Below are 144,179 nucleotides of genomic sequence, written 5' to 3' on the forward strand. Positions count from 1 at the left end.
ACCTGTACACCTGCTGCCTTCACCTTCAAAAGCAGTTGCTGTGATTAATGTTCGTACTGGGACTAACACAGTTGGAAGCCTTATCCTTTTCTTTGTTGTACAGAGTGGATCTGTTTGCTGCAGGGAATATACGAGTACTATCTGAAATTCTGTGTGTTTAGAGGTTTCTTCTTCGTGCTTGACATTCTTTGCGTAACACTTCGCCGGCCGCGGTGATCTAGTGGTTCTAGGCGCTCAGTCCGGAGCCGCGCGACTGCTACGGTCGCAGGTTCGAATCCTGCCTCGGGCATGGATGTGTGTGATGTCCTTAGGTTAGTTAGGTTTAAGTAGTTCTAAGTTCTAGTTCAGTTGATACGTGTCATGGTTAGGAAGTCTGTCTCGTAATGTGTTTGCAACATCATTGAAGAGAGGGCATTCGTAAACAACATGTTCGGGTGTACCCTCCGGATCGCCACAGTCGCACGCTGGTGTTGGGAAAAGGGCAACACCAGCGTGCGACTGTGGCGATCCGGAGGGTACACCCGAACATGTTGTTTACGAATGCCCTCTCTTTAATGATGTTGCAAACACATTACGAGACAGACTTCCTAACCATGACACGTATCAACTGCTTAGACGTGAGGAAACCTTTCAGGCTCTAAATACCTTGGCAAACGAGGTATCTCGAAAAGTTTTAACTGAATATTTAAGAGAGATACAGTAAGAACAAGGAAATAATTATTACCGATTGTGACCAAGAGCCCTAGTCCCATACCGCCTGTGCGTGGACTGGCCAACTTCACCCGAGTTGGAATCCGCCATGTACAGGACTAGGGGGAGTAGGGACCAACCACAGATTATGACACACCGAATATGACGTAGGATAAGTTAGTTTGTAGGACTTAGTTATAGGAAATTAGAATAGGTACTGCAGCGATTTATAACGTCGAGGCCTGCCCAGTGCCAGGGGCATGTTCTTCGGGGTTAGCTCGAAGAACAAGGCATATTAAGTAGGTTTATTTTCTTACTGGCACACATGTGACGCTGCAGAAAATACGTAAATTCAATTAGTTATAGGAATTAGATATAAACAGTAGATATAGATATTAAATGCCCATTGTTGTTAGTATAACTGTAGCTCACTATTAAATTAAAAGCTAGCTGCACAATTCAGTATAAATGTATAACTGTTAGGACCCACTAAAGAGCTTAAGGTAGTGGGTCAACTTGTATAATTATAATGGTTATCAATAAAGAATCTTTTTTTTAAAAAAAAAAAAAGTTCTGGGGGACTGATGACCATAGATGTTAAGTCCCATAGTGCTCAGAGCCATTTTAGTAACACTCCAATACAGAATTAACTTTAACTATGAAAACTTAGCCGTGAAGATCTTGCGATCGTCTTGGTGCTTTAAGTTCGATGAACACGACCAAATAATAGCCACGAGAGCTCATCGCGTCAGACACACACGGCAACATATTGGTTCAAATGGCTCTGAGCACTATGGGACTTAACAGCTATGGTCATCAATCCCCTAGAACTTAGAACTACTTAAACCTAACTAACCTAAGGACAGCACACAACACCCAGCCATCACGAGGCAGAGAAAATCCCTGACCCCGCCGGGAATCGAACCCGGGAACCCGGGCGTGGGAAGCGAGAACGCTACCGCACGACCACGAGATGCGGGCACACGGCAACATAAAGCGATAATCACGCAGCAGTACTGAACTGGTTGCCAACGAGTATGGACATAGCCGGCCGGGGTGGCCGGGCGGTTCTAGGCGCTACAGTCTGGAACCGCGCTGCTGCTACGGTCGCAGGTTCGAATCCTGCCTTGGGCATGGATGTGTGTGATGTCCTAGGTTAGTTAGGTTTAAGTAGTTCTAAGTTCTAGGGGACTGATGACCTCAGAATTTAAGTTCCATAGCGCTCAGAGCCATTTGAACAATTTTGATTTGAGTATGGACATAGACAGAAGAAAGCAGGTAGTGTGGGTGCTAAACAATAAAGTAGTGAATACACTGAACCGTCTAAAACAACCGAATATATTTTCAGCTGTTACTATTGACTGAAGTTTGGTACATTCAGACGAGAGGGCTTACACTAGAGAGCAAAGAATTTGCTAAGTGTATCTATTTCAAATATTGAATGGCCGCATTTTAGCAATAGTACCACCACTAGAACAAAAACACAAAACAGTTCAGTAACGAATACTTGTGTCTATCATTTCACTCCTGATCAACTTTCCCAGCCACTTAAAACCATGCAGATGTCCCCTTAATCCTATCGTGGTACTTCTTGCGAGATGTGTCCCATGTTTCGGAGTATTTCTTCACCCCTTTAGTAAACAGTTCTACGTCCAAGTCGATTGCATCCACAACAGGCTGAATGCAGCTGGTACGAGGATTACGAGCATATTTGTACTACGTAGTTCTCCCACAACAACTGCTGTTTCGTGGTCATCAGCTGGATCGTTGCGAAGCAGCAATGGTTGGCAACAACAGTTATCCCGCAGCTCTTGCTTGTCGTAGCGTGCGCGGCCCTTTTATTTCACAGGCGTTGCTAAAACGTGCAGAGAAGTGTCGTTGTGAGCTCGTGTGCATGGATCTTCAGGTCACAGTCGCCTCGTTACTGAGACGTGTCTATTCGAAGTGGGCCTCATCACCCTGGTCTCTCTCTCGGCTAAGCGTCACGTGCTGAGGGGACAGGTGCAGTCTAGTGGCGCTGCGTGCTGCCTAGAGCCGCGCTCACCAGACAGCGTCGCTTAAATGCTCAATATTGCATTGAGTCCGTCACACAAAGGGCGGATTTGACGCCGCGGCCACCGCCAGGCTGTCTCAAAATACGGGTTCACCAACACGGCCAGCGGTTTTGTTCACCTGCAGGCATGTGTAACTGATGTGTGTCACACTGACGGGCGGCGCGGTTAAAGGCGGCCCCTCCCGACGGAGGTTCGAGTCCTCCCTCGGGCATATATATGCGCGCTGTTCTTGGTATAAGTTAGTTTAAGTAGTGTGTAAGTCTAGGGACCGATGACCTAAGCAGGTTGGTCCCTTAGAAATTCACACACTTTTGAACACACTGACGGCTGAGGCAACAGTGCCGCGAAGTAGATTTCCCGTATCGGTAAATGCGTAGTCATGCAGTGCAATTTATGCAAACATAAAAACTTACCGAGGAGATTTGGAAGTATAATTTTTCCTACTTCGTCGTCTTTTACTTACAAGGGAACCTCCCCATCGCACCCCCCTCAGATTTAGTTATAAGTTGGCACAGTGGATAGGCCTTGAAAAACTGAACACAGATCAATCAAGAAAACAGGAAGAAGGTGTGTGGAACTATGAAAAAAAAAGCAAAATATACAAACTGAGTAGTCCATGTGCAAGATATGCAACATCCGGGATTGTGTGAGCTCAGGAGCACCGTGGTCCCGTGATTAGCGTGAGCAGCTGCGGCCGGCCGGTGTGGCCGTGCGGTTCTAGGCGCTTCAGTGTGGAACCGCGTGACCGCTACAGTCGCAGGTTCGAATGCTGCCTCGGGCATGGATGTGTGTGATGTCCTTAGGTTAGTTAGGTTTAAGTAGTTCTAAATTCTAGGGGACTGATGACCACAGATGTTAAGACTCATAGTGCTCAGAGCCATTTGAACAATTTTTTTGAGCAGCTGTGGAACGAGAGGTCCTTGATTGAAGTCTTCTCTCGAGTGGAAAGTTTAATTTTTTATTTTGAGACAGTTATCGAAGTTCAGGCACTCACACATAATCAACTTCGCTCTCCAAAATTCCAGGACATGTTCAGATTTGCTTGGACATATGCAGGATTTGACGGTCTACACACGGAAAAATTTGAAAACGTTAAAAACATATGTATTGACAGAGCACAGGGAAAACTGTGCGACTGTGAAATTGGTGCATTCATTTGTTGCAGTTTATGTGACAAACTCTTATGTTTTCATCACTTTTTTGGGAGTGATTATCACAGCCACAAGAAAACCTAAATCGGGCAAGGCAGAAGAATCTTTTTACCTATTCGCCAAGTGTACAAGTTAGGTGGGTCGACAACATATTCCTGTCATGTCACGCACATGCCGTTACTAGTGTCGTATAGAATATATCATACGTGTTTTCCTGTGGAGCAATCGGTTGACCTATGACCTTGCGATCAAATGTTTTCGGTTCCCATTGGAGAGGCACGTCCTTTCGTCTACTAAACGCACGGTTTTGCGGTGCGGTCGCAAAACACAGACACTAAACTTATTACAGTGAACATATACGACAATGAACGAACAGATAGATCATAACTTCGCGAAAATAAAGAAGGTAAACTTTTCACTCGAGGGAAGACTTGAACCAAGGACCTCTCGTTCCGCAGCTGCTCACGCAAACAACGGGACCACGGCGCTCCGCACTCACATTATCCTGGATGTTGCCTATCTTGCGCACGGACTACTCAGTTTGCATATTTTGCTTATTTTTTCATAGTTCCACACAACTTCTTCCTGTTTTCTCGATTGATCTGTGTTCAGTTTTTCAAGGCCTATCCACTGTGCCAACTTATAACTAAATCTGAGGGGGGTGCGATGGGGAGGTTCCCTTGTTAGAGTTAATCCAGTCTCGTACGAGGTCTGTGCTCAAGATCTGTCAAATTTATTATATGTAAACTAAAGGTGGAGTTGGAGAAAGGAAGAAAAAGAAAAGAGACCATTGATGTCAGCTGCATCTGGACTTGAGGCGTCATCAGTGGCGACGTGTGAAAATGTGTGCCAGACCGGGAATCTAACCTGTGATCTCCTACTTACCAGGCAGCTGCGTTTACCACTGCGCCACCTGGGCACAGTGTCTATCGCAACTGCGCGAACTATCTCGGCACGGCCCTCGGCCGACTCACACTTCCACCGAGAGCCACCTGTCCGCAGTCTCTGCCAAAATTACGGTGCGAAACCACCTAAAAGCCGCCCCTCAGGCTGCCGAGTGCCCCAGCCATGGTTGGTAATGTGCGCGGATTCAGTCATGATCTGCCTCACTATCCTGTCTGGCAATATAGCGCTATGTGACATGATACGAGCAAATCAAGAACATTTTGAAGAAAGCAGAAGCATGGACGCCAGAAAAATGTAGCTGTGAACTGGATCGTTTCTGCAAATATTTCACTTTTAATTTTCACATATGCAATGCTATACCGCGGATGTTGCAGTATTCCACAACGGAATCGACGAATCGCATCCTTCATATGATTGGCAGTGTAGGGCCGGGAGTTTCCGTTCAGCAAGATGCTTCCTCTTCCCGCCGAGTTCCTCGAGCGTTGAACCACAATCAGTGCGCAGCGCTATGAAGACACTTCGCAGGTACTGCGACGTGATATAAACTCCAAACGCCTAGGAATACTGTCGGAAGGAATCATCCTGTCGCACGATAACATCCGCCCCCAGATTACTTCAGCGATTTGCTTGGGAAACACTTCAACATCCTCCATACAGCCCGGATCCTTCAGCATGTGATTTTCACATCTTTGATGACTTGCAGAAACACATGGATGGACATCGGTTTCAATCGGACGAAGAAGTGCAAGACTGGGTTCGATTGTGTTTTGTCAGCGGCTGACCGCGTTCCACGAAACAGGAATTGATCGTCTCGTCTCCCAGTGGAATAAATAGCTTAACTCGCGTGGTGATTACTTTTGAATGGAAACATTCCATGGTCCCATTGCGGAAGGTGTTCGATTTTCATTTAACTTCCCCTCCTACTTTGGCTGTGAAATATTCCAAATTGCCTGTAATACTTCCGTAACAGTTTCTAAGACTGTTGAATGTCTGAATGCAAAAGCTTATACTGTTCATCAGCACTCTTTTATACGTATCAGCATACAGCAGAAACAAGCATTGGTATCCAAAAATGAATTAAGCAGTTTTTACATAATGTTTGTAATTATTGTACAGACAGTTATCATTAAACTTCCACTGTTTGAGAGAACCCCAAGGAAAACAATGGATCGTAGGACGATGAAACTGTGTGGAAACATTTGTAAGAATATGAGGAAGAGAAATAACGAATAAACCATTTATGAAACACATTTTAATTTCCACATGAGAGGTAAAATTTAACTCTGTAAATTGCGTATCATATTTGCGTTCCATGTTACAAACGTTGGTCGTTATGGGGACCATCTGCTTCTTTGGCAGCCTGAAAACACACCACAGATACCTTTCCGCAATTGTTCGCAGCACCTTTCGAATGGTGGACGGTGGAATGTTCAGCTGTCGAACCACAGCTCGTGCACTGCTTGAAGATAGCATACCTACATTAAACTCTTCAGCAGTTTCGGGTGCAATTGGCCGTCGACATCTCCGAGGAGCAGTTCCCGCATTGCCAGCTAATTCGAACTTCAGAATCATGTTCTTCAAACCCATTGCGGAAACAGGATCTTTCAGTATTCATTTAACCCTTTGAGTACCAGTTGTTTCCGCCTGAAACCACTGTTTTATTAATTTTTTTAAAATATCAGAGCCTCTCACATGAAACCACCAGTACTATTTCAAGACAGAGCCTTCTAGTGGTATACTGAGGTACCTCTACGAATGTAGAGCATTGTAGCAGTCACTTAGAGTGTTCAAAGCAACAATCCGTGTGGAGATTGTGATGCGCGGTTGTAGGGGACAGGAACTGTCGATGACATGCGTCATCAAGCCGCCCAAGGGCTACTACTGCAGCGGATGACCGCTAACTACGGATTATGGCTCGGAGGAATCCTGACAGCAACGCCACCAAGTTGCATAATGCGTTTTGTACAGCCACAGGACTCCATGTTACGACTCAAACTATGCGCAATATGCTGCATGACCCGCAACTTCACTTCCGAGCCGGCCGAAGTGGCCGTGCGGTTAAAGGCGCTGCAGTCTGGAACCGCAAGACCGCTACGGTCGCAGGTTCGAATCCTGCCTCGGGCATGGATGTTTGTGATGTCCTTAGGTTAGTTAGGTTTAACTAGTTCTAAGTTCTAGGGGACTAATGACCTCAGCAGTTGAGTCCCATAGTGCTCAGAGCCATTTCACTTCCGACATCCATGGCGAAGTCGACCTTTGCAGCCACGACACCGTGCAGCGCGGTACGGATGGGCCCAACAACATGCCGAATGGACCGATCAGGATTGGCATCACGTTCTCTTCACCGATGCCGGCCGCGTTGGCCGAACGGTTCTAGGCGCTTCAGTCCAGAACGGTGCGACTGCTACGGTCGCAGGTTCGGATCCTGCCTCGGGCATGGATGTGTGTGATGAACGTAGGTTAGTTAGGTTTAAGCAGTTCTAAGATTCAGGGGACTGATGACCTCAAATGTTAAGTCCCATAGTGCTCAGAGCCATTTGATCCATTTGAGTGTAGCATATGCCTTCAACTAAACAATCGTCGGAGACATGTTTGGAGGCAACCCTACCAGGCTGAACGCCTTAAACACACTACTCTGCGAGTGCAGCAGGGTGGCGGTTCCCTGCTGTTTTGGGGTGACATTATGTGGGGCCGACGTACGCCGCTGTGGTCATAGAAGGCGCCGTAAAGGCTGTACGATACGTGAATTCCAACCTCCGACCGATAGTGCAACCATATCGGCAGCATAGTGGAGAGGCATTCGTCTTCATGGACGACAATTTGCGCCCCCATCGTGCACATCTTGTGAATGATTTCCTTCAGGATAACATCATCGCTCGATTAGAGTGGCCAGAATGTCCTCTACACATGAACCCTATCAAACATACCTGGGATAGATTGAAAAGGGCTGCTTATGGACGACGTAACCCACCAACCACTCTGAGGGACATACACCGAATCGCCGTTGAGAAGTGGGTCAATCTGGTCCAACAGTGCCTTGATGAACTTGTGGATAGTGTGGCACGAGGAATACAGGCATGCATCAGTGCAAAAGGACGTGCTACTGGGTATTAAAGGTACCGGTGTGCACAGCAATCTGGACCGCCACATTTGAAGCTCTCGCTGTATAGTAGTACAACATGCAAAGTGTGGTTTTCATGAGCAATAACAAGGACGGATATGATGTTTATGTTGATCTCTATTCCAATTTTCTGTACAGGTTCCGGAACTCTCGGAAATTAGGTGATGCAAAACTTTTTTCGATGGTTGTAACGAAAACTTGAGTTTCTACTACTGCTTTTATGAGTACTATGGAAATGAAACCACTGGGGCAGTATGTAGTTTCGATACAAAATTTATTTAATTTTAGTTCCTTTTTCGCGTTTTATTCGGGTCTGTAATTGGGTTTAGGTGTTTCGAGTTCATGGGAGTTTAGAGATGTGGGATTTTGTGTGGGAAAAATACGAACTTGCTTTTAAATACATTGCATGAAACGAAGGTTGGTTGAAAATTGTATGTCCCAGTGCTTTCACAGTGCAACCACCTCCTCCAATTTCGTCTTGTATTCTTTGCTTACTACGTTAATAATGGTTAATAACGTTAAAAATTTTAAAAATATATTTTTTTCATATTGCTGGATCTCAAAGTGTTAATGCGTCGGTACTCGCGAAGAGTAGCAACACTATAGCTGTTGTTTTGATAAAACATCTTTGTGAGTAAAGCGCTGCTCAGTTGGTCCAGACCAGTGTTGATTGTCTGCAACTTTAATGCGCTCTGGTGCTTGTGATTGAACCCTACCTCGCTGTACCAGTTCCGGCGTCTTGTGGCAAGCCATGGCACGCTACTAAAATCGCAAATCTTGCAGCTCACAGTGTGACCATGATTTGTATAAAATTTGGTACAAGTACCCATATGGCAAATAGTATTACGTCCACACTGGCTCAAGTAGCGAAAGTTTAACAAATTGTAACCACCCGGTAGTACCAGTGGGACTGTAAATGCTGCATTTTGACACTTCTATATCTACACTCCACAACTCACCTTGCGGAGTATGGCGGGGGGTAATTTGTGCACCTCTACCATTTCCTCCATTTTCTATTCATGTCGCGAAATGTGCGCGGAAAGAACGATTGTTAGTAAGAACTCGAATAGATCTCATTTTACCTTCACGTTCCTTTCGCAACATATACAGGGTGTTCTAAAACTCCAGTTGCAAACTTCAAGGGCAGTGAATAGGGTCCGCAGCTCGTGGTCGTGCGGTAGCGTCCTCGCTTCCCGCGCCCGGGTTCCCGGGTTCGATTCTCGGCAGGGTCAGGGATTTTCTCTGCCTCGTGATGACTGGGTGTTGTGTGCTGTCATTAGGTTAGTTAGGTTTAAGTAGTTCTAAGTTCTAGGGGACTGATGACCATAGATGTTAAGTCCCATAGTCCTCAGTGCCATTTTTGAGTGAATAGGAACCCTTGTCCGAAACCGTACCGATTCCGTTCTACGACGGTTTCAATTCAGATGCTTAACTCATCAACATCAGCTTGAGAAATTGAATTAGGTGTGACGTTGTACATTTACTATATAACAATGCGAAAGCAAATAGAATGAAATATATTTGTATCACTTAAGCACAATTGTTTGTATTAACAGTTAAACATTTCGTGTTTACAGTATTCCAAAACAAAAAAGAATCTTGCATACTGTAGCTGCAGAACGGTACTGAGGCATTGCAACAGCGCTCGATGTGGCGATCACTAGCGTTGTTACAGATATTGTACCTAAGAAGTGTATTCTGGTACACACTCTCTATCCCACCTGGTGTCTCTTCCATTTGTAGTACTGCAGCCAGAACACGTGCCAGCATACCTTCCACTGCCTCTACGGGACTCCCGTAAATTAAACTATGCATACGACCCCACCAGAAATAGTCCCTAGGAGTCTAGCTTACTGCATACTAGGACAAGTAACAAGCAACTATGAGACTTTTTTCTTTCCCTCAGCAGACGTGGATGCGTTACACAGCTGAACTGGAACCCCCGTAGAACGGTAACGATACGTTTCTTGACATGGGCTCGTATTCAAAATACCATGTATTGTGTTGTATTGTATGTTAACCAGGGACCTAGAAACGACGGAGAGGCTCCGTCCCCACCGCAGCCGCAGTGTTCCACAACCCCACGACGACTACCGCAGTCCACTTCACCCTTCCACCGCCCCACACCGAACGACTATTTCAGGATTATTCTGCGGTTCGACCACCGGTGGACCCCCCAGGGAACGTCTCACACCAGACGAGTGTAACTGCAATGTTTGCATGGTAGAGTAAAGGTGATGTACGCGTACGTGGAGAACTTATTTGCGCAGGAATCGCCTACATAGTGTAGCTGAGGCGGAATAAGGGGAACCAGCCCGCATTCGCCGAGGCAGATTGAAAACCGCCTAAAAACCATCCACAGATTGTCCGGCTCACCGGATCTTGACACAATCCCGCCGGGCGGATTCGTGCCGGGGACCAGGCGCTCTTTCCCAACCCGGAAAGCCGTGCATTAGACCGCACTGCTATCCGGGCGGGCCAAATACCATGTACTTGGTTCAAATGGCTCTGAGCACTATGGGACTCAACTGCTGAGGTCATTAGTCCCCTAGAACTTAGAACTAGTTAAACCTAAGTAACCTAAGGACATCACAAACATCCATGCCCGAGGCAGGATTCGAACCTGCGACCGGAGCGGTCTTGCGGTTCCAGACTGCAGCGCCTTTAACCGCACGGCCACTTCGGCCGGCCTACCATGTACTCACTCCCATCTACAAGTGATAGAAATTTATAAATGGAGTTTCCGAACACCCTGCACATAGGATGAAGAAAAATGTTGCTTGTTTATTTTAGGTAAGTACATTCGCGAAATTTCAAAATTAAACCTTACAGAGGCGCACGACGCCTATTTTATAGCGTCTGTCACCCGACTTCGAGGAACATCTGTGGAACACTTTCACGCGTACTAAAGGAAACTGTGACGAAACGCACTGGTCTCCCTTGGATATTCTCTACTTCCTGTATCAGTAGTCTATGGTAAAGATCTCAGAGTGACGCACATTATTCAAGTATCAGTCGTATGAGGGTTTTGTTGGCTGCCTCGTTCGTGATAGATTACGGTTCCTGAGGATTCATCCCATGAAGCTGTCATCTTTCTTTCGGCGATTTCTTTTATGTTGCCGTCCCACTCCGAATCAGTCCGTACACGTACTCCCAGGTATTCTATGGATTTCACTTCTTCAAGTGCTTGTTCGGCAGTTGTATGCACTGCTGTGACAAGTCATAGTACAAAGATATGCAAATATACAGACGGCGGTAGTATCGCGTACACAAGGTAGAAAAGGGCAGTGCAATGGCGGAGCGGTGATTTGCACTCAGCGGATTAATGTGAAAAGATTTCCGACGTGATTATGGCCGCAAGACGGGAATTAACAGACTTTAACGCGAAATGGTAGTTGGAGCTAGACGCATAGGACATACCATTTCTGAAATCATTAGGATATTCAGTATTCCGAGATCCGCAGTGTGAAGAGTGCGCCGAGAGTACCAGATTTCAGGCATTAGCTCTCACTACGAATAAAACAGTGGCTGACAGCTTTCACTTAACGACCGAGAGCAGCGTTGTTTTTGTACAGTTGTCTGTGCTAACAGACAAGGAACACTGTTTGAAATAACCGCAGAAATCAATGTAGAAGTCGCAGGTTCGAATCCTGCCTCGGGCATGGATGTGTGTGATGTCCTTAGGTTAGTTAGGTTTAATTAGATCTAAGTTCTAGGCGACTGATGACCTCAGAAGTTAAGTCGCATAGTGCTCAGAGCCATTTGAACCATTCAATGTAGAACGTACGACTAACGTATCCGAGAGGTCAGTGCGGCAAAATCTGGCGTTAATGGGCTACGGCAGCAGACGAGTCCCGATTCCAGTTGGTTAGAGCGGATGGTAGGGTTCGAATGTGGCGTAGACCCCATGATGCCATGGACGCAAGCTGTCAACAAGGCACTTTGCTAGGTGTTGGTGACTCCATAATGATGTGGGCTGTGTTTATATGGTATGGACAGAGTCTTCTGGTTCAAATGAACGGATCATTGACTGGAAATGGTTATGTTCGGCTACTTGGAGACCATTTGCAGCCATTCATGTTCAAAAATGAAGGTGCACGCCACTGGGGCACAACTGTTCGCAATTGGTTTGAAGAATATTTTGGACAGTTTGAGCAAATGATTTGATCACCCAGATCTCCCGACGTGAATCCCATCGAACAGTTATGAGACTTAAAGAGAGGTCAGATTGTGCACAAAATCCTGCACCGGTAACATTATCGCAATTAGGGACAGCTATAGAGACAGCATGGCTGAAAGTTTCAGAAGGGGACTTCCAACGATTTGCTGAGTCCACGCAACATCGAGTTGCTGTACTACGCCGGTCAAAGTTGCCACACCACGTTAGGAAGTATTCCATGACTTGTATCACCTCATTTTAGGGTCTTTTGACGTAGTCACGCGCAAAATGTTACCTATAGACGCATACGTGACATATATAGAAGGGCTAAATAAAGAGAAAAACTCGAACGCAGTATCATAAAAAGAGAGCAGATCTTGTTTTTGAGAACTTTGTATGTCGAATGTCAAATCTACGCTCAATGTGACTTGCCCTCCACCCAACACAATGATGTCATCGCATAAGAACGTAGGTATCGAATGGAGAGACGCAGCCACTAATCTATTATTGGAATAAGAACGATGTATACCCAAATGGTTTAGTTACAGGTAAAAAGAAGACATAACTTTGTTACACAGTTAGCTTTCTTGGAATTTGTACTGAAGCAAATTTAAGCATATTTTTTCAGTCAGAAACAGAGCAATGCACGAGCTGTCTTTTGCTACGATTGCTGCCACCGCTGCGTCAGTGGCGGGCGCGCCGCTAGCAGGCTGCGATGGTGGGCGGCGGGGCCGCCTGAATAGCAAACGCGGCCGTGGTCCTCGCGACGCGCTAATCGCTGCGTTTATCGGCTTCTCAGCACGCGCGCCGCCGTCGCCTGGCGTTTCGCGTTGCAGCTGTATCTGGGCCGGGCCGCCCCCGCACAATCGATGAGCCGTATCCCGCTGCAGCCGAAAACATCCGCTGGCCTGGACGTCACACGCCGCAAAAGTGCCGGCTTCCCGCTCTTAATTGCCCTTCCGATCCTATGAGACGTTTCCGTTAAGTTCACGAAAAATCATCACGTGAAAGCTTTCTTCTCGCATCCCAAGTGGCCCACTATAGTCGCTGAGAGATCCGCTCAGGATGGGAGTACTGCTCCCGAAAAGACGGATGTGGTTCGTGAACTGTCAGAAATGATTGGTTAAATCGCACGTCATGCGCGTCAGCGTCATTTGCAACTGCAGTGTTCTCCAATGGCAGTTGTATGCTAGATCTGGCGTGCAAATTGCACAGAGTTTGTAATGACAGGCCATGTCTACTTAATTTGACCAATACTAACCTGGCTGGCTGGAGTGGCCGTGCGATTTTAGGCGCTATAGTCTGGAACCGCGTGACCGCTACGGTCGCAGGTTCGAATCCTGCCTCGGGCATGGATGTGTGTGATGTCCTTAGGTTAGTTGGGTTTAAGTAGTTCTAAGTTCTGGGGGACTGATGACCTCAGCAGTTATGTCCCATAGTGCTCAGAGCCATTTGAACTAATACTAACCTGTCATAGCAGAAATAATTATCTATCGTGGGACCCGTGCGATACTTTCCCACTTATACAGTTTAAATAACTACACTATTTAGAGTAAGTGTAGTCATTGGGATAAGGATAGTTGCGGTAATAAAGAGAAAACATCTTTAAAAACAAACCGAACGATGTGCAATAGTAATCACGAATTTATGATAAATTCTTTTAAATACATTTCCATGTATCACAAAAACGTGTTTTTCATTAGAAATGTTTATCCCGACTAGTAAGAAGGTCGGAAATCAGAGACTGTCAGTAGGGCCACATAACTTGCACCTTTAACTCGACACAGATTTTCAGTAACCGTAAGCACGTTAGGCTGTAGTAGCAACAGATAAACCACAAGTCAAGGCGATTATGGCAAATGTTTTTATCATATCTGAAAGAATATTCGTTTAAAAAAGTCAGCTTGTACGACGGGCAGAGATTATGGACTACCGCAGTGGTCACGCTTATTATGTATGACAATGATGTATACCAGGGCTTCCCAACCTTTCCAGCTGGCGGACCCCTTCTTCAGTCGAAAATCCATGGCGGACCCCTAGTCAGTCAAGAGCACAGTAACTTTAAATTTACCGAGCGAGGTGGCGCAGTGGTTAGACACTGGACTCGCATTCGGGAGGACGACGGTTCAATCCCGCGTCCGGCCATCCTGATTTAGGTTTTCCGTGATTTCCCTAAATCACTCCAGGCAAATTCCGGGATGGTTCCTCTGAAAGGGCACGGCCGACTTCCTTCCCTAATCCGATGAGACCGATGACCACGCTGTCTGGTCTCCTTCCCCAAACCAACCAACCAATCAACTTTAAATTTCAGAGCGAAACCCATGGGAACTGAAAGCTTCTTAATGCAAGTGCCATGTTCCCAATAACCCCCCCCCCCCCCCTTACCCTGCCCCGAAGTATCAATAGTCTTTGGTTTAGAGATGAATGAAAACAACTTGAAATTAACGATCCAATTATGAGATTTTCTGCAATGGAATGAGCTTTGCCTGTTTTTGCCACTCGATAACTAACCAAGAAAGAAGCTTTTAATGAATTTTCATTAATTGTTTTTGCAAGAGTTTTCATGCAATGCTGAGAAGCTGCTAGTTCAGCACTCTTCCTTTTAAATAAATCGATGTCTTTAGCCTGGAAGCTCGGGTGAGTACCTTCAAATTGACGGCGCAATTTAACTGGAACCATTCAACTGTTCGGAAGGACAGGCGAACAAATTACACACTGAGCTTTACTCTCCTTTGTCTCCATAAAGCCCGTTTATAAATAGATTTTGTTGTACTTACGCTTCTTGGTTATCCCGCTTCCACAGGATATTGCAACCAATGGAGTACTTACAGCGTTTTCACATAATAAATCCGGCTGTGAAGCTTCTTGTGATTGTTCTTCCTTTGGTCGTCCTCCCTCCTCATTCATTTCAACTGGAAACTTCCCTTGTAGTGAAGGCGATGGAAAAACTGCACCCTTCTTCAATGATCCTGACTTCAGCCACCGATCCATGTTGTAAGTAATAAACTGCCCAAAAGTCGACTTACGAAATAGGTAGTGCACTGCCAAAGCAAGTTTAACATTTAATAATGCCTGGCGCCGCATATGTGCCAGCGAGCGCTGTGATTGGTCGACAAAGCTCGCTCCGCGCATGAGTAAAAGGTTTCAGTGCATCTAGCGCCATGAGCCGGGCCCGCATCTCGTGGTCGTGCGGTAGCGTTCTCGCTTCCCACGCCCGTGTTCCCGGGTTCGATTCCCGGCGGGGTCAGGGATTTTCTCTGCCTCGTGATGGATGGGTGTTGTGTGCTGTCCTTAGGTTAGTTAGGTTTAAGTAGTTCTCAGTTCTAGGGGACTGATGACCATAGCTGTTAAGTCCCAGAGTGCTCAGAGCCCTCGAGCCATGAGCCGGCGCACAAACGACTCCCATATACTTGCGGAACAGTCGATCAGAGAAGCCGCATTCTTCGGCACTAAACTGTGTATGCGTTCTCACTTAGGAACCGCAAGGGCTGCTTGGGAATACGACCAAAAAAAATAGTGATGAATTTGATTTTCACATTTTTATTCAATAATTTTACTCATTATTCTACACCAATTTGTGAAAGGTGGCCGCGGACCGCCTAGAAAGAAACGGCGGACCCCTAAGGGGCCTGCGGACCACACGTTGGGAAGCCCTGATGTATACAAATTATTCACTTAATAAGTACTTTACAACACATGAAATGGTATGTGTAATAAGGTAATGTGAAAAGGGTGGTCACTTGTCCGTGATTAATAAATCAGCTTCGTAAAAGAAGTATTATGAAGGTGGACATCCATGATGTACTTTTTCCTATGATAATTAAGTCTCTTTTATGTTAAAATTATCCACAAATAGTAAGTTTTTAGCGCAAAATCGGTATTAGTATTTGTTGAGGAACAGTGATGTGGACTTGAGAAAAAAAATATATGATGATTAATTACGAAAAACTATTCACACTGTTGCTTATAAGAGCATTAGTTTATGTTAATTTTAAAATATGACGCATTTAGAGTTTGTTTCGTACATTTGGTAAGTGAAAATCTCTCGATAGGCGTCGCTTTTTAATGTTATCATAAACTAAGGCTGTTGTTAGTATTAGTACCTGGCAGACAATTCATATTTATGATAAGTGGCTCGCTCAAACAGCTGCATTAGCATTACTAGCAATCGTCGAAGACGTGTAGAGGTAATTCCGAAGATGATTATTAAGACAGCCGTAGATTCAGCGAAGGATAGTAGTTGTAAGAAAGTTAGAAACTATTGCTGCTAGACATTGAGAAATGGATGTTAACAACAGGAGTAATCTACGTCTTACATAATAAGTGGTTACTCATAATTCATTGATTGGTGTCTGTCGACATTTGTATTTTCATCCATCCATGTTACAACAAACTCCATCAGAAGCGACACTCGTATCCTGAAAACCAAAAACCACCAGATACGGCGCTTTGGCTTCAGGACCATGGAATGCAGTTTGTCTACTGTAGGATCGTGCGCATATGTTGATGAATAATAGCGGTAACATTCCCTTAGAGGTTCGATGATACGCTATGATTGATGATGTTACTCTGAAACATGTATACTTCACCTTTGAGGGCACAAAATTGTCACATTACGTGTCCGTATTCTCGTTCACGGCGCATGAGAATACGGCAGGAAAAGAGGTCGTTCAGGCGAAATGTAGCACTTGTTAATGTACAAAGTCGTACTATGGTGAAGTACTGTTTCACTGACTTACAGTAAATTGCTTTAACGTTTGGCAGGCTGACTCCATCCCGCAGGCTACAACTATATACCCACACTGGGAGTTGTGTGTTGAATACTACGTATGAATATTAATTTAAATACTAAAAAGTGAGCCAGACTTTCCAACCAATATAATTCTTCATTTAGAATTTCGTGATCAGGTACTGCGAAAATTACTATTCAAACCGAAATTGATTATCTTTTACTGTAGTAGCAGGTATTATTTTAATTAAAAACCCCATCGAGGATTTATAAATATTGAACGATATATCACATTATTTTTCAAAAAATGAGTTTGAATCGCGCAGACCGCTCACATGTCAGACCGGGAAGCGCACCAGACTCGCATCGAATCCGTACACTTGGTCAACGTCCACAGGTCTTATGCAACGTCCAGTATGTGTTTGCTTTTTGGATGGTTTCCCTCACAGGTGCATACAAATGCTGGACTCTATTTTCGCGCAGCAGTTGTCCGCCCCCGTTAGCTGAGTGGTTAGTGAATGGGGGACTCCCGGCTCACAGTGCCGTACACTCATTTCCATTTTTGCGCGACAGTACAACACGAAAGCACTGAAAAATTCAAAACACAATGCTCAGAATTTAAATTATGAGATACAGGTGGTATACGTTAAACCCTTCCCCTTAGATTATAGAGCACGTCTGGTTCCAGGGAAGGTATCCTGACGCAGTTATATACTTCATATCACCCATGAGCGAAGAATCATGTAGTGTCCACGTTGGAAAGCAAGGTAACACCAGGAATAGGGAAACTGTTTGTTTTTATGTTATCGCAATGTTAACTACTTCATTCAAGTTTCAGAATAAGTGTGTGAATTCTGGCACTGCTGTATGATCTTTCCTTTAACGCTAATGGCCTAGAAGCTTAGTTTCCTCATTGACTGTGTATGGTCGATTCTGCTACTCACTGTATATAGGATACAAGTTGTATTTTCTAATGAAATGAAAAACAGTGTTTCGAGTTGTGTTTTTTGTGCGATGGATAGAGCTGTCCACTATTTTTCGGGCGTGCATCTGGGACAAAGTTATTTCTTTTCCCGACATTTTTGGTGATGACTTCACCTTGAAGACGTGTGTACGGATATCAGCCAAAATACCGAAGGAAAAAATAGTACTATCCCCCAAGAATGCACGAAAGATGATGTAACAATCTTAAGAGTTGTATTCATATTGTAATGTCGTGTAAAAACACAGTCGTAATGTCTGATACCTGATGAAACGTTTTTCGTTTTAACATGACCCGAATGTGAGTCCAGTGTCGTACCACTGTGTGACCTCACATAGGTGCCTTAACTGCAATTTCACCATATTCAGTACGAATATTAAATTCTTTTCCGATATCTTGCTTAACGTTACGGAATATAATGCTGAGAATTTTTTGTGCGATCTCATTCTACCAGTCTTTGTTCACTGCCGATCAGTGATACGATAACTTCAGAAACTCAGGTGTATAAGATAAAGTTGGAAATATTGTCTTATTCTTATTTTCCCTTCACTTGGAAGCAGCGGTTCTCTTGTGTAAGCGGGCTACAGAAGCCTTGTAAAGGAGGAGTGGTTGTATTGCTATCGTAAAGAAATAGGCTCCTACTCATTTCCTACATAAATATTTTAATTTTTACTATCTGTTGTTTCTGTGCACTATTAATAAAATACAAGTATCACTTCTCTTACAAGGTAATTAAATTTCCTTACTAAATCCATGAGGAACGTCATCACTATTCAGAATCTTATGCCTTTCCATTCTACGGGAAAGATAGTGTCGAGAAATTATTTACGGCAAGCTCATATTAGCAGTGATGTAAAACAGGTACGAGTCCATGTTATTAATCACTAATGCTATGATATTACTTTGGAAGGGGAGGTAAAAGGCGAACTGACAACACAAATCGTTCTGATCACCCTTTTATTGGATACGTACATTATTTGTCAATTTAGACAATGGTCTCAAACTATTAACCCATACGATATGACAAGTTGAAAGAAAGTCAAGTAAAAAGCTTTCACGTAACTATCAGTTACTGGGGGTAATACTTACAGTAAATATAATGCCACCCTGTTTCTGCATAAGATGTGAATGTAATATTGTCAAAAACTTTTTGTCTGCATTCAGTTCTCAGAATTCAAATGGTTCAAATGGCTCTAGGCACTCTGGGACTTAACATCTGAGGTCATCAGTCTCCTAGACTTAGAACTACTTAAACCTAACTAACCTAAAGACAGCATACACATCCATGCCCCAGGCAGGATTCGAACTTGCGACAGTAGCAGCAGAGCGGTTCCGGACTGAAGCCCCTAGAACTACTCGGCCACAGCCACCGGCAGTTCTCAGAATTTGAAATATTTCACTTTAGTAGTTATTTGATAATCATGTGACATTACAATGTCACACATTTTTCAAATATTTGTAGGAAACTGTATGCTAATTTTTAAATCGCACTGAACCGTCGGACTGTTCCCAGTAACACATGAAGCAGTATTATACACTACGCTGTCCGCTAAGTGATTTATATTGTCCGAAAGAACAGATACCATCGGTGACCATGCAGCTCTCTTAGAATAAACTGATAATTAAATCGAGACCCTAAGCTGTGGACAGGCATTGATATACATCAACGGGTACAGCTGAAAATGTGTGCCCCGACGGGGACTCGATCCGGCGATCTCTTGCTTACATGGCAGTCGCTCTATCCATCTTTTCTTCTTTTTTTCCGATGTTGTTCGTTGCATTTGTTCGGTGCGGATGTTCCAGGACATCCGTTCAAGTTCGGTGTTGAGCCGTTGACTCAGTTTTTTTTTATTACAGATGGCAGCCAACCCTTTGATCCATCTAAGCCACCGTGGGCACAGAGGATGGTGCGACTGCAGGGATTTATCACTTGCACGCTCCCAGTGAGACTCACATTCCCAACTTAATGTCCACACACTACATTTTTAGAGCCCCTGCCCATTACACTCATTACTCGCGGCAGACAATCTTACCGAGTCCCGTAAGAGTTCGGGCAATGCGTGTGCATCCAGCACAGAAAAACAAAGTCAATGGACGGTTAGCCTTAACCATATGAAGGTGGTATCTGTTCTTTCGGATATGTGGGTCTCACGGGGAGCGTGCAAGTGATAAATCCCTGCAGTCGCACTATCCTCTTTGCCCTCAGTGGCTCAGATGGGTAGAGTGTCTGCCATGTAAGCAGGATATCCCGGGTTCGAGTACCCGTCAGGGCACACATTTTCAACTGTCTCCGTTGATGTATATCAACACCTGTTGACAGTTTAGGGTCTTGATTTAATTATCATTTCATTCATTTGAAAGCGTTCGTCAATAAACAAAACTGGTGCATTTAGGGACTGAGAATCCGCATTTCGCGATCGATAAGTCTCTTCACCCTCAACGGATGACTGTGTGGTAAGCAATGTCCAGTCACGGAATAAGCGGTGCGGTACTCCTTTATAACGCGGTGACTACCGAACATTATGTGAAGGTTTTGGAAGATGAGTTCTCCGGATTCTCCGGATCTGAACTCATGCGACTCCTTCTTGTGGGGCTATATTAAAGACAATGTGTACAGCAATAACCCCAAAACCATTGCTGAGCTGAAAACAGCCATTCAGTAGCTCATCGACAGCACCGATGTTCCGACACTTCAGCGGTTTATGCAGAATTTCGCTATCCGTCTGCGCCAATGATGGCAGGCATATCGAACATGTCATAACCTAAATCCGAATATCTGTAGTGACGTTTACATGATGTGTAAAGTATGTACACTCCGTACTTTGTAACTAATTTATGTTTTTCTTCATATAGTTCAGGAATGGTCCCAGAACAGGAACGTAAGGCACCTCAACGTCGTGTCTACCGTCTTCCTCAAGCTTACCTAAACCATTATCTGTGATAATATGAGCATCGTCGGGACGATAAAATTCAGCTCTTCCCTTCCTCCTCCTCCTCCTCCTCCTCCTAGTCTTTCCCTGTTCTCCTTCTCCATTTGTTATCATATTTCTGTCTAAACATAGAACAGTTCAGTGTCTGAGTGCTTACAGTAAAGAAGTGACAACCTCACTTGGGATTTGGAGTCACAAAACGTATTTACGTCAATAGTATTTCGATTCACTGACTACAATGCTTCGTTTCCAATTATTTGAGAGTCCTTCCTCAGGTCGCTACGTTCAGAGAGCACTGCGCACTTTAAGCTGACATGTGCTGGCTTCTACTAGGTGACACCGAAGTCTGCACGTCCGCTGCTTTATCGACTAGCAGAATTTAATTTTGCCTCGAAACAACCGATTATTGGATGAATACACGTGCAGCGGCTGAGGATATGCAGCATAGCTCGTTAGTAAAACGTAAATGACCTGTTTGCTATCCACATAGTGACCAAACACACGTTTCTCCTGTCACAGGAATGGCAAGGCTTGCCCTACTATGCGTTTGTACTGGGCTTTAACGTTTCTGTCTTTCAGAACGTAGGTCCAATGAATACAGTTAAGTAGCTTAACGTCCCGTCGCCATCGACGTCTTAACTGTCAGCAATAGGGCAATCATGAAGTCTCATCACTCAGAAAGGACGATATTAACACTCGCAAGAACTGATTTGGAATTCTTATACCAACATCTCAGTACATTTTCTCACGCACGTTTTTGATGATAACGTGAATATATTTGGAAGATACAGCAATTTTCATTAGGAGTGCAATAGAGAGGAGCTATTGAACCGTGGATTTACTTTCAAAATATTTTCTTAAAGAATTTACTTTATTTACCAGCGTTTCATCAAGAACATTAACACATTTAATCACACTATGTGAGCGTGGAAGTAGTTGCCAGTGGGCAACTGATGAAAACAAATTTCTTTCAACAAATGGAAATTTTATTCCAAAAAACCTTTTCTTCTTTTTTAAAAAAAAAGCAGATTTAAAAATTATAATCAGAAAGCACCCTCTAAATATCAAGTTAATATTTATTCAGAGGCAGAAATAACAATTTTTTTTTACAGTATGAGCTTTCGGGCTGAGAAGCTTGCCGCTCCCTTTTAACACGGCCTAGTCACGACCGCTCACAACAACCTCTCAAAGACTACACTAGTGCAAATCTGCGACACACCAGATTACTTTAAACTAAGCATTTTAAGAACTCACACAAACACATAAACTATGCACCCCGTAGGGGGGATGGAAATGGTACAAAACACTCACATTAAAAAATTTACTTGCCACCGAAAGTGCAACTTGTTTTTAAAAGAAAACTCTTACTGTGGAAGGGTGGCAACTTTATATACTAAAATGACCATTTAAATAAAAACCCATGAAATGCAGTCTTACATAAAATGTACAAACATGCTCTACATTACACATATACCGCCTCTCAAGATAACAGGCAAGATAAAAACATATTTCAGGAATTCGGCCATTACACTTCACGCAATAAATTCGTTAACACTGAATCCAACAAACATAACAGAGGCAGCTATTAACGTATGGCATACCAAAAGATAGACAGACACTAACTGCCTAACAAATGCGGACGGGACTCATACGAACAAGCTGGGGATGAGAGACTGACCAAGAAAACAAGTAGAATTTAACAAGTAAATGAAACAACATATCACGAATCACTTAACTTCTAATGTCTGGCGAAGACCTGGCGCAGCACCTCCAAAACTCTGTCCCGAATCGTCCGCTGCGAGCCGCTTCAACAGACGCAGGAAGACGCGCCGATCTCCCGTCTCACGGCGTCGCAACTCGCAGCGGCCAGACCGATGTCGTGGATTGACTCCTGTTGCTCTCGTGTCGACCGCGAAGCCACTACCCCTCGCTGTACGGCGCGGCCCACTGCACTGACGTGGCGACCTCACATGCGCCGACGCTCAAGACGGACAAGTCATCTTGTGTCCCAGTGCGGGACCGACCAACCGATCGATCCAACCGCCAATGACCATTGCCTGAACAAACTCGAGCAGACTGGCGGCCTAACACACACTAGCACTCCGGACGACAGACAGACACTGACTGGCTCATACGGACCTAGCTGACCAACTGAGCAGACTCCTCGACTAGCGAGCTCATAGTTTCCCTTAAAATCCACGTGAACAGGCTACCTTTCCGCTTTCCCACCAGAAGGAGGAGACACCAAAACTGCGCTTGCCACAGCGGCGCCACCACGAGTAACGGAGGACGACTGCTTCACACTAAGCGCTGCGGCGCGCTCTTCAAAACAGCAAATTTTATCACGGCTCAGCTGTCTTCTGTTTGCAAACACATCCTTAGTCATTTCAAAAGATCCTTCAAAAGGGAAGGCAGTTAATTATAAAACATTGGGTTTTAAAATAAAGGTTAAAGGCAATTCTGGGTGGAAAAAGTCGTATGTCTCAGAATGTATTGTAAGTTTCGATAGATCTTCATTTATGGAGGAGAAATCTTGCTTACATGATCCACGCTTCCGAAATGGTCGTTTTACGTAACTTTCCCAAGTCATTAAAGACTAGTGAAAGATGATTCCTGCAAATAGGTCATAACTAGCACATTCCTTAATACACCTTCTCTTTCTGATTCTCATTATTAGTATTATTATTATTATTGTTTCAATTTTATTTTCATTCCTTTGTTTCTGTGACGAATACAGGCCTTCCCGACTGGATCTGACGACGCGTCGAGCACATTCTGAGGCCTGGAAATCTGTGGTTCCCATGGCATATCAATTACAGCTGCTGCAAGTTCGTTGTCATGTTGGTAGCAGGGGGACCAGTAGCGTAAACTGAACGAATCGAAATTGTGGGCCATAGTCTGAAATCAAGAAGTGAGAAGTGCTCTCTTTGGCGAATACCTTTTGTCGGGGAAGGCTAGTTGTGGCTGTGCAATTTGACCGAGGTACATAGGGATATTTGGAGGGTACGTCGACGACCATTAGCCACATGTCATCTAGGAAGAAGGCACTGTAGTCCGGATGGATAAACTCCCGTGGTTGCTGTGGCAATGGACAAGGCGAAAATTTCTGTAGCCGTGCTGTTTGGGTGGCAGCACAGGTAACACAGCCCTGAGCAGCGTGTTCTACTCGTATGTCCCGTTACAAGACTGGCTAGTAAAGAGCTGTCTGGTAAGTTCCTTGGTGTCTATCATTCCCCGGTGGTCCACATTCTACATCTACATCTACATCCATACTCCGCAAGCCACCTGACGGAGTGTGGCGGAGGGTACCCTGAGTACCTCTATCGGTTCTCCCTTCTATTCCAGTCTCGTATTGTTCGTGGAAAGAAGGATTGTCGTTATGCTTCTGTGTGGGCTCTAATCTCTCTGATTTTATCCTCATGGTCTCTTCGCGAGATATACGTAGGAGGGAGCAATATACTGCTTGACTCTTCGGTGAAAGTATGTTCTCGAAACTTTGACAAAAGCCCGTACCGAGCTACTGAGCGTCTCTCCTGCAGAGTCTTCCACTGGAGTTTATCTATCATCTCCGTAGCGCTTTCGCGATTACTAAATGATCCTGTAACGAAGCGCGCTGCTCTCCGTTGGATCCTCTCTATCTCTTCTATCAACCCTATCTGGTACGGATCCTACACTGCTGAGCAGTATTCAAGCAGTGGGCGAACAAGCGTACTGTAACCTACTTCCTTTGTTTTCTGATTGCATTTCCTTAGGATTCTTCCAATGAATCTCAGTCTGGCATCTGCTTTACCGACGATCAACTTTATATGATCATTCCATTTTAAATCACTCCTAATGCGTACTCTCAGATAATTTATGGAATTGACTGCTTTCAGTTGCTGACCTGCTATTTTGTAGCTAAATGATAAGGGATCTATCTTTCTATGTATTCGCAGCACATTACACTTTTCTACATTGAGATTCAATTGCCATTCCCTGCATCATGCGTCTATTCGCTGCAGATCCTCCTGCATTTCAGTACAATTTTCCATTGTTACAACCTCTCGATACACCACAGCATCATCTGCAAAAAGCCTCAGTGAACTTCCGATGTCATCCACAAGGTCATTTATGTATATTGTGAATAGCAACGGTCCTACGACACTCCCCTGCGGCACACCTGAAATCACTCTTACTTCGGAAGACCTCTTTCCATTGAGAATGACATGCTGCGTTCTTTTATCTAGGAACTCTTCAATCCAATGACACAATTGGTCTGATAGTCCATATGCTCTTACTTTGTTCATCAAACGACTATGGGGAACTGTATCGAACGCCTTGCGGAAGTCAAGAAACACGGCATCTACCTGGGAACCCGTGTCTATGGCCCTCTGAGTCTCGTGAACGAATAGCGCGAGCTGGGTTTCACACGACCGTCTTTTTCGAAACCCATGCTGATTCCTACAGAGTAGATCTCTAGTCTCCAGAAAAGTCATTATACTCGAACATAATACGTATTCCAAAATTCTACAACTGATCGACGTTAGAGATATAGGTCTATAGTTCTCCACATCTATTCGATGTCCCTTCTTGAAAACTGGGATGACCTGTGCCCTTTTCCTATCCTTTGGAATGCTACGCTCTTCTAGAGACCTACGGTACACCGCTGCAAGAAGGGGGGCTAGTTCCTTCGCGTACTCTGTGTAAAATCGAACTGGTATCCCATCAGGTCCAGTGGCCTTTCCTCTTTTGAGCGATTTTAATTGTTTCTCTATCCCTCTGTCCTCTATTTCGATATCTACCATTTTGTCATCTGTGCAACAATCTAGAGAAGGAACTACAGTGCAGTCTTCCTCTGTGAAACAGCTTTGGAAAAAGACATTTAGTATTTCGGCCTTTAGTCTGTCATCCTCTGTTTCAGTACCATTTTGGTCACAGAGTGTCTGGACATTTTGTTTTGATCCACCTACCGCTTTGACATAAGACCAAAATTTCTTAGGATTTTCTGCCAAGTCAGTACATAGAACTTTACTTTCGAATTCATTGAACGCCTCTCGCATAGCCCTCCTCACACTACATTTCGCTTCGCGGAATTTTTGTTTGTCTGCAAGGCTTTGGCTATGTTTGTGTTTGCTGTGAAGTTCCCTTTGCTTCCGCAGCAGTTTTCTAACTCGGTTGTTGTACCACGGTGGCTTTTTTCCATCTCTCACGATCTTGCTTGGCACATACTCATCTAACGCATATTGTACGATGGTTTTGAACTTTGTCCACTGATCCTCAACACTATCTGTACTTGAGACAAAACTTTTGTGTTGAGCCGTCACGTACTCTGTAATCTGCTTTTTGTCACTATTGCTAAACAGAAAAATCTTCCTACCTTTTTTAATATTTCTATTTACGGCTGAAATCATCGATGCAGTAACCGCTTTGTGATCGCTGATTCCCTGTTCTGCGTTAACTGTTTCAAATAGTTCGGGGCTGTTTGTCACCAGAAGGTCTAATATGTTATCGCCACGAGTCGGTTCTCTGTTTAACTGCTCAAGGTAGTTTTCAGATAAAGCACTTTAAAAAATTTCACTGGATTCTTTGTCCCTGCCATCCGTTATGAACGTTTGAGTCTCCCAGTCTATATCCGGCAAATTAAAATCTCCATCCAGAACTATAACATGGCGGGGAAATCTACTCGAAATATTTTCCAAATTATCCTTCAGGTGTCCAGCCACAACACCTGCTGAGCCAGGAGGCCTATAGAGACATCCAATTACCATGTCTGAGCCTGCTTTAACAGTGACTTTCAACCAAATTATTTCACATTTCGGATCTCCGTCAATTTCCTTTGATACTATTGCACTTCTTATCGCTATAAGCACGCCTCCCCCTTCACTGTCCAGCCTGTCTCTGCGGTATACATTCCAATCTGAGTTTAGGATTTCATTACTGTTTACGTCTGGTTTCAACCAACTTTATGTCCCTAGTACTATATGGGCGTTGTGACCGTTTATCAATGAGAGCAGTTCTGGGACCTTTCTATAGACGCTCCTGCAGTTTACTATTAGCACATTAATATTGTTATTCCCTGTTGCATTTTGCCTACTCCTACCTTGCCGCGTCTCAGGAGGCGTCTTGTTGGGCCTAGGGAGGGAATTCTCTAACCTAAAAAACCCCCATGTGCACTCCACACGTACTCCGCTACCCTTGTAGCCGCTTCTGGCGTGTAGTGCACGCCTGACCTATTCAGGGGGACCCAACATTTCTCCACCCGATAGCTGAGGTCGAGAAATTTGCACCCCAGATCTCCGCAGAATTGTCTGAGCCTCTGGTTTAAGCCTTCCACTCGGCTCCAAACCAGAGGACCGCGATAGGTTCTGGGAACGATACTACAAATAGTTAGCTCTGATTCCACCCCGCGAGCGAGGCTTTCCGCCTTCACCAATTCCGCCAACCGCCTGTACAAACTGAGGATGACCTCTGAACCCAGACGGCAGGAGTCATTGGTGCCGACATGAGCAACAATTTGCAGACGGGTGCACCCAGTGCTCTCTATCGCCGCCGGCAGGGCCTCCTCCACATCTCGGATGAGACCCCCCGGCAAGCAGACAGAGTGAACACTGGCCTTCTTCCCCGACCTTTTCGCTATTTCCCCAAGGGGCTCCATCACCCGCCTAACGTTGGAGCTCCCAATCACTATTAAACCCCTCCCCCGTTTGCCTGCTCGGACCTTGCTGAAGGAGCGGCCACATGTCCACTCACAGACAGAGCGGGCGATGCCACACGGCCAGCCTCCACATATACCCTCCGCCGCGTGCGCCGCGAACGCCGCTGAACCCGCCACTCCCCTTGGGGAGAGGGTGGCCCAACCGCGCCCGGTACCCGCGAAGATGTCTCGACAGCAGGGACAGTGGGTGAAGCATGTAACACCTGGGGTGTACCATGCGACGCACCAGACTCCCCACTGCCGCTACACTCCGAGGCAGCAGCCTGAAGACGGCTGACCGCGGCCATCAACACGCTCAGCTGTTCGCGAACAGTGGCCAGCTCCTCTTGCGTCCGTACACAGCAGTCACACATCGTATCCATCCTAAGGAATCAATTTACTGCAGAGAGTTAATCAACTTTTAACTAGACTGCTAATTCACTAAAGGCGGCTGATTGTTGACTAAACTGTGGTTGCTAGCCACTTCTTGTAGAAAACAATGAAAATAGCACTACCTGTCTCTGGACTGTATTGAAAACAAACACTAGCACTACTGGCACTATGGTTGACTAAAGGGACTCTCTCTGACTGTATTCAAAACAAACACGAAATCTATGGAACACTATTACTAGCACTTGACAAAGCTTCCTAAAAGTAAAAACACACGGAAGAAGAAGTAACAAGTAAGAAAAATACAGTCAATACTTAAATTAAGGTAGCTCGCTGCACAGCAGACGTGAAGCGGACGGCAGTTACGGCGACACATTCAGTCACATCGGAATGATGATCCAACAGTCACACTCAGCTGTTGAAAAGAGAACTCCTCTGATGAATTGTAACTTACGTTGTAGCGAGCGCAGGGTTCAAAGTTCGTCAGCTGCATTGATGTGTAGTCATTTGGGCCAGCCATTGATGATTAAGCAGAGGACCAGCCTGAGGATTGGGTCTCCTCCTGTGACGGATACAAGTTTAGGAACTGGATCCACTTCTGTAATTGGTGAGGAGTTTTCTTTGTTCCGGAGCTGTGAGAGCCAAAGAATAGAAGGAAGGGAAATCGGAGTTTAATGTCTCGTCGACTGTACGGTTATTAGAGACAGAGAACGGGCTGTGCACTTTCCTGGAGTGATGTAGGGAAATCTTGGAAAAGCTATATCTGGATGGCGAAATGGGGATTTGAACCATCTTTCTCCCAAATGTGAGTCCAATGTTCTAAACACTAAGCCACTGCCGACCACGGTGGTCGTGCGGTTCTAGGCGCTCCAGTCCGGAGCCGCGCTGCTGCTACGGTCGCAGGTTCGAATCCTGCCTCGGGCATGGATGTGTGTGATGTCCTTAGGTTAGTTAGGTTTAAATAGTTCTAAGTTCTAGGGGACTGATGACCACAGCAGTTGAGTCCCATAGTGCTCAGAGCCATTTGAACCATTTGAACTAAGCCACTTTTCTACGTGAAGGCTGAAGAGGGCCTTCAAGAGGGCGAACAGAGATCTGTGATCAGTTATCAGGTCCAATTTCACTCCTTACAGCATATTATATAATTGTTGGACGGAAAAAGATGAGTGCCATAATTTCTTTTTCTATTTGTATTTTTCTATTAGTTGAGTAGATTGGAATTTAATTTTCTCGATGTGCGTTCAGTTAGTTGTTCTGTTCCAACAGGGTTTGTGTGTGATGAAACAGCACCAATGCGATGTTAGGAGGCATTGGTGGCGACAGACATTGGTTTATGGGGTCAAAAGTGCATAGGCACATCGCAGTTCAAGAGATCAACAACAGAAAATTTTCGCCTTTCTTTCCTCAGAAGTCTGAGATCTGATGGGTGGGGTATAGATTTGCCGTAGAATTTGACTTTTTCCAGGAAGTGTTGGAATTCTTCGAGAATAGTCAGTGGAAAGAGTTTGATTATTGCGTCGACGTTTTTATGTTGGGTATAAGCCAGCCATATTAAAAATGTGTTGCATGTTATCAGCCTCTGATTTAAGGAACGCATATTTGTTTAACTTGCAACTAAGGCCAATTACGCTGAAAAGTAGGGAAAAGAAGGTAAGGTTTACGTAGATGTGCATCCTAAGTACTGAATGACTGCGAAGGACGAACTGGTGAGAACGATTTGCTGTGAAGCGTTATCATATGGTAGCTACAGATAAAGCTCGTCTATATCAGTTCTGGAAAAATATTTTCATTTTACTAATTTTTATATAAGCTTTTTGAGGCATGGAGCAGGGAAATCACCACATCCGACTGAGCGTAGATAGTTGCTTTAAAATCTCCATAGCCACGAATTTTAGCCTCAGGCTTCCGCTGAAGCCCGTGGAATTGTAGTAATGCGTAGCAATAGATATAATGGTTTGAGACGGTCCTTTTCGGCTCTGGATGTGTTTTGAAGTGGAGCAGATATTGCTGGATGGAGTGACCGCTGGTTTAAATTCAGTGTGTGCCACGTAACTGGTGGCGTAATCAAGCCCATGACTAAAGAGAGATAAGAACACATCACATAGCCTGCCAAGACTGTCGAAATCCAACGCAAGGAAAATCATTTTTACAGAATTGTCAAGCTGGAAGCCATGTACGTGATAAGTGTTGAGACTACAAATATTTTGAGAATGGCCTGAAGCAATGATTTAAAATGTTAATTATCCATCTAAGCTCTTCTAGTGAGGTGCTAATAATTGGGGAGACTCAATCTGAGAGTAGGTGTCCTCATTTATGAGTATCATGGAAGCTCCTATATCCACTTGACATGCAATATACCGATAGAAAATGGCGTGTGTAGTCCACATTTCTGAGTGAGGCAAGATGAGGAAAATTTGTTGACGCCCGCACTGTGGCACAGGGGGATGTGCGCTCCTGTCGTAGATGGCTTTGGCGTGGCCGTGGTTGTGACCTCCCGTGCAATGTGCGTGTTTATGAGGATACTGAATCTGAAGATGGTTACTAAAACACTGTGGTCACAAAGAAAGGGGACAATTTTTGGACGCAGTCTGAATCCGAATGTTTTCAATTGACCACAGAACGATGCGCTTGCTTAGTGCAGTTTCTACTAAGGGATAAAGGATTAGAATATCGGTTCTGGCTCAAAAATGGCTCTGAGCACTATGGGACTTAACATCTGTGGTCATCAGTCCCCTAGAACTTAGAACTACTTAAATCTACCTAACCTAAGGACATCACACACATCCATGCCCGAGGCAGGATTCGAACCTGCGACCGTAGCGGTCACGCGGTTCCAGACTGAAGCGCCTTTAACCGCACGGCCACACCGGCCGGCTATCGGTTCTGCGATTTGGTGAGTAAATAAGATGAAGTATGAATGAAAGTCATTGTTATAGCTACTAGAGGGTGAGGAGTGAAAGTACCCGTTCCGTTGTTTTTTTTAGGACCGGGTTGGGCTATCCACAGAAGGCACATCTTGTTCCTCGAATCAGCGTTATGCCTCACATTAAATCTCGCGAGTTTTAGGAAGTTTGAGAACCACTTCTAGGGTTTGACTGTCCAAATGTGGTGCTTTTAAATACATACCCTAGTCTGGATATGCATATTATACGAGGGCGTGCTGAAAAGTAATGCGTCCGAATTTTTCACGTGTAAATTCTTAAATCTTTTTAAATAAAATAAACGTTTTTAACGTTCTTCATCTTTATTCTTCATGTGTACTTATTTGTAGCCCTCTCCCACTACAGGGCTCCAAGTTGTATCCTATAACATGACGGTGTGTAACGTAACTGTGTTGGTGCGTGACAAACAGCTTGCTGTAATCGAGTTTCGAATTCTAAGAGTTCGTCCGCACGTAGACTACCCTCTCCTTCAGCATAACGATGCTAGAACACACAAGAGAGCTTCGACATCTGCAACAATCCGCCGACTTGAGTTCACTGTCATAGATCGTCCTCCATACAGCCCCGACTTGACCCCATCTGAATTTCAGTTGATTACAGATCTTAAAGAACTCCTTCGTGGATTTCAGTTTGATAGTGGTGAAACGATGCAACAGAGGTGAGGTTGTGGCTCCGTCAAAAGAGTCAATCATTGTGTAGTGACGGTATCAACAAAAAAATGGCTCTGAGCACTATGGGACTCAACTGCTGAGGTCATTAGTCCCCTAGAACTTAGAACTAGTTAAACCTAACTAACATAAGGACATCACAAACATCCATGCCCGAGGCAGGATTCGAACCTGCTACCGTAGCGGTCTTGCGGTTCCAGACTGCAGCGCCTTTAACCGCACGGCCACTTCGGCCGGCGACGGTATCAACAGATTGGTCTCTGGAATAAATGTGTTCTTCGGCGAAGAATAAAGATGTAGAGTGTTAATTATGTTTGTTTTATTTGAAAAGCCTTTAGAGTTTTCAAACAAAAATTCGGAGGCATTACTTTTCAGCACGTTCTTAAACACTTAAACTCGAGTTAATACATGTAAAACGACATTTTTTGGGAAGATCTTTAAGTTAACTTGCTTATACTGCGTAAGACTGATCAGAGTGTTTACAGCTCTGATAGAATTCTAAGCCGACTGCTACTGCATAAGACGTTGGTTCCTGATACGAAGACAGTACCATACAAATTTCTGAAAATATCATCGTTTCTGAGTCTACTGAGGCCTAAGTTCGTGAAGGAAATTCTGTTTAGGATCAGTAGACAGGAAACAAGCGCGTTGCAACGCCGTATCAGAAATAATACATTACAGGAAGTACAGGGAGAGGTGTCACTTATATAGCTTTCCCATTCCTCAGTGTCCAGTCTTAACCGGACTTGCTGCGTCAAATCGGCTTGCGACTCCGCTCACAGTTTCAGGCGGGCCCGTTGCCGTTGACGCTGTTACTGGTATGTTGATCATGTTTCTGTGGCAGCGTAAATTTCTGCTGTCAAGAGTTAAGAAACTCTTGACCCATAACTGCCTTCACTGAATGCGTGCTGCGTTCGATTCCTGTGCCCCTGAATTGTAGCCGCAGTCCTTGCTGCCACTTCCTTACACATTTGTTTGGTTCATGTGTACTGATGTGCACAGCTTTTATTAATTTACAATTAAACAACCACAAAACTAAATTACAGTTCACAAAATCTAACGAGTTGGGTTGACGGGACTCAACAAAAGTGATGGTGAAAGAATAATACCAGACAGTATGCAAGTCCTCGCAAAGTCGTTATCAGCAAGAGTAGGGGAGAGGGGGACAGGTTCGTACACTTTTCTTACGTGGGTTCTTACAGGTTGTATTGTAAACGTTCCCACTGATCTTTTTATGTGGAAAATTGGTGCATTGTTTCAGCACCTTTACAACTAAGTATTCAAGGCTTGCCAATGTTCGTCTATTTACAAAAAGAAAAAAAAATAGTACAGTTATATCACCTCGGCCAATTTACCCCATCCACAGTGTAAGTTGGTTCAGCAGCTAGGACAAGCTGGCTGATTCGACTATATCATTTACCCGTAATTCAGTTACGATATTGATTGTATAATTGAAACGATATCGACTTTAATATTCACAATTTAATTTAATAAAAATTCCCACAGATTTATAACAGAAACTGAAACGTAAACTATGTTATCATTGTTGTAATAACATTTTAACAGAGATGTACGTCAAAAATGTTTGTCACTCTTCGTCTCAATGTCCAATAGTAATATTACAGTTCAGACATTCATAAAAGAAGTTATTTCACGTCATTTCTCCGACACATGTTCCCACCGCCTAAAACGTGCTTTGAATACGAGTACATTTATCACCTGGATTGGTATGAGGGCATCCTCGTCCCCATGTACCTCATCTTGAAGAACGTTCTTAGGAATATCTAATGGGGGGACGCTATTCCCAGCTACACCGACAGTTAAAGCTCTTTCAACAGTTGTCCCCCCCCCCCCCCCCCCCAATTTGACATAATCCCCTTCGTGGAACCATTCTGTCAGGTCTATGGACTGCAGTGATTCCTGCATCATCTACATTCCAAATGTCGCTAGGGCTCGGTTTCAGTTATGTAAAAGTTGTGTTCCAGTTGTCAGAAAACTATTCGTGTTATGCTTTTGAAGTTACTACATCGTACCAAACCGACTGTCTTAGGAGTACGGGTAGAGAATGTCGGATGTCGTTCCAGAACTCCTTAAAACCAGTCAGGTCCCGCCGTTCCAGAGCTGGTCCTAGATTGGAGTAATTTTCGTTGATAGGCGGGTTGCCTAAAGCTATGGAGTTATCAGACTTCAGTTGATGAAAGTTCAGAATGTATGTCACTATCTTTAGTGAGATACTCTTAAAGCATGTTTGCCTGTTCAGAGTCGAGCACGTAGGAAAATGAATTTGTCTTAGTTTTGTGTTTAAATAATCCTCTAATAAATAAAGTTTCATAAAATTATTATTTAATTTAGATTTATATATTGCTTCAGTTATATTTGGTGTTGTAACTAAAATAGCGAAAATCATAAATACAGCACCACAAAACAAATAAATATGTTACCTGAAATCTTTTTCAGATGCAAATTTTGTCCCAGAAATTGTTGTCGCTACAGAAGTTTCAAAATCTGTTTTTTTTTTCAGTACCTCACTGAAGTTTTTCTAGGAATGTTAAATTCCTTGCTCTAACTGATGTTTGTTGTTGTTTTACTTGTATCGCTGCTAATCCCATAGCTGATTAAAAAACATTACCTCTTTCAGCTTTATTTTTATAATTCTGAAGAATCTTTAGAATGGTGATGAGAAAAAACATTTTCACATTCGAAGATACATGTAGATTTGATATTTAAAAATTTGTGTCATGCAGTTTCTCCTAAGTAATAATTTAAAAGTTATATTACAATCGTTTCAATTGAATATTTGAACATAAGTTACGGACCTTGGAAGAAGGAAGGGAAACCTATCATTGCGTAGATGTTCCGGATTTAATATCAATACAGGATACAGTTTGTATGTGTAAAAATTGCGTTGGATATGATCTTTACCTTAACTACGTTAGGCCTATTGAAGGCAATAAGTTTACTTACTTGCAAAATCACAGCAGAGCGGGTTGGCCATATGGGCCGACGTGTCCCTATTTAAGTCGGCCATTGTGTCCCATCACCATACCGGAATTAATATATCTCACTTACGAAAATATTTTAAACGTTTATCGCCGTATACAGTATCAAAATAATCAATAATCAATGGATTTTAACAGTTGTACTTAGTCGTTTAGTAAGAGCGTTGCCTTGGAGTGAACAAAAGAATATCTTGTGCAAGCAAAATTTACTTTCGCTTAAACATAATTTAAAATGCGTCGCCTTCCTCGCTGGACAATCTGGCGCGTTTGTTGAAAAACTGCGTTATTGTTATGACCAGTCTCCTAGGTCTGTAGCGTATTATAGCGGCAGTTTAACGAAGTAACACAATAGACCATTGTTCCCCTATGTCCACTGAGCCTTGGTCTTCTCTAATAGTTCCTATAGCAACCTGTAGTCCATTGCCAGCCGCGCATCGTGGGGTCTTGTCAACTGTCTTCACTCGGTGAACGATGGAACTCTCGGCTGCTGCCTGTAAAGGCGTGGTGGCCTCTAGGTGACGCCACCAGTTCAGTCGCCGGGAGCTCGGCCTATCCTAAGTTGCCGTGTCCTGCAACCTCTCCGATTCGACGACGTCGATTATTTTCTGTGGCAGAATCGATGTCGTTATCTTGGCGAGATACAAGAGAGATGAATCGATTATATCAAAGAAAATAGATGTACACGCTTTATGCAGAGTCTGCAATAGGTATACAAAGTTATCTAGGAAAAAATGGATTCACTTGCAATTTCGGCATCTGTTGGATTTTTTATAGTAAGATATAAAATACGACTTTAAAATCTTTGAACTGAATACACTTAAGTATAAGTCGCTGTATTCAAAGAAGCCAGGATGTTACCAATTTTTGACTGACAAGATGAATAATGGTAAGACAGACTTGTTCCAGATCATAGTGGGAGATAAAAATGATTATTAATGGAACAAGCAGATAACTGAATTCAATAAAAATGAAACTATATTTTCTTCGAGAATTATATTCGCAGTTTCGAATATGGTTAAGCTCTAGCTGCATTAATTATTGGAGACAATGAAAATTTGTGCTGGATCGGGACTCGAAACCAGATTTCCCACTTTACTGGAGCGGTCGCCTGCTGTCAGACCAGTTTATGCCATCTGTGACGATTTTCGGTTGAAGCCATAGACAGTCAAACTGAAGAACTGGTACAACAATAACACAATTCCTTTATAGACACTGGGAGGAAAGTACACCGAAACATTTCAGAATTGTTGAGAAATGTTAGGTAATGTCACATTAATAGGGACCTGGTTGATCGTGGTCGTCGCTTGCTTTTTCTCCAAATGCTTCCATATATCATGAATGGATTATTCCTTATACACATACCACGGATCCTGGCATACCCGAAATTTTTTAGCGTTTTCAAAAGAATGTCTTATTGTTCAAGATGGCCCACGGGAAACTGCACATTTTCGTTTGGTAGTTATGAGATGTGTCGTATATTTAAATCAATATAAATTATAGATAACTATTGTTGGCACTTTTCCCATACTGAAACGCCAAACATATTTTATTTTTTAAATATATTATAAGACAAATGCCCTTCTCATCGGAGATGTACTCGTATTGCTGAGGACGATCCCGTAATTTCCTCATTACGTGCTCAGTCTTTTCTTGCGGAATGATCTCTGTTTCTTCCCAGACTGCCGCTTTCAGCTCAGTAGTAATGTGGTGTCGTCGTTAAAAACCTTTATTCTTGAGATGGCCCCACCGACATATCTCCGGGGAAGGAAGATCAGATAATCTCACCGGCCATCGGTTATCACCGAATCGTGAGAGTAATCGATGCGGAAAGCGGCGCCCCAGTATAGTACAGAATTATGGGTAGTATGCGCTGTAGCTCCGTCTTGCTGACACCATATCGCGTGTAGGAGGCAAAGTCCTTTTAGTTGCCGAATGAAGAAATTGTTAATCATGAACATATGCCACTCTGAACTAACACTCACTGGCCAGCCGTTGTTGTCCTCTAAAAAATATGGGCCAACGATTCTAATGGACTGTCAATTATTACACCAGACTATGATCTTTGGGCCGGCCGGAGTGGCCGTGCGGTTCTAGGCGCTACAGTCTGGAACCGGGCGACCGCTACGTTCGCAGGTTTGAATCCTGCCTCGGGCATGGATGTGTGTGATGTCCTTAGGTTAGTTAGGTTTAATTAGTTCTAAGTTCTAGGTGACTGATGACCTCAGAAGTTAAGTCGCTTAGTGCTCAGAGCCATTTGAACCATTTATATGATCTTTGGGCTACTGTGAACCTTTCCAAGAATGAGCTGTGGGTTTGTGTCCGACTAATATAGGAGTTTTGTTTATTGACAAATCTGTTCAAATGAAAGTTAGCCTCATCAGACATCACAAGCTTCGTCAGATGTGCGTCATCCTGATCAATTCTGTCTATTATGCAGAAATTGCTCCTACTCGCTTTATCTCCCGGCCGTAACCATTGAGCAGCTGCATCTTATAAGAATGAAACTTCGTCATTTTTAGCAGTCTTCTGCTCTGGAATGGTGACGAACAGATCGCTGTGGGTACCATTGCAGAGGTGCACAACCTCGTCTGATATTTTCCGGCGTTCGCACTGTCTTTTCAATTCCCTTACGCTTCACATTGGTTACACAGTCCATCTCACGTCATTGTTTAATCCACACTGTTATTGTCCTTCTGTCTGGAACACGGAAATGGCGGCTATTTCCAAACAGCATTGCATGTTGGGCAGCCGCAGTGTTCTGCATATGACAGAATTCCTTCACTGCCTCAGTACGCACTTGCACTGGCCAACGTTCCAACCTGGACTGAATGGAATACATTGTCGGTCCGATTAGATACGCTGGATGGTGCGAGCACATACACACCTTACCGGAGTAGCCAACTGAGAATGCGCTATTTCCGATTGTCCATCCTGTATTTGTCTATTTCCGAGCGGTGATATTATTTAGGAAATCTATTCTCCGTTTTTTGAAGACCGAAAAACTCCTCTGCGGGAACTTACCGGGACTACATTGGCAACAGTTGATTGAAACTGTTCGTTACAAATCATGGGCCAAGCCCAGATGGATATCTTATTTCTTGAATTCCATGAGCATTCAGTAAACTACCACACCTTTGACTGGTAAAAAATTTACATGTTTAATAAATGTTGTAACAGGTGTGAGACTGAAGACTTCCTAGGAAACATAACTCATAACATTTAATGATGTTCAGGAAGAAAAGTTGCCATTTATGAAGTATTGCAAGAAGAAGCACGCATATAAACAGCAAGTATCTCAGTACGTCGTTCTTAATTGGACAATATCGCCAGTAACAGATAGGAGAGTTCGGATACTTCAAGGAAATGTGGTAGGATTGTTATCGCATATGTAGGACTCCACCTTTCTTTACGCATTCGAACAGTGCAAGAAGGGCGGAAGTAATTCTTGTACACTGTACAATGGATTAGAGTATGAGTACCCATGCATATGTACCACAGTTTTTTATTCACTTGCGTGGTGTTAAACTACTTTTCTTACCTCTTTTTTGCGATACAACCGTTTAGCCGGCCCAATGATTTAGGGGCAGTAATTGTATTGTATGTTTCCAGGATTTGGATCTCTGTCCAGCTTCCCTGATTTTACATTTCCATGATTTCCATAAATCACTTCAACCAAATCCCATAATGGTTATTACAGCAAGTAAGTTATTTCACACACATACGTTATTACAACAAATTCATAATCGATATTTTCTCAGCTCCTTCTTCTTTACGACTAATGCCGTACGAGAGTTCTTATTCTTCAACATTCACTCTTCCTCTCGGCGCTCATTGTACAGATCCTTGATCTACAAAGTTCGCTTTCTGCTTACGTATTTTCTTGTAATGGATTATTTTGTCGTCATACTTTTCGTAATTTTTGCTGATTATTTCTTGTTTAATCCTGCTTATTTTTAAAAACAGAGCACTTCGTACGATATCGGAACACAGTTTTTGCACAACACAGGTCGTATTTCTTACGGAAAAATGGTCATTGTGAACAACTGAAACGACCAGAAATACGGGGAAGTAGTGCGCTCCCGGCTACGGTAGATTTCCTACCGGAACAAAAGGGACGTTCCATCACAGGATACGGCCTCTAAAGCAGAATGAAGGGATTCCGACGGGATGAAAAGGACGGACAAAAAAAAATTCCTGGAACCACTGGCGGGACCAATGTGACTAACAAAAACTGTTATTGATCACAGCGTCAGGAGTCGCGTACGTAATAAGAACTGTGATACGAACAAGGCTTTGTGCTACTCTGTAATTTTATTTTTAATTCAACAGCGTTCTCCTCACGGTATAGCTTATGGAAAATTCTAACTTTTGTTAGATTCGGGGCGATTATAATAGCGCGCAATAAACTCCTCAGCAATCACAACTATGCATGAAACAAGAAATATCTAATGTAGCATTTGAGTAATAATTGTTATAGTGCTTGTTTACCGATCGCAGACAGAAACGAAATCTGACAAGGGAGCCCAGTTAAAGGCAAGACGTACTTTAACATGTGAGATATTTATGATTCAAACAGTGTGCAGGCATCAGTAATAAGTTCATAAAGATCGTTCTGGCGACACCTATGTGTCTCAGTCATGGCGTAATAATCCATAAAAATAATAACTATATAAAACGCAACTTTAATTGTTTTTTGTGAAATTTTGATTTTACATATACTAATTACTGATTCAGTCCGCCTCCGTCGCCGAGTGGTCAGCGCGTCTGACGCTGTCGTGGAGGACGTGGGTCAGTTCCCGGGACTGCCAGGGAACTTCTTGCTTGGTGAGACGACTGGAACGGAGTGCACTCAGCCTCGTGATACCAACTGAGGAGCTACTTGAACGACAAGTAGCGGCTCCTAGGTCTGAAAAGCCAGCTACGGCCGGGAGAAGCGGCGTGCTTGACCCCGCGTCTCACATCCGCATGACACAAGATGCCAGAAGATGACACGGTGGCCGGTCGACATCGCGCGGTCTTCAGGGACTGATAGTAGAGTTTAGTTTTTTATGAATTATAGACTTGAAACAGTTCACGTTCTAGTTTCTCGCACCAGTATGATGTTACTTATTCATGTACGTCCCGGCTATTCTAATGTTGCTGTAGCCTAAAGGATGTACTTTCACTTGACAGTAGTATATTTGTGCATTAACCTTCTGGACGGTATGAAAGAAAATGACAGTATTATTTTCGCTTTTCGCAAGTGAGAGTTTTCTGTTCAAACGTGAGTGTATGTTGTCCAACCTTGAACGCATAGGCTGACGAGGCTTAGGCCATAATGAAATACATTAAACAGCTAAGCTCAACGTAATAGATAGTCCTACTTATAGAACAAATTCAATATCAACCAACAGTGTTGGAAATATCACGCTTGAGTCGTGGATAATACTGAGAAAAATGTCACCAAATTTTATATTTCATAGTAATACACAATAGCTGCGTGGTTGTAGTATAGGCCTCAAGTTGGGTGGTGGAGCGGAATAGTTGGAGATCTGCACCGATAGCCCACCATTCTGTGTAGGATAACAGTGGAGCAGTGAGTGAATGCCTGGTAGTGATCGAAAACATTCATTCATTGCTCCTCAACTACACAATTGTGACGATACTCGGAGAAGTCAACACCCTTAGAACTTAAGTTGTGGCCGGCCGCGGTGGTCTCGCGGTTCTAGGCGCTCAGACCGGAGCCGCGCGACTGCTACGGTCGCAGGTTCGAATCCTGCCTCTGGCATGGGTGAGTGTGATGTCCTTAGGTTAGTTAGGTTTAAGTAGTTCTAAGTTCTAGGGGACTGATGACCACAGATGTTAAGTCCCATAGTGCTCAGAGCCATTTGAACCATTTTTGAACTTAAGTTGTTGACAGCCTGCGAGGAGGCGTGGCTTGATGTAGACGACCTAACAGCTTGCCGTGTGGGGCAGCCGCTGGTGACGATGGCAGCGATTCTGCAAGGGTCCCGACAGCAGTAGCACGCCAGCGCTCGTAAAGCGGACTGGAGACTGCTTAGCAGAGGCACACAGAATCACGTCGTGGCCCCAAGGAAGATGAGATGACTCCCAGCGATTGCTGACTAGCTGTGGCTGCCCATTAGTGCAGAGGCACACGGCAATGAGTTTTCCTGCACAGGCAATGGCAGTTGTACAGCTGCATGGTTCTGACCTCTACCTGTAGCAGTGCACGTTAGGAAGCCCAAGTACGCTCCAGGAGCCTAGCCGGTTTGAGGGCCTTAAGCCCACAGCAGCGGCAGTGGCACCAGCTAAAGCCGCAGCTAGCATTGGGAGACTGCCGATAGTGTGACTGGTTGAGCCATATAGACACGTAGACTTGTAGAGTCGTGTACTGACAAAGGTGCCTCTCGGGGCTAGTGGCTAGGAGCTTGTTATATCTTTGACTAAAAATGACGAGTTTTCATACGGTCTTGGCCTGTCTTCTTTTCCTTCAGTATCGGTTTCGATCGTGTAAGCACAACAAGTCCGTGGCTCGCTTGTAAAGTAACCGCGCCACCAATTCTGCAATGGCTCTGCCTTCTAACTGCGTAGGTGATGTATCGTCTCTTGTCCTTCGGCTGCGCCTCGATGCCCACCGTTGTAACGGCAGTTCCTTTTGTATCAGCAGGCAGCTTCCAATCTCACGACCCGCTTGTGCGTCCTTTTGCATTAGCCTTTGCAGGTGTCTTCGTTTTAAAAGCTGCACCAGATCAATTATCTGCTGCGCAAAATGCCTCCTTCTTTAGGAAAATCCAGCCTCAGGATTTCTGCTCATGGTATTTCTGCAAAATCTCGACGTACGTGCCACAGAAAAAAGTATAGTGTTCCATTTGGAAAAAAAACTAATTCGGTGTCGTAATAGGCGCCTATAAAGGTTAATTATTAATTGTGTGCATCAGGATATTCGCAATATTGTCCGCTATAACACGTCCAAAACCGCATCTCGATATATTTATTCATTCTGGGTTTATTTTGGGTGGTCTGTCTTAGCCGTCTCACCCTGTGTACAAAGTGTCGTAGAAAAAATGGTCGATATTCAGCGATGTGATAGGAACGATTGTTCAAAGTAAGACCGTTTGGTAAAAATTGACTCTAAAATGCCTACGTTAGGAGTTAGGAGCGCATCGCCTTCGATAGTGTGAAACAAATCTCTTCTACCACAAGTTCTTTGCTGTACACATTTTTTGGGGAAAGTGGTATGGATCAAAACAAGACAAAAATTTTCTAGTTATATGGGCTCTAAAATAATAATAATAATAATAATAATAATAATAATAATAATGTCATTTGGCACACCGGATTGGTGCAAGTCTTTCAACTGGATGCCGTTTCCGCGATCTGCGTGTCCGTCAACCAACGGCACGTGGTTTTCTCTGGACGGCCACCCACCCAAGTGCTAACCGAGCCCAACTTTAACTTCGGTGATGGGGTGGGAACCGGTGTTACCACTGTGGCAAGGCCGTTGACTCGAAAATGTACACCTTAAGGATCTTAATACAACAAAAAGTCCTGTTAAGTTGCCAGTAATTTCTTATTCTTACATATTACATGACTGGTTTCGAAGCCTAAAGTTTCATCTTCAAGTGCCACCAAATAATTACGGAATTATAAATGTAGGGCAGTCGGGCTTATCAGGCATGGTCGGGGGAGGGGGGGGGGAAGGGGGGGGGGGGGTTACATCCATATTAACAAACGCATGGGAGCGTAGGAGCAGCAAACGCACCGCCCGCCTCGAAAGTGTTACAACAATGATATCGTCGCTGACTGTTATTAAATAGCCTACTTTCGCCAGAACCACACGATGAAGCCGAGAAACTTTATTTTCACATAGATTAGTCTTTACCGTCAGTTGGGTTGGGGTTGTTTTGCGGAAGGAGACCAGACAGCGAGGTCATCGGTCTCATCGGATTAGGGAAGGACGGGGAAGGAAGTCGGCCGTGCCCTTTCAAAGGAACCATCCCGGCATTTGCTTGGAGCGATTTAGGGAAATCACGGAAAACCTAAATCAGGATGGCCGGACGCGGGATTGAACCGTCGTCGTCCCGAATGCGAGTCCAGTGTCTAACCACTGCGCCACCTCGCTCGGTTTTACCGTCAGTCTGTTGTCACTTTAGATTGTAGTAAGTCACTCGTCAGAATATTTAAAATGACCGTCATCTAGACACTTTCATAACTTGACTGGAATCGCAATAGTCACAGAACTCGTCCCCGCCCCCCTTCTCCCATGTTTCCACCTTCTCCATCTGAGAAACAGGCCGAACAAACCTATTTACCGTCTCGCTACTAGAGGTGCATCCTTTTGGCAGGCGTTGCATGCTCAAATGGTATTCCTTAATTCTTGAGACTCGTTGTAGTTATTGATCTCCGTGTGTGAAGAGCTAAAAAAGAAGTATTAGAATATAAGGTCCCGCAGATGGTGTGGTAGGAAGGGCCCTCTGATATGTGTTTTATATGAGTTTTACTTTTGTCGTATTGAACTGAATTAAACTTTCCAACTGCATATCGCTAACCTGTTTTTACTTTATTTCTGTTGTCCCAAATATACCAGAGTTAACTCGCTTTATATGAATTATTTATCTTGTATTATTACAACTGGTGGAAACTCAAACCTGGTACAATTAAATTTACATAAAAGTTGTTGGTGTTCATTAAGTGAATCTAGTGCAGAAACGTATGAATATTGAACTTTACTTGTTGTTCCAGCAAACATGGCGTTAATAGGTTATCAGTTTCTGTACATTGCTAAAAAAATTAATATTCTCATAACTGATTAACAACTGATTCAATTAGTGCATTAACTACACACGCCGTACTTCGAATCACAACATTTCAGTGTGAACTAACCGTGGTTTAAGAAGACAGTTTCATAATCAAGGAAAGGATACTGCGAAGATCTGAGAGCACTGAAATAAAGGGCGATCGTGGAAGCAGTTCACTGTTATAAACACTTAATACCTACAAACTGGTTCATTCAGAAGCGTAACCAGATAACGTGCAATGCAACACACAAGCTATGGTACAGAAGCCAGCACACTTACCGTTAAATATTCCACTTTAAAATCGTATCATTTCAAAATACGGACCAAAAAAAGTGCAATTTAAAAAGTATAATGTAGTACAACACCAATACTCAGTCTTGTCTGAATTATCTATTACGATAATGTTGCACTGATCAAGCAAAAACATCACAGATGTATTCAGAACTGATTGCAAACGTTTATTACACAGGTTGAAATATTGTTACTCTTGAAATTATATTCCCAGTCATATAAAAGTATAAAGCGTGGCAGCAAGCCTTAGAATTTCTTTTTTGTTGATTCTTTTACTGTTGAACAATACAGCTTATAGCGTAGCAAAACTTTAATCCTGTGAAGCAGCATTTAATTCCTTTTACAGTGGCATTGCTGACATACAAATAATTTGTCTCGTTGAAATTAACAATGCGTCATGTGAAACAACGTGAAACTGGAATTACAATTGTCCTCAACACAAGTACGTGCACTTCACGATTTGAACGTTATATTTGAAGTTTCTGTTCACAAATTTGGAATGCCCATCACTCTGTTGTAATGTTTAATTACATAAATAAAATTTTCTTGCCCTAATGTGCAGTTAGAAGGAACATACAATTTTTGTTCGTCACTGTCCAACGTATGGCTCAACAGTGAACAGTAGAGACCTCGATCACACGTTCTTCTTGCATTCAGCACACAGTGCATGGGACAAGTCTTCTAACATATTGTTCTCGTCGTAGTGCGTCCATCCGAGACCACGGAAAGTTGGTTTGAGCAGAATTACGTAAAACTGTTACATAAAAAATCATTACAAGCAAAGCAGAAGCTAAGGTAGAACATGGATGTGGAGGGAATTTGGCCTTGCCCTATTCAACAGAACAGTCTTCGAATTCCCATGAAACAATTTAGGGAAATGTCGGATAACCTTAATCTGGATGGGTTCACGTTGATTTGGAGGCCGTTCCTCGCGAAAGCGAGTCCAGTGTCTTAACGACTGCTCCTCGACAGTCAGTGTAGCAGTAACCCCGCGGTTGGAACAAAACTTCGACAGGATTGAGTATCGGCTGATACCACCGAGATTTAGTAATACGAACTATTCTAAATTATTAAACGAATGCTTTGAGTTCAAATCTCGATAGGTCCATTTGCAAACACGCAGAAACTATTTTACATTTTAACTATTTCGTTATTTTCGCAGATTAAAATGTGTAAACGTAGTATCATATTGAAGAACCCGTAATTTAAATTATGTAACCTAGCAGTGAATACTGGTACTAGATTAAAGTAAACCTGACTTGAGTTGCTGACATGTACGACATCTCTATGGCGTCATTGGCGGCCTTCTGCACAGCTGGCGCCGTTACAGGGTCGTGTCGCTCTACTCGCGGTGTCCGGAGCTGTTTCTGGAAACGAATATCCCACACACACTCATCTGAAATTCAGCCGACTCTGTGCAGTAACATATGCGATATCCGACTAGCAATTAGTATCCGTCTCCTTGACGTATTGCTTCCCTGGTCTCAGTTTTCCGCCAAGCTATTTACCGAAGGTCTGGCTCATGTATTTATGGAATCAGCTGAAAATACCGTCCTATTACTGGTTAGTTCTTAAAATGTTCATTATCATAGGAAATTATAGACTCAGTGGTTTCGTCCGAGACATTACGGCGACGATTTTGTCTCTTTGAATGCCACAGACTTGACATTGATAGCTGTGAAATACTCTTTTTCTTATGGTTGTTCGTATTGCACATTGATGTTTGTTAAGGTCCACAGGATTTTTGGTACGTTTTCATTTCTTCGTGTCCTCTGTGAGTGGCGGTAAACGGGCGGACTTGAATAACCTCCGCTAATAAAATTATTTGGGTTTCTTCTCCTTTTATTGCTAACGGGAACTCATCCATCTTTGTCGAAGGAGTGTAAAAATACATATCCTTTATTTAAACTATTAAAAAATTGGTAATCAAATTCAAATGGGACCGTCCGTTCGTGAAGAACGTACCGAAACTGTTTCCGCATTTTGAAACACCGGAGAAGGAGAAAAATATATACATTAGCTGGCACCATAGGCATATCGGAAGAAAGAGCTCGGTTAAATTCAATCCTGGCATTAACAGTAACAAAGTTTTGCTGACGATGGGTGCCTCGTTTGTTGAATACTGACCAGATGTCGATAAGCATTTTTGAGCAATTCTGAAACATCTCGAAAACAAACCTTTTGATTTCGTCTGTCGATTTTCTACTTTGGATGAGACGTGGTTCCACCAGAAAAAGAAAAACAAAAGAAATTGACACAATAGTTAGAATCTAGTTTAAAAAAATGATTCAAATGGCTCTGAGCACTATGGGACTTAACGTCTATGGTAATCAGTCCCCTAGAACTTAGAACTACTTAAACCTAACTAACCTATGGACATCACACACAACACCCAGTCATCACGAGGCAGAGAAAATCCCTGACCCCGCCGGGAAGGAATCTAGTTAACTTCACCCAATCAAGATGAAGTTTTTTTCATTTGCGTAAAGGCTACACACATTTTTTCTGTGGTGGAAAAGGGATTCTTCTTAACAGTTACCTTACAGGGATAAAAAGAAAACATACATCTTCCTTAGAGAGAAAATTTTATTGTAACGGCACGAGAAAAAATATCAACGTATCGTGTTGAGAGGCACAAACTCAACAGTCAGCGTTTAATAAGGTACAAATGCCTCTATTAAAGAGAAAAATGTGCAGTGCGTTACTATGCCGTTAAAATACCTCATAATCCGTTGCCTGTATTCATGTTGTAAGATACGCTCTCCGTCGTATATTTCGCAATACTACGTACTGCATAGATTTAGGGAACATAAATGCAAGGGGAGAGAATTTCAATTCAACTTTAAGCTTTTCTCTATATGGTAGAAATCTGATATTTTCGAAAAACAACTAGAAAGTTTGATAATGAGGGATACCGACTACTAATATTAGGGTTTGTAACTGGAAACACAATCACCTGAAATTCGTTCTTTCTTCATGGCCATTAACTGAGCCTGAATCCCCGGCCATGCTGTCTGTGTTCGCGTGTAGCACGCCAGGAACATCCCGTTTTCATGGTCCACGCCGGTCGTCTACATCGCATGAAAGGTCGCAAAGGTTACTAGAGCGCAAAATGAAAGAAACTCTTAACGTCTACTGAACTGGTCGCTGCAACACGTTTTCGCACCACGCCTCAGATGAAATAGCACCTTCAGTTTGATCTTCACTAACTACTAGATGCTCTAAAATTCGGATGATTTCGTATTTAATTTTTTTCAGACTCCATTAAAAACCCATTACAGCACAGTATATTTCACTTATGAATATTCATTTCAATTTCAGATTGTTAATAACAGACGGAAATAAATCTGTTCTACAATTTCTGGATCAGTCTTATATTCACGACCATATTGCAGCTTGTGAAAGGAACGACGCCTTTCATCGACGCTGGGAGTCCTATGAAACACCTGATGAGTACTATTACTATTTTCACTTTGCAAGAACACAACTGTAAACATCTATCGAAATACCAGAGCAAATGCAATGTAATAAGAAAAACGGTATTAATGTACCAAAAACAGCTTTACACAGATGACAATTTTGTCCCTCTTTCTCTTCCAAGAGTTGTGGGGTGCACGTTTTGGCCAGATAAGAAGAAGCTAAGAAGGTAACAAAAGAAGGTAGGGGAATTCCTCACTGTCACCATATGTCACGTAATACTGACAAGAGCTTGTGAGTGTAGCGCATTCACATATTCAAAACTGATTATGACGTCTCTAATAAAATTCTAGATCAAGCTGGAAGGTTCACGACCTGGAAGTGAAGGAATGTAGTTTTAAAGTCATTTTTGACTTCTGTACCCACCTTACTCAATGTTTTCTCATAGTTAATTGGCTAAAATTGCTCTGAGCACTATGTGACTTAACATCTAAGGTCATCAGTCCCCTAGAACTTAGAAAAACTTAAACCTAACTAACCTAAGGACATCACACACATCCATGCCCGAGGGAGGATTCGAACCTGCGACCATAGCAGTCCCGCGGTTCCGGGCTGAAGCGCTTAGAACCGCACGGCCACCGCGGCCGGCCCATAGTTCATTCCTCTTGTAAAATTGGTCGTTCGATATTCCTGTTAGATTCTGTAGAATAAGCTATTATGTGTTGTTGTTGTAGTCTTCAGTCCGAAGACTGATTTCATGCAGCTTTCGGTGCTAATCTATCGTTTGCAAGCCCCTTGATCTCCGAATAACAAAAATCATCCATTTGCTCTCATCCCTTGATATCCCTCTACAAATTTTAGCCCCCCCCCCCCCCCCCCCCCCCACACACAAACTTCCCTCCACCACTAAACTGATAATCCCGTGATGTATCATAATGTGTCCTGTCAACCTATCCCTTCTTTTAGTCAAGTGGTGCCGATGAGTTCTTTTCTCCTCAGTTCTATTCAATACCTCTTCCTTTATTACGTGATCTACCCTTCTAGTCTTCATCATTCTTCAGAAGCACCATATTTCATAAGATTCTATTCCCTTTTTCTCTGAACTGTTTGTGGCCCACATCTCAGTTCCATACAAGGCTACACTCTAAATAAATACCTTCAGAAAAGATTTCACAGCACTTAAATCTGTAATCAATATTAACAAATTTCTTTTCCTCAAAAACGGTTCTCTTGCCATTGCCATCCTCTCTGCTACACCCATCATCGGTTGTCTTACCGTCGAAGTAATAAAACTCATCTACTACTAGTGTCTCACTTCCTAAGCTAATTCCCTCATCATAACCTGATATAATTCGACTACATTCCGTTATCTTTGTTGTGCTTTTGTTGAAGTTCATATTATATCCTCTTTCCAAGTGAATGTCCATGCCGTTCAGCTGCTCTTCCGTGTCCTTTGCTACCTCTGACAGAATTACAGTGTCTTCGGCTAACCTCAGAGCTTTAATTTTTTCTCCGTAAACTTCAATTCGTTCTCCAAATTTTTCGTTGGTGTCCTTTAATCGCCGATCGTAGACTAGCAAAGTATGCATTTTTCCTATTAAATCTTTGTTTAGAATTTTGGTACGTCCTTTACGGTGAACTTAAAAAAGTATTCTGTTCTGGACCAGAGACGCTTGTTTCTTCATTATTGAAATGGCAATGACCATACCTGGATGAATTTCATTGGCTGTAAGTAAACTGTCCTAAACACGCAATTTTCTGTTACGACTTATAAAATGTACCATTCCATAGTTCTAGTTGAAGTTCAATTTATGTCTCGCTTAACGTACACCAAGGCAAAAATTGACACCAGTGCCATGCCTAGATCTTCGCACCTTGCTGCTGCAGAAGACTCAATTTGTAGGCGATTTTTTGAGCGACATTGTCGCGTTCTGTAAGTCACTATAGAGTTCTCATTACATATCGTACTCATTCAGATCCTGCGACTTTAACTTTGCATTGACGAAATTTTGGACACGGTGCTGCCAACATACTGCAGCTGTACAAGACTTTACTCGAAAATAATCAACACCTGGACTCAAATATCAGTTTCATTAGTGATTCCAGCAATATCTCTAAATCTCTCTAGGAAAATGGTTAAAGTGGCCAAGTAAAGAAAAAGCAGTAGCACACTTCACTTCCTTTCCCCAGCCTTCATCGGTGATGTACTGAATTCTGACAGGAATGAGGGGTGTACACTATCTGATCAAAAGTATTCGGACACCTATTAGTGGACATTAATTTGTGACCTGTTCACCCTTCCCCTTATGACAGCTTAATCTCTGTTAGGTTCCCTTTCAGTGAGATGCTTGTATGTCTACGGAGGAATGGCAGCCCATCCTTCCTCATCAGCTGAAACCAGATTAGGTAGTAACGTTAGACGCTGGATTGTGGAGCGAAGTTGTTGTTCTGACTCATCCCAAAGGCGTTCCACTGAGTTCAGGTCTAGAGACTGGCCAGGTTAGAGCATTTCAGGAATGCTGTTATCCACAAACCATTGCCTCATCGTCTCCGAGCTGTTCCTCTACTGTAACAACACACAGTGATGTAAAATGTGTTCATTTCCTTCTCCATTTAGTGTTTCCATAAGCGTAATGGGGAATCGCACCCACACCACGAAAAGCATACCCTAACACCACCTCCTCCTTGCGTCACCGTTGGAACTATATATGATGGCAGGTAACGTTCTCCATGCATTTGTCAAACCTAAACACTTCCATCGGATATCGGATTGCCACGGGGTATAGCGTGATTTCTTACAACAAATCACTCGTTTCCAGTCATCACTGTCCACTGTCGTCGCCGTTAACAAGCGACGCGTTGAGTAGCAGAGTGTCTGGCTTACGAGGAGCTGCTTGACGATTTTTTTTTATATCATGATTGATTCTCTCCGATAACTTTAAGAGCTATTTTGCAGCCGACCTCATCAGTGATCGTCGGTCCCTGTTCGTCGTTTCGTGAGGTCTGTCTTGTGTTGGTTTAGTTGGTTCGCGTATCACCTTCGCAGTCAGATCACGAACAGTCGACCTGAGCGGTTTTGGAAGGGTTGAAATATCGCTGATAGGTTTGTTACTCAGGTGACATCTAATGACTAGTCCACCTTCGAAGTCACTGAACTCGCCTGACGGACCCATTCTGTTGTTACTGCTGCTCTGCTGACAGTACGGTACTCCCGGTACTCCCCCCTCCCTCCCCCCGCCCTTCCCCATGCGCTCACTCACCCGTACATGGTGGGGAACGCATAAGAGTATACTACAAACCGTGTACCCAAGGGTCATTCGATCTCGACTGGATTATGGGTGCGTGCTGTACCACAATGCGCCTGCGGTTTATCTAACCAAATTAGATACTGTTCAATGCAAGGACAGTCGTACCTGTCTTGGAAGTCGTACGTTCGTCGCCAGTAAATGCACTTTTCGTGGAGGCTGGGGAGATGTCCTCGAGCATCAGACGTCAAATGTGTTCAGACATAGTTAACACTCAAGGTACGGCTTTCATGAATAGTTCTGTCTATAAGGGTAGAGATTGCACTTACAGATTGAGGACTGCTTCCTACAGAAGAAATAAAATTCCGGGTGTCTGTGTAAGCTTTGACACTCTCGTATGAGACAATCTGCACGACGTTATTTTTATTTGACTTCATTTGAATAAGGCTTGACACACTGAGCAGGCAGATTCCAGTGTATTATTTTAACACAACCAACTCGGAAAATGTTGATGTAAACCGCAGCGTTAATCGTCTCGTTGCATCTCAGTGGGCTGCTTATATCTGTATTTATACCAATAGATCCAAAATTCCGTAAGAGGAGCATACTGAATAAGTCGTCCTATGTCCTCAGATACCAGTAAACAAAAGTCTTCAAACTGACTGAAAGAGCTTCTATTTTACGGCGAAGAAAGGGGAACTTCTGGAAGCAGTCTAGTCTTCAATTCTCTTCTTAAAGATAAAATGCTGCGACCAACAAGATCCCATTTGAGAGTGTTGCTGTTGCGTATACGCAACCCAGTGCAACTCCGATGCGGGGTATACAGGGTGGTCCATGATAGTGACCAGGCCAAATATCTCATGAAATAAGCATCAAACGAAAAAACTACAACGAACGAAACTCGTCTAGCTTGAAGGGGAAAACCAGATGGCGCTATGGTTGGCCCGTTGATGTCGCTGTCATAGGTCAAACGGATATCAACTGCGTTTTTTAAAATAGGAATCCCCATTTTTATTACATATTCGTGTAGTACGTAAAGAAATATGAATGTTTTAGTTGGACCACGTTTTTCGCTTTGTGACAGATTGCGCTGTAATAGTCACAAACGTACAAGTACGTGGTATCACGTAACATTCCGCCAGTGTGGACGGTATTTGCTTCGTGATACATTACCCGTGTTAAAATGGACCGTTTACTAATTGCGGAAAAGGTCGATATCCTGTTGATGTATGGCTGTTGTGATCAAAATGCCCAACGGGGCTGTGCTATGTATGCTGCTCGGTATCCTGGACGACATCATCCAAGGGTCCGGACCGTTCGCCGGATAGTTACGTTATTTAAGGAAACAGGAAGTGTGCAGCCACATGTGAAACTTCAACCACGACCTGCAACAAATGATGCCCAAGAAGGTGTTTTAGCTGCTGTAACGGCTAATCCGCACATCAGGAGCAGACAAACTGTGCGAGAATCGGGAATCTAAAAAACGTCGGTGTTGAGAATGCTACATCTTCATCGATTGCGCCCGTACCATATTTCTGTGCCCCAGGAATTGCATGGCGACGACTTTGAACGTCGCGTACAGTTCTGCCACTGGGCACAAGAGAAATTACGGGACGATTCCAGATTTTTGCACGCGTTCTATTTACCGACGAAGCGTCATTCACCAACTGCGGTAACATAAATCGGCATAATATGCACTATTGGGCAACGGAAAATCCACGATGGCTGCGACAAGTGGAACATCAGCGACCTTGGCGGGTTAATATATGGTGCGGTATTATGGGAGGAAGGATAATTGGCCCCCTTTTTATCGATGGCAATCTAAATGGTGCAATGTATGCTGATTTACTACGTAATGTTCTTCCGATGTTACTACAAGATGTTTCACTGCATGACAGAGTGGAGATCTACTTCCAAAATGATGGATGTCCGGCACATAGCTCGCGTGCTGTTGAAGCGGTATTGAATAGCATATTTCATGACAGGTGGATTAGTGGTCGAAGCACCATACCATGGCCCGCACGTTCACCGGATCTGACGTCCCCGGATGTCTTCTGTGGGAAAAGTTGAAGGATATTTGCTACCGTGATCCACCGACAGCGCCTGACAACATGCGTCAGCGCATTGTCAATGCATGTGCGAACATTACGGAAGGCGAACTACTCGCTGTTGAGAGGAATGTCGTTACACGTATTGCCAAATGCATTGAGGTTGACGGACATAATTTTGAGCATTTATAGCTTTAATGTGGTATTTACACGTAATCACTCTGTAACAGCATGCGTTCTCAGAAATGATAAGTTCACAGATGTACATTATCACATTGGAACAACCGAAATAAAATGTTCAAACGTACCTACGCTCTGTATTTTAATTTAAAAAACCTACCTGTTACCAACTGTTCGTCTAAAATTGTGAGCCATATGTTTGTGACTATTACAGCGCCATTTATCACAAAGCGAAAAATTGGTCCAACTAAAACATTCATATTTCTTTACGTACTACACGAATATGTAATAAAAATGGGGGTTCCTATTTGAAAAAACGCAGTTGATATCCGTTTGACCTACGGCAGCGGCATCTAGCGGGCCAACCATAGCGCCATGTGGTTTCCCCTTTCAAGCTAGACGAGTTTCGTTCTTTGTAGTTTTTTCGTTTGACGCTTATTTCGTGAGATATTTGACCCGGTCTCGATCAGTGGACCACCCTGTATATTCACCGACATGTCCTGTCCGGCGAAACTGTGCGTATCGTCAACCCGGTGCGTCGGTAGGATAATTGCCCCAGTGCTCACTGTGCTTTTGCGTGATTGGCATGCCGAGTCTGGGCTGTATGGCCTTTTTATTAATACGAGGGCAGTTCAATAAGTAATGCAACACATTTTTTTTCTGAAACAGGGGTTGTTTTATTCAGCATTGAAATACACCAGGTTATTCCCCAATCTTTTAGCTACACAACACTATTTTTCAACGTAATCTCCATTCAATGCTACGGCCTTACGCCACCTTGAAATGAGGGCCAGTGTGCCTGCACGGTACCATTCCACTGGTCGATGTCGGAGCCAACGTCGTACTGCATCAATAACTTCTTCATCATCCGCGTAGTGCCTCCCACGGATTGCGTCCTTCATTGGGCCAAACATATGGAAATCCGACGGTGCGAGATCGGGGCTGTAGGGTGCATGAGGAAGAACAGTCCACTGAAGATTTGTGAGCTCCTCTCGGGTGCGAAGACTTGTGTGAGGTCTTGCGTTGTCATGAAGAAGGAGAAGTTCGTTCAGATTTTTGTGCCTACGAACACGCTGAAGTCGTTTCTTCAATTTCTGAAGAGTAGCACAATACACTTCAGAGTTGATCGTTTGACCGTGGGGATGGACATCGAACAGAATAACCCGAGAGATCAGACAGTCTTGCGGCGATGATGACACACGCTTTGCCCAACGACTCACCGTGCTTTTGTCCACTGCCAGATCACCGTAGACATTCTGCAAGCGCCTATGAATATCTGAGATGCCCTGGTTTTCCGCCAAAAGAAACTCGATCACTGCCCGTTGTTTGCAACGCACATCCGTTACAGACGCCATTTTAACAGCTCCGTACAGCGCTGCCACCTGTCGGAAGTCAATGAAACTATACGAGACGAAGCGGGAATGTTTGAAAATATTCCACAAGAAATTTCCGGTTTTTTCAACCAAAATTGGCCGAGAAAAAAAATGTGTTGCATTACTTATTGAACTGCCCTCGTAGTATCTCACCCCCACAAGATCCTTCAAACTACTGAACTCTCAATATGGCATCTTGTAATTGTGTCCCAATTTTGACTGTAACGACTGGACTTTTTAAAGACGTTGCTGGGTATGGGATAGCGCTTCACCTACTCTGTGTTTTATCTTCTTTTACTGAAGACATTGGCCTTTGTAAAGCGGTTGCTAATATCCTTCAGAATATTGGAAAAAATCTATAGGTTTTACTGGGGTACGTATTTCATCTTTATGTTTTCCTTATGATTCAATTCCAGACATGGTGTGAATTGATAAATCAAAACTCTCTCATTTGCTTCTAAATCTACACTGTCCAGTCACATTACTGTGTCCACCTGTCAAAAGCATAAACAACTGCCTTTTCCAACACGGACTGCCGCACGTCGTGCAGGAAAAAGAGTCAATGTGGTTCTGGTAAGTATCCACGGGCATGTGAAGCCATGGTGACTCCAGTACCATGGCCCACTACGCTAGCTTTCTCCACTGAGAATTCATACCGCGAACAGCTTGATCGAGTTTATGCCACAGATTCTCCACTGGGCTTAAATCCTGGGCTTTGGTGGCCAGTGGAGAACTCTGATCTCATCCTGGTGCTCTTCGAACCACGCACGTACACTACGAGCTGTGACATGTTGCACTGTCCTCCTGCTAAAGGCCATGCGCCGAGGGAAAACTGACTGCGCGCAGGGGTGGACATTGTTCCAAGGATAGATGCATACTTGTGTTGATCCAGTTTTTCTTCCATAATGACGAGATCATCCGGGGAAAACATTCCCCAGACCATAGAGCTCTCTCCTCCGGGCTGAATGTTTGCTTCCTGGCGCTTCATGCCGTACACACCAACAGCCGTCAGACCGATGGAGTATTAAATTTGAATCAACTGGAAGGCCATCTGTTGCCACTTAGTGGTCGTCCATTTTCGGCATTGCCGGGCAAATTCCAGCTTTCGTAGCCAATGAACAGCAGTCAGCATGGATGCATGACTCGGACGCCTTCTGCGCAGTCACATACGCAACAACGTTCACTGAACGGTCGTTGAGGAGACGCTGTTGATAGCTTCTCGGTTCATCTGGGCGGTCAGTTGCTCAACAGTTGCACGTCTGAAACTTCCTGGCAGATTAAAACTGTATGCCGGACCGAGACTCGAACTCGGGACCTTTGCCTTTCGCGGGCAAGTGCTTTACCAACTGAGCTACTCAATCAGGACTCACGCCCCGTCCTCACAGCTTTACTTCTGCCAGTACCTCGTCTCCTACCTTCCAAACTTTACAGAAGCTCTCCTGCGAACTTTGCTGAATTAGCACTCCTGAAAGAAAGGATACTGCGGAGAGGTACTGGCAGAAGTAAAGTTGTGAGGACGGCGCGTGAGTCGTGCTTGGGTAGCTCAGTTGGTAGAGCGCTTGCCCGCGAAAGGCAAAGGTCCCAAGTTCGAGTCTCGGTCCGGCACACAGTTTTAATCTGCCAGAAAGTTTCATATCAGCGCACCCTCCGCTGCAGAGTGAAAATCTCATTCTAGTTGCACGTCTGTTCGCCTTTAAATCTGTCCACAGCCGTCGTTCAACCCTGTCAGCTATGGCCCATGGTACACCATAGTTGCCTCGGCGCCGGTTTTGCATAGTACCATTTTACCACGCACGGCATATTTTAATCACGGTGGCACACGAACAGTCTACAAGCTTAGTTATTTCGGAAACGCTAGCGCCCTTGGCCCGAAAGTTAACAATGATGCCCTACTACACATAAGATAAATCGCTGTGTTACCGCTTTACGACAACGACTGCACTGTTTTCCGCGTCGCCCGATACGTTTTATGTACCCTCCACCTGCCATCTGTAAGTGGTTAATGCACGTTGACGTCGGACATAGGCGATGACCACATTAATGTGACTGAACCGTGTATTTGTTAACCATTTTAGTGGACAAAATTGTGACAGCTTGAGCTCTTATATCTGTAAATAGGCTTATATAGGAGTATGTTCTCTTCACACAACTGAGTATACATTTTACCGTGCGTTTTAGATGGCTAAATAGAGTACACACTCTGCCGGCTGCGGTGGTCTAGCGTTTCTAGGCGCTCAGTCCGGAACCGCGCGACTGCTACGGTCGCAGGTTCGAATCCTGCCTCGGGCATGGATGTGTGTGATGTCCGTAGGTTAGTTAGGTCTAAGTAGTTCTACGTTCTAGGGGACTGATGACCTCAGATGTTAAGTCCCATAGTGCTCAGAGACATTTTTTAGAGTACACACTCTGAAGGCCAAGTGAAAATAAAATTTGAAGGTAAAGTTCCCAGACGCCTTTATTCTTGCGGGTTGGACTCTCGAGACATCTGATGTCAATTCCGCATTACATAGCGGTGTCGGGACACTTGTGATCATATAATGTATTATGGCGATAGACACGACGCTGGTCGATAAAATAACTCGCCGTATCATATAACAAAGGAGGAAGTGTCGAAAACATCTTAGTGGTAACTATGCATATTTTCGCTCATTTTTGCAATCGAAGGTCACGATTGTTTTGGTCTTGTCTTAGGTTTGAATTATTTCCAACTGCAATTGCTTAACAGATCATCAGTTCTATGATTATTGAAAGATAGCCTTTCCTTTTAACTTTTGTGTTGTAATTCAGCTTTAAATATTTTGTGAGCTAAGTTTTTCAACAGCTGTTTTGTGTTTGAGCTAATTTACAAGGTAACATGAAAGTCTGATCTACATTGTTCCCTTGCCTTGTCGTAAATAACTAGATGCAAATGCCGTTTTTCTTCCTGTAGTCGCTGTTACGAATATGCAACGTTCATTGAAAACAGAAAATGACCGAATACACAGCAATGGAAAGCATAACGCATTCAAGTTTCGAAATGAAAACTGGTAAAGTAACTGCAATGAATTCTGAATAGTTTCTACGCTAGATCCCGTGTAGTTGGCAATAAACACCGAAGCGATGAATATAAATTCTTCTGAAGGACAGAGGGATTGTTAAATACCATCTTTCGATAATGCCTATTTAACTTTCCTGTTTTCTGTAGCTCAGAAGTGTAATATTCCGAGACTCCAAAACATCGTACCATATCAGCATCAGCATTATCATTATCATCATCTTCATAATCGCATTCGTCGTCATTGTTCCCCTCCTGCGTTCTCTCTTTTTCGTATTCCCGCTCGCCTCCATTATTCTTATTTTATAAAGAATTTTTGATATGCAAAATTTAATAAAGAAACAACTTACGCCAGACACAATACTATTAAATTTGTAGAACAGTGGAGCAGATGCTAAAAGTTGGAGTAGCAGTGTCTCGACATAAATATTCGTAGATGCTGCAGAATCATTCCACGTTTTTGGACCGATATTCTATCATACAAACAGTTACACATTCACATTAAGACAAGAACTAGCGCGACCCGTTTGAACATCGGAGAACTGTCACAGGGTACGCAATACATTGGCTCCAGCATTAGCATAAGGTCAGGCTCTGACGTCAAAGTGAAGGACCGACAAATGCCCCAGGGAGCAGAGGCGCTAGGCTGTATGTGTGCTGACATGGTGAGCGCCTCTTGTAGCTCCAATGGAGCAGCTTGTTAACATACATAATAACATCATTAAGAAACTTGTTTTAGTTCTTAACGATCTGTACTACGTGGTAATGATGAATAAATTGCAGCTGGAATGGTCCTTCAAACGAATACAAAATATAAATCACAGCGTGTTTTCGACGATTAAAGCTCCTTCGAAGTCAGAATACAATACCTCACTATTAATATTAAACACATTCCATATCTAATCGTTTATTGTAGCAATAGGTCTAGGACCTTGCAAGGGAATCCTCATTTTCTTGCTACTCGTCATTTAAAATCCAAATTCCAAATTTCAGCTGTAGAAGTTATTCAAAAACAATTACGAAGTGTGACATTTTTCGCATAGTTTCACGCTTGAAACCATCTTGTGTACAGCCCTGAATTCTGTCGCTTTGCAGCTATATGTTCTTTTTTCATTTATGCTGTTGGCTTGCAGGCAGCGCTCAATAACCTACTGAAAGCAGTCGCGATGTAATTAAATATTTGTAGAGAATTACAAATCATGTTTCATCCAAATTTTTCCTTCCAAACTGGTATGCAGTATACAAGGTTTCAACTATATTAACGTCGCATTCTCGCTTCCCGAGCACGGGGTCCCGGGTTCGATTCCCGACGGGGTCAGGGATTTTCACCTGCCTCGAGATGACTGGGTGTTTGTATTGTCCTCATCATTTCATCATCATTCATGAAAGTGGCGAGACTGGACTGAGCTAAGGTTGGAAATTTGTCCGGGCGCTGATAACTGCGCAGTTGAGCGCCCCACAAACCAAACATCATCATCATCAACTAAATTAACATTAATCTTATTCCTTATATCTGTTGGAAAAATATGAAATATTGATGCAGTGTTCTAAATTTATATTTTAAGTGCATTATGGTTATACAATTAAGTACGAAATTGGATACCCTGTGAGTCGCATGCAGACGTAGTCGTTTTTGGGTAAAAACTGGGTCAGAAGCAGGAATGAATCCGGGCTAATATCAATGGATTTTTATGTGTGTTATCGATATTTTATCAACAAAATTTTCTCGGTAGTAGACCGAAAAAGCAGTTATCTGTCCATTATAATTTTCTCTGTTAATATTTCTTAAAATTCCTTCCATTGATGGAAAAATTTCTGTCTCATGATAAGGTCGTTCGTCTTTCTTTCTTTCTTCAGGTGAACTCTAAAGGAGAAAATGGAAGACAAGCGTGATGCACGAAAACGTTTTCGACTTCCATATTTCCAGATTTAGATGAATTTACCACGAGATTATCTGTGTAGAACATTGATCTTTAAACATGTGGTCCAAAACATCCGGTTGCTTCACGATGGCAAACATATTCTATGGAAAACAATGAACCATCCAGACTGTTTGCGGGCATTATTGTGTATAAATGTGTGAGTGTAGTCGTGGGCTGCGCAGTCGATTGTGTATTTTTCCCATTTGAATGAAACCATCCTATCAGTGCCTTTCTTTTTCAAAATTGGACCGATTTGTATTCTAAACGCAAGAGTCACTAAAACTAGCGACTTAATCAATGTGTGTTTGTAACAAAATCATCGATTACTTCAGTTCCAATCATTAAATTTCTCGATCTATTTTTAGATAAAATTTTGTCGGTGTTCTTGTTGCAATGTTATGCTATTTTTTGAAGCTTCTTATCGAACTATGAGAATTTGCATATGTCCCTAGCAACATTCATAGCCTTCTTGCCCAAGATGGTATTGCTGGAACTAAATCACTTTTGTCTGACTTTGGAAAATATGTTCGAAAAGACGCCCGTCTAATTCCACCATTACATCCGATCGACTCTCACGTTGTTTCTAACCGCCGTGTTTTTCAGCTATGCCATTCACTTTCAGGATGGCCAAAACGAAATTTCTTTTGAACAGTAGAAAATAACAGCAGCTGCAATGTAGCATGTGGATTTTAACGAAGGTTCACTGTGTGTGGCAAAAACTTAACGGCAGATTTCGAATGGCAGGTCTGACTACTCCCTTATTACTAATCACGTCTATCTTCTCGGTGTCAGTGTTCAAAATGTTAGAATAGGGAAAGCATTCGTCCACCTTGCACAGAAATAGAGTTCATGTTAATAAACCACTGTTTATCATATGCCTGTCCCCACCGAAATAATTATATTTATAATTTCTTAAAATATATTTCTAAGATTTCTCTTTACACTCAAAGATCACGAGGGTGGAACATAGGACTACTCGACCACGTCGGGCAACAAAAATACGGTTCCAGCAAATTTAGTCCTAAGTAGAATGAAAGATTCTTTTAAAAAATTGAGAAACTTGAGTAGATTTATTCCTCTTCCTAAGCTTGTAGTAGGAGATTAACGCCAAAAACCACGATACAGATGGCTATTTAAGTCAGCCCAAACAAATAATGGTCATCACGTCTTTTATGCGATGCTCATTGTCAATGGAAAACGTCGGTTTATTTCTCGTTGCAAATACTAATATTGTACTACAATAATGTTGGCTATCTCTATCGAACTGGTACGTAAAATTCCGTTTAAAAAATCAGTTCGTTTGTAACGAGAAACAAACCGACCGAGAGAGACACTGGGAGCCGCATGAAAGACGTGATTAGTAGTATTTATTTGGGCTGAGTGTAGCTACACGCTGCTAGAACGAAATTACAAATATCTGCTGAAACACCAGAGAAAATGCGCCTGTTGACTCTTCGGAGGAACACGCTGTACATTAACGAAAGTATATATATTTCAGGTCACTCATGATGCTAAATAAATAAAATGAACGATACGCGCATGGCAGACAAATGAAAGTCTTTTGTTCAGTACCAAAGTTGGGCCTGAGATGCAAAGAAGTTATTTTTCAGCAGGACAAAAGTGTTTTCTAATGTGATAACTTGGTGATCTGAAGGATAAATTGTTGGAACAAGTACGCTATCACTGGATGGACTACGCTCTTGACTTTTACATGTTTCCACATGTAAAGAAATTTGCGGTAAGAAAACATTTCGATTCTAACGGAAAGGTTATGGCAATAGGTGGATATTTTGAATACATTCCTAACTCAGACTTCAGGGATGGGGATATCATCGTCATCATCATCATCATCATCATCATCATTGTCATCATATACAGCAGCAGCCATGTGACATCTGCTGCTGGACAGGGACCTCTCGTAGACACATATTATGGTTGTCATCTATACGCACCCATGCCGTTCCAGCTTGGATTCTAGACACGTTCGTGTTTGAGTTAATTTCCGCATTGAAAGTGTGTGTGTCACTGCCAAAAACTGAATCTGGTAATACACACTAATTCTGAACTTTCCATTTCAGATACGTGGGACGCTTCATTTGGAAAACTCTATGTGGCATTCAAAACCACTACATGCTGTTTTTATTCGTCAGTTTATTTTATTTGCCGTGCTACCAGACGTGGTCTTTAGCTGTTCTAAATATGAAAATTCATCGTGTTGTTTGTGACTTCCGTGTTAACTTTCGCTATGTTCTCTCGGATGCTTTCATTTTATATTGTTTTAGTCTCTCTGCAATTCATTTTTAGACCAAACTTCAGGCTTGCTGTATTACAGTTTCCTAATTGTTTGTAACCTTTATCTCCACCAGAGACAAGCAGTACAACGCCATTAGCAAAAAAAGGTAGTTCAAATATATTCCATTCTCACATCCAAACCACATTCGTTTTTTGCTGACAAAATTTATTGTTAGCCTCTGCATCAAATAAACTCCAACAACGAATGAAAAAAATTAATAGAACGTGCTTAAAGATGCTCACCACTGAAGGAAGTACATTTAAAAATAGCTGCGTTTTTACCCAGAAAGTCTTTCACTGACAGGCCGGGAAAGTTTCTCCTTGCTCTACCCTCGTACGAAAAGGAAATGCGATTAACGAGGCAGCTCTGTAGTTAATACTCCTACAAAAGTTAACTGAGTCTCAATTTAGAATGTAAACAGGTTGCTCTTTCTCTGTGTTAACCATTTATATTATAACAACTTCTCCTGGAAAGAAACTGGTTTAAACGAATATATGCTAATCAGCCACGACATTTGCAGAATTACCCTATTAGCCAGTCGGCCTGTAGTCGGAACACAACAGATCATATTTTTTAAGCAGAGACACCAATATTCTCTTCAGTTTACAAAAGTCAGTGACAGCACTTGCTCCACTGTCAGTCCACAGATTACCACCAGATCTGCTTCACAGAGTTGGCAAGCCTCGGTTGAGGAATGACATATGAGAGACTGCGTTATAATACACTGCGCTGCAAAACTTAAGGACGAAGTACATAAAGTAACATACATATGAACCACTAGGTGGAATGAATGAAAGTGCGAGAACACGTTGCCAGAGGTCCCCCAGGCGTATACATAAACTCATACGACTGAGATCGTGAGATAAGTTTGACAATAGCGCCAAATAGGGCTGGCCACGCAACGCTAGCCAGTTGAAGGATAGGCAACAGACAGTGTGTGAGTGTGTGTGTGTGTGTATGTGTGTGTGTGTGTGTGTGTGTGTGTGTGTGTGTGTGTGTGTGTGTGTGAATCAGCGAGCATTTGTGCACTGGTGGTGTTCTTCATGACAACATAGCCTGGAAACAACATTTGGATGATTTCACACAAGTTAGAATCATCGACAAACTGAAAGAGCGACGAAGTGTGACTAGTATAACGCAGGAGTTTGGTACTGCTCACAGCATTGTTCGCGTGCATGTGGAGCTTTCTGAACTGCTGTGGTCGAGTGCGGTTAACCACAGCAGCAGATGACCGTCACACTGTGCTTCAGGCAAGAAAGAATGCACGTCAAACTGCAGGTGTGATTCCAACCACATTTAATAGGACTGCAAAGCAAGCAATCTACAAACAGAAAACCAGGAATGAAATTAAGAATTGGAGGATATTGCTGCACGTTTTATTTTTTTTCCCAATGACTACGAAACACATGATGGCCCAGGTAGGAAACATCGATTCCGACATAATCGAGAAGCTGCAAATACACATCAGACATACTATCTGATACTGATCTTCAAATTTAACATTCCGTGCTCATATAAACTGTTCATGAAATGCGTCACCCACATGAAGGCAAGGTTTCACGAGGACGTAGTAAGGTGATGAGGTAGAATTAAATCTGCTCTTCTGTTGTGAGAAAAGACCGTTAACAAACACAATAAACAGTAATCATTGTCCGCTTTGTTGAACTCGTCAACTGACGTCACCGTTCAGACTAAAGGTCGACTCAGGAGCAGCCAGTTCGCATCATAATAAACGTGTAGACTTGCAAGCTTCGCTAACTGTACTAAAGTCTCCCATCGGGTATTTGTCACAGGTACTTGCACAGTTTACACTAAATACGCTTATATTGTCTGCATATGGTATATTAGGATAGTAGTAAGATAGTATATATCAATTTTAATAGCAGAGCTCCATTAGTTGTTGTAATGAGAGGACAATGTCCCGTCGATGTCATCGTTATCAGCGTGGGAGCACGAGCTCACGTGGGACAAGGTTGGAGAAGAATCGTCTTGACATTCGCTTCGTCTTCTTCGGAAATGAGAAGGAAAAAGGTAACTATTTGAATTCCAATGCCATGTATCAGATTTCTGTGATAAAGTATATTAAGCTCCTCCAAAATTAATTTTTATGAACTTTCGTTTATGGGAGTACTGCTATTGTTTGTACAAATTGTAGAAATCATAATGACGAAAGCAGGTTGCAGTTGGTGCACTCAAGACCTATATTAGCATGAAGATAGAGTTAATTTTTTTTAATGTCTTATGGGACCAAACCGCTTAGGTCACCGGTCCCTAAGCTTCTACACTACTTAATCTAACTTAAACTAACATACACTATGGTCAACACACACACACACACACCCATGCCCGAGGGAGAACTCGAACCTCCGACGGGGGGAGCTGCGCGGAACGTGACAAGATGCCTGAGACCGCGCGGCGATAGAGTTAAATGTGGAGAGCAACAGCAGATGTTCAAATACGGTGTAGCAGTGCCTGTGTCGTTAAGAAGAACGATGCATCGTCCTTCTTAATAACGCAGGCACTACAATATTGCACGAGGGCAGTTCAATAAGTAATGCAACACTTTTTTTTTCTGAAAGAGGGGTTGTTTTATTCAGCATTGAAATACACCAGGTTATTCCCCAATCTTTTAGCTACACAACACTATTTATCAACGTAATCTCCATTCAATGCTACGGCCTTACGCCACCTTGAAATGAGGGCCTGTATGCCTGCACGGTACCATTCCACTGGTCGATGTCGGATCCAACGTCGTACTGCATCAATAACTTCTTCATCATCCGCGTAGTGCCTCCCACGGATTGCGTCCTTCATTGGGCCAAACATATGGAAATCCAACGGTGCGAGATCGGGGCTGTAGGGTGCATGAGGAAGAACAGTCCACTGAAGATTTGTGAGCTCCTCTCGGGTGCGAAGACTTGTGTGAGGTCTTGCGTTGTCATGAAGAAGGAGAAGTTCGTTCAGATTTTTGTGCCTACGAACACGCTGAAGTCGTTTCTTCAATTTCTGAAGAGTAGCACAATACACTTCAGAGTTGATCGTTTGACCATGGGGAAGGACATCGAACAGAATAACCCCTTCAGCGTCCCAGAAGACTGTAACCATGACTTTACCGGCTGAGGGTATGGCTTTAAACTTTTTCTTGGTAGGGGAGTGGGTGTGGCGCCACTCCAGTGATTGCCGTTTTGTTTCAGGTTCGAAGTGATGAACCCATGTTTCATCGCCTGTAACAATCTTTGACAAGAAATTGTCACCCTCAGCCACATAACGAGCAAGCAATTCCGCACAGATGGTTCTCCTTTGCTCTTTATGGTGTTCGGTTAGACAACGAGGGACCCAGCGGGAACAAACCTTTGAATATCCCAACTGGTGAACAATTGTGACAGCACTACCAACAGAGATGTCAAATTGAGCACTGAGTTGTTTGATGGTGATCCGTCGATCATCTCGAACGAGTGTGTTCGCACGCTCCGCCATTGCAGGAGTCACAGCTGTGCACGGCCAGCCCGCACGCGGGAGATCAGACAGTCTTGCTTGACCTTGCGGCGATGATGACACACGCTTTGCCTAACGACTCACCGTGCTTTTGTCCACTGCCAGATCACCGTAGACATTCTGCAAGTGCCTATGAATATCTGAGATGCCCTGGTTTTCCGCCAAAAGAAACTCGATCACTGCCCGTTGTTTGCAACGCACATCCGTTACAGACGCCATTTTAACAGCTCCGTACAGCGCTGCCACCTGTCGGAAGTCAATGAAACTATACGAAACGAAGCGGGAATGTTTGAAAATATTCCACAAGAAATTTCCGGTTTTTTCAACCAAAATTGGCCGAGAAAAAAAATGTGTTGCATTACTTATTGAACTGGCCTCGTATTTATCGGCCAATTTCATGCAACAACTATTAATTAAAATGTCCTCCTCTGTGCGGGAATAACATAATGTGTGTACGAGTACAGGTAGTGACGCAGGAAGGAAGACATATGGAAGTTCGGGTCTGGCTGTGAGTGTCGAACGGTTAGCCAAAGCATTTAAGGCGACCGCTCGAGTAAAGCTGGAAATTCGGGTTCGAGTCGCGGTCTGGTACAATTATTCATTATCACCATTCCCTTATACAGCTGAGGGTTATTCGTATTCACTAATGAGAATACATTTCAGAAACTGAAATACCCTAATTGGTATGTCGCGACCGGCTCGAGTACCAGGTGCAGAAGTATGAAAGCGGAATTTCCCTGTAGATGGTGCAAGCCTTCAGCGTCTGCAGTGTCATCTTCTTCCTGTAACCGCTCACTGCGAATGTCAACACACAGTAACCTAAGTTCCATACATTGGTATCTGTTTCAAACCCGTAAACATGTCGAGTTCTGTGCCTACAAACTTACGATTTGTGGACAGCATAGGTTTTATGTTATCATTTGATGAAAACTGCTTCAGAATCGCACCGAATGCTTGTCGAAGCTTTCGGCGAACATGGTCTTGGGGAAAAACAGTGTTTCAAAAGTGGTGATTTTGACGTGAGAAACGACGAGCGCGGGAAACCATCTAAAAAGTTCCAAGGCAACGAATTGCAGGCCTTATTGGATGAAGATGATACTCAAATTCAACAGGAACTCGTGAAACAATTAAATGTGACGCAGAAAGCCGTTTCTCTTCGGTTGAAAGCTATGGGAAAGGTGCATAAAGTGGGAAAATGAGTTACGCATGAACTGAATGAAAGACAGCAAGCAATTCGAAAGACTACTTGTGAAATGCTGCTCGCCAGATACAAAAGAAAGACGTTTCTCCATCGAATAGTGACAAGTGATAAAAAATTTATCCTGAGAGTCGTAAATCATGTGTGAATCCAGCCAAACTATCGACATCCACTGCAAGACCAAATCGCTTTGGAAAGAAGACTTTGCTCTGTGTTTGATGGAATCAGAAGGGAGTCATTTATTATGAGCTGCTAAAACCTGGTGAAACCGTTAACACTGATCGCTGCCAACAGCTAATGATCGACTTAAATCAAGAATTACGTGAAAAACGATCGGAATATGGGAAAAGGCAACACAAAGTCGTAATGCTCTACGATAACGCCACATTACACACAGCAAAACGGGTCAACTAAACGATCGAGGCGTTTAGTTTGGAAATAATTGGGCATGTGGCTTATTCTCCAGACTTGGCTCCGTCCAATTATCGTCTATTTGCGTTTTCTGGGACGCCCTCTCGCTGAACAACATTTCAGTTCGTATGAAAATGTACGAAAGCTGCTCGCTGAATGGTGCGCTTCAAGAGAAGAACGGTTTTTTTGGCTCGGCATTCATAGCCTGCTGGAGAGGTGGGAGAAATGTATAAATAGCAGTCGAGATTATTTTGAATAAAATATAGTTTATCAGTTTCAAACAACAGTCGTGTAATTATTGCAAATTCCGGCTCCATACTGCTACACATGGTATGTAAAGAGCAAACTTGAGAGGCGGAAAGGTGACACACATACGGATTATTAACTTTTGATTTAGTACATGGGCCTCATCGGGTTAACGCTCTTTCTCTACGCATGGTTTGGGATTATTCCGGTGAGGCTGCACTTCTCTGCTTCAAGAGCTTAACACACAGATACATTTACTACGCACAGATTAGTTACTGCGTTCATATCACTATAAGGCACCGTCCCATGGCGGCCTCGTCATGTGTTGAATGGCCAACATATCCACAGGACTAAATACATTAACTGGATATGGATAAAGTGAAACGTAGCGAAAACCCTCACCTCGCACCTTTCAAGGAAAATGAAAGGAATATTCCAGTTTATCGTCCAGCCGACGACGAAGTCATTAGAGATGGAACACAGATTGGAATTGAGGGGGATGTGGAAGGAAGTCGGCAGTGCTCTTTTGAACATATTACCCTGGCATTCACCTTAAGAGAGACAGGGAATAGGGAAACCATGTAAAATCCAGATCAGGATGGCAGGGTGAGGATTTGAACTGCTGTCCTTTTGAAGAGTTTAGACTCTAAACCACTTGCCTTGGTCCACCTTTCAGATGACGCGTTTCTTATCATCAGTGCTCTCATCTGCGGCGTGAACATCTGATATCGGGCCTGTGTGTCTTAGATGGAATATTGATTGGCTTTGAGGAAATAACACTGAACTGAAAGTGTAACGCCATCAACACCATGCTCAAAATATACTGAACTGAAACTCTAGTATTTCCATGTTTGTGGAATCTTTTGATTAGTATTTCCTCCTTATGTGAGATTATTTTGAGTACAGAAAAAAATTACAGGTGAAGAATGTTGCGAGTACATTACGGCTATTGGATCTGTATAACGTTGCTGGAACTTCTTAGGTGGAGCAAGTAACACAGCATACCTAGAGGATCTGCAAGTGTAGCTTACAACCACCTTTAGGGTTTTGAGTAAAGTCAAATCGTTGACCTGAAGAACTCGAGTTCATTATATCGACAGATTGCTCAGACAGTTGTGTGTAGTGCAAAGACTGGAGTGGTTACGAGCCTTAGACACACCACTGCGGAAAGAAGAATAGAAATAAAGGTCATTCCAGGACTGTATCACGACTGTATCGTAGGACTGTTTGACTGGCTCTGAGAAATAGACGGATGACAACAGATGTTCAAAAAATGGCTCTGAGCACTATGGGACTTAACATCTGAGGTCATCAGTCCCCTAGAACTTAGAACTATTTAAACCTAACTAACCTAAGGACATCATACACATCCATGCCCGAGGCAGGAATCGAACCTGCGACCGTAGTAGTCACGGACTGAAGTGCCTAGAACCGCACGATGTCGCAAGAAAGGTAAAACATGTTCTCATATTTTTTATGACCAAGGTGCCAAAGGGCTTATTCGACCAGGATTCCAAAATTTGCACAACAACAGCATATCAGCCTCCTGCCAGCAATCTACATTGACCTGCCATGTAATGTGTTTCAAGCATGGCAAGAACTTCGTTTCCATGCTCCTAACAATTCAAAAGTTTATTCGTGCCCTTGGGAGTCACATCTTATACTATTGTTGATGATAATCTTAAGTTCCATATGGAATGAAAGATTAATCAGTTACTAGTATCCGTTATGTGATGAATATATCCAAAGAGTTTGAGGTAGCACGGACGTGTGCTTTATGGCGTATAACTTTCCATTTTCGTCACAAAAATAACCTTTCAGTTATTTCGATATCGTGACAAACAAACCTACACCGTTATTATACGTTTTTGTTGAATGAAGAATTTCTGCAGTTGCGTTCATTAGATACTTCGGTTATTCCTTCCAGCTGCTGTTGTAAGGGAGCTTATGAGTTGAAATTGATTTAGCTGCAACTTTGTTTATGTAAAGCTGTACGAATAATTCTTAACCTTGAAGACAGAAATATTCTTTTTGTAATGTGTACGGGAGCTGGATATCAGCATAGTTTAATATAGCATGTCGTTAATACTGATCTCCGACAACCTGTAAGAGGCCATACTACAGACAGACAGCATCTTGGAATGAAAATAGAATCGCATGTATTCGTACACGTTTTCAGATGTGTTTTCCCATACATTTATGTTGTGTTTAAGATGTTAAGTTCACGAAGTTACGCTGTGGTTCCTAGAAAGAAGAGAGGAAGCGCCAAATAGCAGCACTCGAGGATACTGTCACAACGCATTCGGGAATCGATTCGCTGCCACTCTTCGTCGATCCGAATCAGGTACCCAGACGGCAGAGCCTGATAAAAGATTACTACGGCCGACAAAAAAAAATGTACGTTGTGGATGGAATTCTAGAAAGCCGGTAGTGGAGAGTCGTGTTATCTGTCTCTTTTTAATACTGCCGATACATGTCCCTTCGTGGCAAGAGAGAACGCTCACCATTCATCCACGTCAATAGCGACCGTATCTCAAAAGCAAAAGCACACTTCAATCGTCCAATATGTCAAATATCGCGTTGCGCCCAAAGTCTATGCATCATCTACACCGCTGGCCATTTAAATTGCATGGGTGGCATGCAACACACGTAAAACTTGAATGAAGAGTGCTTCAGCCTTGGATAGTCAAATGATCAGCATTTCAGAGCAACCGAAAAAGTATACAGGAATAGCAGCAAGAACATTCCGTATACAGGGGGATCAAAAACAGACTGAAAAGCCTGTAACGCTGTGGCAGCGTAGATCGTGCTGCGAAATAATTCTTAAGAAAAATATTCAACACGTTGCGACATTTTCGATTTAATTAGCACTTAGACGCGCTAAAATGTGGTAATCCACAGACATTTGTGGGTCTGTGAGTTAACTCTTGTTCAAATGCTCATTACCAGTTAAAGTTTGCGCGCGCATCGACGTAACTTCAGTGCCATTTAGATCGGAAAAGGCGCAACGAATCGAATTTTTTTGTTGACTATTATTTCTTAGCACAACCTACCATGCAACACCCCTACAAGCTTTTTAAACTGTTTCTTAGCACTCTGGCCATCGTCAAGAACATCTTGGTGATCAGATGTAAAAAAACAGTATGTAACAAACAAAGCTGTCATGGCATACTCAGCCATTGCTCTGAGTCTGCCATGAGAGCGTTGTTTATTGCACACTGACTTTATACATCTGATCAGCAAGATGTTCATGACAGTCTGAGAATTGGTTCTACCCGAAACGGGTCAAATAAAGTCACTGGATTATTTGCTGGTGTCTTCTTATTTAGTGACCATTACAGTAGTTGTGCAGTACTCCTGATGAAATTAATATCTACATTTTCAATCCATTCAAGGCCTGTCTTTGTCACTACAAAGATACTTTACAGATATTCAGGCTGAGCTCGTCTACTACAGTTAGTTAGAATGTGTTTTATGGTCGGACGTTCATTGTCACGATCAGATTGAGAAGATGAAGTCGTTCCCCATTGGTTGAGGTTTTCTGCACCGATGCTATGGCCTGTACGAGTCCTGTTAATTGTTTCTCAACCACGTGGTGGTAATTCCATACCGCTGGTCTTGTGCTAGGTCTTGTAAGAGACTGATATTCCTCATGGGGAATATTATTCAAAGATCCATACCACTTCCTGCTCAAGTCGAAGTGAAATTCTTGCAGTAATTCTGCCAATATGACAGATTACTGCCTGGATTTTAATCAGCTCATTCTAAGTGCAGGCACTTCAGTGTGGATTGGGAGCTCAGGAATTTTCATTTGGAGATATCCAGGATTATGATATACAGTATAAGCGTTGCCCTTCATCAATAGCTGGCATAATATCGTGCGAGCAAAGTGGTAATTGAGTTTCTCAGTAGTGATACTATCTAAATCCGTACTGATCTGTAGATAGAAACTCTTCTGTCGCGAGGGAATTTATTGTTTTCGAACTTAAAATATGCTCAAGAATTTTGCAGTAAAGCTACGTTAAAAATATTGGTTTGTAATTTTGCGTGTTAGTTCTTTTACCATTCTGAAGTCACTTGCAGTTTTTCCCACGCTCGTCGGCGATATATGCATCGTAAATGCGAGATAAGTATGCGGTCAATGGCGAAGGGTACTGCCTGTAGAGCCGAACTGGAATTCCCTCTGGACTTGGCGATTTAATTGTTTTCGTCTCTTTCAGCCAAGGATACCTATTTCTATGTCAGTTTCAGCGGCAGTCAGACAACGGTACGTCTATACGAGCCTCCTGCGATAGTGATTTTTTAAACGATAAACTGAAAACTAGAGCTTTCCTTTCGCTGATTTTTGTTGTCACACCAGATTGATCTACGAGTGACTGAGCACGAGCTTCGACTCGCTTATCGCTCTCAGTAAGATCTTTCGCTATGGTATACGGGTAGAAGTAGTTATATGTTCTCGAATCGATATTTTATAGACGCATGAATTTTTGCTTCGACAGTGCTGTGGAGCTGTGTCTGTCATCCAAGCTGAGTTCGACTCGATGTCGATCCGGCTTAGAGCTGTTCGTACTGCCACATTTGGCAGCTCTGTGTACTAAATTTCGCAACACGTATACCTTAAAACCACATAGAATAATGTATTTTTTGTACTATTGTATAATATACATACGCACAGTAGGTATAATTTTGCAATTTTAATGGCCAGTACTTTAGATCAGCCTCATTGTGAAACAATCCTGTGTGCTGTCTGCTGTACCAAATATGCGCTTAATAAAACACAGCTGTGGCAGTTCAATTGCAAGCCATTATATAGAAACATTCCAACGCTTAGAAAGCTGAAGACCGATGGTAGAATAAATTTCTTCTGGAGACACGCAATTCATTAAAGATACAGTAGCGTTACTGGGGGCTTCAGTGTCACATGTGTGAGAAAATTGTTATAGTTTAATAGAGCTGTAACTTATCGACAAATATGACTTCAAATTATTTACCTGTATTATCAATGGTATAATGTTGTTTAGGTTTTCGAGTTTATTAAATTAGATAACGGAGTACACTAAAAATATATAGTTGCCTCAATTTAAACTTGCTATGGGCCTTTTTTTTATTTTACTTGGATATAGGAAAGAAGTACTTTTATCACCATAGTCAAGTCTCTCGAGATGTCGCCAAAAGCTCCAAATTTTTGTACAGGTGAATGTTACGAACTGTTGAAATATATGTTTGTCTTTTTATGAATGGATTAGCACGGAAATAAAAGTAAGGGGAAAGATTAATACGTAGCAAAGTGCACCGATTGAGATGAAACAGTAGCTTAAAACCAGAGCCATGTACTGGAAGACAATGCTGTAAATCGTCCTCTCCATCCTAACGACCGTTTTCCACCTTTTTTCGTAATTCAGGTAGGGTGAGTACTGGAATGATTCTTACATGAATGCGGAGATATTCTTCACCAACGGAATCTAACACAGGTCGACCTCTGATATCTTAGATGTCCACAAATCGTTGAACTGTAAAGTTCCTCCCATCCTTTCATTCATTAGGAACCATCACGCTGTGTATCCATGCCGAAATGTGTACAGTGGCGACGAACTTAATACCATCGACCTATTAAACAGTTACGTGCCGTCAGCAGGGCTTTCAGTCTGTAACACAATTTCCAACACTGGGTTTTCCAGCTATTCATAAAAAAAGTGACACACCTCTTTCCTTGCCGTTAACTCCGCCACAAAATTTCCATCACCGACACTCAAGGTGGTTAAACTTGGGTCTAGTGTCAGTGCTTACTGAAGTATACCTATGTTAAATGTATACAGGCTACCCACAAAATTGCCTCCTCATGGTTCCATTTTCTGTGCTAGAGTAGTCAGCTGTTGTATGAGCATGAGCACTTGTTTTCGACGCATTGTCCTTACGTTTGTACATATTGTGAGCTTAAATTTGACATGCCAATATAATATGACTTTCATGACCTTCACATGCATATATGTGATGTTGCATATACGTGATATGACACGATACATATCACAGAGCGAGGAGATTATGTGAATTTGTAGAGCATAAGAACCGAAGATGATAACGTATTCTTACCGAAACCGGTTATGGAAATAAATGCTTTAATAGAGATCTTGGCTTTTTGAGCCGGCCGGGGTGGCCGAGCGGTTCTAGGCGCTTCAGTCTGGAACCGCGCGACCACTACGGTCGCAGGTTCGAATCCTTCCTCGGGCATGGATGTGTGGGATGTCCTTAGGATAGTTAGGTTTAAGTAGTTCTAAGTTCTAGGGGACTTATGGCCTCTGAAGTTAAGTCCCATAGTGCTCAGAGCCAACCAATAGTCATACTAACCACTGCATATAAACCCGCTTCACCTTTATAGTAGTATGCCCTTTACGAGACGAAATATTGTGGTATGTTAAACTAATTTCACAGAGACCGATCATTCTATGCTATTTTAACTCATTAATAAGCTAATATTAACCACTTGACGTCGATGAAGCAGTTTTCCACTTGGCTTTATGGCTGTTTATTTACAGAGTTTGGAATAATGCCGACATTTCCTGTCGTGCAAGAAATGGTGCTGCTGGGTGGACGTGTACGCCTTCTCTGTGCAGTGTGAAGTATTTAATGATGTTCATTGTTCTAAATATCGTCTGAGTTGGGTTTTATTAGGGTCATTCTTTCCAGGGCTGCAATTTTTGAAACTTCACATGACGGTGAGTGCTGAAAGGGTCTTCTTGTCGGCTATCGGACAGCACTTCCATTAATCTTAATTCTCTTTAACTTGTGTTACACAGAAGTACTATGCTGTTATCGCAATATAATATTAACAAATAGATTTTTGTCATAATAATAAATATTCCTGTGCTTCTTGGTAATCGATATTCCTGCGTGTTTATTACCTTTGTGGAAGACAATGCATTCTTCCTGGGATGATGCCAAAATTATATGCATAGTCTGCAATATTATTTAGACACTTTAATTTCTTTGGAAAACCAACACACTCGTAGGTTTGGAAAATTCCGTGATAGATATTGGTGCATGGATTGTCACACTGTATAAAATAGTATACATACGGACACACAAAAGAACAGTGTAGAAAAAACGACGCCCTTTAGCGATAAAACAATAGGATATGTTCAGTTCACATCACTTTTTTACTGTCTTAATAGTAAATGGGGCGTTCAATAAGTAATGCAAAACATTTGTTTTCGTCGGTCAGTTTCGGTTGAAAAAATGTGGAATTTGATGTGGGCATCGTGGAATATTCCCGCTTCAGCCCCTACAGTTTCAAGAAATTCCGATAAACGGTGGCGCTATAAGTAGCCTTCAAAATGTCATCTGTACCAGAGGTGCTTTCCCAAGTAGAGAGCTGGCATTGAGTTTCTTTTGGAGAAAACCAGAGCATCACAGACATTCATTGCCGCTTGCATGATACCTGACAGTGATCAAAAGCACCGCGAGTCTCCCGCGTACTGGCCGACCGCACACAGCTGTGACTCCTGAAATGTTGGAGCGTGACAACAGTCATATTTGACGTGATCGACGGATCACAATCAAACATCTCGCAGCTCAGCTGAAGGTCTCTGTTGGTAGTGCACACGGAGCTTCATTGGACCATTCTTCCTCATGCACCCTACAGTCCGGATCTCACACCTTCCGACTTCTATCTGTGTAGCCGAATAAAGTATGCACTCCGTGGGAAGTAGCAGGTGGGTGATGGGGAGGTCAGAGACGCGGCCAAACGTTAGCTCCAACGCCGACCAGTAGAGTGGTATCACACGGGCATACACGCTTCCCCAGTAAGGTGGCGTAAGCGCATCGCATTGAAAGGACATTACGTTGGAAAATACGGTTTTGTAGCCAGAAAAGCAGGGAATAATGTGGTGTGTTGGAATCCTGAATAAAACCAACGTGCTTCCAGTAAAAAAAAGTTTTGCTTTACTCACTGAAGACCCTAGTATATGCGATAGCAGTCAATCCTAACATCTGGGGGGGGGGGGGGGGGGGGGGCGGTCGTTAGTCACGCAAGGAAAGAGTTTCCAGTTCTTCCGGCTATCAAGCAAAATTTACAGTGGTAACCATGCGGTTCCATTGGAAACTATCTCAGAAGCACAGGATTCCTTCCCCGCCGGGATCGAATGCTGAAACGTGTTTAGTATGACTATCCCAAAACTGCAAATTCTTCAGTTGTCTCGGAGCTCGAGGAATATTATTTTACGTGCATTTGATGTCAGTCGTGGATTTCGTGGTCCAGGCAATCACCCACTAAATACAGCTGTTTCTCTTGAATAATTTTCAAGTGAAAAATTTCTTATGTACCATATAACAAAACACCATTAAAATTTATTGAAATATTTCCAGCAGAATTTTATTCACTATATTACTACTGAATAGAGAAACAGATAGTTCTCCACTACGTCAGCTAGTTGGAGCTGTCTGCGTACAAAACTGAAATAGCTTCTCAGTTCGTTCCACCATGTATGACCTCAGGGTTTCACGTATGGCCTTAGATTTTCTCAAATTTTCACGAGGGTGCGATACTGCTTGCTACAGTGTATGCAACCTCCATAGCGGTGACGATTTCTGATGTACCAGTGCTTATGTGTATGAACTGCGAAACTGCTTTCCTATTCCTCCTGGTATCCCTTAAACGTCAAAATCAGTCTGGAAGCTATGTCGTGATTAAGTGAGGGAATCAGGAAGATTAGAGAAATAGCACTTCATTAATAGATTTATTAATTTTGATTTTTCGGCTGAAAAATCAGCTAGAAAGTGTTGCCCTGTTGCTGCACTGCTTTAAAATTATCCGGTGACATGTGTGACGTGTCGGTTTTCTCTGTTACTATAAAATGCTTTAAAATTATCCTGACACGTGCGACATATCAGGTTTCTCTGTTACTCGTAGAACCCTTAACAAAATGCTAGATGGAGATGATACACTAGCGTCTGTATTTGTGTGTGCCTACTAAAGAAAGTGCAGATTGCAGTCACAGGAGTCAAAGTGCTGTACTGGTACCTGTATCTAAGACGTTCAAGTTCCCGGATGAGTGCTTTCAGATGCGATCCCACAGATATAGCGAGGGAACGCGACTGGAAATGGCCTACATCATACCCGCAATAGTTGTATCAGCTGTTAATAATGATGTGAAGATAAATGAAAGTTCTGCAGGTCGGAATAGTGACAGTTAATTGAACGAACACTAACACCAGAAATTAAAGTTCAAAAAATCATATAAATCTGGTGACTGAAAGCTGGGATAACGATGTAACGTTCTTTCGAAACAGTTATGCAAATTTAAATTGTCACTCTAAATTACTAGTCCTTGTGCCACCCATTTCCCAATAGATAAAAAGCTCATCCGATTGATTTATACGATTGAAACAATTTCTCTGACGATGCAATTCTTCCGAAAATAGCTCAGTAGTCTGTTGCACACATGAATTATTTTGTTGCAGAAACCATGAACATTGGTAAAATATTCATGCGAGAACTCTTCTTCTGGCTGAGGAGGGATTGTGGTGAGCGGGGGGGGGGGGGGGGGGGGGGGGGGGAGAGAGGAGGGCAGGGTTTGTGGCGATGGTATCTTCTTACTATTTATTGAATTACATACATGTTATGCTGTTGAAGTCTTCTTCTAAAGCTCTATCCAGCGCCATAGAAAAAAGATGTACAGGGTGTACATAATTAAGTCCAGTTTCAGGACGCTGTAAAAGGAGCACTATTGCTCAGAATTACGTCAGATTTGAACATCATATTATTGTTTCAGGGGGAAATATCATGGAACAAAAACATTCAGCTAATACATGGCGCTGTAATCGCCAGAACATCCACACAAACGCGGGGCACTGCTGTTCCGCTGTTTGCCTCCGAGAAGCCAAACATGACTGTCTCCATGAAGACTACTATACGGCTGTTATGTAAATTAGCACCTGATGCTATACGGCTATGATGTAAATTTGCACCTGAGGAACAATATCCTGAAAATTCAATCTTTGACTCTTAATAAATGTGAGGCTCCTGTTAATTATTGCTTTAAAAATTGTGATACATGCAGTAAATTATGCAATAATATTGCATTAATCAGATGTGCTTTGTGCACAATGTGTATGCAATGCTTTTTTGCAGTGGATTATATAACGTCCCCTCATTGCACTGACTATCTAAGATAATGAAACACAACTCAAACACTGTAAAATAACAAAGCAGATGTCATACGTAATATCCAAAACGAAACAACCAAAGAAACGAAACAAAACGAACAACAAACAAATAAAACTAAGACAATGAGAAAACAAAGCGGGAATAGCCCCTCACCACCTCCACGTCGGTATTCCCGGACTCGACAGAGAGACACCTTATTGTTTCAATTAAATCCTTCAGGAACCCTTCTTTTATGGTTGCAATGTGAAATTCCAAACAACGCTATCGCCATGTATGTCAAGCGTCATACAGCGAACACAGCACGCGTATGACCGTATATAGGGGTACTTCCAACTTGTATCTGACTACTGCGACTTCGGGATGTAACTTTATCATACACTCCTGGAAATTGAAATAAGAACACCGTGAATTCATTGTCCCAGGAAGGGGAAACTTTATTGACACATTCCTGGGGTCAGATACATCACATGATCACACTGACAGAACCACAGGCACATAGACACAGGCAACAGAGCATGCACAATGTCGGCACTAGTACAGTGTATATCCACCTTTCGCAGCAATGCAGGCTGCTATTCTCCCATGGAGACGATCGTAGAGATGCTGGATGTAGTCCTGTGGAACGGCTTGCCATGCCATTTCCACCTGGCGCCTCAGTTGGACCAGCGTTCGTGCTGGACGTGCAGACCGCGTGAGACGACGCTTCATCCAGTCCCAAACATGGTCAATGGGGGACAGATCCGGAGATCTTGCTGGCCAGGGTAGTTGACTTACACCTTCTAGAGCACGTTGGGTGGCACGGGATACATGCGGACGTGCATTGTCCTGTTGGAACAGCAAGTTCCCTTGCCGGTCTAGGAATGGTAGAACGATGGGTTCGATGACGGTTTGGATGTACCGTGCACTATTCAGTGTTCCCTCGACGATCACCAGTGGTGTACGGCCAGTGTAGGAGATCGCTCCCCACACCATGATGCCGGGTGTTGGCCCTGTGTGCCTCGGTCGTATGCAGTCCTGATTGTGGCGCTCACCTGCACGGCGCCAAACACGCATACGACCATCATTGGCAAAAAGGCAGAAGCGACTCTCATCGCTGAAGACGACACGTCTCCATTCGTCCCTCCAGTCACGCCTGTCGCGACACCACTGGAGGCGGGCTGCACGATGTTGGGGCGTGAGCGGAAGACGGCCTAACGGTGTGCGGGACCGTAGCCCAGCTTCATGGAGACGGTTGCGAATGGTCCTCGCCGATACCCCAGGAGCAACAGTGTCCCTAATTTGCTGGGAAGTGGCGGTGCGGTCCCCTACGGCACTGCGTAGGATCCTACGGTCTTGGCGTGCATCCGTGCGTCGCTGCGGTCCGGTCCCAGGTCGATGGGCACGTGCACCTTCCGCCGACCACTGGCGACAACATCGATGTACTGTGGAGAACTCACGCCCCACGTGTTGAGCAATTCGGCGGTACGTCCACCCGGCCTCCCGCATGCCCACTATACGCCCTCGCTCAAAGTCCGTCAACTGCACATACAGTTCACGTCCACGCTGTCGCGGCATGCTACCAGTGTTAAAGACTGCGATGGAGCTCCGTATGCCACGGCAAACTGGCTGACACTGACGGCGGCGGTGCACAAATGCTGCGCAGCTAGCGCCATTCGACGGCCAACACCGCGGTTCCTGGTGTGTCCGCTGTGCCGTGCGTGTGATGATTGCTTGTACAGCCCTCTCGCAGTGTCCGGAGCAAGTATGGTGGGTCTGACACACCGGTGTCAATGTGTTCTTTTTTCCATTTCCAGGAGTGTATGTGGTTGAATTTGTTGATAAATGTACTATTAGATTTACTAAAAATAATTTTTTACCGTTTCAAAAATTGTGAGGTGAGGAGAGGATTCCGACATACAGAGTGAAGCGAAATTCGCGCACTAGGGCTTCGCAGCGCGACTCCTCACATGTTAGCGATTAAAAAATGTCTGTCACAAAATTTTGTCCGGCGAGTACATCCGGCAGAAAAAGGACATTTAAGATTGGAAATCTGGAAACACTGTAGCTACATGTACAGTATGTACCTCTGTCAGCTCACATTAATTGTGCTGTACAGCTGGTGCAGTGGATAGAGTTTTCGGTTAGCATGCAGGTTCGACTCTGGGTTGGGGCACACATTTTTAATTTGCTAATTTCATTCTGACATTTAATGCTTTAATATATACTGTTTCTTAGTTCACATGTATCCTAATTTTACAACATTTTGTGACTCTGAACATGGCAAATACGTTGTCAGACAAATAAGAAACAGACAGTTGAAACAAATGACCTGTCATAGGACAGAATAACTACAAAAACATTATCAGTTTCGAGATGCTAGATATTTTAGCACAGTGCAATAACACAACATCTACTTGTCGTTTATACTACATGTAATATGAGCTCTCAGCCGTCGCACATTAGCAACCAGTGACAATAATAATGTCCATATTAATGACCGCATGACCTTCAAAACAGAATATATCGTCCTCAGAACAATAGATGCTCAAAGCGATCTCCCTGCACGTCCAAACACTGCACAACCCGCCAGATCATACAGCTCTGGACCCTTTGCAGCAAAGCTGCATCCACAGTAATAAGAGCAGCATGAATACGCACTACCAATCCTTCCACATTAGTCGGCGGATTAGAGTACACGTGCTCCTTCAGGAATAAATGATGACTAACTGAAAACCTCAGCTGCCGACAGATGTTGTTGATATACCTCGATGTGGACAGCCGAAAATATGTGCCCCGACCGGGACTCGAACCCGGGATCTCCTGCTTATATGGCAGACGCTCTATCCATCTTCTTTTTTTTTTTTTATCTCATTTTGTTCGTTGCATCTGCTCGGGGCGGACGTCGTAAGACGTCCAGTGAAGTTCGTTGTTGATCGATTAACTCACTTTTTTTGTTACAGAGGGCACGTAACCCTCTGACCGAACACGCTGAGCTACCGTGCCGGCAAAATTTGTTCGATATAGTTCGTTGCGGTTGGTCTGTGCGGACGTCACAAGACATCCTTTCAAATTGATCGTTGATTGCTTGACTCAGTTTTTTTGTTACAGAGAGCATACAGTTCTCTCACCGAACACGCTGAGTTGCCGTGCCGGCTTCCATCTGAGCCACCGAGGACACAGATGAATAGCGCGACTGCAGCGACTTATCCCTTGCACGCTTCCCGTGAGACTCACATTCCCAACTGTCCACAATTCTACATATGTATTGTGCCTTATAGACGTTTGCCCAACCACTCATTACTCGCGCACGCTTTGGCGATTCCCGTAAGAGTTTGGGCAACCTGTGCGCATTCGCACAGACGGTCAGTGGCTGGGTAGCCTTTAACTACACTGGGGAGCGATCTCCTACACTGGCCGTACACCACTGGTGATCGTCGAGGGAACACTGAATAGTGCACGGTACATCCAAACCGTCATCGAACCCATCGTTCTACCATTCCTAGACCGGCAAGGGAACTTGCTGTTCCAACAGGACAATGCACGTCCGCATGTATCCCGTGCCACCCAACGTGCTCTAGAAGGTGTAAGTCAACTACCCTGGCCAGCAAGATCTCCGGATCTGTCCCCCATTGACCATGTTTGGGACTGGATGAAGCGTCGTCTCACGCGGTCTGCACGTCCAGCACGAACGCTGGTCCAACTGAGACGCCAGGTGGAAATGGCATGGCAAGCCGTTCCACAGGACTACATCCAGCATCTCTACGATCGTCTCCATGGGAGAATAGCAGCCTGCATTGCTGCGAAAGGTGGATATACACTGTACTAGTGCCGACATTGTGCATGCTCTGTTGCCTGTGTCTATGTGCCTGTGGTTCTGTCAGTGTGATCATGTGATGTATCTGACCCCAGGAATGTGTCAATAAAGTTTCCCCTTCCTGGGACAATGAATTCACGGTGTTCTTATTTCAATTTCCAGGAGTGTATATATACGAAGACAGTAACTTTCGAGAACAAGTTACTGTCTTCGTATATATGCTCCCTCAGATGTCCCCAAAGGAAGAGATGCAGGGGATTTAGGTCAGGTGAATGCGGTGGCCATATAACTGGACCTCCACGTCTAAGCCATTTCCCTGGAAATATTCTGTCCAAATACTGTTGCACTTTAATTCCAGAATGTGAAGGTGCACCATCAAAAAATGGTTCAAATGGCTCTGAGCACTATGGGACTTAACATCTGAGGCCATCAGTCCCCTAGAACTTAGAACTACGTAAAACTAACTAACCTAAGGACATCACACACATCCATGCCCGAGGTAGGATTCGAACCTGCGACCGTAGCAGTTGCGCGGTTCCGGACTGCAGCGCCTAGAACCGCTCGGCCACAGCGGCCGCCCCTGTGCACCATCATGTTGGAACCATATCCTCTGCCGAACATGTAGTGGAGCATCTTCAAGCATATCAGGCAAATAGTTTGAGAGAAATGCATGATGCTTTCGTGCAGTCAACCGATCAGGCAACATGTAGGGACCCAAACACCTGTCGCCCAGTATTCCAGACCAGCCATTGATACCAAAGTGAACTTGATAGCCACGGTCATGGGTGACGTGTGGGTTAACCTCACACCAATGGTGGGCATTGTGCATATTGAAGGCATCCTTACGAGTGAATGCCTCTTCATCCGACCATATTACGGTGTTCATGAAGCCATCATTGGCTTCCTGTTGTTGTTGGATCCATTCACAGAATTGCATCCGCTGATGGCGATTTGCAGAATGCAGGTGTTGCGTGAAAGCATAATGATAGGGGTGCAGCCCATGCTAGTGCAGAAAGTTAACGACCTTGCGTTGCGAGACAGGCAGCTGCCTTGGTACACTAAGTGTACTTCACTGAGGTTCTTGGTGTATGACCTCCAGAATAGCTTCCTCAGTAGCTGGAGTATGGCGAGTCTGTGGAAGACCTCTGTCACGCGATTGTGGAAGGAGAGAACCAAACTCCAGAAGGTGCAGCTCCAGATGACGAAATACATACCTATCTGGATGGCGTCGATGAGGATATCTAGCAGCAGATTCACGAGTTGCACCAAGAGCACGGTTATGAGATGCACCGGGGACCAGAAGTATATCCACATATTCATCGTTTGTGCATGCCATACGTCTGCCACACTGGTTTAGAGGTTTACAATGAGAAAATTCAATACATGTACTCATGTACATTGTAATTTGTCACAGGCACGTTACTCCGCTCACAACTACTCCCTGTCTGGTGGACAGCGCATAAAGTATAAACACATCATCAGTCCTGCACGCTCCTGCGCATAACGTGCATTACCCCTCTGACAGATATTATTCTGCATAATTCATCCCGACACCGCTAATTGTGAAATGTTCAGTTTCGAATTACACTTTTTCCCTAACGGTAATAGACGTGATGTTTTCACAATCCCGTCAATAATAATAATAATAATAATAAGGCATTGAGATACATACTGAACAGATTGCGGTTATCAGACTCAGTGCTGAAAGACATAATTAATGGGTCCATGGTGATAACACATACAAATTGTAACTGAGTTTGGACATTGTTTTCAAAGCACCTTGCTAGTCCTACTGGCCCTAATGAAATGTATTGGACGTCAGGAGGCAAGACTAATAGTTGGTACTGATCTATGGGACTTTTGGAGAAGGGTACAAGGAAACCAGGTTTCTCATCTAATAGATGAAGTGATACGAAAAAATTCACGCCCACGTCGTGGAAAGGGCTTCTTTCAAAACTCACCAATCTTCAATTTCTACGATTGTAGTATGTAAGTGCATATGTTTTCTAGAAGACCTGCTGCAATCGATGTTGACGATTAAGATGCCAGTACCGTACCACCTGGACTACATTTACCAAATAAAAAACATATGCCTCAACCCGGGATCGAACCCTCCACCTCCTGCATGCTATCCCAAAGCCCTATGTACTGCACCAACTATACAGCACAACTAATGTGAGCTGACAGAGTTAGTTAGCTTGTATGTGGTTACAGTGTTGCCAGATTGCCACTTTTTAACGTCCTTTTTCTGCCGGATGTACTCGCCAGAGGAGAGAGATTTTTTCTGTCGCATGGCATGTGAGGAATCGCACTGCGAGCCCAAGTGCGCGAATTTCGCTTCACCCTATATATCAAAATATTTAAGGATGTGATTTCACAGTTTTTTAAAGTATAGTAGCAACCATGGAAATTATATTCCAACATTTTTGTTATATATCCAACTGTTTAAACGATAAATGCTCAGAAAGATAACAACCGCGTTTTGTTCGGGAGGGTTTTCACCACTTCAACGGCAGTATGGGCACGTATAAAAAATACGTGTCTCGTGTTTTGACCTAGACTACAATATATTCGAAATATATCGGAATCGTCGAGTGGCACTTGGGTAGTGTTACTTGTGAGCTCCCTCTAGCGGAAGTGAATGGGCACTGTTAATGTTTTGCCAGCCATTCAAGACACAGAAACTGGACTAAGGACGGATGGTAGGAATAAAAGAACGAGCATGTTGCTATAGCGTTAATACTACTACACTGTTTTAATCGAACAACGTGTGTTTCTGACGCGATTCGATAGTCTGTGTAAAAGAATATAAGGATAGTGTATCTCCATGTCCACAGTGATACTTTGATAAACATTGTCAGGAAACGTGCTGAATGTGGGGCTGAAATTGTCGATGCAGTGAAGTTACTGCTGTACTCTTTTGTGTACGTAGCGTAACATAGATGAATCTGCTCTGTGCCAACAAACGAGATCTTAAAAGGGTTGCTTCGATTTCTTCCTGGCTTGGGACGGACAGCGCTTATCTGGTTTTTATTCTTGTTTTTCCTTATGGCTTGTTTTCTTTTCTTCTTGTTGCCGGCGATTGTTATGTATGAAGACGGTAGGCTCATTCACTTGTTTTCACTCCTGTGGATTTTCTACCCAAGTTCCGAACTTCGTCGTTGAAGGATAAAAAGCAAGATTCATTTTGGCTTCTGTGTTTCTTAAATTCTAATCATTGTAAATACTTCGTGAGCAGGACCCATGCGCGAGTAGTGAACGCATCACACTCTGGATTAGTTCAGAAGTTTCTTTGAAGCGAAATGTACAGTTTGCTGCAATTCCCTTTTTCATTTAAAGTAATTAGTTAGTCACTGATCATGCTGTCCATTGTCTTTGGGCGCGGAAACTTCATCTGCACACCACCGAAGCATCATATACGGTAAACATGCAACATAATACGGTAGACAGTTACAACATTACATCGCGACTACAGTCGCGATAAATTGCCTAATCTCAACTGCTCCTCAGATTAAGACACTTGAGCTCATTTAGGAATTTCTGGAATAAAAGCCACTCGGAGCTGCAGAAATCAGCAAAACCTTTAAGTAACAATCAGTAAAGTGTTGAACAATTTCGTACATTCGAATTGACTGACTGACTGACTGACAGAGCACAGTGCCATTTATTACTGACCGTGTGCATTCCTCCTTCGTTCTGCGAGCATACACATTTGGCAGCAATCCTGAAAATTAACGAGATACGTTGCCATACAGGCGGGAATAAATAGTAGTTAATGAGCAAATATTTCCAATTTACAGAGTATTGATGCACAAGAGCGTTTGAGCAGTGGCCGAACACGTAATTCTGATTGCGTCTGCGGTCATATTAAATTAGATTTAACGGTGATTTTGCTAAATCAGTGCCACAATAATTTGCAGCTATGTCTGAGGATAAAACCCCCACAAAACGTGGAATAGGAATAAATTTTTCTCACGTATATTGGCTTCTATGAGAGAAGACACCGTCGAATGACTCTTAATTTTGAAAGTTAAATTATGTGTCTTATCATTTCTCTCTCTCCCCCCTCGCCCCCCACTCTCTCTCTCTCTCTCTCTCTCTCTCTCTCTCTCTCTCTCTCTCTCTCTCTCTCTCCCTCCCTCCCTTTGGGCGCTGATGACCGCGAAGTTGACAACCGCAAGGCCACCAGAAAGCAGGAAGCAAAATATTTTTTCTTAAACTTGTTAATCACTGAGATTTCAAACTCCTTTATTTGCAAGAACGATTATATTGTATTTTGTATGAAGAGCAACGGATCACATTGTTTTAGATGAAATTCTGATTGAATTTAAACCTGAGATGTTCTGTAAATATTTTGGTGGGTAACACACTACTAAAATTTCATGCTATTTTCAATGGAGATGAGCATCTTTTGGATAAGATGTAGTCAGACTTGATATCTCATTGAAATTTTTTTTTTAAATGCATGAAGAATTCAGCGTGTATCGGAGTCTATTTGTTTGCCACTTACAATTATTTTCCCGTAAGAAGCGCTGTTGAAAAGTCAGTAACAGATAAATAACATGAAACAAGAACAACGAATTACAAAGCCATCTCACTAGTTTCAACAATATTTTCAAACATTTGTGGGAAAGTGATTCACAGTGCTGGCTATTTACGTTACAATACCGGGAAGATAGCATGCAGCATATGTCAGAGTAGAATGAAGTCTGCTGCATCGTTGAATACAGAAATGATTAGCATTGCAGCACAACCTCATGAAGTGAGTAGTAGAAACGGTACTAGAGGCCCGCCCGGTTAGCCGAGCGATCTAACGCTCGGCTTTCCGCAGTCGGAAGGAGCGCCTGGTCCTTGGCACGAATCCGCCCGCCAGACTTGTGTCGAGGTCCGGTGAGCCGGGCAGCCTGTGGATGGTTTTTAGGTGGTTTTCTATCTGCCTCGGCGAACGCGGGCTGGTTCCCCTTATTCCGCCTCAGCTACACTATGTCGGCGATTGCTGCGCAAACAAGTTCTCCACGTACGCGTACACCATCGTTACTCTATCACGCGAACGTAGGGGTTACACTCGTCTGGTGTGAGACGTTTCCTAGGGAGGGGAGGGGAGGGGGGGGGGGTCCACCGGGGGCCGAACCACACAGTAACGCTGGGATCGGTGTGGGGCGGCGAAGGGGTGAAGTGGACTGCGGTAGTCGTCGTGGGGTTGTGGACCACTGCGGCTGCGGCGAGGACGGAACCTCTCCGTCGTTTCTAGGTCCCCGGTTAACATACAATACAATACAACGGTACTGGAATTCTCAGCGTTCTCACTTTCATAAATTGCATTTGAATGTTGCACCTTCGGGAGAAGACCGCGTTACAACTCATGTAAGACAGATCTACCAGCTCATTTCGGTGTTGCACAGCAGCGATATCACAGGTATTAGAGTGTGACAAAAGTCATGAGATGGCGACATGCACATATACAGATGGCGGATGGCGACAGTATCACGTACACAGGAGATAAAATGGCAGTGCATTGACGGAGCTCTCATTTGTACTCAGGTGATTCGTGTGAAAAGGTTTCCGACGTGATTATGACCGCACGGCGGCAATTAACAGACTCTGAATGTGTAATGGTACTTGGAGCTAGATGCATGGGACACCTCATTTCGGACATTATTAGGGAATCCAATATTTTGAGATCCACAGCGTCGAGAGTGTGCAGAGAATACCAGATTTCAGGCATTACCTCTCACAACGGACGACGCACTGGCCGACGGCCTTCACTGAAAGACCCAGGGCAGCCCTGTTTGCGTAGAGTGGTCAGTGATAACAGACAAGCAACACTGCGTGGAATAACCGCAAAAATCAATGTGGGACGTAAGATGAACGTTAGTACAGTGCGGCGAAATTTGGCGTTAATGGGCTATTGCACCAGACGACCGATCCGAGTGCTTTTGCTTAGCACGACATCGCCTGCTGCGCCTCTTCTGGGTTCGTGACCATATCGGTTGGACCCTTGACGAATGGGAAACTATGGCGTGATCGGATGAGTACCAGTTTCAGTTGGTAAGAGCTGGTGGTAGGTTTCGAGTTTGCGCAGAGCCCACGAAGCCATGGACACAAATTGTCAACAAGGTACTGTGCAAGCTGGTGGCGGCTCCATAATGGTGTGGGCTGTGTTTACATGGAGTGGCCTGGGTCCTCTGGTCCAACTGAACCGATCATTGACTGGAAATGGTTACGTTTGGCTTCTTGTAGACCATCTGCAGCCATTCATCGATTTCGGGGATCCAAACAACAATGGAATTTTTATCTATGTCAATGCGCGATGTCAGCATGACACAAGTTTTAGCATTTGGTTTGAAGAACATTCTGGACAACTCGAGAGAATGATTTGGCCACGTAGGTCGTCTGCCATGAATCCCGTCGATAATTTATGGGATATAATCGAGAGGTCACTCGCGAACAAAATCCTGCACCGGCAACACTTTCGCAATTACCGATAGCCGTAGAGGCTGCGCAGCTAAGTATTTATGCAGGGGACTCCCAACGACTTGTTGTCAATTTAGGAGCTATCCCATGACTTTTGTTACCTCAGTGTACTTTCACGATATGGCAACTCGCTTTGGTCGGAATCCCACTAACTGTCACACAGATGAGGAATCTATGAGTTCGGGAGGATCATATTAAACACCATGCAGGATCTCAGCTGTCCTGCGTGATTACCACCCGAGAGGACAAACATATTGTTCTCTCCGTCGCACAGGATCGTACAGCCAAGTTACGTGTTATGTCAGGAAATGTGTTTGTTTGCAGCAATGGAAGTATCGAGCGCAGAGTGGGACGGTGTGCCAAGAGCCGCACTAAGTGTCGGCACGACGACCTTTGATGTGGCTTCGTTTAACGCGGTAGCAGAGAGAACCACAACGACAGTGAAGCACCGAACAGTAACACTGGACATTGGAGCTGCGTAACATATTTTCAGACGAATCTCGGTTCTACGTGCAGCATCATGATGGATATAACAATCTGTGGAGACTCTTAGAAGAACGAACTTTGACAGATTCCATTCGTCATCGTCATACGGGTCCAGCAGCTGACGGGATGGTACGTAACACCATCACCTCTGATTCGCGTAGCCGGTACTTTTGACAGAACTGCTTCATTTCTGGCATGATAAGGTCAATGGATGTAGCGCACTGGGTACATCAATTCAGTGATTACAGAGAGAGTGAACCAGCCACCACTCGCTAGCCACTACTATTCACGAACTCTGACACAGAGGAGAACTAGCAAGAAATGACCTGCACATATAAGCCCAACCAAATTAGAGCCATTTTTCTGCTATAGATGACGCTTCTATGCATTAAACTTCGCACCCTATATAACGCCATATCACCTACAAATTAAATTGTGTTGTTGCCTTATTAAACGTCATATAAACACACCACGTAAAATTTCGTTATTTGCCGTCCTGCCTGATCATGCAGTTTCAATTTCCAGCAGTTCACATAATCATTCATAAATGTTTAGTACATGGAAAGATTGGTGCAAAGAAATGCATAGCGTTTTAAAAATAAATTTAGAAGATGGATATAAACAAAAGTGAAAAGAATGCTACATTGTCTAAAACTTACGTCTTGAGCCAGTGGCTGTGTATAAAATACAGACTGATTCTTACAGAGAATATAACAGCAACCAACCACAATGCCATTTATTTACCGGTTACCGGTTTCGAACCTAGAGGTTCATCATCAGACGGCTTGTCCACGTCAAGATAGATTTTTGTTGTAGTTTACATTAATTTTCCCTTTTTATTCGCTTATATGATGAAAATTCCTTCGGGTAGTGGTGCCCCACAAACAAAATATGATGTGAGAATGTATGTTTAACTGTAATTTATTGTGACTCATAAAAATTTCAAACAATGTAACAAATTATTACAGTGAAAATATATTAGTTACTTACGTTGAAAATTCAGCATCATAACATTGCAATGCTGACTGCTTGCTTTCATGCAGTAGTGAAGCCTACATGAAGCTCTTTCTTTATACGAATGTACGCACATTATGTAGAGCACTACTCATGCACCAATAAGTATCGCAGCTTGGAAGAATGTATGCAAAGGTGGCGATATCACAATCATAACAATGCGAAAGAATTTCTCTCTCAGATGTATTTTTATATATGCTTTGATGTGCCAGTAGAGATTTAAAAACCACAAACGTTCCATTACTTACAATTCATATTAAATGAGAACTGATTACAACTGAGATCAAAACTAAAGGTGCCAGTTTGTTACAAAGTGTTACTGCAGTGGCATTATGTAAATATTGTGGTATACACTAGAAGAAAAGTACATTATGAGAGATAGATGTACATAAGTAAATATTACAACAGTGGACATTATATTAAACTTTTTACAGCTAGTTGAAGGAGTGTATGACTAAGTAAGCTGTTACATTTTATTTGCTATTTCATGATGGGTTAATGTCTAAATGTTGTTATTGTCAAAGGAAGTAATGTTTATTTTGAACTGGAAAGCAGGTGAATGAAGTTTTGAGGAAAGGTTGCATTAACTAACTCGGTCTATTTGTTGAGGAGATTTTGTGATGATTTGCTTTTATGGGCATATACTTCAATCCCTTCAAGCAAATTCTTAAAGCTACCTTTCTTAGCATGATGCAATACCTAGATGTGGTCTTAAATGCTTTTTATTCCATGATTTTTAATAGTTGTGTCTATTGAAAATGTGGGTTTGGATACGTTGTTCAAACGCATGGCATCTATATGCTCTTTGAAACGGGTCTCAAAATTTGCCTCAGTTTTTCCTATATAGTGAGAAGCGCAACTTTAGCAGCTGAGTTCGTATATGTTTGACTTTTTCTATGGGGGGTTATTGTTCTTTAAGTTGTGAATTGCTATCTGCTGAAGTTGTGTGGAAGCGTTTCTTAATGTTTGTGTTTTTAAATACATTGCTTATTTTATAGGATATCCTCCCTAAGAAAGTGCAACATAATTTCTGCTGTTTTCTTCTGCATCTTGTGTTAACTGCACAGCTGTGCAGTATGCAGGTTTGTTGCCGGATGGTTTTTGAACTTTATGATAGTTTGAGTGTCATGAGAGGGATGTATCTATTGTTTGAGGCTATGGTTATAACAATAATGATTACTTTTTCTTTTTGAAATGGTTCAAGTGGAATTTTATGTAGGTTATTCAGCATGGACCAAAAATATACCATCTTGTGCTGTTTCGGATGACAAAATGAGCCGTTGATACACACATCAGTAGATGTTAATTTTCTATAAATCTCAAAAAGATGTTTACGTTTTTTATTAGTGATTTTTATGTATAATAAAGAGAAGCTGTTGTTGGTCTCATGTTCGATGGTAAATTTAAAGTTTTTGTGCATGATTCTCAGCTTGGTGGACAGATGAGTTCCGAACAGCAATCCAGGATAGGCATACGGCTTTTCGAAAGTTAAACTACCACTCAAAAGCAGACATCATAGCCTTTCGAGTCGCAAGAGTCGAGACGCGCTGGCTGATTAAGGAGAGAAAGAAGGGGTCATGGCAAGCGTTCCTGGACACCATTAATCGTTCCACTTGTTCTAAAAACATATGGGAAGCCATCCAGAGGATTTCCGGTAAACACAGTCGTTTACCGATAGCAGCAGTGCTGAAACAGGGGCGTCTCCAAACAACGCTGGAAGACGTCGCTCAGACGCTGGCAGAGCACTTTGTGAAAACTACTCAAAGTGCCAGCGAAGATCCGGCGTTTAGCCGCTACTGTGCGACTGTAGAAAGGGGCAAGTTGGGCTTCAGATCCTACAATTCTGAGTCTTCTAACTGCCCTTTGTCCATGTGGGAGGTGGAATCGGCACTGTCTGAGATCCGTGATACTATACCTGCTCACGATCAAATCCAGCACTGCATGCTTCGACGTTTGCCAGCAGTGGCAAAGACAATACTCCTCGAATGTTGTAATTTAATGTGGCAGGCAGGTTACTTCCACACCAGTTTTGATACCCATCCTCAAACCACGAAAGGACCACACATGTCCCCTTAGTTATCGGAGGATAGCTTGCGTAGGAAAGACACTGGAGGGAATCGTTAAGCCCGTCGTCTGGTCTGGTTGTTAGAGACCATGCATCTCCTTAGCCGCTCTCACGGTGGATTCCGGAGATTTCGGTCCACTGTCGACAACCTGACCATGTTAGAGGCGGCTATTCCGCAGGCTTTCCTACGTAAACGTGGTATTGGCATATTCTTGGATATCAGTAAGGCGTATGATACTAATTGGAGGCACAGTATTCTCGCACAACTGTATCAATGAGACTCGTGTGACCACCTTCCCATCTTCGTACGGTCTCTCCTATCTCAGTGGTTTTATTGGACCCGAGTAATCGCTTTGAGCAGCAGAATGGTGTCCCTCAGGAAAGTGTTTTGAGTGTTACCTTCTTTGGTATAGCCATAACCACTATCACATCTTCGATAGGAAGTCCTATACAGTGATCCTTATTTGTGGACGTTTTGCCTTGGTCTATGTCTCCTCCAGTGTTACAGCAGCGACTTGTCGGAAAAGAAGGGTTTTCAGTTTTCTGCAGATAAGTCTGCGCGATATTTTAATCGTTCTCGTGGTATTTTATATATACCTGCCTTGAATATGAGGGACACCATTCTACATTTGAGAGACTGAGTGAGGTTCATGGGTCTCATTTTTGACTCCAAATTATCGTGGCTGCCACACCTGAGAGACTTGAAAGCCTGAACCCTGAAATCCCTGAACGTCATAAGGTGCCATAGCCACAGAACTTGGGGAGCGGACAGGGCGCGTCTTCTCGTTTTATAGCGCTTTTCTGCATTCGTGGCTAGACTACTGGTACATGGTTTATGGATTGGCAAGACCTTTTATTTGAGGATCACTGACGCTGTCACCATTAGTGGATTTGGCTTGCCATAGGTGCTTATAGGAGCAGTACCCTACCCAATCTCTGTACTGAGGCTGGTGAACCACTACTCACCAGCCGGCGGCAGCTCCTCATAGTGCGTGAGGCATGTAAGTTCCTCGCAGCCCCGAATCCACCCACGTATCACACTTTTGCTCGTCCTCCTCAGGAATGTCTTTTCTACCATTGTCCATGAGCAACAAGACCATTTGGGATCCGTTTCCGGCATGTGTTCGAGTCAGTTGGAGTGGTGCAATCCAACTTCCAATCCAGGGTTTTAACCTTCTCTCGCACTGGTTCCTGCAAGAGGTCCAGAGTCATTTTCGATTTAGTGGGCTGCAGGAGAGATTGCATACCTGTTTTTTTCTTATTTTCTATTTCTGATTATATTTTCTGTCATTCTGTATGAGCACCATATATATGTAGCTGTCTTTACAGCTGGGTCTAAACAGGGGACTTTTTTTGTTTTCCCGGATTGCGTCCTCATCGTCCGACTGCCTCAACACTTTACTGTCTTCGATGCAGAATTATATGCAATTTTGCGGGCACTGGACGAGATGAGGCGTTCTTCCAATGCTAAATTTCTTTTCTGTTCCGATTCTCTGAGTGACGTTCACTCTGTACAACGTTTGTACCCGGCACATAAAGTAGTCCAGAGTACCCAGGACACTCTCCTCCAACTACAGCGACTGGAGAAGGAGGTATCTTTCTGCTGGGTACCAGGGCACATGGGTATTGCAGGGAATGAAGAGGCGGATCTAGCAGCCAAGAAGGCGTTTCGTGATCCTCAGTAATTTCAGTGAGCTATCAGCCTGCATGCTATAGCCTCACTGTTGAGATCTAGCGTCTTGCGTCGGTTGTAGGATGAGTGGCTGGAAGTGACAGACAGTAAGCTCCGTCTAGCAAAACCCACACGCTGCTGTGTCATACCTCCTTCCAGCCACGTCGACGGGACGAGGTCGTCCTTACTCGTCTTCGCATAGGCCAGAGCCCTATGACGCATGGGCTCCTGCTCCGGCGAGAGGACCCTCCAATGTGTGGTGCTTCTGGCGTACAAATCACTGTGCGCTACATTTCATTGGACTATGTTTTATGCATACATGTCCAAAGGAACTTTGAGTCGTAATCAGTATAACACAGACCCTGCAATATCGTATTTATCTGCCGATACTGGGTAAGCGACTTTCAAGAATAACGTCTTACCTACACGGGAATAAACATAATAGATGTAGGAGTGCAGGTCGTACACGCATGGATTACGACATATGGAGGTTTGGGTCTGGCCGCGAGTCGTGTACGAACAGCCAAATGGAAAGGTGACTGCTCTCGATAAGCGGGTTCGAGTCCAGGTCAGCCACAAATTTTCGTTGTCGTCATCTCATTCAACAGCTGACGTTTTGTCCATATTCGCAATTACGAATTCACTGAATGAATCTTATGGAATCTACCAGTTTCAGAGAATTGCAAATCCAAATTATTTACATATTCGCTGGTGAAATGTACGTCTACGAAGTTACACTGAAATCCGACCATGAACCGTAACAGGATTTTATGGCTTTAGGAAAATTAGGATCATGGGTTTGTTTATGTACATTATTGTGTTATTTCTTAGTTGTAGATAAAAAATTCGTAGTATGGTCAGGAATGTGAGGTGCTGCAGAGAAGTAACTAATAATACGGCATGAAACGATAAGAACATGGTAGAAAGGGGCTACTGAGAGCGAGAAAGACCAGTTGCCACCAACAAAATGACAATGCTTGTGCGCAGTGGTTTCGCTTGTAGATGGTACGAAGTTTGGTCAGAAGTAAATGTAAACAGCTTGGATGATGGACTGGTGGTACTTTCATCTTCCCTCTGTGTGGACCCGTTATTACAGTGGAAATCGCTAGACGTAGAAAAATGTTTCTAAATACAGAAGAAAATTGAGGTATTCAGCACTTAGTGTAAAGATATGAATGTAATGAAATGCTTGTAAATACGGGGAGAGTTCCGATATCATTTTAACTACGTGACAGGTGAGCAATCACTGTTATCAGTGAGAACGACAATATCCTCGTGTATTTGTCTGGATTAAATACAGGTCGGACAACCACGTAACTCTAGCCATGAGGGAGCTAGACGTCAACAGGATTTACGGAAATAATGCGAAGAGTGTCCATTACAGAACGCTCGTTTGACAATTTCTAGAGTATTTCCCGTCGATCTGGGATCCACAATAAGCTACCGTTAGCACAATTTAGTTTCTGAAAATCATACCAGCAAATCAACTTCCAAATGAAAAACATATATGCCTTCGAAGACCTTCATTGGATGAAGATGCATACTGATGTCTCAGACGATGGAAGACTAGGAATATCGTCAAGTAAGTAAAATTAAGACCTCCTCTTAGGCGTTAAACTTATTTTAATCGTTGATTCGCTTGTCTTATGTTCTTTATGACTCGATAATATTCGTTAGTGTTGTACCATAAGTCAACAGCAATTCGTTTTTCCGTCTATGATCGATACTGTTGTTGTTTATCATTTCCTCCGAGTTGAACGTTGACTCGCTCCCGCCGCCATTGCTTGTCTGAAAAACCATCCTTGCCATTTTAGATCAGTTCTCAAGCTTCAGCTATCTTCTTGTACGAAAACATGAGCCGCGTGCAGTGTTGTCGCAGGAAATAAACATTGTGGTGGTTGTATAGCAGATGAAGCAGTGTGTTGGGTTTCAATAGCTCATGGGGTGATATTTGGCACCTCACAGCGTCTTGTGACCTCGTATCTGCTCACATTAAAATCAGTTATAACCGCCAAGGAATGCGGCAAGTACAGCGACTCTCCTTGTGCTGCAGCAAGTCGTGAGAATTAGTAAGTAAACGGGAACGGTTAATCTGGTGTATATCAAATTTTTAAAACTGTAGAGGTATTGGCCGGCCACTGTGGCCGAGCGGTTCTAGGCGCTTCAGTGTGGAACCGCGCTACCGCTACGGTCGCAGGTTCGAATCCTGCCTCGGGCATGGATGTGTGTGATGCCCTTAGGTTAGTTAAGTTTAAGTAGTTCTAAGTTCTAGGGGACTGATGACCTCAGATGTTAAGTCCCATAGTGCTCAGAGCCATTTGAACCATTTCGACAGGTATTGTCGAACATATTCTGAGCTCAAATATTCTTTACCAACCTCAAACAAAATTACGTTTTTCATGGTAACTGACTTGAATTCTGAAATAGGTCGTGAGAAACCGAAGCACGTTAAAGATTAAGAGCCAGAACATTTCAGCTTATGTAAGACACTCCTTTACCAACCAAATGACACTGTGACTATTCTCTGTCATATACTCTCGTGTTTTTAAGCGTCTCCGGCCTGAAATGCAACAGAGTTGAGCCCTTACGTCGAATGTCACTATTAAGAACACAAGCTGGTCCTGTCTACACGGTCCAGTCACATTAGTGTGAATGCCGGCTATGTTCGACGTCAACGTGCAATAGCCTCTCATTGACGGTAGGTGGCAGTGTGGTGTCACCGCCAGACACCACACTTGCTAGGTGGTAGTTTTAAATCGGCCGCGGTCCATTAGTACATGTCGGACCCGCGTGTCGCCACTGTGTGATCGCAGACTGAGCGCCACCACAAGGCAGGTCACGAGATACGGAATAGCACTCGCCCCAGTTGTACGGACGACGTAGCTAGCGATGCACACTGACGAAGCCTCGCTCATTTTCAGAGCAGATAGTTAGAATAGCCTTCAGCTAAGTCAATGGCTACGACCTAGCAAGGCGCCATTAGTAACATTGAATGTATCTAAAGAGTCTCCCTTGTATCGCCACAATCTCCAGATGTACCAAGGATGGATTAAAGTTAAGTATTCCAGAAGCTACGTACTTTTCTTTATAGCATTCATTACGTATCCTGTTTCAGACCTCACGCCATCCTGCTTTAGCTTAGCGCGTGCCTTTCGGCTCCCTCTCATTGTGTCTAGGCTGTCTTGTCTAGACACAACAGGCAGCACTAGCAGTGGAGGGTAAATAAAGCGTGTCGGGGTGACGCGGAAAGCAGTTCAGAGGTTGCGGTAATGCGGAAACGAAGCGATTTATCTGATATCCGAAACGGCATGATCATTGGCTTTCGGACCAAGAGCGAAAGCTTATTCTAAACAGTTTGTAAACTGTGCGCGTGGCGCTGTGGATAATGTACACTACTGGCCATTAAAATTGCTACACCAAGAAGAAATGCAGATGATAAATGGGTATTCATTGGACAAATATATTATACAACTGACATGTGATTACATTTTCACGCAATTCGGGAGCATAGATCCTGAGAAATCAGTACCCAGAACAACCACCTCTGGCCGTAATAACGGCCTTGATACGCCTGGGCATTGAGTCAAACAGAGCTTGGATGGAGTGTACAAGTACATCTGCCCATGCAGCTTCAACACGATACCACAGTTCATCAAGAGTAGTGACTGGCGTATTGTGACGAGCTAGTTGCTCGGCCACCATTGACCAGATGTTTTCAGTTGGTGAAAGATCTGGAGAATGTGCTGGCCAGGGCAGCGGTCGAACATTTTCTGTATCCAGAAAGGCCAGTACAGGACTTGCAACATCCGGTCGTGCATTATCCTGCTGAAATGTAGGGTTTCGCAGGGACCGAATGAAGGGTAGAGCCACGGGTCGTAACACATCTGAAATGTAACGTACACTGTTCAAAGTGCCGTAAATGCGAACAAGAGGTGACCGAGACGTGTAACCAATGGCACCCTATGCCATTACGCCGGGTGATACGCCAGTATGGCGATGACAAATACACGCTTCCAATATGCGTTCACCGCGATGTCGCCAAACACGGTTGCGACCATCATGATGCTGTAAACAGAATCTGGATTCATCCAAAAAATGACGTTTGCCATTCGTGCACACAGGTTCGTCGTTGAGTACACTATCGCAGGCGCTCCTGTCAGTGATGCAGCGTCAAGGGTAAGCGCAGCCATGGTCTCCGAGCTGATAGTCGCTCCTGCTGCATACGTCGTCGAGCTGTTCGTGCAGATGGTTGTTGTCTTGCAAACGTCCCCATGTGTTGACTCAGGGATCGAGACGTGGCTGCACGATCCGTTACAGCCATGCGGATAAGATGCCTGTCATCTCGACTGCTAGTGATACGAGGTCGTTGGGATCCAGCACGACGTTCCGTATTACCCTCCTGAACCCACCGATTCCATATTCTGCTAACAGTCATTGGATCTCGACCACCGCGAGCAGCAATGTCGCGATACGATAAACCGCAATCGCGATACGCTACAATCCGACCTTCATCAAAGTCGGAAACGTGATGGTACGCATTTCTCCTCCTAACACGAGGCATCACAACAATGTTTCACCAGGCAACGCCGGTCAGCTGCTGTTTGTGTATGAGAAATCGGTTAGAAACTTTCCTCATGTCAGCACGTTGTAGGTGTCGCCACCGGCGCCAACCTTGTGTGAATGCTCTGAAAAGCTAACCATTTGCATATCACAGCATCTTCTTCCTGTCTGTTAAATTTCGCGTCTGTAGCACGTCATCTTCGTGGTGTAGCAATTTAATGGCCAGGAGTGTATAACGACCATAGCAAAATGGCGCTGTACAAAACTGGCGCTAAGGCAACTTTGGTGCACCACCGACCATAAATGACAGTGGTGAACGACGGCTGCGGAGATAAGTACGGACGAATAGACGTGCAACTGTTAAGCAAATGACCGCCCGAGTGAACCAAGGGACTACCAACAGTGTCTCCTCAACGAACGTTGCTTCGTATTGACCTCCACAGCAGGAGCATGGTTCATGCTGTCTTGCTGACTGCTGTTCATCGGCGACGAAAGCTGGATTTGCACAAAAGTATCGCAACTGGACATCCGCTGAATGGCGACAGGTGGCCTTTCCAGATAAATCACGTTTTGTGCTTCACCGGACCGATGGCCGTTGGCGTGAAACGTCTGAAAGGCCACGCCCCGCAATAGTCGTCGGACTGTTTCAGGCCGGGGAGATTCCCTGGGTGATCTCGACATTCAGGAATGTATATTGGATCAACAAAAGTATGCATCTATCGTTGGGGATCATGTGCACCCTTACATGCGGTTCGTTTTTCCTCACCACGATGGCGTCTACCAGCAGGACAATGCGACATGTCACACAGCTTGCAGTGTACGTGCATGGTACAAAGGGCACCGGGATGAGTTTACTGTAGTCCCCTGGCTGCCAACCTCTCCGGATTTAAATCCAATCGAGAATCAGTGGGATCATCTCTATCGCGCTATACGCGCCATGGGTCAACCTAGGAATATCGCGTAGCCGGCCACGGCACAGGAGTCAGCATCGCTCCACCTTCTTGTCGGTATCCTCCAGGACCTCATCGACTCTTCCTGCACTTCTTGCAGCGCTCCGTGCTGGAAAAGGTATTTATTAAGACTTCTGACATGTGGCCATATTAATGTGACTGTACTGTGTACGTCTACATTGCCGCGACCTGTTTCCTCATCCACAGAATTTAAATGTGTGCCTTTAGTCCAAGGTACTTGGATCAAACATAAGCCATAATTTGAGAGTTGATATGTGGAGCGCAGTATCGTTTGGAAGTGAACCACTGACTGTGAGGAAAGGAAAAGTTAACTGAAATGCTTGAGATTTGGTGGCGCTACAGTCTGGAACCGCGTGGCCGCTACGCTCGCAGGTTCGAATCCTGCCTCGGGCATGGATGTTTGTGATGTCCTTAGGTTAGTTAGGTTTAAGTAGTTCTATGTTCTAGGGGACTGATGACCTTAGAAGTTAAGTCCCGTAGTGCTCAGAGCCATTTGAACCATTTTTGTTCCAGACCTCACGCCCGCCTGCGTGAGCTGAAACGCGTGCCTTTCGGCTTCCTGTAGTACCCGGTGTTGGCTCTCCTGCCAATCTAAAACACAGGAGAACGTTGAAAATTAAATGAAATGAGAAGAAACGGGGAGATACTCCACAGAATCAACGAGGAAAGGAATATGTGAGAAGCACTGGCTAGGAGAAAAGGAGTGGATTATGAGATATGTATTGAGCATCAAGAAATAACCATGGTACTAGAGGCAGCATTAGACGGTAGACAGTGTAAGGGAAAAGACGAAGATTGCAATTGACCCAAAAGTTAATCAAGGAGGTATGGTGTAAGTGCTTCTCTGAGATGAGCATATGGTACAGAAAAGAAAGTCGTTGCTACCACTATCAAAACCCGAAATAAGCAAGTGTGAGATCGACAACTGAGTGAATAAGCCATTATCCGAGAAATATCTCAAGAAACGTATTTCATAATTCATGATCAGTTGTAATCTCCATTCTTGCATTATACGATTTTGGCAGCAACATCTCCGTGTAGACAATCGTTCGTCCTAAATTCAGTGTATATAAGCAGGTGAATGAAGGTGTATATTTGAAAATTTTATGAAGTTTAAGAATATCGTGTGCTGTGTGTTTGGTGTTAAATCGACATTTACGTGTCGTGCATTGTACAAAAAAAATGGCTCTGAGCACTACGGGACTTAACATCTATGGTCATCAGTCCCATAGATCTTAGAACTACTTAAATCTAACTAACTTCAGGACATCACAGAACACCCAGTCATCACGAGGCAGAGAAAATCCCTGACCCCACCGGGAATCGAACCCGGGAACCCGGGCGCGGGAAGCGAGAACGCTACCGCACGATCTCGAGCTGCGGACTGCATTGTACAAATTTAAACAATAAAATCTGTTTTAAAAAGAGTATTTTTTTAAATGACAAAGTAGGTACGTATTTTCGTAAGTAGCGCAATGTTTCACCCTTTCCCCCCTCTTCGAGGAATTTGCTCTAAGAAACAGTTTGAAAGTGTACGATCGCGACGTAATACATGTCCTCCGATGTCAACTGCTGTAGCGTAACAAGGTGTTCTGCAAATATTATAGCTGCAATATCGCGTTTCATTCAGTTTCACCTTTCAGTAGTAGTGTATATTGTCTTTATTTGTAGTAAATTTCCGCTCTTTTCGAGTTTCATGAAAAAATGTAAACTTAAGCGATAGCCGGCCGAAGTGGCCGTGCGGTTAAAGGCGCTGCAGTCTGGAACCGCAAGACCGCTACGGTCGCAGGTTCGAATCCTGCCTCGGGCATGGATATTTGTGATGTCCTTAGGTTAGTTAGGTTTAACTAGTTCTAAGTTCTAGGGGACTAATGACCTCAGCAGTTGAGTCCCATAGTGCTCAGAGCCATTTGAACCATTTTGAACTTAAGCGATACAGGCATACTTCCTTAAAAGCTCTGTGGCAGGTGCTACGAAATAGACAAGATTCATGCGGTAACCGGTGAAGAGGGTTTGTGGGCTACGCCAATAGTCGTGTCTTTACGTTACCCACACTTTTTCCAATCGACCCGATCAGGAATGGAACCCGGGCCCTCTGAATGGTGGACACATTTTTTTTTCTCTTCAGGATCAATTGCGAGACCCTGTGAAAACTGTCTGTCCTCAACAGGATTCTCTGCGTTTCCCTTCAGTCTTATGGCATTGCGGCCTTCCTGCAGGCAACAGCATCTTCCGCGAAGAACCTCACTGAGCTCTCTACATTGTCCACCAAATTATTTATACAGTAAACACAGCAAATCGTAAAGATCCTGTAACAATACCTTTCGGTACTCCCTTTTCTTCGTTTATAAGTGCATGCAAAACATTTACCAAGGATTCATTTATGATTTCGCTTTACAGCTACGTGTCTGACGCATAAAATATTGTTTGAAGGCATGTGGCTAATCATCTTTGCTGGGTATTGTCTAGGACAACAACGTGAGATCTCATGGCTACTCTCACGTTTTCCTTTCAGCGAAGAGATATTCCATTATTAAATTTCCAGGAGCGTTCCGAACGATGACTCTTTAGTAGTCAACGGTTCTAGGATCTCAAGTTTATTGTGGCCTTAGGAAAAAAATTTGTTTAATACAAGGTTATAATAATTTTAATATTCTTCTAATGAAACTCAGATTTAAGCTGCCTTCATTCCTCTCAGTAAGCGTGGAGAAAAGGCGAAAAGGACTGTGCGAAAAAATAGGCGGCTTGGGTCTACAACTGTTCTTTTAGACTATTCACCACAGTAGTAATAATATAATATAATTGACAAGCACCGCACTAGCTTAGGATTTATTACGATCCGTGGGACCCTGTGAACGAAAGTTACTTGGTCCTGCAACGAGGGAGTACATAGTTTATACATATCATGCATATTGGAAATTTACAATCAAAAGAAATAAAGAATTAATAAAGGACGAAAAATGTGGGAGAGTGCATAAATAATATAATAAATTACAGAAAAAAGTGGTCAAATGCTGATAGGAACTGCAGTACAAGATAGTAGTCTGCTACAAGAAAAGAATTCAACTTTAATTTGAATACTTGGAGTTTTATCACTCGTTTTTTCAGATCTGCTGGAAGCCTGTTGAAAATGTAACCTTTTGAATACCGCACACCTTTCTGTAGAATAGTCAAGGAAGTGTTATCCAAGTGCACACAGTTCTTCCGTCTGGTATTCACCGGGTGAGTGTTGAAGTTTCTTCTGAATAAATCACTTTTGTCAACAACAGATCCAATGAAGGAGTATATTTACTGGGATCGCAAAGGTAGAATTCGCAAGTTGACAGTGTAGATCAGTCTGACCACCTTTTTTCGGGCTAACAATACAGCACCATACGAGATAACGCAATAAAAGTAATGGAGCCTTCGCGTATGAGTGTCGGAGACAGTGGATCCTTTTCATATAGCAGAAAGAGTGCTTTCGGTTTCTGTACAGTATCTTCAACGTGACACTAAAAAGACAGCCTATCACCCACCCTCAGTGCAACAAATTTAAAGTGTTCGACTTTACTGACTGTTCGGCCATCTTGTGACAGTAAAATTTCGCATTCCCAAGTGTTCCGATTCAGAAACTGTATGCACTTCGTTTTGTTGCAATTAAGCGTTAATTTGTTCTCTGAAATCCACATACTGATGTTACTGAGTTCCCTATTAGTTACATCATTTATATTACGTTCCATCTCTTTCGTAATAACACTTACGTCTGTTCCATCATTTTTCAGGAGTGCATCCGAGACACTATTAAGTCTTACAACATATGCAAAGAGAAAAATTTGTGATTCGTTTGTCATGTTTTGTAACGAATCATCAGTACATTTCAAAAAAAGCAAAGGATGCAGATCAGAACACAGTGACACTCCCACTTTACATGACCTTTGTCTTCTTTGTTCGTCGACACTGGAGGGCAACCTTCTGCTTTTTAATGTTCAGGTATAATGTTATCCAATATCGAACTTTTTTCCTAATTCCATAACATTCCAAATTATGCAAAAGTGTTGCATTATCAACACTATTTAAAGCTTTTTTTAATCAAAGAAAATACGTACTTTCCTCAATCCTATCGTTGATGCTTGATGGTACCCCATATAAAAAAGAGTGAGTTGCATTTTCTGTGGATAGTTCTTTTCTGAAGCCGAACTGCGAGACTAACCCCAAATTATTTGTACTGACACTTGCCGCTACTCTCCTATACACTGTGTTCTCACTAACGTTTGAAAACACTGGTAGCAAAGAAACTGGCAGCTAATTTTGTACATTATCTTTTTCTACCTTCTTAATAAAGAAGTTCCACAAACGACTATTTCAGTCTGTTACGAAAATGACCACACCTGGAAAACGCATTCTATTCATCTTCATAATTCAACTTCACATTTAGTCACACTCATTGAAGTCATTACTGTTTTATAATGTAATAATTGTTTCAATTTCATTCGCTGTTTCTTTCCTGTAGCTCCATGTGATTTTTTGTCGCGAAAGACCATCTTGCAAGACTTCTACGTATTTGCCGGTACCAATAAAAATTTTATTTCACTCGACAACTGTTGATAAGAAAGAATTATTAAATGTTTTGCACAATTTTTGTTGATCTCTAACAGTTTCATTCTCAACACGAGAGAGGTGTATAATGATGAGCATTCACGTTGTGCACAGACACCTCTTTCACAACTGAACATACAGCTTCAATTTTTTTCTTACAGTTTGGTATTCTGTTAGTGTAAGGAGTTTCTTTAGTTGGTCTGACGACATTCCTCAGCACTTTTTTCATTAGTGAAATTTCGTTGCTGCGCTACGGCTCTCCGTCGTATTACTATGCAGCTCCTTTTCATCCTGCTTGTAGTTTTACTGAGAATGAGCTATGAGAGAAAATGATGGAGTAATGTGTGATATTTATTGATCAAGTTGTCTGTGTTGTAGATTTATTGCCACATTTTCCTTTCGACATTGGCTTAAAATGTCTGCTTTGCAAATCGATTCATATTTCTATTTTTTTTCACCGCTCTGTTACACGAATCTGCCTCTATTCCTTACAGTATTACTATCCATGCATCATGATCTGTCAGACCATTACTAATTTTTCTCACTCTGTTTCCATCAAATAGAGGACAGACTACGAAAATACTGTCTGTGGTCGTGCTGCTGTTTTCATCAACTCTAGATGTAAAGTATACTGGCTGCACGAGGCCCGCCCGGTTGGTCGTGCGGTCTAACGCACGGCTTTCCGGGCGGGAAGGAGCGCCTGGTCCCTGGTACGAATCCGCGCAAACAAGTTCTCCACTTACGCGTACACCACCATTACTCTACCAAGCAAACATGGGGTTTACACTCGTCTGGTGTGAGACGTTCCCGGGGGGGGGGGGGTTTCGGTGTGGGGTGGCGGAGGGGTGAAGAGGACTGCAGTAGTCGTCGTGGGGTTGTGCACCACTGCGGCTGCGGCGGGGACGGAGCCTCTCCGTCGTTTCTAGGTCCCCGGTTAACATTCAATACAATACTGCCTGCACGAGTTTTGTAAAATTCAAGTAAATGCGAGTTATATATGGATCAAGCCGTAATAACGATCTTTTGGCTTATACATTGGTCCGGCTGGATGTGAATTTTTGACAGTTTTCCACGTACGTCTGAACAAAACTCCGTGCCACCTCCTAAATTCAACGGATAAACAATAAAACATGGACATACATATTAGAAAATTTCCAAGATCCTTCAAAAGATGATGCCTTTACCTTCCATTTTAAGGCGACAGCTATATCGGAACTGGAAGAGAATCATCTCGCGAGAAATTTCCATTGTGGCATTCAGGATACTCGATAACGGTAACATCAGTGAAACATAGTTTTTGCTATCTTTCACATATAGCACAATAAGGTCAGTCAAGAGTAAAGTTGACGAGCGGAAAAATTGCGTTCACATGTCTCCTTAAAGCAGTCAGTCGTGTTGTATCTGTGTTTTGCAGATGGATAATCTGAAATACCATGCCTTTGTGAGATTCGTTGCTTGGTCTTTCGTTGTCGATAAACAATTTGAAATAACACTGGGTGAAAATTAAGGACTCTGTTCCTTTCCCAACAGTTACGAAACGAATTTCCGAACAGAAACATGTCGTACCTCTTCTGGAAAATATAAGCATGATACTCATTTTACTAAGGATTCAAGCTTCTCTTGTCGTTCGCCGGCCGCCGTGGCCGTGCGGTTCTGGCGCTGCAGTCCGGAGCCGCAAGGCTGCTACGGTCGCAGGTTCGAATCCTGCCTCGGGCATGGGTGTGTGTGATGTCCTTAGGTTAGTTAGGTTTAAGTAGTTCTAAGTTCTAGGGGACTTATGACCTAAGATGTTGAGTCCCATAGTGCTCAGAGCCATTTGAACCATTTTTTTTCTCTTGTCGTTCTTCCGTGTTTGCGATTTAACAACTGGGTTTCTTTGGAAATCAGCCTTACGCAAACACGATTAGTTTATTTTTATATTTACCCAGACATGTTTCAACACAAATGTCTCATCTTCTGTGCGTCAATTTTTTTTTTATTTCGGTAAAGTACAATATCACATTTGTAATAATTTAACTGCTGTAGGCCTAAGAAATACAATATTTGCAATTGCTTCGTTTCGTTTAGACACTCAACTTAAAATAACATCGCTAACTGAATTGTATTATTATACATCGATTTTAGTGTTTTTCTCATCATTTTTCTTTTTGACAACATGTCATCGGCAAACTAGCCACGTAGAAAATTATTGCGCATTTGTGGAGAGCTGTTTCGAGGGCAGAGGTTATGTATGTTTCTGTACCTACAATTTTCGCCCTGTTACGTGTCCCGGATTGGCGTCTCAATCAACTGCTATTTAGTGCATTGTTTTCACTCAGTCTTACACAAATTTCCGCTCACTACTTCACCTCACACGCACTTACACAAAACTGCTCTGAGCAGACAATTCTGACAACACACTCTGTGAGAGATTTTATGTTATTGTCGTTCCTCACTTGTTCATCATTGAGCTTGTGCTTGTTATGGCGCTGATTTTGAATGTGTGTGTATGTGTGAAAGAGAGAGAGAGAGATGGAAAGAGGGGTGGGGAGGGAACCAAGAAAAGACAAGTTTTTTTTTTTAAGTGTTACGTTTCTTGTGGGGAGTCACTTTTGTATAGTTCATTGAGTGTTGCAAACAGTGTTTTGTTGCACAGTGTTGTATTTTCATTCAGGACTGTCTTTCCCTGTATTATCTGTATTATTGCTTTTTTTATATGGTAGTTCTTCTCGAGATCTGCCACAACAATAGATGAAGAAGACGGAGTAGGGACTCAACATCAGTTCCATGACAAATTTGTCAATTTAACTGACATAGAATTAAGAAAACAAGTAAGAGAATTGCTTGAGAAGGGGCCTAAACACAACATAAACACAAACCTGTCAACAGAAATCATAGAAAACTTGATCATAGAAACAGAATACATAATAAAGCAAGAAGAAAAGTTGGAGAACCCAAACTACAATGCCAGCTTGACAGGGGAACTTGTAGCAGAAGATGTAAAACAAATAATAAAGGAGAACAAGACCTACATCACCTCAAAAACAAAGCCGGCCGGTGTGGCCGAGCCTTTCTAGGCGTTTCAGTCTGGAACCACGCAACTGATATGGTCGCAGGTCTGAATCCTGCCTCGGGCATGGATGTGTGTGATGTCCTTAGGTTAGTTAGGTTTAAGTAGTTCCAAGATCTAGGGGACTGATGACATCAGATGTTAAGTCCCATAGTGCACAGAGCCATGTGAAACATTTATCAAAAACAAGAACAACAGTTCAAAGTATATCTATAAAACTAAACAAAAAACTCCAGAAACACAATGCAGTCATCACCAGAGCGTACAAAGGGAATACACTTGTACTGATGAATGAGGCAGAGTAAATCAAGAACACAGGAGAAATTATAGAACAGAACAACATCATCATGGTAATCAATGATCCTACCATGAGGTACCAAAGAAACATTCAAAAACTCTCAAAAACCCTCAGAGTCACTGTCACAGAAACTCGAGGCAAATACATAACACAAAAGAATCCCAAAGCACCCAGCCTCAATAGTTTACCAAATATACATAAAAGTAACTGTTCAATCAGGCCCTTAATCAATTTAAAAAATGCACCATTTTACCACCTATCTATACACTTACATATATTACTACGAAAATTATACACTTTCACAAACAGAAACCTATAAAATACCAGTGAACTGATAGAAATAAATAAAAGATATGATCATACCATCAATAGCAACCCTGGTATCTTTTGACGTCACATACGTGTACACAAATGTGCCAGTAGAAGAAACAATCAGCACCGTAAAGAAAAAAAAAACATCTGCCGCAGTATCAAGGGGACATAACAAGTACACACATAAATGAAATAGAAGCCACCCTGAAGATTATAACAGAACAGAACTACTTCATTTTCAAGAAAGAGTTCTATCTGCAAAAATATAGCCTACCAATGGGCTCAGCCATCAGTGGTCTACTTGAAAACGCATTTATAAACTGCATTGAAAACAAGATATTCAGTGAAATCATACATCCAAAACAGTACAAGATTACATACTGGTACCGATATGTAGATGACATCATTTGCTTGATTGATGGAACAAATACCCGAATAAAACAATTACATAGTGACATAAATACAGTTCACCCAAAAATAAAATTCACCATTGAGACAGAAGAGGAAATAGGAAATGAAGCTTAATTTCTTAGACATTACTAGACACAGAATCAACAACAATCGTAAGTTTGAAGTTTTCAGGTAACCTACAGCTCAAGTACAACCATTCACATGAACTCCAACCACCCCCAAGCACACAAACTCTTAAGTTTCAGACACATGCTATATAGGGTCATCAGAACACCACTGGATAAAACTCAAATACACACAGGAACTAAATACAACACACCAAATAGCCAGAGAGAATGGGTTCAACACACAAATGATAAACTAAACAAAAAAACTAAAAAACAAATTAACAGAGAACAAACCATCAACAAATCACCTGCCTCAACAGAGAACCAAGAGCACGGTATCCAGACAAACACAGGTTACTAGGAACACCCTACAAGGAGTACAGCATGGCACATACTAACATACAGTAACCAAAACATCCATAGGGTGGGAAACAAACTGAAGTAACAAGGGCTACCAATATCATTCCGCACAAATAACACAGTACAGAAGAATCAAAGATCAAAGAACACCTTTGCAGACAAATTCTCCAAAGCTGGAATATATCAGTTAAGCTGCAGTTCATGCCTGTCGGTATACATATGCTAAACATGCAGAAATTTCAAAATGATGTACTCCGAACACCTCAGAGCTCCATGAAATAGTACACACTCCACTTATGCAGACCATCTTATACAAGAAAACCACCACCAAAAAAAAAAAAAAAAATGAAGAGAGATCTTAAGATCCTCAGAGAAAGCAACAGTCTCTATCAAAAACTCCCAATAGAGGAAACTACCACATACAAACAGCAATAATATAGGGAAAGAGAGTCCTGAATGAAAATACAACACTGTACAACAAAACACTGTTTGGAACACTCAGTGAACTACACAAAGGTGGCTCCCCACAAAAAACGTAACAATAAAAAGACCGTCCGCAGCTCGTGGTCGTGCGGTAGCGTTCTCGCTTCCCGCGCCCTGGTTCCCGGGTTCGATTCCCGGCGGGGTCAGGGATTTTCTCTGCCTCGTGATGACTGGGTGTTGTGTGCTGTCCTTAGGTTAGTTAGGTTTAAGTAGTTCTAAGTTCTAGGGGACTGATGACCATAGATGTTAAGTCCCATAGTGCTCAGAGCCATTTGAACCAATAAAAAGACCTCCCAACCCCTCTTTCCATATCTCTCTCTCTCTCTCTCTCTCTCTCTCACACACACACACACACACACACACACACATATATATATATATATATATATATATATATATATATATATATATATATATTCCTGGAAATTGAAATAAGAACACCGTGAATTCATTGTCCCAGGAAGGGGAAACTTTATTGACACATTCCTGGGGTCAGATACATCACATGATCACACTGACAGAACCACAGGCACATAGACACAGGCAACAGAGCATGCACAATGTCGGCACTAGTACAGTGTATATCCACCTTTCGCAGCAATGCAGGCTGCTATTCTCCCATGGAGACGATCGTAGAGATGCTGGATGTAGTCCTGTGGAACGGCTTGCCATGCCATTTCCACCTGGCGCCTCAGTTGGACCAGCGTTCGTGCTGGACGTGCAGACCGCGTGAGACGACGCTTCATCCAGTCCCAAACATGGTCAATGGGGGACAGATCCGGAGATCTTGCTGGCCAGGGTAGTTGACTTACACCTTCTAGAGCACGTTGGGTGGCACGGGATACATGCGGACGTGCATTGTCCTGTTGGAACAGCAAGTTCCCTTGCCGGTCTAGGAATGGTAGAACGATGGGTTCGATGACGGTTTGGATGTACCGTGCACTATTCAGTGTCCCCTCGACGATCACCAGTGGTGTACGGCCAGTGTAGGAGATCGCTCCCCACACCATGATGCCGGGTGTTGGCCCCGTGTGCCTCGGTCGTATGCAGTCCTGATTGTGGCGCTCACCTGCACGGCGCCAAACACGCATACGACCATCATTGGCACCAAGGCAGAAGCGACTCTCATCGCTGAAGACGACACGTCTCCATTCGTCCCTCCATTCACGCCTGTCGCGACACCACTGGAGGCGGGCTGCACGATGTTGGGGCGTGAGCGGAAGACGGCCTAACGGTGTGCGGGACCGTAGCCCAGCTTCATGGAGACGGTTGCGAATGGTCCTCGCCGATACCCCAGGAGCAACAGTGTCCCTAATTTGCTGGGAAGTGGCGGTGCGGTCCCCTACGGCACGGCGTAGGATCCTACGGTCTTGGCGTGCATCCGTGCGTCGCTGCGGTCCGGTCCCAGGTCGACGGGCACGTGCACCTTCCGCCGACCACTGGCGACAACATCGATGTACTGTGGAGGCCTCACGCTCCACGTGTTGAGCAATTCGGCGGTACGTCCACCCGGCCTCCCGTATGCCCACTATACGCCCTCGCTCAAAGTCCGTCAACTGCACATACGGTTCACGTCCACGCTGTCGCGGCATCGCGGCATGCTACCAGTGTTAAAGACTGCGATGGAGCTCCGTAAGCCACGGCAAACTGGCTGACACTGACGGCGGCGGTGCACAAATGCTGCGCAGCTAGCGCCATTCGACGGCCAACACCGCGGTTCCTGGTGTGTCCGCTGTGCCGTGCGTGTGATCATTGCTTGTACAGCCCTCTCGCAGTGTCCGGAGCAAGTATGGTGGGTCTGACACACCGGTGTCAATGTGTTCTTTTTTCCATTTCCAGGAGTGTATATATTCAAAATCAGCGTCATAACAAACACAATACCAACGATGATCAAGTGAGAAACGACAATAACATAACACCTCTCACAGAATGTGTTGTCATTAGTGTCCGCTCAGATCACATTTCGCCGCATGGTGTGTAAGCGCATGTGAGGTTAAGTAGTGAGCGGAAATTTGTGAAAAACTGAGTGAAAAGTATTCACTAAATATTATTTGATTGAGACACCAACCAAGGACACGAAACAGGACGAAAAATATAAGTACAGAAACGTACATAACCTCTGCCCTCGAAACAGCTCTCCACAAATACGCAATAATTTTCTACGTGGCTAGTTTGCCGATGACATGTTGTCAAAAAGAAAAATGATGAAAACGAGTACTAAAATCGATGTATAATAGTACAATTTAGTTATCGATGTAATTTTAAGGTGAGTGTCCAAACCAAACGAAGCAGATTGCAAATATTCTATTTCTTAGGCCTACAGCAGATAAATTATTACAAATATGATATTGTACTTTACAGAAATAAAAAATTGACCAACAGAAGATGACACATTGGTGTCGAAACATGTCTGGGTAAACATAAAAATAAACTAATTGTGTTTGCATAAGGCTGATTTCCGAAACAACCCAGTTTTTACATAAACATGAAGTAGAGATCCAAACTGCATCCGTAGATTAAAACATAAAATGTTCTGACATTAATGTTGACCGATGTAGAGTGAAAGATATGCGAAAAAACTGAAGTCACAGGCGTCTTACAAGTTTGAGTACGTTACATCACACCTGAAGAATAAACTGTGAAAAGCGTTTGTGCAAAATAAAGGCGGCGTTACTTGAATTCCATAATAGGCAAATAAGGCTACAAATTTTTCAGAAATGACTGCATCTTTTTAAAATATATCCAACAGATTTTATTTGCTGAACACTTGGTTTGGATGAGATGTGTATATACATCTTCATACCAGAAAAGAAACGGAAATCACGTAGGTAGTGGAAGCCTTTACTCCTTCACAATAAAATCTGAAACGATTCCATGTACGGGGAGTAATTAAGGTGATTCCGTGATGATGTAACAATCTTTCAGCGATGATGGAGAAGCGTAAATGTATCAGTTTGAGGTAAGAGATCCTGTTCCTGAAACGACTGAGTCCAAAGTTACAAGCAAGAATTGGTCTGATACCTCTGACAGTGGGGACTGATGACCTAGTAGTTTGGTCCCATTTCTAAATACACTTGCGACCAGGAGACTTCCGAGTGCAACAACCAAGTTACGCTGGATATTTTGCAGAACTTCCAGAATCGCGCTTAATTGTTGTCCACTCATTCGATAAGCGTTATGTAACATATACGCAGTTAAAAGGGGACTAAGCCCAAAAATAAATGTTTTTTGTACCCATAACCAAAGTGGCTGGCTGCTACGCCGAATGTCATTTTCATTGCACTGGTGCCTCTCCTATTTCTCTACGACTCTGGAGATATTAAGGTACGATTTATTCGACATTAATTAATGTACGCTAATTTCAACAGAGCGAGCAACGCCTACGTTTCGAACTCTTTTTGTTTACAGACGGTATCTCGTTAGAGCAGCCAGTGTGAGGCGTCGCCACTGGCGGGGCAACACATACTTGTTGCGCGCTTCTGTGCTGTCCTGAGGCGGTCTCGCTGCTCCACAAAGAACATCTCCCTTGCCTGTTTGCCAGCGCTAACGCCCTTCTTATTACTCTCTGGAATGAATTTAACTTAACGTTATAACTGCTGGCTGCTACTATGAGTAGCCGCATTACTTTAACATGTTTTCTGCTACATGGTTAGTGTGCCATAAATGTGAATTTTTTCGGACTGTATGAATGCCAAGTGCCAAAAGTTCTTGCTGTGTGAGATTTCGGTGTATGGCAGGAAGGTGAAGTCCGTTGTAAGCTTTCACACGGTAATTTTCCATAGTATCGGAAGCCACAAGTTGAGATTTTGTATGCCACTGTAAATTTCCTTTTTCACATTTCGTAAAAGTTGTGGCCGTTTTAAGCGTGAAGTCCTTTTAGTATTTGTTTTCAGATTTTAAGAACAACTCCATCGACGTAACGTCGAAGTCAGCTGTAACTGCGCACAATCTCTATACCCTTGTTAGTGTCGTGCTATCCTGCAAATGTTGTTATAAATATCTTTTGGTACTTTTCTAGTTATACTGAAAATGTAATGGTTCTGTCAGTAGACGCCCTTCGCCTTTACTGAAATAACAGTGAGGCACTACGTGGAATGAACTGCTCTGTAACAAAACAGAAACGCATGGAAAGTGTGATAGGACAATACGAAGCTGCGTAATATGTCTACAATATTATGTGTGGACAGAGAAAACAATGATACTGAATGCGTTCTGTGTGACTGGTGCCTACAGTATTGAAGCCATAAGGAAGTAGACGGTGTTCGGAACATACAATCTCAGCAAATATTTGCCAGGTTAGAAACCGGCCACACTCAGTGCGATTTCGGTGGAGAGCTGCATAGGAAAAATTTAACGGCATTGTTGGCAAGGACAGCCATGTGATGTACGCCTGCAAGAAGACCGTTATTTACATCGACATCTATACTCCGAAAACAGCCGGCCGGTGTGACCGAGCGGTTCTAGACGCTTCAAAAATGGTTCAAATGGCTCTGAGCACTATGCGACTTAACTTCTGAGGTCATCAGTCGCCTAGAACTTAGAACTAATTAAACCTAACTAACCTAAGGACATCACACACATCCATGCCCGAAGTAGGATTCGAACCTGCGACTGTAGCGGTCGCTCGGCTCCAGACTGTAGCGCCTAGAACCGCACGGCCACTCCGGCCGTCTCTAGGCGCTTCAATCTGGAACCGCGCGACCGCTACGTCGCAGGTTCGAATCCTGCCTCGGGCATGGATGTGTGTGATGTGTGGATGTGTGTGATGTGTGGGACCTCCGATGTTAAGTCCCATAGTGCTCAGAGCCATTTGAACCATTGAACTCCGAAAACAGCAAGATACTTCTTGTATCGTCGTCATTTATAATCCTTCCCCGTACCATTCGCGAGTGGTGACTGAGTAAAGTGCAGTGTCGAAAATCCTCCGTATGAGCTCTAATTTTGCTGATTTCTCGTCATGGTCATTCCGTGAGACATATATGGGAGGAAGAAGTACACTGAGGAGACAGAAGTAATGGAACAGCGACACATCCTACAAACAGCTGCATCGACCGCGAATAGCCTCACGAAGCTCCTCCATTATCCACTACATTATTTGTAGAAACTGTAAATAGTGGCGTACCTGTAATACTGCCTCAGTGCACTTTGGAAATTAAATATACGTGTATCGATTTCTTCCCATTAAGGATAACATCTTGAGTTCTACCTGCAGGACAGTTCTGACTCTAGTCACAAAAGCGATCCGATACTCGGCGAGCTTGTACCCCGTTCACTAAAGCACTCAGGGGCTCAGTATTCATTTTCTGCGTACGGGCTTGACGACCCCGGAGTTCCCGAGCTGGAGACTGATAGGCGCCGCTAGTGTCCTGTCACCGTAAGCTCCGGGCATGGTTCAGCGACCACCGAGCGGCGCGGGGGTGGAACGTTGTGTCACAGGGAGCGGGGATCTTGGCTTCACCGCCCAGACCACGAGGATTGTACAGACCTCTATAAAAAAAACCTTCACTCTCAATGAGTGCTGCGCACTTTTGAGATGCATAACTGTTGAGGCGGAGCAGTCGTTAGGGGGCAACCTCTGGAACTCCTTGATAATATGCTAAATGAAAATTCAAAGTCTCCAGTCATCAATTTGAGTAAAGGTTAAATCAAACAAAACACAACAAAGCCTCACGTGAAGATGGACTCACAGCAGAAATTCTAAATGTTTGTGGAGAGCTAGATGTTACAATTACAAGATATGAACTAGATAAAGTCTAGAACACAGAAAAATTTCCAGAAAAACTGCAAGAATGTTTTAACTTACCCATTTCATGAAAAGGGAGACATAACAGATTTCATTAATTACTGAGGACTTCCATTACTATTCTTATAATACAAAATCTTATAGGAAGCTCTTTTGAGCACATGAAATAATCAGTTAGATAAAAAAATGGGAGAATATCGAGCAGGATTTATTGGTCCAGTGGATATTTTAAACCTTAAACAAATAATGGAGTAAACGAACATATCGAATAAAAGTATAATACGAATATGCGACTTTATAAACGCGTATGATTCGATAGGCAGAGACTCCCTCCTCAAAACCACGAAGGAACTTCCAGTAGATAGGAAAACTGTGTACATAACTAAAAAAACTGGTCTTACAAACGTAGTATCTAAAGTTAAATTTCTTGGTGCAACTTTTCATCGCATAGAATTTTTAACAGGAGTCCGACAATAGGACGGTTTTTTCGACACTATTACGTGTTCTGCTGGAAAAAATTACATGAGAGAGGAATACAGAGGAATAAAAACAAATAAATACTAAATAAAGCCGCGCGTTGTAGCCGCGCGGTCTGAGGCGTCTTGTCACGGTCCGGGCGGCTGCCCCCATCGGAGATTCGAGTCCTCCCTCGGGCACTGGTGTATGTGTGTTGTCCTTAGCGTAAGTTAGTCTAAGTTAGATTAAGTATTATGGAAGCCTAGGGGCCGATGACCTCAGCAATTGGGTCCCATAAGACCTTCCCACAAGTTTCCAAATCTACATAAAGAAGCAATACAATGTTTGGCCTTTGCAGACGATCTCGTAGTAATAGCTGGAAACTTAGAGAATGAAAATAAAAGTCAAGAACTTCTGAAAGAGAAGGCTGAAAATGTAGGTGTATAAAAATCCTTTGAAAGGACAGAACACATAACAAACGAAAGTAGCTCACCGAGAATTATAATAACGAAGTATGGCAACATCAAGAGAAAAGACAACTTTAAGTATCTGTGTGAAGATATAAACAGGAAATGAAGAAAAGAACAGTAATCCTTGGTGCAATCCGTCTTTATTACAGCAGATCTAGATTTCAATCGCCGGCCGGTGTGGCCGAGCGGTTCAATGCGCTAAAGTCTGGAACCGCGCGACCGCTACGGTCGCAGGTTCGAATCCTGCCTCGGGCATGGATATGTTTGATGTCCTTAGGTTGGTTAGGTTTAAGCAGTTCTAAGTTCTAGGGGACTGATGACCTCAGAAGTTAAGTCCCATAGTGCTTTGAACCATTTTAGATTTCAATCATTACATATTCACCCTCAGTGCTACAAATCTCAAAACGAGGGAATCGGAAAGAAATATAATATAGCTGACAGAGTATTGTAAGTGCTTACAAAAGCACCACTCTATTACATACCATGTAACAACTGACATTCGTCCAAAGTGTCACTTGGTAAACAATACTGATTGATGTAGAGGATACAGGAATCTAACATGAATTGAAGCCGTTGCTTACATGATTAGACGGGAAGACAGTGTGACTTCACAGCGTGTGCTACCCTCTATCGAAGTACTAGTGAATATTTAAATAATAGATAAGCCATATAATTTTTAATTTTTTTGTAATGTATTGAATAATAAAACCACGGGAAGTAGTTAAACCATGGAACGCCCTAAGTATAGCCCGCCGAATGACAGTCAATACATGACAGTACGTCATGCATTTTTACATTACAAACTAATGGAAGAAGTTCTATTTGCAATGCCATATAAAAGTGATTAGTACAGTATTAAAATAATATACCAAAATAATTAAAATATAAAGGAATGAAAGTAGTACTACAAAACATGGTGTGCTTCTTTGGGCGTAAACTAATGTCGTACAACTCGCAAAAATACGGTAGCGCCCTATCTGTGCCTACAGTACAAACATGTGGAATAAGCAGCATTACAGTGTCGAAAAATGAACCAATAAGTTAAACGAAGGTATGTAATGGAGTTACAGGAAATAAAATATGTTCTAACAACTGGGGTTATGTGAGGACGTGCTTGTTTTCAAACGTGCGCCCTCGTTGGGCTAATGTAGATCATGAGATCAGGAAAGAAACAAGATAACAACCATTAGTGTTATTGTTATGTCCCCAGAAGCGAATAAAAATATGAAATTATTATAGTAAGTTAATTGGGCTTCCATAAACAGATCAGATGTACAGCCTTGAAATGCCAACTAACGGACTCGATATGTGCTACCGATGTGTGCCATATTGTGGCGGTAACGGAAACACCGGAAATACTTTAAACACTGGGACAGATCTTGTTGTGGGCTATAAATCAACAGTTGAAATTTACATTTTATGTTAAATATTTGCATGGTTATATATATTAGTGCTTAACATTAACTACAAATATCACGGTGTTGTTTTATAGCCTACAACGAGAAGTGTTGCATTGCTTAAAGTATTGCTGGCGTTTCTGTTATCACTACAATATGACCAATATGGCTCACATCGGTAGTATATATCGTTTCTGTGAGATGTTTGGCATTGCAGGCCGGTGCATAATATCTTTTATGGATTCTCTCATAACTTACCATAGTAATTTCATTACTAGTACCTCTAAGCGTGATTATCTTGTTCCTTGCCTGATTTCGTGGCTTACATTAGGCCAATGAGGGCGCACGTTTGAAACTAACCACGTCCTCACCTAATCCCAGTTGTTTGAACATATTTTCTTTCCTATAACTTTCTCACATTGCTGTATTTTACTTATTTCTTCATTTTTTGTGCGTCGGTGGGTAGTTTCATCCCTTTCGACAATATAATGCTGCTTCATTCCACATATTTATACTGTAAATACAGAGACAGCGTAGATGTATTTTTACGAGTTGTACGACATTAGTTTGTCGCCAGAGAAGGCACGCCATGTTTTATTGTATTGTTTTCATTCCTTTATATTTTGAATATTTTGGTACATTATTTTAACATTGTACTTTTCGCTGTTGTTTGGAATTGTAAATGGATCTTCTTCTATTAGTTTGTAACAACAATACATATACTCTCCTGTATTTACTGTCATTGAGGGGGCTATACTCACGGCTCCAAACATGTGGTTTTATTTTTCAGCACATTTAAAAAAAAATTAATGATGTTATAGCTTTACCATTACTTTACTATTCACCAGTACCTGGATAGTGGGCGCCACACGCCTGTCAGTCAAATTTTCTTCCTATTTAATCATGTAAGGAAAGGATTCAGTTCATGTTCGACTCCTATATGCTCTTCACCAGGCAATATGTTTACTACGAGACACTTTGGACTAAGTTACTGGATGGCTCCTTTCAAAGTGTATGGCCGATTTCCTTCTCCCTCCTTCCTAAATGGTCCCGGCGGAGGTTCGAATCCTCCCTCGGGCACGGGTGTGTGTGTTTGTCCTTAGGATAATTTAGGTTAAGTAGTGTGTAAGCTTAGGGTCTGATGGCCTTAGCAGTTAAGTCCCATAAGATTTCAGGCACATTTGAACATCCTTCCCTAATGCGACGGGACTGATGACCTCGCTGTTTGGTCCTCTCCCCAAAAACCAACCAACCAGCCAACTAATGCCATTTGATGTTATGTGGCACATAACTGTGTGGTGCTCATGTTTTCTCTTACGATACGTTGAGCATTGATTTAAATCAGTGGGGAAATTTGTGTGGGACCGGTATTTGAACCGGGTTCTTCTGCTCACTAGGTAGATGCTCTGATCACTAAGCCATCCTAACGCCATGCTCATCGCAGCTGCACTGAGTACCCTAGCACGCCTCCCGTCAGACACAAAATATTAACTTATTTACACACTACTAATGTAGTGCCCCTTGCCCATTATCCTCATTACTGGCGGCATTTCCCCGACTCCACTAACAGTTCGAGCCTCTTGTGCATCCGCATTGAAGAGATCATTGATTGTCTTTTTTTTATAATGTGTGTGTGTGTGTGTGTGTGTGTGTGTGTGTGTCTGTGTCTGTCCTTTCGGACATATCAAAAGTCGGCCAATGATCTCTTCGTTGCGGATGCACAAGAGGCTCGAACTCTTAGTGGTAACGACGAAATGCCGCGAGAAATGAGGATAACGGGCAAGGGGCACTTACATTAGTAGGTTGTGGATAAGTTAACATTTCGTGTCTGACGAGAGATGTGCTAGGGTAGTCCGTGTAGTTGCGATCAACACTGTGTCCGGATGGCTTGGTGGTCAGAACATCTGTTTGGTAAGCAGGAGACCAGGTCTCGAATCCTGTTCAGGCACAGATTTTCGACTTTCCCCGTTGATTTAAATAAATTCCCACTTGCAGCCAATCTCTGTAATTCCTCTGTGTCTTAATTCATAGTGGCAGCTGGATCGAATTGGTGTCTGTTGTTTCGGACATATCAGAAAAAACAGACACCACACATACACATCTTGCATTTGTTCCTGATTCTCCTGTTTTGTAATATTGAGCTCTGAAGGTTTTTATATAACAGTTAAATCTAGATCTGCAGTAATAAAACGACGGATTTGGCGATCGATTGCTGTTCCTTTTTCCATTGCCCATATTCAACCTTCGCTGCACACAATAGCATCAGATGGATTTAAATCTGATTAAAATATACAGGAAAGTTCAAACTGATGTCATTAAAATCAGAACTGAAGAAATAGAATGACCATGCATGAAGAACAACTAAGAAGAAATAGTTCTATGAGACGTGTGAACAAGCTGTGAAGCCAGCGAAAGAGCAAGGGCGGTGCACATGCTGGACAGACCATGTGTGGAACAGCAGGAAGCACTTAAGAGAAACAAACAGGATTCTGAGAACACAAAAAAGAAATATCATGAACAATCTGATTGATGAAATCGAAAAGGCAAATACCATATTAGTCAGCAGGAAAATGTTTCAGCCGGCCGCGGTGGCCGTGCGGTTCTAGGCGCTTCAGTCCGGAACCGCGGGACTGCTACGGTCGCAGGTTCGAATCCAGCCTTGGGCATGGATGTGTGTGATGTCCTGAGGCTAGTTAGGTTTAAGTAGTTCTAAGTTCTAGGGGACTGATGACCTAAGATGTTAAGTCCCATAGTGCTCAGAGCCATTTTGAAAATGTTTCAGATGTTGAAACATGTGAGGAATGGTCACAGCAACGAAGCTTTAGTTAATAATGATAAGGATTGAAATATGCTAACAGACAAAAAAAATTCTGAATAAATGGAGAGAATATTTTGAGGAGAAGCCGCAAACATTCAAGTGACTCAACAAGATGTAGAAAGAGCAGTGAGGAAACTAAAGAACAATAAGGCATCAGGAGAAGGTATGATAATGGCAGTGATGTTGAAGGAAGGAGGAGAAACACTTCAGAAAGATCTATATAATCTCATAAAAGAAATCTGGGTAAAATAAGGAATCCCAGAAGAGTGGAAATCATCCGTCATTATTCCATTGCATAAAAAGAATTGTAACAACTACATAGGCATTTCATCCATAAGTGTACCTTATAAAGTTATATCTTTAATAATATTTGAAGAACTAACGCTATTTGCAAAAGATATTGTAGGAGAGTACCAGGCAGGCTTCCTGGAAGGACGATCGACCATCGATCAAATACAACCATTGGTTTCTGGTGACATTCGTGGACTTCTCAAAGGCTCCACAGTATCCACAGATTAAGTACGTACAACATACTGAGAGAGCTTGGTATACCAACGAAGTTAATATAAATGGTCAAGGTGTGCACAGCGGAGATAAAAGCCAAAGTCAAATACCAAGATGAGCTGTCCGAGGAATTCCATATCAGAACTGGTGTGAGACAAGGTGATGATATTTCACCACTGTTATTTAATCTGGTCCTAGAGAATGTAATCCGAGAAATGAAAAGAGAAAACAAAGGGGTGGCGCTAAGTGGTAGGACATATTTATTGGGTTATGCAGACGACATCGCAATTCTAGCAGAATCAGAGGAAGAGAGGACAGGAACTGTAGAGGACCTGCGGAAAAATGCAAGTAAGATTGGATTACGGATTAATGCGGGAAAGACTGAGGTAATGGAGTTATCAAGAGAAGCTCCTAATGATATCCCATTACATGTAGGGATATGGGAATTTGCTAAAGTGGAAAATTTTAAATACCTTGGTACATTGTTTAACAGGCAATTTTAATTTAAAGCAGGAAATAAACCAACGTATTGTGAATGGGTCTAAAACTTATTTCATTCTAAAGCAGATAATGTCATCCAAGAAGCTGTCAATTAAGACCAAACTTAAAGCATACAATGCCGTGATAGTGCCAGTATTGTTGTACGGGACAGAAACCTCAATCACAACAAAGAAGGATGAAGAAAACTTGTTGGTCTTCGAAAGAAAAATTATAAGAATATCTTGGGTCTGTCCAGGAAGGGAGCTCGTGGAGACGTAAAAAGAACCAAGAATTGTATGAGCTGATGAGGCAACCGAACATCGTTAAAAAACTGAAAACGTGGAGAATAAGCTTGGCAGGCCACATTGCTAGGAGACCAGACACCTCTCGGGCAAAAGCCGTTCTTACGGAAAGACCTGATGGTACCCGTCCAATCGGAAGACCCAGAAAGCGAATGGAGGATGAGCTAGGGAAAGACCTTTACCAGCTAGTAGTCCGTCACAGCTGGATCCAAAGTGCACAAGATCACCATATATGGACGAGTATTGTGAGGTCGACGCATGATCTACAGGGTCCTAGCTTGCCGATGTGATGATGATACTGATATGCATGAAAGCGAAAACTATGTACAATAAAAATAATTTTCTAAAGATGTTAAATTAAGGCATTACAACATTGTTGTAAAACCCGAAGTCCTCCATGTATCAGAAAAACTGCTTTATCTCTATGCAAAGTGATATTATAAAATTGAGGAAAGAAAGTAAAAATTGATTTTGCCCAAAATATTAGGTCCAATCAAGAACAAAGATGGCAATTAGGTCATGAAACCGAATAAAGGAACGTATCCATTCTGCTCTAAAATAACAAATGAGATCAGGGAAAAAACGTGTTACACTCTGTGAGTATCTAGAGACAATGGAAGAAGATAGATTAACGAAGAAGATCCACACATTATTCTGAAATAGAAATAAAGCCGAAGAAAATGTGGATGAGGAGGCGAGATAAAAGATTTAGAAGACATGCTGACCGAACAAGAGACCTTGGTCAACAAAGACAAATTCGGAGTAAAGTGAAGAGATTCAGAGGTTTGCAGGAACATAAAAAGAAACCACGGGTCAAATGATGAGATGAGAGGAAAAGAGCTCATTCTGAGAAAATAAAAGAGGTTTTGAAAAGAATGAATGAAAAGACATGTAAAAAGTTAACTTATCGTGGTCTATAGTTGGTCAGAAACGAAATAAATAAATAAATGATAATTCTATAGAAGCAACAAACAAGCGACGGATAAAACATAAATACAAAGTAAAAAATTATTTTTATTTCTACTACACAGTACATTTTTGAGCTTATTTATCTGTCTTCGACGATGCATTTTTTTGTATCACAGACTGGAGGAAAAAAGGAAAACGTTCATGAAACACGGAATTTCTGCATGTATAATCATCTTGAATAACTGCCATCAAGACCGGCGCCATTCACATTCTTTAACCATCTTGATTGCTTTGTAATTGAACTTATTTTCTTTTGGTTTTAGTTCCAAAAATGTCTGTTTCTTATTGCGAAGCATCTGACCTAAGCTCCCGTACAATAAACATTAGCGTCTTGTGTTTTTGGTGCATATTCGATGGTCAGGAGCTGCAATTTAATGTAAGGAAAAAACTTCGTCAAATAACGTTGTGTTTTTTAAATCATGGATAATAGAAGAAAACAGATAAATTTAGATTTCCTCATTCAAAGTTTAGGAACTCATCTTTACAGCAGAGGCCCCCATTCCATGTTACTGTCAACGACCGCAGGGATATTAGCTGCGGGCGTTGTACAAGAGTTTTGCTGCAGCACATACCCCTCGGCGAAGTCTATTGATCTGTCGTCGAGACGCCTATATTGTGGCTACTGGGGTGTGGTTTCCAGGTGCTGCATTGTTCTTCAGTGTAGCGGTTGTTCAATACCTCGCAACAGCACGCCTGAAGCAGATGAGACATTCAGCTCCGGAAACTGCCACCATGTTTCAAGAAAGCTTCCCACTATTCTTCCAAGAATCATCTAACATCTGTAACCTCTAACAAAAACTGGATGTGCTGACATAGAAAGTACATTGAAAAAGTGTTGAGAAATAAATTTACATCGATACGCGAAATCTATTCGACAGTGGCCTCCTGGAGGGATTAGGAAATTGTCGGAACAGCTGAATTCTGATTTAACCCCACTTTTCGTGGTATGAATCATTTCTCTTAAACATGACGCAACTGGTTCAACATTGGTGATTTGGAGACCTTTAAGACAAAACGTGATCATATGTTCCTTAGCGATTTTTTACTGTGACATTTCTTTCAAACTATCGGGTAAGTTGTCGGTAACACAAAACATACCAGGTATTTTCTTCTCGTCGTGGACTTTATTTGGCTTATTACGTATATCATCATAATAATAAGGATAATGAAGGCGGCCCGATGGAGCACTGTCCAATGATTTGTAAATTACCGTATGAAGATCGCTATCATAGCTGTATCGCCAATATATGTGTATACTTACATCTTCGACAATGATAAAGAACTACAATGGTTTCCTTCATGAAAATTGATACAAGCATATTAACCTGACCTAAGCTTCTATGTTTGAGTTACTGATAGCAACCAAATCATTCCACTTAAATGGTTTATAACGTTGCGCTGTGACTCCTTCCTTTGTGTTTATTTATCTCCGTTTTAGTGAATACGGCGTGGTGAGGCTGCAACTGAGAAATCTTGAATATGAAGAAATTTAGTTTTTCGTAACAGTGTTTGCTCTCCTATGATTTTATGTTTAAGTGCAAACCATTGTACCACGTGTTTATCGCGTTCTAAACAGTACGTCAAACTCTACTTCCTTTTCCTTGTCTATTATTAAGATTTACAAAATCAGATAACTTACTACAGTATATATTTATTGTTACTGCTTACGCGAACGAGCCTGCTGAGTACTGCGTAAAGTATCCAGAATCAATGGTCCTCATTTGGTCAATAGCTCTTTCATTTTTGTTGTATTAGCTTGTTTTCAAGCACGAGGTCAGGATGTTCTCGTCACCTTCAGATTTCTTTTTTTTAATTTTTTTTTACTGGTAAACTTGCCATTGTTAAAACATTAGATCGAACTATTCGGTTGTCCTCGATATCGTCTTCACAGACATATGTCAATTTCAGACACATTTTTATTTCTGCAGTCCACTTTAATGTGTCAGTATGTACTTCAGTCCTATTTCATAAAATACAGCTGTCTGCCGTTCTCTTGATTTGACTTTAAGATTTTCATTTTCATTTTCTAATCTCACTATGAATGTTCGTGTTGCGTTCGATCTCTTCTTTGCTTCTCAGCGTGAACTGATCGTCCATAGATTGTGGCCGAGGAGTCCTTTTATAATTTGTCATTCTCTTTTTAAAAATGTCTTGGATACTTGCTTTCCTGTTTAAAAGTAATGTCTCCCAGGCATAGAGACATTTTGGTTTAAAGACTTGTTTTTAATGTTTCAGTTTTGTGTGTTTGGAGATTCAGTTTTAGCCGTATGTATCGTGAATGAGACAGTTTCCATTGTTTTGTTAGCTTGATCCTTGTTCTTTGTAAGAGTTGAATCTGTCTTTTCTAACTAAATTTCCAGACCTAATTTTTCTGTAATTTTTATGACTTCCGTCTCTTTATGGGCTATTCATGTGCCCGAGGCCAGGCTGCAAGATGATCTGCAATTAGCAATGAAATCTGCCCCTAACTTCCCTCTCTCTCGTTTTAATTTGACGGAAAGACTAATTTGCTTGCGTTACTCTTGTATTACTTTCTCAAGAACGCTGTTGACGCTGTTGAGTAATGAAGCGGAAATCTATCTGCCTGTCTGACCCCAATCCTTTATTCTCAAAGGTTCAGAAGTTGCTCCTCTGAATTTTGAGTATGTTAAAATTTGTTTATGAATTCAAGAACGATGGGATGTATATTTTCTGATCCTTCATTTTCATCTATTTATTACGAACTACTGGCAAATGAGCTGTTTTTAAAGTCAAGAAATGTACTCACCTGATTTTCGTTCGCAGCTCCTTTGATACCTAGGATAAGTTCTGCTCTGAACGAGTTCTTTCATGTCTAAATCCTGCTTCATATTATCTGACTTAAGTTTCACGTGGTTTTTGTACTCTGTCAAGAAGGCATTGCGATGAAATTTTGTTTGTGCGTAGGAGCAAAGATGTTCCATTATAGATACTTACATCAGTTTCTCTTTATTGAAAACGAATCACATGAAGAAATAAGCGAGGCCACATATTGAGTTGGTTGTTTCGGCTACGCTACGGAAGTTTTTCTGGGAAGCTCTTACATATCCCTCATACAGCCCCGATCTCTCTCCATGCGGCTTCCATATTTTTGGAGCCCTGAGAAAAAGACATTCGTGGCTGTCGCTTTGCTTCGGACGAAGAAGTCCATGCCTGGATATTATCATGGTTTCGTAGGGAAATGCAAATATTTTTCCATAAAAGCAACGGCTGAATTGTCTCACAATGGTGTAAATATATTAACAGTTATGGCGATTACTTTTAAAATAATAAATATTTTATCTGTGATTCTTGAGTTTCTCCCGGCGTATTTGATAATCAAAATATCCACGGGTATGCTGCCGGTCTATAGTGTCCAACGGGCACAATATTTCGGCGATCAAACATCATCACCTGATGATGGCGACATGTTTGATCGCCGAAATATTGTGCCCGTTGGACACTATAGACCGGCAGCATACCCGTGGATATTTTGATTAATATTTTATCTAATTTCGTCTGCCTTGTTTTCGTTCGACTGCTCCTTATAATTTTCCGATGTTGTGAAATATGTTCTACTAGCCAAAGTCTCTTATAATTTCCCTAATTTCCTCTTAAATGTTTGTTCCGATTAATTTAATCATTTTTGCTGTAGTTCAGTCCTTACTGCTCTTTTTTAAGTCGCGTGGTTTAGCGATTTCATCTCCGTCTGTTGGCAATGAATGTATGTTTTATTTCTTTGTCTTATCGAGATACTAATTTTCATGTTGATTGTGGACAACTGTGTACTATTTCAGAGTATTTTTAGAGGTCGTTGCAGTTTTCGTAACCGTTTAATACCAGTTGTCCGTTTTCGTTTTTAAAACAAATATTCTGTTCTTAACATCTTCTAAGTATGCTCTCGAAACTTTTTCATTTTTTGTAAGCCTTACTCAATGCCTAACAGTTCATCAAATACACAGAATTACTGGCCTATATCGCTGGCCTCCGTTATTACAGGGTACTGGAGCATATTGTAGGTCCTAACATTATGACATTTATGTAACAAAACAAGTTTCTCCAGAGAATCGGTAGTGATTCAGGAAAAACCACTGTGCGAAACCACAAAGCAGTCTTTCATACATGACATCTGGGAAATAAATAAATACAGATGTACAGGTAGATTCTGTCTTCTTAGATTTCCGGAAGGTGTTCGACACTGTCCCGCATCGTTGACTGCAAACCAAGATAAGCTCATGCGGAGTATCTTCACAAATATGTGTTTCGCTCGATGGATATTGGACAAATAGAATACAGCATATTATATTGATGGCGTATGTCCCACAGAAGCGGACGTACATCGGGTGTGCCACATGGGAGCATAAAAGAAATTCTAATGTTTTTAACAGGCATAAATGATGTATCAGATAGCACCGGTAGTGCTGAAAGAGTGTTAGCTAACGATGCTGTTGTCTACAGGAAAGTTCGTCGTTGGTCGTTGATAAGGAAACACAGACTTACAGAAAATTTCCACACGGTGTAATTAATGGCAGCTCTCTATTAATGTAGATAAATGTAAGATATTGCCCAATAGAGAGAGAGAGAGAACACGATTACAAGATTAGTGGTGCAGCCGCGAGGGGTATCCGCGCGGTCTGGGCCCCTTGCCACGGGTCGCGCCGCTCCCCCCGTCGGGTATGGGTGTGTATGTTGTTCTTAGCGTAAGTTAGTTTAAGTTAGAGTACGTAGTGTGTAAGCCTAGGAACTGATGGCCTCAGCAGTTCGTCCCACAGAAACTTACCACAAATTTCCAAATTTATTTCCTTTCACTTTCAGTAAGCTATGAAAGCTCTACGAAATCATTGATCGGTGCCGCGTAGGGTGATGAGATACTCTTCGGACCGTGTTACTTAACATTGTTTCAGATTGGAAGTGCGGGTGGTAGCTGACTGTCTGGCGTTGCTGTCTTAGCTGAACGTTCGCCATTATGGGAAGGTAACTAATAATGGGCACCGAGAATACTTTCTTTTTTTTCGTAATTTAAGTAATTTTTGGAAACAGCCTTGTTTTGAGGTCTTTACCGAACGAGGAAGCGCGACGGTATGGCGCTGTATTAGTATTCTGAGGACGGTGGTTCAAATTCTCGGCCAACCATGCCGATTTAGGTTTACCGTGGCTTCCATAAATCACATTAGGAAATTACACTGATGGTTCTTTTGAAAAAGACACGGACGCTTACCTTTTTAGTCTTCCGCCAATCCGAGTTTATGCCTCGTCTCTTATGACAGACAAGAGCAGCTACAGTGCTGGCCTTTAAAACTGCAGTGTCATGAATTTGGTATGCAACAAACATTAAAGTGGCACAAAGTGTATTTCATATTTGGATATGCAAATGATTATCCTGTCAGTGCACTCTCACAATATACGTAGGAGTAACGTAATCCGTATTTTGCATGTAAGGAATGATTATGAAGCGGGATTTTCATTGAGAGAGCATTTTTGCCTGTTGACTGCATAGGGTAAGACTGAGCAACGACTACCAGCACGCGTCGGAATGCCATAACGTAATGATAGTGGCCCATCAGACAGTGTCCGCCCCGATCGCTGAATGGTCAGCGTGACGGATTGCCATCCTACGGGCCCAGGTTAGATTCCCGGTTGGGTCGGGGATTTTCTCCGCTCAGGGACTGGGTGTTGTGCTGTCTTCATCATCATTTCATTCCCATCCGGCCAGCAGGTCGTCCAATGTGGCATCGAATGTAATAAGACCTGCACCAAGGTGGCCGGACCTGCCCCGCAAGGGGCCTCCCGGCCAATGACGCCAAACGCTCATTTCCATTTTCCATGGGACAGTGCGACGACGTCTGCAACAATACGGACTGTCTGCACGGCGCCACAGCAGAAAGAGTCGCACCGACTGCTGTGCGCCCACACACGTGCGCCCGACGACGATATCGGACACAGGAGTAGCGATACATCGCCTTTTCAGATGAGCCAAGTTCTGCGTACAGTATAACGACCGACGTATCCGTGTGCATGTCTTGGTCTTCTGGCGTGACTGTATGTAGCGCCATTAGGTACATAACACTATCACTACTGCTTCGCATAGCCGGTAGGTGGACAGTAGCCGCCATATTTCTGGAGTCTTAAAACCACTGTCTCTAACCTATCGGCGACATCTCTGTGAAGTTATCGTCCAACCTAACGCAAGCCGGATGTTTCCCGTGCTTGCCCCGCTAGACCGACTGTACGACTGTTTCCTCGGCCAGCACATCCGTGTGAATACTTCCTTTGGTGTAAACAAACCTGTTTCCTGAATCAAGATACCTGTCGTCATTGTACTATTCTCAACTGTTGAGCGAACAACATGTCTGTTCTCTAGGTCGTTAATCACGTGGGATCGTTCAGATCGTGCATGCCGTTGAATGTGGGCTTCATGGAATCCCAGCCAACACGAGCACCAATATCTCGGATCATTAAACGGGAGTCTCCACACGCTACGATCGTACCACTGTCGTATCCGGTAAATGTTCCTCCCGCTTATACGAGGCATAACACTTTTCCCACAAACATTTAAATGCGATTTAGGAAATATAAACCAGCTGTGTAATCTTTCCTTATATACTGAATGTACATGGCATGTCCTCTACCTACACTGTGTTGTTGCACTGATACGTGAATCATTTCCATATCTAAGTATGTAATATAATTCAGGCCAATATGACGTTTTCTGCTTGTCGCACTTTCGAAATAAAGGACTGTGAAGTGGAGGAGAACCGAATCCGTTTGTCATATTACCGCGCACTATTTGGCGTATTGGTTCGCCCTTACCGCTAATGATTAGGCTGTTTTCAGCGGACGCCCCTACAGTTCCCCATACCAGATTCAGATACACAACAGAGAAATAATCAGAATTGAGAAATTCTAATTCTCTCCGGTTCCCGATACCCTAAATAAAAATCAATTCATGTGGGACGCTATTGAAGGTATCCGATCTTTATAGTTAACCTCATAATATGAAAAATGCGAATACAGGCTGTTCGGAAATTACAAACTTCTAGGACTTGTAGAGGGAAGTGAGTACACAATAGTTTGAACAGAAATCCATGTGCTGAAACGTACCATTTCGTTCTACGACGGTTTCGATTTAGATGTGCAACTCGTCCACGTCTGCTGAGGAACAGAGAAAAGTCTCAAAAGTTGCTTGTCTCGGTATGCATTAGGGTTTGACGGGATGAAGCGCACTACGTCAGACGGTCGTCTGATCTTACGTTACGTCTGTTGCATTGCAACAGTAATGTTCTGTATGTTGGATTCTTTTTTGCTTTGTGATAATATAAACACGTAATGTTCAAGTGTTAATACACTGATGAGCCAAAGCATTATGACAACCTACTTAATAACTTGTTTGTCCGTCTTTGGAACGTATCAGGGATCCGACAGTCTGACGGTAGGTTTGTGGACGTACACGGCATTAGATGTCTACGCACAGGTCATGTAATTCGCTTAAATAACGGGCCGCTGATTCGCATACACGATGATGGCGCCCGATAGCGACCCAGAGGGATTCCATGTGACTTACATCAGGTGAATTCGCTCGCCGAGACATCAACGGGAGTTTACTATAATGCCCCTCAAACCAGTATAGAACAGTTCTCGCTCCGAGACACAGACAGTTACACTGGTAAAAGATGACTTCGCCGTCGGGGAAGACATCAAGCATGGAGGGATGCAGTTGTTTCGCAGCTGTCAGCTTGTCTTCGATTACTACCATAGACCCCATGCCAGTGCAAGACAACGTCTCCCTATAGAAAAAAGCCGCTCCCACCAGCCTGCATCCGTGGCGCACTGCATGTTTCGAGCCGCCGTGCACCTCGATGACGGCGTTTGTGGAAACGACCATCGAGCTAATATAGCAAAAATGTGATTCACCCTAAGAGCCGACACGTTTTCATTGTCGAAGAACGGAGACGGTATGTTTCCAGACATGGGTTCCTGTTCATAATATAATGTACTCACTCTCCTCTGCAAGTCCTAGAAATTGGTAACGAGAATTTCCAAATACCCTGTATTTTTCCCACTTTAACATACGACAGGTAGCAGCTTTCGTGGATGTCTTCCCATTTTTATTCGGTCCTTTCTTTAGCCATGGCATTTTCTATACCGAGTCGGTGACGTCCTGTCTGATCGACTTGAGCAGGAAAATGGCGCTCCTCAAGGTAGTGTTTTAAGTGTGACTCTCTTTGACACAGCTATTAATAGTATTACGTCAGTAGTGAAAAGTCCTGTCCAGTATTATTTGTTTGTGGATGACTTCTCTGTGGTTTGCTCTTCTTCAAGCCTTGCAACGACAACGCGTCAGTTGCGACTAACTTTTCGGCGTTTGGGTGAATCTGCGTAGAAGAGTGGTTTTCAGTTTTCAACCGAGAAGTCTGCGTGTGTTCTTTTTAGCAGTTCTCGTTCCATTTTAATTTTTCCTGAGCTGAGGTTGGGGGACACTGTTCTTAATTTTAAAGACATGGTGCGGTTTCTGGTCCTCATTACGTGGTTTCCACATATTAAGGACCTGAAAAAACTGTCCCTTAAGGCTGTAAGTATTTTAAAATGCCTTAGCGACCGTACATGGTGAGCAAACACGACTTGGCTGTTTCGGTTTTCCAGAGCCTTTGTGCGATCTCGGCTAGATTATGGGTGTACGGTGTATGGGTCTGCCCCCATAACAAGCCTCTATGTAGAGGCTGAGGAACCGCCCTTCACATCAGGCGACAGCTACTTACGGTTCGCCAGGCATATAAAACACTATCCACACCATACACATCTGCATACCACACCGTTTCTCGGCCTCCAATTGAAAGGGTTTTTCGTAACCAGCAACAAGGCCCTCTGCGATTCGCACAAAAGATTGCCTTTCAGAGATATGTGTGGCCGGTCTTAATGTTTTTACATCGAGATTGGAGCAGATTCCCACTTTGGCTCCTCCAAAGGCCAAGGCTTATTTTAGACTAGATCAGTTTTAAGAAAGAGGCTACACCAGATTTTACATTTCAGTATCTGTTACTTGACGTATTAGATATGCAGTACAGTTTCACAATAGTGTACACTAATGGCTCCCAACGAGGGAATTCCCTTGGTTGTTCTTTAGTGTTCCTCGACCATGTCACCAGGATTCGCCTCCGTGATGAGTATACCTTTTCTCGGCGGAGCTCCACGCAATCCAGGCACTGGAGCCTGTGCGACGTATTCAGGCAAACGGTTTCTCAGTTACTCCTATTACCGTAGCGCCTTACTGTCGTTACAGAACCTGTACCCAGCTGAGAAATTGGGCTAGATGGTACATGACCAACTATACTTGCTCCAACGGCCGGGAAAGCAGGTGTCATTCTGCTGGGTGCCAGGGCATGTGGGGATACAGACAAATGAACAACCCGATCGGGCTGTCAAGGAGGCCTGCAGAGGACAGGATGTGCCATAGTGTCCTATTCCCCTCCAGCCTGTCGTATCTGCATTACACAGCAAGTTCATGCAGTTGTGGAATGAGGAATGGCTGGCAGTAACGGACAGTAAGCTGCGGTTGGTGGAGTCAACTATCCGGCCGTGGCATTTCTCCTGCCGGCTACTCAGGCGAGATTAGGTGATCATCACACGTCTTCGAATTGGGCACTGCCTCCTTACACACAGATTTTTACTACGACGAAAGGCCCCTCATTTTGTGATGCTTGTGGCAAGCATATCACTGTACCCCATATTTTTACTGGAATGGAAGGGCAGAAGCTAATATCGGTGGTGAAATGTGTGGTGTCACCGCCAGACACCACACTTGCTAGGTGGTAGTCTTTAAATCGGCCGCGGTCCGTTGGTATACGTCGGACCCGCGTGTCGCCACTATCAGTGATTGCAGACCGAGCGCCGCCACACGGCAGATCTAGTCTAGAGATACTCCCTAGCACTCGCCCCAGTTGTACAGCCAACTTTGCTAGCGATGGTTCACTGCCTACATACGCTCTCATTTGCAGAGACAACAGTTTAGCATAACCTTCAGCTACGTCATTTGCTACGACCTAGCAAGGCGCCATATTCAGTTACTATAAGTACTATCTTCCAGAATGTATTTCTGAACAGATAATATTGTCAATCATGTACCGTCATGGCGACGTTCATCATTAATGGATTAAAGTTAAGCATCAAACTAATTACGTCCGCTTTCTGAATTCTCATTCCATGTCATGCTCCAGACCTCGCGTCAGTATGGTTCTTCCCTCCTCACGCCAGCCTGCGTGAGCTAAAACGCGTGCATTTCGGCCTCCACTCGTAACACGGTGTTGGCTCTTCTGCTAACACAAAAATATACCCCCTATTTGAGCTGATGATGAGAAGAGTGTGACTCAAGTGTTAAAAGTTATGTGACGTGTCTGGACTCTGGCCTAAGCTTATAGGCTGGATGTTTTAGAGAGTTGCAGAGTGGCTGGCTTATGCTTTTTTATTCTTGCGGTCAGCCACCAACGTCCCTCTGCTATATTGTTTTAACTCCTTCTAACACTTTCTTCCTGTTTAGTTAGTGTTTTAATGTTGGTATGATACTTCGTTTCGTGCTTCCATGTGGGTACACACATAATTTTCCGCAATTTATAACTTTGTTTCCGCGCTGTTTTATACTCGTGTTTACTGTAGTTTACCGACAAATATCTCAAACTGTTTTCGCGCGAACGCTAACGACCTTGCTGTCGTGCGCCCATTCCACCATAGCCATCCATCCATCAACATACGGTAGCTCTCATCGATCGCCATGTAACCTGCAAGTTCAATTCGACGAGCAAAATTCAATACCGTAACCAATGCAATAAATTCAAGAGAAAAAAAACCAAGAAAATCTCTCTGTAGCAATAAACAGAAATGGATGAAGATTTGAAAATTGAAAATTACGAGAAACATTGTGTTTTTAACTTCAACCACAAATTATGTCTTTTATTATTGGCTTATGGAACGACAGACAACCGTATTTCATGTGTGATAAGAGGAAGAGTGATTTCAGTGTGGCCGAGATGAAAGGAGTTCTCCCGCCGATGAAGCCGGAGGGGTGTGGGTAAACAAGTAACTTCTGCAGAGTTAAATTAACGCCTGAGAGCTCTGCTGCTGGCTAGATGACCTCGCGACCAAACTCCTTACTAATGACCGAGCGAGGTGGCGCAGTGGTTAGCTCACTGGACTCGCATTCAGGAGGACGACGGTTCAATCCCGTCTCCGGCCATCCAGATTTAGGTATTCCGTGATTTCCCTAAATCGTTTCAGGCAAATGCCGGGATGGTTCCTTTGAAAGGGCACGGCCGATTTCCTTCCCAATCCTTCCCTAACCCGAGCTTGCGCTCCGTCTCTAATGACCTCGTTGTCGACGGGACGTTAAACACTAACCACCACCATCCTTACTAATGAACCTAATTTTTGAGCAATTAGTTCGGGCTCCTGTGTTATATTTTACTAGCTAATGAAAGATGCGTAATCACATATTCGACATAAATGTCAGAAACGTGGAACATGCACACATACGTACCCTCCCATTTATTTTTCAAGGTGAATCCAATTTTGTGTTTCTTCAGATCATTCATCGTTAGTGGTGTATAATGAAAAGCACCCAGGTTTACTGTAAGTGCTACCGAAATTCATGTTTTGTACCAAAATCAAGTAATTCAGCTTCCTATAGTAGAGAGGTAACTTGAATTTATCAGATATTTGTCTTATTGTGCGAGGTATCCGAATTACTTGAGGACGAGGAGGTACCCATACTTCGGTAGAGATGCTGCGACTGCAGAAATGAAATACAATTTAATATTTAAAAAGAGTATGTTACAGTTGGGAGTGAAATAATTACGTTTAAATGTGGAGATAAATACCACATACAAGCAGCAGAAATGAGTTTTTTATGTGTGATTAATGGACCGTATAAGAAATGATAACGCAAGAAAAGAAGTAGACAATAAGAAACGAATTTGACGAATACCAAAACTATAAGACCATACACTTACAGAGAAAGGATTACAACCGCACACAAATCTAATTGTTCTTAATATCTAACAGGAAGACGTAGCGTGGTAAGTCCTGTAAAGAGACTGCCTAGTAAACCGGAACCGCCCAGAGAGCCTGACCTATGTTTTATAATGAAATTTTCACTGTGCCAGACGAGACTCTGATGTTTTAAATGATGTGAATCATGCACAAAATCGTCTAATGTCGTTATAAATATAAATCCAGATACCTTACTTTATACCGTGCGTTTTCGTTGGGTTTTTATTGCATGTAAGCCCTGTGCCTGAGAAAACTAAAACTCTGTTTACAAGAAAATGAAATTAATAACAAATATCTGTAGAGACATTCTGAAATTTGCTTAGTAGTTGTGAAAAAAACAGCACTTTTCACGCCATAGTTGACACGACACTAGGTAGTGAGTTACCTGGTCTCTGCAGGATAGAAGTGTAGACGTCTTAAGATTAAGTAGTGGCAGTTAAATTAACAACAGTAGTTTTTCATAGTTTATTGATTTTGTTTCTCTCATTACAATATTTTTATTCTTGCTCTTTGTTTTGTGTTTAGGGCGTAACAATATCTAGGTTCTTCTGAAAATACAGTCTGAGTATAAAACAATGAATTTTAATTCAGTTGATTCATATGGAATTAAGTAAAATTACTATATGTTGTGTGAACACCATAGCAAAGCGGCAGTGCTTTTAATGACTGGTATTATTTATTATATTGCAGTGCCTTTGTTTTTGTGATATACTCTGTCATGTCCTTCAGATATGCATACATGTCTGAAGGTACAGGCACTACTTCGACAGACAGCCGTATGAAATATAAGAAATGTAGTCCAACTGCGAACTTTATCAGACGCCAGCTGTACAATATACTGGTGACAATGAAAATTTGTGCTCGCCTGGGACCCGAACCCGAAATTCCCGCTTTACGCCAAACATTTCCTTAACCGCCTCGACCATCCAGGCTCACCTCCAGTCAAATTGTGCAATAAATTTCTTTTGTCGTCCAACCTGACGTTGCCTTCAACTCTTCCATCGCTAAATCTTTTAACTTGTCTGGTTAGCTCGGGGCATTAATATTTACTAATTTGTTTCCAAGGTTTGATTAAACATTATTTTACTCTTATTGTAATGGGTTTTATGACGTGCTGTAAATCTTATTCAGTTACGATGTTCCAGTAGCTGTCTAAGTTTACCTACACTAATCTACGAAGTGTGTATAGTTGTTTCGATCTTCAGTCCTATACTCTGCAAGCGTCGTCATCTCTATATAAAGTGAGGCCCTGGTCTCCTTTAGCCCCACATTTTCCTCCCTTACAAAATTAACATTTCCTTAATGTTTCTAGATGTGTCCTCTAAAGTGATCCCTTCTTATAGTTAAGTTGTACCATTAATTTCTTATCTCCCTGTTCGATCCACTAGTTCTTCATTAAGTATTCGACTTACCAGTCTAACCTTCAGTTCTCTATTGTTGCACAACATTCCGGTAGCTTATGTTCTGTACATTTCTGAACGTTTCACTTCCGTACAAGCCTACACTCCACACAAATACCGTAATTCCTAAAACCAAAATGTATAGTTGTGTCAACACAGTTCTCTTTTTCGTAAACACTATTCTTGTTATTTCTAAACTGCATTTTATATCGTCTCCTCTTCGCCATTGTCAGATGCCTCTAGTGCCTCACTTACCAATTCAATTCTCTCAGTACCACCATATTTAATTCATCTGAAGTCCATTATCCTTATTTTACATTTTCTGAAATTCATCTTATGAGCCCTTTCTACGACACTGTCCATGCTGTTCAACGTATCTTCCAAGTCCTTTGCTATATCTGACAATTACAATACGATTAGGAATTCTCAGAGCACTAATTTGTTCTCCGTGAACTTCTCGAACAACTGATACCATGCCAAAGAGAGTAGCGATTTGCGTAGTCTAGAGCCAGAGTCAGTTGCGACATAACCATATAACGGAATTCTGTGATGGTCAGCGAAGAGCTTCGCTCCTTTTTGTGTCGGTCAGTTCGACGCCAACGTGTCTGTAGATCACCTAATGGAACATCATAGGAGGAACATTCTTCTCCAACTCCTGGAATTATGATGTGATAAAGAGGTCATTTTAGCGGAGTTAATGAAGTAGAATAGACACATAAACTGCAGGGGGAGCAAATGGCCGAAATCTGGCGAAGTACAGTACAGCTGGAAAGGAGACAGCTTATGAGATCCATGTACAACCTATTCCTGGGTGCTACTCGATATATTAGTCCCTCAACTACTGGAATTGTATTAAAAATTCTAAATAATTCAGAATCGTTCGGAGAGATTTGTTATTGGCCGGTTTAGTTGAGAATGTATTGGAAATGCGTTATATTTTATTTGCGTATCTATCAAAGAAAGTAGATCTTATTTTTCTGAACGTTATTGGAGCAGTTTACCTTACCCTCCCGCGGAAGGAATACAAAAAATAATTGTGAGATACGAATGTGAACTGAAACATAAAATATAACATTTTTCCCGCGAAAGAAATGGAACAGAACTGCGAGGAATATTTGCACCTTAAGCGTCTGATATAGGCGATTGGATGTGAGGCCGAAACAAAATGTATATGTAGTAAACGTTAAGAATAATTTTCTGTGTAGCTTGGTGTGATAGCGTCCGAAGGTAGAGTTTGGTGCAGCTGGTATGAGTAGCGCAAATGCTAAGAATTATGACGCTGATGTGTTCATCAGCACTGGATTCCGAGATAAATATTTTGGACAGGCTTCATGTGATAGAAAGCTGTGGTAGTATTAACTATTGCAGACTGAGTATTCTGGCTTAATTGTAAAGCACATTGCGAAATCCAGCAAATATCAAATCGAGCTGCTCAGTATTTGCATAAAAGAAGGTTGTAACACTAGGCTTAAAAAACAAGTACTTACTTAATTAAATGGTATTGGTCCTTAGATGATTCTTTTGCACATTGTTATCATAACGATAGACAGTTTATCACATTTCATATTTGACAGACATTATTATTATTATTACTATTATGAGGTGCGATTGGTCCCCATCGGAACATGCAAAGCTATGTTTCAGTCTTCGTAGTTTTAATGCAGTCTCATTTTTTCTTCGTAGATTGTTTTTCTTTCTGCAATCCACTTCGTGCTTCGTGTGGTGGTGACTTCATTCTCTGGCAGTAATTCCCATTATCTCCTTTTCTGTCTGTATAAGTTTCTGTTGCAAATGTCTGACGGACTTAAGTTAGCCTTTTGTAAATCTTTTTGACCTGTTGGAAGCAGGGTGTAGTTTTGGTCCATTCTATGTGCGTCGCAGTTTTGAGAGTGAGTACTGTTGCAGAGTGTATGTGGAATGTTCATTACATTCCAGTCTTTTTTTCTGAACTTTTCCGCAAGATTCGCCAGTTTTTTTTCTTTTCTTCCTTTTTTACGAGTTTGTAGTCTGTATCAATCTTCCGTTCTTCTGGGACCAAGCATCTATGTTGGAATTTTGCGCTCTTCTTTTAGGATACCTTCCAGATCTCCTGCATTTCATCTACATCTACATCATACTCCGCAAGCCACCTAATGGTGTGTGGTGGAGAGAATGATTGTCGGTAAGCCACTGTATTGGCTCTAATTTATCGAATTTTCTCCTTGAGGTCTTTAGGTCATTACGCGTGACGATTGTGTGTGTGTGTGTGTGTGTGTGTGTGTTTTGTCCGGGGGGGGGGGGGGGGGCGGGTGGAGGAGGAATTAATATGTTCAAAATGGTTCAAATGGCTCTGAGCACTATGGGAACTAACATCTGAGGTCATCAGTCCCCTAGAACTTAGAACCTAAGGACATCACACACATCCATGCCCGAGACAGGATTCGAACCTGCGACCGTAGCGACCGTAGCGGTCTCGCGGTTCCAGACTGCAGCGCCTAGAACCGCTCCGAATTAGTATGTTGTCTGACTCTTCCCGGAAAGTGCTCTCTCGGTGATGCACAATGCTTCTATTGTAACGTCTGCCAATGGAGTTCGTTGAGCATCTCCGTAATGCCCTCGCGCCGGCTAAACGATCCTGTGACGAAACACTCCACTCTTCTTTGAATCTTCCCTATATCTTCTATCAGTAATACCTGGTAGGGATCCCAGATTGATGAACAATACTCAAGAATCGGTCGAATGAACGCTTTATAAGCCACATCCTTCGCTGATGACTTACCCTTTCTTAAGATTCTTCGTATGAATCTGAGTCTGGCGTCTTCTTTTCCCACGATTTGTTTTAGCATCTGCTGTTCTCAATGTTTATTTTATGTGATAATTCCACTTAAGGTCGCCCTGGATAGTTACTCCCAGATATATTAAGGTAGGTACTGTTTCCAGCGGTTTGTCATCGGTACTGTAGCTGTGCAGTAGTGTATTTCTTTACCTATGTATGTGCAGTTCGATACATTTATTTACGTTCAAGGCCTACTGCCAGAGCTTGCACCATTCATCAGTTGTCTGGAGCTCATACTGCAAATCATTACTAACTCCTGGCATTGGTACTTCGTTATAAGTAACTGCATATCTTCGAACAGCCTCAAAGAGCATCCGACGTTTTCTAATAGATCATTTATATATACTGTAAATCGCAACGGTCCTATCACACTTCCTTGGGGTATTCTGGAAATTACCTTTGCATCTGTCGATTTTGTTCTGTTAAGAGCGACGTTTGAGTTCTATCTGCAAGGAAGTCTTGAGTCCAGTCGCAAAACCCGATATGCTCGTTTATTTTATTTTATTTTATTTTTAACTAAATAGTAGTGCGGGACGGTGTCAAATGCCTTTCTGAAGCCAAGAAACACGGCACATCAACCTGAGCGCTGTTGTCTAAGGCGCTGTGGATCTCATGGAGGAACAGGGCGATCTGAGTTTAGCAAGATCTCTGTATGCGGAATCAGTGTTGATGTTTATAGACATATTCATTCTCCGCAAACGTCATAATTCTTGAGCAGAAAACAGTTCCATAATTCTTCAACAGATTGATGTCAGCGATATATACATATAATTGTGTGCAACTGTCCTATGGCCCGTCTTAAAAACGGGAATGACCAGCACTTCGTTCCATTCTCTAGGTACTCTTTGTCGTTCAAGCTGTCTATGATAAATTACTGCATCAACGACAAATTACTGCTTGAAGGGAAGCAAGTTCTTTCGCATAATCTTTGTAGAATCCTGTAGATATCTCATCGGGTCCTGACGTCTTTCCACTACTAAGCGGTTGTAGTTGTTTAGAGCAATCGGTTATCTCGATATATACCATTTCGACGTTCGTACGGCGATTGAAAGAAGTGACCGTGTTACGATCTTCCGCGGTGAAACAATTTCGGAAGACCAAATTCAATATTTCGGTCATCTCTCTGTTATCTTACGTTTCAGTGCCAGTATGGTCACCGAGTGTATGAATGAATGATTTTGGGGACTTACTAATTTTACATATGACCAAAACCTCTTAGGGTTTTTACTCAGATCTGTTGAGAAAGTTTTACTTTCAAAGTCATTGAAAGTTTCTCTCATTGCTATCCTTAAGCTCATTTTCACGTCGTTCAGCTTTTGTTTATCAGCTAGGTTTTTACTTATCTTGAATCTGAGATGAAGTGCTTTGTTTACGTAGCGCTTTTCTAATACGGCTATTAAACCATGGTGGATCTTTTCCAGCCCTTAAAAGCTTACTCGGAACATACTTGTCTAGGGCATATTGAACGATGCCTGTTATTTTTTTCCATTTGTTCTCCACATTTTCGTCCTGATCACCGATCATTTGACGCTGACTGCAGAGATATTCTGAAATTTGTATCCTGTCAGCCTTGCTGAGCACATATATCTTCCTAACTTTTTTAACATTCTTTGTAAGAAATAGTTCAAATGGCTCTGAGCACTATGGGACTTGACTTCTAAGGTCATCAGTCCCCTAGAACTTAGAACTACTTAAACCTAACTAACCTAAGGACATCACACACATCCATGCCAGAGGCAGGATTTGAACCTGCGACCGTAGCGGTCGCGCGGTTCCAGGCTGTAGCGCCTAGAACCTCTCGGCCACCCCGGCCGGCTCTTCGTAAGACCCATTGTCATACATGCTATCACTACCTTATGACCACTGATACCTTCCCTTACGTTAACTGATTCGATAAGTTTAGATCTGTTTGCTGCCAGGAGGTCTAAAACGTTATCGTCGGCCGGGGTGGCCGTGCGGTTCTAGGCGCTACAGTCTGGAACCGCGTGACCGCTACGGTCACAGGTTCGAATCCTGCCTCGGGCATGGATGTGCGTGATGTCCTTAGGTTAGTTAGGTTTAAGTAGTTCTAAGTCTAGAGGACTGATGACCTTAGAAGTTAAGTCCCATAGTGCTCAGAGCCATTTGAACCATTTTTAAAACGTTATCCTCAGTTGTTGGTTCTCTATCTGCTCAAACTAATTTTAGGACAAGACATCCAGAACAATGTCACACGAATCCATGTCTCTGGCACTACTTTTGGTGGCATGACATTCCCAATTTATACTTGGCAAGTTAAAGTCATCCCCTATTACAACAGAATGGCGAGGGAAATTATTAACGATATTCTGCAAGTTCTGTGTGAATCGCTCTACCTCTAGAGCTCCCGACACAGGCGGTCTGTAAAAGCATCTTATTACCATTTTTGATCTATTTTTGATACTTAACTCCACCCTGATTAGTTCGCAATATTTATCCGTGATACCCTCGCTAGATTTTTATATGTGACTTTTCTGTGCCGTTTTCTCTGCCGCTGGAGGTAGAAGGATTTCGCCTAAGTACTTGAAGTATAAAACTCTCTGGTTTTGTCAATGTTTTGTGATTAGTTATTGAGCAAGATGTTTCGAGCAGATGCGCTTGATTTTCTGGAAGGATACGTGGAGGCCAACTCTTTCACCGCATTCCTGGACTGTTTCTCTCTGTTTACGCGTATTTTCTGTTGTCTAGTCATATGATACTGTTGCCATATATTCTGGTAAGGTTAGGCAAGAAATGTGGATGTCATTTTTAGGTCTTCCAAGTAGTATAGGTTTCAAATACTTTGGAGTTTTGAGCTATTTGCCCCACTCGCCGAAGACTTTGTCCAAAAACAAATTAAAGACGATGGGCGACAGACGGTCGCACTACCGATCACGGGTTTTGTTCAGAAATAGCTCTGACACCTCACCCATCACTCTTACTTTTTAGGTTGTTTTGGTTAGCATATTTCTGATGGGTTTTAGGTTTTTCAGGTCGAGTCCGTGTTCTTCGGGGACGACAAAAAAGGATTGCCCATCAGCTGTTTCATACGCTCTCTTGAAGCTCACAACGGAGCATAAAATCAAGCTGTTGCTGTCTGTTTTGTATTTTAATGTTGTTTTTACACTGAATATTTAATGTATACAATTTCCATCAACGCGGAATCTGCGTAGGAATTCACCATTTTTGTGATAGAGTTGCTCTCGAAATTTTTGGAGGACATATGCTGACAAAATTTTATACGTAACTTATAGAAAGGAGATTCCTCGTTGGTCATTTAAATGCGTTCTGACGTCTTTCTTGTGCTATGGGTGTATCAGAGCGCATATCCAGTCTTCGGGAAGTTTTTCTATGTGCCTAATCTCGGTCCTGATTTCTGTGAGCTCTTTAAGAGAATAGGTTCCATATTTCTATATATATGAATTACAGACCTCTCTGCGTTCTTCTGTCCGTACGTGAAGGACAATCTCAGGAACTACTGTAGGGATTTTTAGTACGGCTTTCACTAATGGACATAATGATTCACGAGGGAGTTTCCTTTATGTAAATTACTACCGCTACGCCAGACAAGACGTTCGGCCATACGTACTTAGTGCTACCCGTTCGAGGCATGGGCGGGTCGCTAGTGCGGTAGTAATTCGAAATGCATTTAAAACTGAAACATCTTTGTATAAGTTACCAGGCTTTATATAAACTATCCATCCTACTCCCTCGGCAATACGTACTATCAAATGTGAAACTCTTTATGTGACGACATGATTTAGTTGTGTACTTGTGTCAACGTGATTATGTACTCTACTAAAAAAACTATTAATACAATGACGATATAGATGAGTTATTTAGTAAAAACATAGTTCTGGAAAGTAAATACAGTCCTCTGGAACCACTGGGAACTTTAACAAACCTTTTTCTACATAAAAGCCTCAATTCACAGAGGTTTTTCATTGTTCGAAAGCTGCGTAGGGTTTTCTTCCAAGCTATTTTTGTTCCAGTGTGCTGTTCGTAAGTATTGACTTCCTGGGAAATCTGATAAACTGAGTAGAGAGTGGCCTTACCCCATGAGTTTTTAATAGGGGTTCCATGACCAATAAGTAGGTCAAGGAGTGATCGATTAATGTCGGGCTATGACGAAATCTTTGACATCCCAAGAAATATTTCATTGCTGTTTGGTTCGTTCGAATGCAGTCCCGGGAGTGTGCTGAGAAAGTACACGACTTTTTCCCTCTGAAACTTACCAAATAAAGCAACACGTGTCTAGACCATCCTCTGTTAGTAATATTCGAGATGGACGGTAACCCCAGAAGTACACATTTCATAGCTCCTGTTGTTTGTCCAGCGTGTTACACTGAAATATATGCAGAAACTTAACCATCATTTCACATGTATGTGTGTTTATTGCAGCCAATGGTAAAGGGAAACTTTCCAACAATGTAACTTGTTGTCAACTTATAGTCTCAAATCTTACTGGCTAAATTGCATTTATTTCATATCATAAAACTAGTGGTGTTCCGTGTTCTATTGGAACAATAAATCTCTAGTTCTGAGACGAATTATGAGATAATTGCTGCTTTAATCCACATTACATTGACATTATTCCGTATTAGTGAATGAAAGTGCAATCCACCACTGGAACTCACTGAATTTAATTAGTGACACTTTTAGAGAACGGATCCATCTTTTCTCATGACACTTTCACACAAGATAGCTGGTGACAAGCAGTGACTTAAATTGCCACCATTTTTGCGTTCTTAAGACCACACATCCAATGATGTGTTGTCGCACGTCTGGCGCGAGAAATGCCTGTAATTTGTCGTCAAGCAAGCAGCATTAGTTGTCTATTCGTAGGTCACAACATTCCTTTACACTACAGATATCACCCTAGAAATATTCGGTAAACGTGATATCCGCTGAATTTGAGAGTGAGTGCATCAACCCACTGAAGCTTGAACAAATGTTACAGACTTCTCACACCTTGAATAACGCTAACGTAGTTTGTATTTCTAACCGTGCTTTCTGTAACAACCACAGGGAAGAAGAATATCCAAATAAACGTTCTCCATAGGACAATGTTGTCAGCGATGACCTGCGTACGTCTTACAGTAGGTTTGTGGAACAAATGTTTTTCAGCAATGCAATAGAGCCTGATCCGACAGTCAACGTGACTTAAACCGAAGTGTGGCTCATAAGAGAACACTATACTTTTCAAACATGTGGGGATAAAAATCTTACGTTAAGATCGCAAATTTTCTTTACTGATACAGGTTTCGGCTCATTAACGAGCCATCTTCAGATCAGTCTAAAATGGACGACATTTTAGATTGACCTGAAGACTTCACGGTAATGAGCTGAAACTGGTAACCAGTAAAGAAAATTTGCGTCCTTGAAGTAGGATTTTTATCCACACATGTTTTAAATCAACAGATCGCCTATCTCCCTCCATTGACAGTATAAAAGAATAACTATTCTACTCCATTTTTCGGTACGGCAATCACAATGTTCTCTCACTCACTGCAATTTTAAGGTGCGATGTCGTTGCTTCTTAAAAGATATACAAACGAATCGTTTACTCCGGAGATCAAACCGAGTACGCTGGCGCAGTGGTTAGCACACTAGACTTGCATTCCGAAAGACAACGGATCAAACCCGCTTGCGGATATCCAGATGTAAATTTTCCGCGATTTCCTTGTCACCTCGGGCAAACGCCGGGATAGTTCCTTTGGCAAGGCACGGCCGAGTTCCTTCCCCAGCCTTGAAACAAACCGAGCCTGTGCCACGTCTCTAATGACCTCGATGTCGACGGGGCGTTAAACCCTAACCTTCCTTCCTTCCTTCTGGAGCCCAGCTGGATTATGCCCTTTGAGCGCAGTCCTCGAAGTAACTTGTAACTTCTCCCAAAATTGTCTTCCCTTCTTGGTTGCTTCACCACTTGACATCTAAGCAATACGGGCGAGATTCGGCAGGAAAAAAGGAGAAGGTCAGAAATAAAGGCACCGTAGATAGTATGGTCATTGAACACGGAGGGCATACACAGTGCGCTGATGCTGATACAGCAGAATCGTCGCATGTTTCGTAAAATAAGAAGTAGTTGAAGGAGACTACATAAAACTTTGCGAATATAATCTCAGTGCAAGTGCCTTTCCTGACATCTAGCTTTCAGGGGAGAGCCCACGTACTTCTACTAAAATTAAAAGCTGCAACATTTATTAATTTTAGACCACGTCACTTGCGTCTGCTATCTGTTGTGCTCACCCTCGAAAACTAATTGTAAGACATACATTCTCCGAGAATGTCTCCTATTTCATTAAGTCTTCCATTACAGCTAATCATCATTTAATGATGTGCATAATGAAACCGAGAAGACTTTTTTCATATGTGTAAAAGAAACTTCATTGCACAATCAGCAAGGCATTCGCAAATGCTAACCAGCTGCCACGTAATACATAATTCATGGCCAAACTATCTATAGCACTTCTGCCTGGTGGCCCTTTTTTCCGAGGTAAATCTGACGGATGCTAATGGTAGAATACATTTTCGTTATTAGTGTTTAACAAAGAAAAGATGTCCTCATTCCGAAGTTCGGAGATAACACAGCAATGCTTTACTCGACATCGTTCTGGACGACGATTCTGCGACCTTTGAAATTACCTCCCCAGCCACTCACATGGGGATTACGATTTAAGTTGGTTCTTCACCATGGAGCAACCTGGCATTTTTCGCAGACCCAAACCACTGTCAGAGGTGCAAGGCGTGACAAGTAACAATAAAAAGAGTGTGACCGACTAGGGATCGAACACTGTACCTATGCGTTTGTTGTCTGCCTGGCAATTTTCCCATAAGGAAATCACCGACAGAGATCCAAGACGCGATAAGTGACAGACCCTTGGAGTAAACGGCGATAGAACATTGTACCTATGGGCTTGTTTCTTACAGAGTTTTTCTTATTTTGCGCGTTATACAAGCACCAGTATGAGTGTATATCGATTAAGGGAAATACTTGTTTATTTGTTGTTACAAATTAATTATAAATTCTTTTTCATTGTCCTATATCAGACATAATATCGTGGGTCAGTTGTAGACGTTGTTCCTGTTTGTATGTGCATGAAGAAAATTCTGCTCATGCGCACAACTCGCTCATTAAAAATGAAATAAAGTAAAGAAAACTTTATTAATATATGTGAAGAAATGAAGTTCAGCCTTTTTATTTTATGTTCTTTGAATCCTGTGGTCTAGTCCGTTAATATGAAGAAGTTGCACGCTGCCAGGAATATCCACAGCCTAACTGATATGATAATTAGAATCTCACTGTCGCGAATAATGGTGTCAGTTTATTTTTCAAAATCAGATTAGACGCCTAAAAGGAATCACTTCATAAATCTGTGTGCATTTCCTCGAATCTGATGTTGTGAATTGCGGTAACTGCAGAATTACTTCAGGTTCGGATGAGACGTGTCAAAAGTGTTAGAAGCATAGCTCGCTGTGATCTAATTATGGTCGTGACGTTTGACTGCGGGGTATAATACCCAGTGGAATCGTGGAATCGTAGAATGTCTTCAAAAGTTACTATTTTGTGGGTTGTTCAGTTTGATTAGCTCTAATTTTTTCCTAAACCACATTCCGATCTGGTTTTGTTCCCTGTATACAGCCTTATATGCTGGCGTTGTTATGAGATGAGTTCT

Source organism: Schistocerca americana, chromosome X (assembly GCF_021461395.2).
Source record: "Schistocerca americana isolate TAMUIC-IGC-003095 chromosome X, iqSchAmer2.1, whole genome shotgun sequence".
Classification (NCBI taxonomy): Eukaryota; Metazoa; Arthropoda; class Insecta; order Orthoptera; family Acrididae; genus Schistocerca; species Schistocerca americana.